The 119,423-nt window shown below is 41.1% G+C and overlaps 9 protein-coding genes and 1 long non-coding RNA gene across 12 annotated transcripts; 5 read left to right on the top strand and 5 right to left on the bottom strand.

Annotated features, from left to right (window-relative positions):
- Nucleotides 1-3,075: 3,075 nt before the first annotated feature.
- On the top strand, nucleotides 3,076-7,826 carry ppp1r42 (protein phosphatase 1, regulatory subunit 42; the record flags this gene model as incomplete). The annotated part of the gene is made up of 7 exons (XM_080855458.1): nucleotides 3,076-3,207; nucleotides 3,431-3,597; nucleotides 3,866-4,004; nucleotides 4,897-5,013; nucleotides 6,864-6,981; nucleotides 7,215-7,343; nucleotides 7,681-7,826. 7 exons carry the CDS (start codon nucleotides 3,076-3,078, stop codon nucleotides 7,824-7,826), a joined length of 948 nt encoding a protein of 315 aa, XP_080711584.1.
- A 3,669-nt stretch (nucleotides 7,827-11,495) lies between these two features.
- Nucleotides 11,496-12,312, top strand: tcf24 (transcription factor 24; the record flags this gene model as incomplete). The annotated part of the gene is made up of 2 exons (XM_080855459.1): nucleotides 11,496-11,961; nucleotides 12,202-12,312. Exons 1-2 carry the CDS (start codon nucleotides 11,518-11,520, stop codon nucleotides 12,310-12,312), a joined length of 555 nt encoding a protein of 184 aa, XP_080711585.1. The 5' UTR covers nucleotides 11,496-11,517.
- A 5,490-nt stretch (nucleotides 12,313-17,802) lies between these two features.
- Nucleotides 17,803-22,544, top strand: LOC308378054. Of its 2 annotated transcripts, XR_013968966.1 has the most exons (11): nucleotides 17,803-17,870; nucleotides 19,426-19,466; nucleotides 19,700-19,759; nucleotides 20,056-20,113; nucleotides 20,420-20,449; nucleotides 20,768-20,808; nucleotides 21,065-21,094; nucleotides 21,406-21,465; nucleotides 21,760-21,793; nucleotides 22,043-22,106; nucleotides 22,342-22,544. It is a non-coding gene; the product is annotated as an uncharacterized lncRNA (long non-coding RNA). The 2 variants fall into 2 exon arrangements; XR_013968967.1 differs by lacking the exon at nucleotides 22,342-22,544 and having other exon boundaries at nucleotides 22,043-22,332.
- Nucleotides 22,545-23,099: 555 nt separating this feature from the next.
- On the bottom strand, nucleotides 23,100-30,404 carry mcmdc2 (minichromosome maintenance domain containing 2; the record flags this gene model as incomplete). The annotated part of the gene is made up of 14 exons (XM_080854852.1): nucleotides 23,100-23,266; nucleotides 23,518-23,627; nucleotides 24,220-24,356; nucleotides 24,881-25,060; nucleotides 26,010-26,176; nucleotides 26,642-26,847; nucleotides 27,306-27,543; nucleotides 27,905-28,033; nucleotides 28,751-28,852; nucleotides 29,016-29,138; nucleotides 29,370-29,565; nucleotides 29,767-29,826; nucleotides 29,926-30,056; nucleotides 30,308-30,404. 14 exons carry the CDS (start codon nucleotides 30,402-30,404, stop codon nucleotides 23,100-23,102), a joined length of 2,043 nt encoding a protein of 680 aa, XP_080710978.1.
- Nucleotides 30,405-30,632: 228 nt separating this feature from the next.
- sgk3 (serum/glucocorticoid regulated kinase family member 3) lies at nucleotides 30,633-43,380 on the bottom strand. 2 transcript variants are annotated; one of them, XM_080854757.1, is made up of 18 exons: nucleotides 43,253-43,380; nucleotides 41,801-41,915; nucleotides 39,630-39,832; nucleotides 39,176-39,259; nucleotides 38,572-38,644; nucleotides 37,921-37,996; nucleotides 37,380-37,455; nucleotides 37,159-37,208; nucleotides 36,847-36,904; nucleotides 36,307-36,390; nucleotides 36,059-36,190; nucleotides 34,737-34,849; nucleotides 33,630-33,666; nucleotides 33,063-33,149; nucleotides 32,678-32,773; nucleotides 32,151-32,306; nucleotides 31,739-31,828; nucleotides 30,633-31,622 (listed from the first exon to the last, which is right to left on the bottom strand). In XM_080854757.1, exons 3-18 carry the CDS (start codon nucleotides 39,705-39,707, stop codon nucleotides 31,452-31,454), a joined length of 1,461 nt encoding a protein of 486 aa, XP_080710883.1. In that variant the 5' UTR covers nucleotides 39,708-39,832; nucleotides 41,801-41,915; nucleotides 43,253-43,380; the 3' UTR covers nucleotides 30,633-31,451. The 2 variants fall into 2 exon arrangements, with proteins under 2 accessions (XP_080710883.1, XP_080710884.1); XM_080854758.1 differs by lacking the exons at nucleotides 41,801-41,915; nucleotides 43,253-43,380 and having other exon boundaries at nucleotides 39,630-39,928.
- A 2,004-nt stretch (nucleotides 43,381-45,384) lies between these two features.
- On the top strand, nucleotides 45,385-57,292 carry mybl1 (v-myb avian myeloblastosis viral oncogene homolog-like 1; the record flags this gene model as incomplete). Its single annotated transcript, XM_080854845.1, has 16 exons — nucleotides 45,385-45,410; nucleotides 48,613-48,712; nucleotides 49,204-49,275; nucleotides 49,888-49,980; nucleotides 51,093-51,313; nucleotides 51,713-51,899; nucleotides 52,375-52,449; nucleotides 52,938-53,036; nucleotides 54,297-54,530; nucleotides 54,756-55,103; nucleotides 55,217-55,356; nucleotides 55,500-55,614; nucleotides 55,935-56,051; nucleotides 56,160-56,273; nucleotides 56,608-56,781; nucleotides 57,167-57,292. 16 exons carry the CDS (start codon nucleotides 45,385-45,387, stop codon nucleotides 57,290-57,292), a joined length of 2,241 nt encoding a protein of 746 aa, XP_080710971.1.
- A 13,234-nt stretch (nucleotides 57,293-70,526) lies between these two features.
- Nucleotides 70,527-71,933, bottom strand: rrs1 (ribosome biogenesis regulator 1 homolog; the record flags this gene model as incomplete). The annotated part of the gene is made up of 1 exon (XM_080854690.1): nucleotides 70,527-71,933. One exon carries the CDS (start codon nucleotides 71,931-71,933, stop codon nucleotides 70,809-70,811), a length of 1,125 nt encoding a protein of 374 aa, XP_080710816.1. The 3' UTR covers nucleotides 70,527-70,808.
- Nucleotides 71,934-91,548: 19,615 nt separating this feature from the next.
- On the top strand, nucleotides 91,549-92,037 carry crhb (corticotropin releasing hormone b; the record flags this gene model as incomplete). The annotated part of the gene is made up of 1 exon (XM_080855341.1): nucleotides 91,549-92,037. One exon carries the CDS (start codon nucleotides 91,549-91,551, stop codon nucleotides 92,035-92,037), a length of 489 nt encoding a protein of 162 aa, XP_080711467.1.
- A 2,118-nt stretch (nucleotides 92,038-94,155) lies between these two features.
- Nucleotides 94,156-101,774, bottom strand: trim55b (tripartite motif containing 55b). The gene is made up of 8 exons (XM_080854878.1): nucleotides 101,521-101,774; nucleotides 101,092-101,261; nucleotides 97,273-97,453; nucleotides 96,846-96,941; nucleotides 95,712-95,945; nucleotides 95,300-95,322; nucleotides 95,069-95,193; nucleotides 94,156-94,813 (listed from the first exon to the last, which is right to left on the bottom strand). Exons 1-8 carry the CDS (start codon nucleotides 101,638-101,640, stop codon nucleotides 94,677-94,679), a joined length of 1,086 nt encoding a protein of 361 aa, XP_080711004.1. The 5' UTR covers nucleotides 101,641-101,774; the 3' UTR covers nucleotides 94,156-94,676.
- A 1,805-nt stretch (nucleotides 101,775-103,579) lies between these two features.
- On the bottom strand, nucleotides 103,580-112,167 carry dnajc5b (DnaJ (Hsp40) homolog, subfamily C, member 5 beta; the record flags this gene model as incomplete). The annotated part of the gene is made up of 4 exons (XM_080855702.1): nucleotides 103,580-103,665; nucleotides 106,145-106,319; nucleotides 106,973-107,186; nucleotides 112,061-112,167. The coding sequence occupies 4 exons, from the start codon at nucleotides 112,165-112,167 to the stop codon at nucleotides 103,580-103,582; spliced, it is 582 nt and encodes a 193-aa protein (XP_080711828.1).
- Nucleotides 112,168-119,423: the final 7,256 nt, after the last annotated feature.

Consider the following 119,423-nt stretch of genomic DNA (forward strand, 5'->3'; position numbering starts at 1 on the left):
TATAAAAATAAATCTTATTCACCAAGCCTTATGTGAATATTTTAGCATGTTTTGATAACTATTTCATATTGGATAAAATAGCAGATTGTATTGTAATGGTCAAAAACTAATGTTTTACCCAGAGTTAACTGTTAGAGGTATCTGCAGATGTATTACCTGCACAGAATTACTGTAGGCCTATTTATTGTTTAATGAGTAGCCTTCAAATCTAAAGGATGTGTTTTGTTTTCGTACCTGACTGCTGTAATAATTCAGTGAATCTGATCAATTAGTTAACGCCAAAGCCATGTAGGGTAATTCATCTACAATGTCCTTAGTGGATTCTCATGTTTGTTTTAGGCCTGATTACCTTTAGGTTATGTTTTATTAGTTAAAAGGGGGGGGGGGGGGGGGGGGGGGGGGGTAATGTATGTTCTCACCTTAAAAAAACGTCATACAATCCCTCCCAGTTTTATTATATTCTGTGTCCACGTGACATGGTACAGGTTTGGGCCTAACAGAGGGCATCTCAGTTTTGTCTACTTTACAGCTTCTTGTTAGGCTGCTGACTTTAAATTGACACATGAGATGCGTATTGTAGGTTACACAAATGTTGTTAGAGGGAATCATGAAACCTTTCTCGATACATTCACGTCACGTGTGTTCAATGCATCTCGATATTTTGGTTTCTGGTGTTTTATACATTAACATTTTCGGCGTCACAGAAACTATCAAGTTACCTTCACGTGTCCCAAAATTGATCGCCCTGACGTTTTCACTTCCTGCTTGTCTTAGCGCTGTGTAACCATAGCAACCGTGCCCCCAAACAATGTCGTGGACCGGAGGAATAGTCTGCGTTATGAAAGTGATATGAAGACAAGGTGAAACACCGCTCTCTCCAGATGAATCTTGTGTGAGTGCAATGAAATAACGATGTAACCAGCAGTGCAATAGCCCCAAGTCAATACTTCAGCATCCAGGTTTCATCAATGTGTTAACGTGAACAGTTGAGTAACTTGGCGCTGCAAGGTTCTTACGGTAAGTCATGCAGAAATGCAAGCTATGTTGCTAACTAACTAACGTGTTTTCATAAGCTATTCATTGAAACTTTCAGTTACCTTACATTCTAGTGGTTGAAGTTTAAGACTGGAGATAATCTTGGCAACAGTACATTTAAATATGCCTACTCTAAAGTCCTGTGATATGTCATCCCCTCCATCACCTATTCTCCTGGGCTTACAGTTGTAGTAGTGCTATGTGAACAAGAGATGAAAGCAAAAAGAGTTCAGATAAAATTACCTCTACAACGGTTCAAGTTTACTGCTTGTACTGGTTGTATTTAATCTTAAATTATTATGCTTTATTTTGTTTGGCTATTTTATTATTGTCATGAAAAACCTTGGGTCTTACCAGGTTTCCCTCTTGAGACATCCTCATCAGTCCAAAATCCATCATGTCCACTCTCCCTGAGCCCATGCCCTAAGACCAAGTGGAGGAAAAACCTTGCCTCTGTCATACTTTGGTGATCTTTTTTGGTGAATGACATTTTAGCTCAGGGCAGGAAGTTACAGATCTTAACATTGGGGAAAGTAAATATTTATTAATTTGGCATTCATCATATTATTTGTGACATTCACTCAACAGTAGGCCAGTTGAGATCTGGATTCTAAAGGGGTTTGAACTTACCACAAGACCTGTATTGAACCCTGACAGAGGAATCTTATGCTGCAAAGAATTGGGCCTGTATTAAGATGTCTCGGGGAGGCCAGGGTCAAGCTAATATGCAAACCTCCGGGGCATTATGATAGAAGTTTTTTGCCTTTCCCTTGGCAATCAATTGATCTTCTCTCACCACAACCTGTCTTTACACACTGCTGTCGCTACTGTGTATTTCACCTTTGACCTCCTCTGCCTCGTTTTTGGAATGCTGTCTTTCTGAGACTGAAAGAGAGGAGTTAATGGTTTTAACATCAATCATCTAGAGTACCTTTGGGTAGCACTGTCAGTACTCTGGTTCACCTTAAAACATAAAACACTTAAAATACACGTACATTCCCCTTTTTTGCCCCTGAAACTATGCAAAAGACCTTGATTTATATTAAGGGGTCCTTAATTTGCAAACATGTTTCTTTAATTTTACCTTGAATTTAGCCAAGCCATTTGTTAGTCCTCCTGAATGTCCTGAATGAATATGTGATAAAAGGCATGATTATGGTCTTTTCCTAAATTAATCAGAATTCAAGGGATTATTAAGGAATTACGTGTCTACAGATTGAAGGCAGTCTCTCAATTATCCTATATGACAGATACCCTAAAAATTCAAGGTTTATTTTAAGACCTTACTCAAACGGTCAGTGTTGACTATGCATAATCTACTCAGCGTGAACCCTTTTTGTACAACACAGAGTCACTATTTAAATGGTTAGTAACAGTTAAATTGAGTAGAGTAGAGACAAAAACACAACAGCAATTATGTCCATACTTTGATGATAACTGCATATTGTACATTCAGGAATATTATACAGTATGTGTAAAAGTACCGTAATGCAATATTTGATATCTGAGGGGAAAAAAGAGAAGGAGCCCTTTCAGCTGTTTTTTTAAGGGCTTTTTATTTTGGCCCTTTAAAATACTTTAATCTGTACACTAATCTGTGCACAAATCTATTTAATTTTCCCACTGAAAATGTCCCCAAATTTCCCACAGTGTTATTTTTAGGGATAATTAAGTAGTTTGTATATGCTGATATTCTGATATTTACACATCATGTGCCATCATCATACGCAATATACATAGTAATATTTTACCATTAATAAACTGATCAAATTCCTAAATTTAAAAAAACATAACTACAGAGGTTCATTATCTTTTAACTGTTAGATCTAACTACTATTGGAATGAATTTGAAGGTCAATATGTGAAGATTTTTAAACAAGGTATTTTAGGTTTCCAGACTTTTTTTTTTGTTTAAATGTGATGAGTTATTGACCCTCATCCCCTCATTATCTGTAATTTACAGACTTGTGTGGTCATTGTCCCATGACTGTATTGGTAAGGACATTTTCTTCTGTGAGCATTTTGGTGTGACGAGCCATCATGGTCCGTCTGACAGTGGATCTGATTGCCAAATACAGCAATCGGTCTAAGAATAAAAGACACAACTCCCTCCCACAATACCTCAAGAAAGTGACCCATTTAAACTTCTCAAACAAGAACATAGATGATATTGTGAGTATTTTCTTTTAACAATGTGTGCTACTATTTACTTCACATTTTTTATTTTTGTATGTGTTAATATGAAGCACATGAACAACATTTTCAGCATAATCTTCAACATAATTTCCCATAGACATAGAATAGGGACACAATACCTCAAGAAAGTGACCCATTTAAACTTCAACATCAGCTTTTTAATACATTCATTTGTCTTGCTCTCATTGTTCTCCTGCAGGATGACCTCTCTATGTGTCGAAATCTCACAGTCCTGTACCTGTATGACAACCAGATAACGCATATCTCCAACCTGGCCTGTGCCTCCAACCTCACCCACTTGTACATGCAGAACAACAACATCATGCATATAGAGAACATCTCTGCCCTGACCAAGCTCACCAAACTGTGAGTGCAAGACCTCCCACGACATACACAGTTACAAGCACGCATGCAACAAGCTCTGGGGGGGGGGGGGGGTGGGGGACAGAAACAAGAGTCTTTGAAATAGGATCAGTCTGCTCTGCCTGCTTGCGCTGGTGATATGAAATAACAGAAACAACAGTAGTGTGTTACCTGATCTGGAGGGGGGCTAGAGAGGTCTGTGGTGCTGTTCGTGGAGGCGCTGGTGGCAGTGCTGGTGTGACAAAGCTCTGGTGGTGATCTGTTGTGTCAGGTATCTTGGAGGAAACAGCATCACGGTTCTCGAGGGTCTAGACGGGCTTAAGGAGTTGAAGGAGCTGCACATTGAGGGCCAGAGGCTACCACAGGGAGAGACGCTGCTCTTTGACCCCAGGACCATGAACTCGCTCGCCGTAAGAACACCTCACTTACAGTCAAACCTTTGCTTAAGAGAACTTCACTTTCGGACAGAGAAAATGGTCCTGTACACCAAGCTCAAGTTCAGACCCAGACACCAAGAGAACTTTATACCTTCTCTTCAGTACCACTTTATATTATTTCCTGTGGTACTATATACTGGTATCGTACTTACATTAAGCAATTTATTTATTTATTGTAATTAGTTTTAGTAACAGTAAGTAGTTTATTAGTGGTAATAAGTTATAGTACAGTGGTACCGATACAAGGCATAAAATACACCATATTAATGTCCCGAGTATATGATGTATATTGATTAATTGGGCGGCGAATTCTTTTCCATAAAAGAGCCAACCGACAGAATTATTTCTATTTTACTATTATTCCCTGATCTCCTAAGTGAGGAAGCTGACAGGGAAAATAGTTTAACCACATTTACGGCAAACAGCCATTGCCAGAGCCCAAGAAGTGGCTCCCAGTGTAGGTAATGTGAAAAATATCTTTTCCACTTGTATGGTGGTCCAGAAATCAGATATAATGTGTTTGGCTCTCCAAAACCTTCTCAGTGATTTAAAAGCGCCCTCTGTTTTCTCTTCTTCTGACATATCACCAAGGACTGTTTACTCCTTGGGCCGTGAGTAAACAAAGTGCAAATCTGAGAAATTTAGTTTATTTTGATAATTAAAGAAATTAAGGCACACTTGTAGGAACTGGAGCTTACCCCAGTTTAAGGCTTGGTAAACCCCTCCATTTATAACCAAATAAAACAGCATAGGCCAAAAGCAATAGCACCTCTTTCCAAAATGAGTTTTATAAGCATATCTGGGATGTGATACCTCTGTATTCCTTGTAACGTTGAGTATAACCTTTCATGTGTTGTATCATCAGGAATCGCTCTCTGTCCTCAACATCAACAACAACAATATTGATGAAATCAGGGACCTGGCTCCTCTGATAAAGCTAACAGATTTATATGCATCAGACAACCAGTTTAGGGACATAGAGGTGAGTGGAAACTTCACTGCACTTTTTTGTAGAAAGACACGCATTCATTCACAACATAAGTACAGCAGTTGGACATGAGAAAAGCTAACCTTCAAAAATACTGCCCCGTAAAGTTTGTCAAAGCGAGTACCAGAAAAGGAATAGCATCACAGTACAACAGAGAAATATCCGTTGCATTGCAAATGGACACATGGACAACACTGTTGATCAGAGACTCTTTCAATAATAAAGTTGCATTTTTCTAGTGGTGTGTGAAATGATATGGAGAGCAGGGTGCTAAAAACCAAATCCCTCAAATCCTGCCAACAGTTCCTGGTCCCTGGATTTGCACAGGCTCCGAATTATTCAACAAATCAGCAAGCTACTCCCCAGGGACCAGCTCTGCTGACAACTTAAACAAGTGCAAATTTTGTCCTTTCCTCCCAGGGCTGATTTTGCTCGGAATCACGCATCTGATAATCTGCGTCCACCACAGAATTACAGGAGACAATCATCTGAAGCAAAAGATGTACTTTACTCCTCTTGGAGCTAATATTGAAAAATTAGCCGTTCTTTTATGTGTAATGCTACAACCCAGAAAGTCCTCTTTTTCCACTAAACACTAGCTTTTTAAAAATGGCACTTGGTCCCAGCTTAAAATGTAAACCTCAGGATGCCACTGTTTGAAGTAAAAGAGAGTTGGACAGCATCTACTGACTGCTGACAGATATCCCTGCTGCAGGTAATTGCAATACATGTGTCACGGGCTGCTTTCTTGGTTAGCAGATATCTCCTTTAATTTATACAACCCCTCGGCCACTTATTGATTGGGCGATGACAGCACCAGCAGGATCAATCCCTCCTTTGGCACAATTTGGCCCCAGAATCCAGCGGAGGCATTATGGATTTTTAAAATAGATTATGACAGGCAGGGAGCCGAGTGACAAATGGGTATCTGCAGAGGCCGTTAGCGGCGCGTGGTCAGACTGCAGGGCTGGGGGTGGTGGAGAGGTTGAGAGGAGATGGCCTGAGGGTGGGGGGTGGTGAGCTGGGGTATGGGTCGAAGCACTGGTCAAATACAGGTTCATAACTGGCCATCATTAGTCCACTGTGGGGGCCAGCGGAAGACCCAGCCAGGCCCGCTCTCAGCACTCACACACGGGAGGGCAATTTGGCGCTGCTGGGGCACTTCCCAGCCAGGCTTCTGTGAGTGACGGGCCTGACAGATCATTTATCAAACGCCTGAGAGCAGCTCAGGCCACTCCGGGGTCCCCGCGAGAAACTGATTGCACGTGGACTGAAAAGTGGAAGCACTTTAAGTTGAGACAGGAAGGCAATGCACAATCAGAGCGTGTCCAGAGAGTATTCATATTTCCAGCCTTGGATTAATGTGTCTTTAGATAAACATACACTGCGGGGCAACATGCTGGAGGACTGGTGCCCGGGGGAACTTGTTAGTTAAGCCGTCCTTGTGACAGCATTTATTAGAACAAGCTGACGTCCTGTTTATGCCTGTACATTCCCCTGTTATACCTTTATTTTTGTTTAAGACTCTGTTTTGCCTCTGTAAGCACAATAATAGAATGAGTAGTAAATGTGTTAATGACGTGTGTTGGGGTATTTGTACAAATATTATTGTAAGAGATTACTTTCGGTTTAATCACAAAATCATGTTTTGCATGTTTAATTTTGATATAGTGTTTCTTATTATTTTCAAATTCAGAAGACATACATTTCATGTATACAGATAGATAGATAGATAGATAGATAGATAGATAGATAGATAGATAGATAGATAGATAGATAGATAGATAGATAGATAGATAGATACATAAATACATAGATCTTTTGTACGTTTGTTGTATTTTTAGGACATTGAAATAGTGTGTAGTCAGTGGCCTGAACTACATCGAATGGATCTGAGTGGAAATCCCGTATGCCAGCAACCTAAGTACAGAGACAGACTCATAACTGTGTGCAAAACGCTAGGTAAGAAAATCCATATACAGTAAATGTTATAATTTAATAAATAAATGTCAATGTTATATTTCATTTTAGAAATATATGTAATCTTTATAATCATCTTCATAACATTTCTGTATATGACATCGAAAGGGTAACTTACAGTACAGACTAATGATGATAAAGGTTGTGAAATTGGTCTGGGGGTTAATAAATGCAAATAATGAACATGATAATGATCCAAAGTTATTTTGCTTTAGAGGATCTTGACAGGAAAGCAATCAATGAGCTGTCCAGGCAGTTCCTAATTAACTGGAAGGCTTCCAAAGCCAAGAAGAAACTGAAGGACGAGCGAGTCATGACAGGACAGATCACTTACCCCTTCGATGGTGAGAGAACACATCGCTGCAGTGAAGTCGGTCCTGGTGTGAGGCTGATAGGCGTTCACTTTTTTTTTTGCTCAGCTTTGCAGACACTGTCATGTTGTGTCAATACAATATCTGTGCCATTGGAAGAGGCTCACATCCACATCTTCCATCACAGTGCATGCCTTCACGTACAGCTTAGGTGTCTGTCTGGGCTTTGTTTTAATCAAATCGGTCAAAAGAGGTGTAATTTATACTATATTAGGACTAAAGCAACCTAAGCGTGCATGTTATCACTAGAGTTGTATAGGAACACTCCTGTTTGGTCCTCCTGTGTCTTGAGCCCCTGTTTGTTTTACAGTCGCCATTCACAACGTCCCCGAATGTTCTCACATCGTCCCCTACGCCAGCTTCAGGGGCAAGAGGAGGACGAAGGACGCTAAGAGCCGGGGAGATGGCGCGAAAAGTGAATGCATGACATTTAGGTGCAGTATAAGCAGACGTTGATTATACTTTTCTTCTATACTATACTTACAGTCCTTTATATAGCTGCCTTTAGACCAGCATCATTTTTTGTTTAAACCCCTTTAAGACTAAGGGATGGATTACATTTTTTGTGGCCATTTAGTGTGTTTAGATTGTTTGTATACGCAGCCCTAAAAAATTGATAACATGAGACACATTATCATTGGATATCAATTAATAGGCTACAAAATTGTAATCTTTTAAAATGATTTCTCATCTGAGTGTTTCTGAAATAAGTGTTCTCTACTTTTCTTCTTATGTGTTTGATGAATGGTCTGCTGTTTGTCAAATGTTCCAACCTGAAGTTTTTTTTTTTTCTTTTTCTTCCTGTACAAATAAACATCTTTCTTACAAGCTCTGGGGGCAAAGGCCAAACATGAGCTCATTATGTGTAGGATAACCACAGCACTGCCCTTTTGATTTCAGAGCTTACTTTACAGACACTTTTGCACTCTAATCTGATAAGTACAGTCTTAAATCTTGCAGTACAGCATACAGTGTGTGAATGTGCGTTGATGTGTGTTTTTAATAAGTTACCTCTTACTCAATAATTCAGAATTCAGAATTTAACTGCTTAATGATTCCCCAGTATCATTTCAGACGTATAAGATATTAAATCATAGTTGAATAATATATTTCAGATTGCTTTTATATTTAAAAGCCATACAATGATAACATTGACATTAATGCTTAGTCACACTTATTCTGATATATGAAAATCATAATCCAAATGTATTTATTTGTGTAACTAAAATATAAAGTATAGAATGACAATTTTGCAAATAAGTCAATAAATAATAGAGATTTCATATTACATGAATTGCAAGATACAAACTGTTAAGGCAACTTTACACAAAAAAAGGTTAGAATCACACTTTCAGTTTAGATGCATTCAAGCGATACAGTAAATGTGAATTCTTCTGTGATGCTGTTGAGACACTTTGTCTGACAATTCTTTTGATTGTATGTGTGTGTGTGTGTGTGTGTGTGTCTGTGTGTGTGTGTGTGTGTGTGTGTGTGTGTGTGTGTGTGTCTTGTTTGTGTGTCTTAGTGTGCCCCGCAGGTCACAGAATGTGATGTTAAGTGCTGGGGAGCTACTCACCGACTGTCATAAAACCAGGAGTCATCTGACTTTGATTTAAGACAAGATATTACTCCCCCTCTTCATCCCCCCAAAAAACACACATCTTCATAATTCTTTGTTTCACACCTTTACTCTATTTATTGTCTGTTTCATCTCTCTCTCTCTTTCTCCGTCGTTCTCTCTCTCTCTCTGCCACACACACACACACCTCCTTGCACGCTCCCATGCAAAGCTCAGCCTGTCACAGCAGCGTCTGGAGAGGATCTCTGCCCTCTGAAGATGGAAGTCTACAGCCACATTTTGCCAGTGTCACTTCTCTGTCAGTGTGGAACATTTCACATGGATGGAACACACTGTGCTCTGTGGACTGCAGTCCATTTCAACAGAACAAGACCTGTTTCAGATCCTCTGCTTCCTGTTTTAAATATGACGCCTATAGTTTCTTATTCTTCATTTTCTATTTTATTGTGAAACCACGAATAAAATAGCTTGTTTACTTTACATGAATGATTTTTTTGTCTTATTTATATGCTTATTTGTATTCCTTGGTGATTATTGGTATTTGAAATGATGCGTTAAAATAGCTTTTGGAGTCTTGCATCCTGCAATGATTAAACATTGTATGTCTTGATAAACAATGGATGAGTTAAGTATTCGACAGAATGAAATACAAACAACAAACATTCCTCACAAAGTGAAGCATAATTTTGAACATGTAAATTAAGGATAGACTGCTTCATATTTCACATTTCCAAACTGTGAATTTGAAACTATTTCATTCACATGTTTTATGTTTTGTTTCTGTAAATGTATTCGTATGTGAGACAACTATAATTTTAAGACATGGATGCTGACTTGGTATGTTAACATGTTCATTCATAGCTAATATATACACGAACCGCACATAAATATTTGACACAGCTTTTATTTCATTACTTTCATTACTTTTTTATGTCTCCACTGAGGTTTAACCCCACGATAAGGAACATTTCCAATTTAATTTATATTACATTGACTTGACATTACATTTCTCGACAATTATCTACAGTATATATGTGGACTAATCCTCATTCGCAATTCTCTCTATACAACAAAACTCGCTGAATCGAAACATACTTTGGTCATTGTATTACTGGTGCGTGGCTTCAATTCCCTGCTTACCTTTGAATGAGCTCTTAAAACCACACAAGAGTATAACCTCTGAAAGATGGGGAGTAATTAAGCAGAGAAGCTTACTTAACCTTTTTTGCTTTACCTCATAATTAGTGGCCTGGAGCGATACTGTTACTTCATCCTTACAAAAACAATGTTTATTAAGAACAGTCTGAGATATACATGTTATGAATAATTCCATTCATTAATTTACCGACATCTCCGTTTGCGGACCTTGGAAATCAGGGTGATTAATTTACTAGTCTCTCAAGAATTTCCTCAAGCTTGCCTGTTGATTGCAATGTTTGGGCCTTATTTAGCTGTGTCCCAGAAATGTAAACTGTGTATGCTCTCTGCAACTCCAAACACTATGGCAATATCTTCTTACTTACGCATTATTGAGAATTGTTATCTAGAGGTCAATGATGTTTTTGCAAATACATGAAGGATGGGAGCAAGAGCAAAAACATCAGTTATTTCGATTAAATATTAAAAATAAATCCATCTCACGAAGCATGTGTTTTTATGGTATAAACGCATTTATCTCTAGATTGAAGTCTAACAAGAAATACGAGTTGGTCCCCCAACGAAAGGAAAAAAATGCTGCCTCTGGCGTTGAAAATACGTCTTCGCTCTCAGATAGAAATAAGTTGCGAAAGTGAAAAGAGCAAGGAGCCTCAGTGGCTGCCAGGGAGTTTTAAGGGGTTCTTGATTAATTGCACCGGAGTGAAAGACTTGTCAGCTCTTTGTGTTACCAATAAATTAGAGGCTCCTGAGACTCGCAGTCATTCAGGTAAGAGCGCAACGTGTGCAGGGGCATCACCGCACCTTCTCCGCTAACCGCGCCTGGTTTATATAGATTTTTGGGACTTGAAACTGGACTTGGCTTTTCATCTCCTCAGCGGCGCAGCAAGAAGCCACGTATGAGAGTTCAGACACAACTACGTTTATGTATGCAGTTCGTTTACATCACAGCAGAGGAGATAAGGTAAGCTAGATGTCTTTCACATTGTTTTAATGTCATTAGATATTTTTTAACAGAAAACTGATAATTTGTCCCTTGCTTTGTTTTTAAAAGTTAACCTCTGCATGCCTTCATGGGTGGAGCGTTTTCAGTGTCTTCTGAATCATAAAATACATTTGTTTGTGGGATTTTTTTGTTGTCTGTGCTTCTTTGCTGTTTGTCAGCTACGCTTAACCAAATACAACATATTCAAATAACATCCTCCAACAATCAACACTTGCAGCAATAGTTGTTTATCACAGCAGCAGCATCATTAGAATAAATGTGTTCTTTGCCTGGAGCTGACGCCGTGTTCATCAATCAAGCACTGGCTGCAAAGTTCTATGTAATGTCCTCTTTAGAATTTTGACAGTGTGTTTGTCGAATGTATCAAATGAGACATGTGTTGCCATTCAGGTTTAGAAGTGGTCCCTATGGTTGGAAGACAGACGACCCGCATGGATAGTGGAAATGGTCCACTGACAGTAATGGATGAGAGTCCCACATCAAGCCCTAACTCCAGCCCCAGTCCCGACATGCTATCGACCGAAAGCCGGCGGACTGAGGCCCTGTCTCGCTCCAGGGTGGTCCCAGGCAGTAGTCTTGGAGGCAGGGGACGTCCGGCTGCAGCTAACGCAGCCCGGGAAAGGAGTCGGGTGCAAACTCTCAGACACGCGTTCTTGGAGCTACAGAGAACCTTGCCATCGGTGCCACCGGACACGAAACTGTCCAAACTCGATGTTTTGATCTTGGCCACTACGTACATAGCCCATTTGACACGAACCTTACAGGAAGAAGGAGTGGAAGAGGGAGAGATCACTAAACAAACCGAGGCCTTACAGTCACTCAAAGGTGATGGATACTTACATCCTGTAAAGGTAAGCGTCACAGAGAGATGTATTTTCTATTACATTAGGCCTACTCACATGGTGATACAAATTAGTCATTAGGCTACTTTAAACTTATATAAAATTATGTTGAGGCTTCTAAAAATCGTATTTTTAAAAAAAAAATATAGGTCAATTAACACGTGTAAAGTCTACTGGGAAGTAAATACACCGCATAATGTTCCGATTGTCCTCTTTGTGTGTAGTGAACTATTTTCTTGTGTATTACAGAAATGGCCAATGAGATCACGGCTGTACGTAGGCGCCTCCGGCCATTTCCTAGGAAACAACCAGAATGAAAATCAAGGTGCATCCTCATCGTCATCCTCCAAAACCAAGTAACTTGCTCAAGTCATTCTATTTCGAGGCAGTGTCTAGATGAAGGTTTGAACTCTTGCTCAACGAAGCTCAATAACTATTAGCCATTTGATGAGCCTTTCTTTTTCTCAGTTTTCTTATGGTTGTGAAATGCATTTGTATAACTCCAACCATGCAAAGCATATGGATTTTGGATATAAAACTTCAACACCAATCCAAAAACATTGCGGTGATGAAAACAAGAAGTTGACTGATGGCCTGTGTGCACATTAATATATTACAAGTATGTATATTGTAAATATATTTACATTTTGAATTGTCAAAGATTTTTCGTTTTGTCTGCGCGGCTGGGTTCTCCGTTGAGTTCTGCAGTTCTGTACATGTTGGGGGGCTATACCAAGTACACCCTGAAATTCCGTGTGTTGGGATAATGAGCTTGTCATGCTTGACTTGTTGGCTATGCACTTTCAGTTGAAACATTTGCACTAAATGCATGTGTGAATAACTTAACATTCGTCATGTGAAGTGGACTGTCAGAAGCGCAACAATAGAAGTAGAAGCCTCTTCCTTTATAGTTCTTTTCCACGTGAGTGATTGCAGATGTTTATCTTGAAATATGAACTTTAATGAAATGAGGATAAATTAAAACCAACAAACATCATGTACCGTATATATTTATATTAGAAGACAAAACAATGTAATAGCAATTCTCTAGTTAAGTTACTGTCACTTGTTTTCTGATGTTCTTCATGTCCCTCCCTATTGTCAAAAACTGATGAGTGAATTATGTGATGAATAGTAAGTCGATAAATAAAATGTAAATATTGATGTAAATGTAACAATCTACTGTTGTGCTTGATTACACTTCAAAGATTATTGTGCATGGGCCTCATTAGGCCTGGGCGTTCCGGTTCACCATCCCAAATGTTTTGAATAGCCCCAGATTCGAATAATAATAAAAAAATCCCCCCAGATCTATTGAACTGTCATTCCAATCGTGTATCAAAGAGCTGGAAAATAATATGGTTGATCTAAAATGCAAGTATGGGTAAAAAATATGACCTCCTCTCTGTGCCATTCAAGCAGCAGATCTTTACGCTTTCGCCTTGGTATAATGGCATAGCTTGGGAGGCTATTGGTATTGGCATACTAGCAGGGCCGGATTAACAATTTTCTGTGCCCTGGGCAACAAGGCTCAAGGCCCCCCCCCCCCCCCCGCGCCAAACAATCGTAAAGTCGCTATTATCAAGATCATAGCCTACACTAGTGGAGATGTATGTGTGCACAAAAGCCTCAGCATAAAGTGCATGCATTCAAGAGACCATTCAGACGCACAAATGTGCATAACTTTTTACAATTAATCTTTAACAGAACTTGGTGGCTTGATGAGTACTTATCTTGAAAGCAAACAGCTAGGTAGGCCTTAACTTAAAACCATGGAACATTTTAAAAATGCAAAAATGTGAAATTATCACCAACCATGAAGCAGGCAATTAGTGTGTTTTTAGTAAAAGTAAACCATTGGCTACACTGTTGCATGTAATTTCAAAGTCAAGATCATGTTTATTGTATCACAATTCAACATTTGATGTTGATCACTTCACTACTATATATATCCTTATTATTTTTGTTTAAACAAATGGACCTTACAACTGGCCTCTCCTTTAAAGACTGAACTCATGACTACACAAACATTATGAGGCCTAATGACCTATCTTTACTTTTAAAACTTCTCTCATTAACACTAGGGGTGGGCGATATGGGCAAAAAAGAATATCTCTATTTTTTTTTTTTCATTTTGACGATAATTAGACGATATTTAAAACAAATGTGATTGGAATTCTCAGAGTTATACCTTCTTGGAAATTACAATAATGGGCACAATGTTTAAGGAAAACACTTTTTTATTGTCTTTAAACAAAAATAACTTAATTGAACTGCAATGCAGAAATATTGAACTCTTGAAATAAAGTGCTCCATGCATCCATGATAATTATTGCACATCAACAGCAGTGATTATGGCCTTAAACTTAAAATTCTGTCCCGGATTGTACAAAAATACAAATACATGAGCATTCGAGCATGGATTGGGACGATTTTTTCTGTGCGAGCCCGGCCCGGTCCGACAGAATAGTAACCGAGCCCGGACCCAGTCCGACAGGCATTCAAATATTATTTTTTTTCGAATCCGAACCGAGCCAGAAGGAATCAATCTCAACTGTTCATAGTACTAATGCCACATTGACGTACGTTTTTTTTATGAATAGCCTGGCTTTATTAAACTGAGGCATCAACAGTGAAATGCTCTCTCACACAAACAAGCGCTGTTAAACGCTTAAGCGTGCACAATAAGGCCAATAAGTATATTTAAATTAAATGATTGACATTGCAAGAACGTTTAGTAAAATGGTGCGGCTCCTTTAAGAAGAGCACGTACAGGGAGGGAGAATGGTGACGCATAGTTTGGATGCAGCGTCAAAGATTTATGTGCTGTAACAGTGTTAACCAATATGTGAGTAACGTGAGTTTTAATAAAGCATAGCGTGTGTAATGTGTAGCTATTTCATTCCGTTTGCTAAACTTTCCTGCTGTCTGTATTTACAGACGTAACGGGAAGGGAATTAACCCGAAGTTTAAAACATGTAGGCTAATCTACTTCGGCCATGGAGCATTTTACTCCCCTGCAATCTCCAACTACGAGACAGCCTCCGACAGCAGGAAAGGTTAACAAACGGAACGAAATAACTACACATTACACACGCTATGTTTTAATACAACTCACGTTTTATGCTATACCAACGGAGGCACAACAGACATCACCATGCGCTGCCAGGACTGCGTTCATAACGTGATATTTGTCAACAACGTTGTCAAGTGCCCCTTTGATGTCATGGGCCCTGGGCAAGTGCCCAGTTGCCCTAATGGTTAATCCGGCCTTGCATACTAGTATTGGTATTGTTGGCATTGTTAGTAGTTACCTAGCAAATTCACTAAGGCAAAACTCATTGCTATTGATTTAAGAAGCTTCAAAACAGAAAAAGGATAAAGGGAAGGAGGCGCAGGCGAGGCTAGAGAAGATTGAGGACGAGTTTTCTCCTGTTCCTGACCATTTGAGCAAGGAAGGGAAAGAAAAGATGAGAACCATTCATAGCATATTGACTCAACCTTATTATCTCCCAGTTTAAAATCTTCAACCAGCACTTCAGGCCCAGCTAATCCTCGGTTTACTAAACATAGGCTGACATTGTGTTTTTTGGTATTCCAACAGTTCACAAGAAATGTAATTGCAACCTTGTAATTGTTTTCTCTGTTATCAACATGTGTTTGTGGGTAACCTATGGCATTTTGCATGTCCTGTGTCAGCATGTAGTGTTTTCATGTAGACAAGCAGTGTGGTACAATGCATGGGGTTATGTTCATGTACTACAGACAACTGGCCCTGCATACCATGGGGTGTCTTAATACTAACTGTTTCTGTCTCAAATTGCGTGAAAATTGAGCATTTACCTGCTAGAATTTAAACAACAGGTGAGCAAGCCCGGAACCCCGCTACAGGTATGGGCCCTGCATATTGTCACACCCTGTGTAACAGCAATGTATAAGAGTGACATTTCAGTTAACAGTCCATTTACTATTGTATACCTAGTCTAGGCCTACATGAAGAAGAGCTGCACTTGAGTATGCAGGAAAAAGAATGACTAGGCCCAGTGGCGCCCCCACCTGTACCCACCTGTTTGATTAGTAGCATATTATTGACTTGAAGTGGAATTGGCAGATCCAGAATGTAGTATAATGATGTGAAAGTAAATTGAAATAATGTAGAAATGTTTAAATTACAAAAAAGCAATGTAGTTGAATTGAACGCAAAAACAAACAGGCGATGGACCTAACTTAGCCGTCACTGAGTAGGTAAAAGTGATGCCCAGTCTGGACTTCAGATGTCGAGCTGGTGCAACTCAACAATGCAGCAGGAAACTGATTCTGATCAGTGCACCATCCTAGAACAGACAGTTGACAATGTACTCAAAAATAAATACCATTAAGGTTCTACTGATGCCTGTCTTGGCTGCTTCAGCGGAAGGGTCATTCAGCTGCTTGAGAGTTTTGAAGACATAGGCCTATATGAGGATTCATTGAGGAACAGTATGACAGAGACATTGGCTTTAGTAACAGAATTGGCTCTAATGAATGTTCATAAGACTTTGAAATCGACAGAGAAAGACTTTTGAGGGAATCTGACAAAACTGGTCAGGTAGGCTGAGTTTAATTATCTTTACTGTTACACACAGTAACAGCTAACTGTTGGTTTCTGTTGATGCACATCATGAGCTAGCGACCAAGAAACGCATTTGCTTCTTATCAGACTGACGTTAATTATTTATTTCAAAATGCATTTAAACCTCACTGGGTTCAGTGCTACAAAGTTAACTAGACATCTGAGCGATTTTAAATAGAAAGAAATAGATATGGCTGAGTTTAACTAGGCCAAATAAGCAGTCATTTAAGCCACCATATAACGTAGGCTAATGGTGCGTTCATAAGTAACTGGAAAGTTTGAAGGTTCCAACCTGAAGGCCTGTCGAACATTTTTTTTTTTACCACTAAAGTTGCCATGTAGAGTGGCGTTAAACCTACTTCTCGGAGCTGTAAAAAAAAAAAAAAAAATCCGACTTTTCTTATGGGATGCTCCGAGTTTGACAGGCGTTCAGGTGTATTCTCCCACTCCGAGGTCGGAACTTTCCCAATTGCTCACGAACGCACCATTATATCACACGGTAATGTGACAATGCACTGATTTCTAATCAAATGTGGCTTGTTGTTTCGCAGTGCAGTATTTCTCACACTGTCCCATACCCCAGATGCTCTCTTTCACCTTTGTTTACGTCAGTAGATGGTGACTACGTAAACGAGCTGCTGCCACTTGTCTTGTGTGTAGCAAACTCGTGACACAGGTTTCTTCAGTGTGCTTACCATGAACGAGAATCCTGCGGGCGCCCCTGTTTTTAGCCTGAATTTTTTTCCTTGACTTATGTCTGTCTGACCTCGACACTGTAAAAAAAAAAAAAATTTACACAGTGTATTAATGCTAGTGTATCTTTATCTTTTTATTTGGACAATTTAAGGAGTGACCTAATAAATTAGCCAGACTGTAAGTCTATGTGTAGGCAATATATTTAGTCAATTTTATTACTGAGTGAAGTAATTCAAGCATAGCACCACAGTGTTTCCTAAATAAATGAATTTAATAATTTATCAAATACAATCGCACATGTTACCTCAATGTTTCAAGTTTATGAATGTACTTCAATACATTGGTCCATTCTTTAATTACCTCGACTAAACTACACAGTATCTGTACGTGATTGCTGAAATAAATAAGTGCCATTCTTTAAAGTTTAATACAGTGGTCAATGAGTGTTCAACAATTTACAGTTTTATTTGTAACACATTAGGCTACGCGTCTGTTCCCTTGATATACCGCGCATGCGCGCTTAATTCGACCTCTTCTCAGCAGCTGGCACACGTGGAACAGCCTCCTCGACTGTTGCAGTTTGCATACAGTTTTGCGTTCAACTGCACAGGTAATGTGTATTTCAAACCACGTTTCTTTATTCATAAGTAGCCAAGGACATGTCATGCATTGAGTTAAGACACTAAAATATACTGATTGTTATACTAGCTTACCTAATGGGCTAGCACCATTATCTGTTTGGCGAAACCATTGCGAGCTATGTAATGGCATTTAGTTACACGGTTGCCCTACATTCCGTTTAAGTACGATATATATCATTGAACCGCAGATCGAATGTTTTTGTTTCATAACCAGATTGTCGGGGGAAGTTAACGTATAACGGTATAACGTTACGAAGTACAAATGCAGGCAAAACTCTAGCGAAATGTTTGTTAGCAAGAGAACAGTGACGTTAGCGGTACTAGGCCTGTGTGCTTTGCCTTCTCATCCCTAACGATTGGTTTTCTGTTCCCTCGTCTGAAAGTTAACGTTACATCGAAAATGTATGAAGCATTATCTTAATTGAATTGGGAGTATTTTCATCTTCATTGCGTTACCGAAAGTGTTACCCACTCAATACATTAAGGTTGGACCACGTGTCGCACCGAGTAGCCACATGGTATCCCTGGTCATTCTTGGTATCCTTCTGTATGTGGAAGAGATATGGACCAGAGATGACCATTTGCATATACTGCCCTTATTTGCCCTGTGACGTTAGTTGTACATTTTACAATTATTCATGAAAATGGCACATTATATTATGTTAAGGTTAGCTGGTAAAAAGTCATCCTTTGTAAGATATTAGTATTAACAACGCAAGCGTCAGGCTTTCCTTTTTAATGGGTGGAGCTCGTAGTGTAGAAACATGGCTGATCAACAAGTTTTATGGAAATTCACACAACACTTAATTATCAGCAAGCAAACAAAAATGATGACATGCTCCACTAAAAGTTTAAATGTCCCAACTGGACCAGCCATAAATCATTCTGGCAGCTCTGTATCCCTCTTCCAATGATAAATTGGCCCTTTGCCATTTAGGCTGACATTGTTAGGAGAGTCCCTCGCTCTGGCCAGGTCTGGGAGGTCCCCAGTGTGTGTCCACACCGCTAAGGGACTTCCCCCGCCTTACTTGCCTCTTCGCTAGTAGAAGCTCAACTTCGATGCTCTCTGAGGGGCTGCAGTCTTGGTAAAGGTCCTGACCTTGAGTTGGCTCGGCCCTACTGAGGCCATTGTGATGGCGTGAGCGCAGGGCTGCTCCCAAGCTGTGGAACATGTGACCTATGACCCTCAGTGCATTAGTCATAGATGTCCAATACGGCCAAAGACCTATTGGCTGTTCCTTTAGTGCTGCTTATCTGGAAGTGGGTAAAAGTCAATACTTTAAACACGAGACAAGGGTAATTCATTTGTGGCATATTTTGTTGAGTCGTTTGGGTGGAGTAAGAAAGTCATCACTTGACTGTTAAAACTTAGCCAAGTAAATTAGAATGTGATTGGGATTTGATTAAGTTTAATACAGAGTTGCATTTTTCTCCAGTTTCACAGGGAAACAATGAACTACTTGCCATCCGATTGTTGATTTACACATTTTGTTTACATAGTTTTTTCCTTCTGCCTCTTTACAGTAGATGATCACAAAAAGGCTCATGGCCCCTGCTTTTATAAGGTAAGCGTGGACAGATTGACCTCTTGTGTGTGGGAATTGCGAATGTACAATGATTTTCACATATTTTAATTGCAGTCTTTACAATGATGACTCACATATTTGCCGTTTACCCATCTGACCAAAAACTGGGATGGTGACACTGTGATGAACTGAAGTGATGACCTGCTGCAAATTTCATGAGTGACAAAACAAGAAGTGGTTCATCACTTTAAAGATTTGTTTTTGGATTTCAGACGACCCAGAGCAGGAGGTATTTTCTTCTCTACATCTGCGATTGGAGATGGTGGCTGAAGGTAACTTTAAATATGAATGACTTAAATACATAGAGTAATATGCTCTGCAATATATGTGTGTGACATATACAGTTGGGTTGTAACTACAGCTACAAACTTTAAGTAAATCTCTTGTGCTAGAAAAAGTCATATGTACTGCAGTCTTTACAATGATGACTCACATATTTGCCGTTTACCCATCTGACCAAAAACTGGGATGGTGATACTGTGATGAACTGAACTGATGACCTGCTGCAAATTTCTTTAGAGATAAAATCAAGAAGTGGTTCATATATTAAAATATCTTTGAATTTCAGATGACTCCGAGCAGGAGGGTATTTCTTCTACATCTGTGATTGGAGATGGTGGCTAAAGGTAATTGAAAATATGAATGACTTCAATACATAGCTGAGTAACCCTGTGAGGAGACTGCTGACACGGATACCCTTTGACAAACCCTCACATACTCTGCAATGTGTGTGTGTGTGTGTGTGACATGTAAAGTTAGTTTGTAACTACATCTTTACAATGATGACTACCACATTTATGCCGTTTACCCATCTGACCAAAATCTGGGGTGGTGACACTGTGATGAGCTGAACTGCACCATGCTCGTAATGGTTGCATTGACGATGAAATAAGTGGTTCATCACTTTAAATATTTTTGTTCTTGTATTCTAGATGACTGCGCTGGAACGATGGTAGCAGAAGGTAACTTAAAATATTGATAAAATGAATATTACTCATCTACGCATTTGCTATGCAATATGTGTGTGTATGGTACCTAAAGTTGTGTTGTGGCCACAGCTACAAACCTTAAGTAAATCTCTTGTGCCAGAAAAAGTAATATGTTAAATGCAATGCAGTCTTTACAATGATGACTCACATATTTGCCGTTTACCCATCTGACCAAAAACTGGGATGGTGACACTGTGATGAACTGAACTGATGGCCTGCTGCAAATTTCATTAGTGACAAAAACAAGAAGTGGTTCATCTCTTTAAAAAAAAATGTGTTTTTGGATTTCAGATGACTCCGAGCACATCTGTGATTGGAGATGGTGGTTGAAGGTAATTGAAAATATGAATGATCTGATAACATAGATGAGTAACCCTCACATACTCTGCAATGTGTGTGTGACATGTAAATTAGTTTTGTAACTACAGCTTTACAATGATAACTTCCACATTTATGCCGTTTACCCATCTGACCAAAATCTGGGGTGGTGATACTGTGATGAGCTGAACTGCACCATGCTAGTAATGTTTGCATTGACGATGAAATAAGTGGTTCATCACTTTAAAGATGTTTGTTCTTGTATTCTAGATGACTGAGCTGGAACGATGGTAGCAGAAGGTAACTTAAAATATTGATAAAATGAATATTACTCATCTACGCATTTGCTATGCAATATGTGTGTGTATGGTACCTAAAGTTGTGTTGTGACCACAGCTACAAACCTTAAGTTCATTTCTTGTGCCAGAAAAAGTCATATGTTAAATGCAGTATTTACAATGATGACTCACATATTTGCCGTTTACCCATCTGACCAAAAACTGGGATGGTGACACTGTGATGAACTGAAGTGATGACCTGCTGCAAATTTCATGAGTGACAAAAGCGAGAAGTGGTTCATCTCTTTAAAGATTTTTGTTTTTGGATTTCAGACGACCCAGATGCGGAGGTATTTTCTTCTCTACATCTGTAATTGGAGATGCTGGCTGACGGTAACTTTAAATATTAATGACTTGAATACATAGAAGAGTAATATACTCTGCAATACGTGTGTGTGACATACAATTGTGTTGTAACTACAGCTGCAAACCGAGAGTAAATGTATTGTCTTAAATGTTCCTGCAGTCATTACAATGATGACTCACATATTTGCCGTTTACCCATCTGACCAAAAACTGGGATGGTGACACTGTGATGAACTGAACTGATGACCTGCTGCTAATTTCATTAGAAACAAAAACAAGAAGTGGTTCATCACTTAAAAGATTTTTGTTCATGAATTTCAGACGACACATCTGTGATTGGAGATGGTGGCTGAAGGTAATTGAACATATGAATGACCTACATACATAGATGAGAAACCCTCACATACTCTGCAATGTGTGTGTGTGACATGAAAAAAAAGTCAGTCTTTACAATGATGACTCACATATTTGCCGTTTACCCATCTGACCAAAAACTGGGATGGTGACACTGTGATGAACTGAACTGATGACCTGCTACTCATATTAATTTATTATCTTTAAGTAGCTTCCTGCTAAAAATACTTGTATTTATTTTGGTTGACAGATTGGTAATCGGGCAAGGACCAACTTCCTAAATGCACTTGCTGTGCCCAGGCTACTGCCTTAAGGTATTGTTTTTTTTTTAAATGACTAAATGCCTTTGCATACTTTGCTACACAGGGTTACTATAACATGTACTCTGTAGTGCTTGCATATGATGACTATCACTTATGCCGTTTACCCATCTGACTAACACGGTGGTGACATTGTGACTCACTGATTTGGCAACAAGTATCACTGGCATGCTTTTAACATGGTTACAGGAGATTGCTAATTTATGCGCTTAATACCCCCCACCTATAGGTTTCTTTGAGGTTCGGGATGTCTGCGTGACCCAATGAAGATGATCCATTTGAGCAATGAAACTTGCTGTGATTGCCATTTTCATCTTGTGAAAACAGCCTGGTGAATTATATACTCTAAGGAAGAAACCGTTTAAGACTTTGCACACTAGTCAGATTCTAACATTTTGGATGAACAGTATAATACACATTAAAACTCATCTTTGTTTTAGACCTTTTTATTTTTTTGTCAAATTGTCAATAAAACCTTTTTCAATCGAATAAGCATGTTTTTATATTTGTTTTTATTATTGGCTCTAAACATACTTACATCATTTAGTCATATCATGTTTTATTTGGGTTCTTCGAAGGATTGTGATTTTGGTCCTTGCTTATCAACTAAAATCTAAACCGATTTATGAGCAGGTGTCTTAACAGTTTTGTTTCAGTCAATACCCTTTTCATTGGATCAACCAAGAAGGGTGGGGGAATATATATATATATATATACATTTACTCTTTATTTGTTTGAAATTTGCCATCATTTCTATACATCGTATTGTTATAAGAAAAGTTATGTACACATACAATGAATTCTTTAAATAAATAGCTTAATAGACAGAGTAAGAAATAACTAAAAATACTAATTCACCTCAGCCAACTGGTCAGTATCCTCACCAGAGCTTGGCCTCCTTTTCTGCCCTACTAAAATGAAAATGTACTGAAGGTACAGTATATTCCCCCGCTAGTTTCTTCCGTGGAGCGCTGGGAGAGCGCCAACCTACTCCTCAGTGATGTAGCTGGCAGCCCCGGGTGCGTAGCTGTACACAAATTGCAGGGTCTGCTGGTGGAACTCCTCCAGGGCCACGTCCCGTCTGTGCAGAGACTCCAGGTCGTGGAGATCACAGGGAAAGACTGCATCAGGTGGAATAACAAGCGCCGAGGCCCCTGTGTTTCCAAAGAGACGCCTTCAGCACCAACTAGCTAGAGCACTGGAACACTAACTGTACCTACCAGTTATACTAATTTCATATACGCATACATGCTTTAATTAAAAAAATTAATGATAAAATTTGATATACTTGTGTTTTTTTATATAACTATACACTTGTTTTACTAATTGCTAAAAACCTGTCTGACCAGTGTGTGAACCTTAATCTAAAACCCCTGTTCAGGGATGAGCGTGTCTTGGGTCTCACCGTGCTTCAGCGTGATTGAGTTCTCACAGAGCAGCACAGCAATGAGGGCGTCTTCTTCCAGAACCCGGTTCCTCAGACTGAGCTTACTGTGGGCTTCGGCCAGTGCAATCCTGGCAAAGCAAATGCAGAGCGCTCAGCTGAATGACCGAGTCCTACCATGCTACCACTCTGACCTCTGTTTACACTCGACACAATGGCCATCAAATGCATCTGGTTCCTGTCTGAATATAATCTGACACAACACTGAAAGGATTTTCAAAACATTTAGCCAGGCAACATAAAAAATGAGACTTGCTTGATGTTTCTTTGGAAAGGTTGAAAGAGGGGGGGGGGGAAATAACTTATTTGGAGATGCCTTGTAGAACTACTCCATCTAGTGGATGACTCGAGCAGATGCAGATCTGCATGGTATGTGAGGTTTCAGTCTGGATGTTTTCTCTTTTATTATTTATATATTTATATTTATTGCAGTTCCACAACAAATTGAGGGTTTAACTATATAATAGGATTCTACATACACTATAAATATGGAAATTTTTCATTGAGGTTATTTTGGCTACATCATGTATGTGGTCATTTACGGTCACTTTTATTTGTTTATATGGAAATACTGAAGTGTCCCTGAGTCATTGGAAAAACTACTATACTACACCATACTATATGGCTGCTATAGACATACTCTAAGCATCCTGCAGGACTTACAGTAGTTTTATGGAGGCGACTGACACAGAGGAACCCTGTGTGGAGCGGATCCTACGGCTGGCCATGAAGTAGCCGTGGATCATCTTCTCCGCCCCCGGGCTCATCTCCACCTGCAGACTCCGTGCAAACGCCAGGAACTGCGAAGGAAAGAGGGGAGGACCGAAAGACAATCTTTAACATTATCTACACAAATAACGACAACTGAGCTAGGAGCAGAATCAGGAAAATATCTGGCTCTGATCTCGGAACAGATTTTGTTTTCCCCATTGTCTTCAAAAGAGTTGTAATATGATCTTATTAAATAGTATCACTCTGCTTTCAAAACAAGGGTGTGTTAAACTGCTGGAAATGTATGAGTAGCTGTGGGGACCATGTTATTAGTTCTAATCTAATTGAGCTGGAACAGGAAGGAAAGAATGTAAAAAAAAAGAGTTCCTCCTTTAATTTACATTAATTCCTAATTTATGATCCCTGCAATGGTGATGGGTCTCGCATTCAAACAGGAAGACCTCGGCCAAACACGCATCAAGCTTAATTGGTAATGGCTTCTGCTCATTTGTTACTGAAACCATAGGAAATGTGCGGGTCAAGCTGAACAGGATCATCGAAAGTCAGGAATTTATTTCCATTTGCCTGCCACATGTCTGTGGTCTAACGTTACCTCCTTGAAGTCTTGTGTGGTAAACTGCATACAGGCTGGATAGAGAGGCTCCCCTGGCTGGATGGCCTGCCTAAGGGTGTGCACTGTAATCGGGAGGGAGACCTGATCTCCCCCCAGGTCTCGACACTGAATCATCAGGCCAAATGTCTCGGCTACCTGAGATGGGATTGAACCTATGTCCTGCAGTGTGGAACAGATAGATTTCCCTTTTATCAAAAATGTAATTCTAGTAGGCAATAACTAGAAATAATACCGTTTACAATAACATACCAGAGTGAGTTTACCAGAGGGCTCTGAAGCATTTTGAAAGGGGAAATTATAGCGATTGTCTACGCTTTTGTCTTTGGCTAAATTAAGCCCTTGAGTGTTTGCATTAGTAAGAGCTATTGAGCCCTTCCTTGAGAGTAAGTCTATTGTGTCCACTTCCTGTCTCAAAATGTGCCCTAAATATGGACATTGAGGTCAGAGAAAAAGCAGTCTCTGGAACGTGAACTATGTCATCTTGAAAAGTGTTAACTTTTGAAAAATCAGGGTGTGGTGTGTCTCTGGATTGTGCTTGCGACATAGCAGTCTCATGACTGCATTGTTTGGCCTGTTGTCCAATCATGTACATCCTTGCTGAAAAAAAAACCTCACTTGTAGTAGGCTATTGAAGCGACAACAATGGGAGCATCACAACAGAGAGACGGAAATGGAAAGACACTGCCTGACAACAGCAAGCATTTTTCAAACACAGGAAACACAGTTGGACATTTCTCACAATAAAACTATATTAAAACTATATTATATCATATAAAATAGTGCTCAACATAAATCTTATACAAATATAACTTATATATTCTAAGTGACATTACTATTACACCAGAAATAAATGCTAGACTGGTTTCTAGAGCAAAGTATCTCACTGCATACTTGCAAGTGCGAGCAAATTCTCTTGTATGCATTGTGTAAGCCCCTTACCCCTGCTTATAACCAAAATTATCCACTCCTTTAATTCCTGATTATAATATAATGGCATACTAATGCATATTTAAATGCATCATTAACTTCCCCAGAACAGTTGTCAAATTTGAGACGAGCTGTGGCACTCAGGACAGATACAGCAGGCAAAGAGAGGATGCAAACCCACCACTGAGCCTAATGGTACTGTATCGTTTTTGCCCGACTTCTTTGAGGGAGTGGCCGTGTCGGCCAGCGCCCAGAAGTTACACTGCAGAGGGAAGGAGAGCTGCTGGTCAGCTTCTTCTCCGTACTTCTTCCCAGGGATGAAGACTGATACAGCCCTGCTCTCAAGACCTACGGCAAGATAAGGAGCAGAAAATTGGCTCTGTTACCACCCAGAGAGCTATTGGCACGGATCCATGCCAAACAAGGGATCACAAAACTGTACTGGAGTCAACCTCAGTTCCTTCCAGAGGAGTCATGTGAAACAAACAATGTTTTGTCTTCTCTTTACAACAATGAATCCATTGTTCATCTCCTGTAAAGACTTGTGTGAAGGCACTGCACTGTAAAGACAGTAATAGAAACACAAAGCAAATCACGAGGCCTGATTTACACTGTTCATATGGCATGGTGATTCCTTATGTTGTGTATCTATCACACTATAAACAACACCGCTAACTATTGCATGATGACATAATAAACATAACCATAAGACAATTCTGTTGGCTCCTGATTTGAGTTTGCATAATTGCTTATCAGGCGATCTTGCTTAGCACTAGAAACAAGACACAAACACCTCCTAATGCCCTCAGCTACCTGACTGGAGGGCATCCATCTTGTCCTTCCTGTAGAGGGTGAGGTCACCGAGTAGGCACACTCCTCCAGTGGCCAACAGGGCAGAGCCGGCATGGATGTTTGCCGTGCCAACGCCGTGCTCGTCCTTCGACAGCGACCAAAACAGCTCTCCCGTGGCGTGGTGATGAATGCCCCGTGTGGCCAGGGCTAGACTGAACGTCATGAGCCTGCAACACCCGAGCACACAAGTGCAGCCTTCATGACTGGAGCTCATCCGTACAGCTTTCATTTCTTTTAATGTTAGAAGCTTTTCAGTGTCTGCTTGTTATAGCAGGTCGGTGTTGTCAGTTTTCATGACTTGAAACTTTCCCTAATAACTGCAATTCACTTTCATATGGTGTTGACTAGCACTGGTCTTCAAGACTTGAAACCTTTCCCTTTAATTAAGACAGCGTCTGTACCATATCATGGTGTCAAGTCAAAACATCAACTCAGTTTTTACTGTTATTGGTCTATGTGACTTGCATTTCGTCGATAACTTCAATTTGAAAAGTGTGAACGCCATACAGTGGCATTTTAGTTAAAGAATAAATAACCTAAATTTCCATTGCAATCAATAAAGTATCTATCTATCTATCTATCTATGTAGTCATCAGTCTACCGAGCGAGGTGGTGTCTACAGAACCTGTCTACGATGAGAGTGTCGCTGGTCAGTGCCAGCACGTCCAGACAGGTGTGTGAGTCTGGGTCCGTGTCTCCACTCTGAACCAGGCTCAGTAGAAGACCCAACTTCAGCGTGGTGTAGAGACCTGGCGGAACCACCTGGGTGGCGAACGAGTTGGCAACGACAGCGGAGAACCTCCATGGAGACCCGGCCATAGACACAAACAAGGCCTGGAAGTTTTTACTTATTTGGCAAGGATCTGGGTGAGAGAGAAATGAGGATGATTTGATACCGTCATTATTTGATGATTTGAAATTCTGATACTCGGATATGGTCATCTCAAGCTTCCCATAAAACATGAGTAGTTTTAGGTCACATAAAGGTGATACAGTTAACCTGGTATAACCAGCGAAAGCTGAGTTGGGAGCAATTGGCTGGCAGAGCCAAGCTACAAAAAAGTGTCTTGAATAAAATAAAATCAGAACTGGCCTCTTGGATACTTACTTTTATGCATATTAATGTGACCCTGTTAAATAAACCAGAAAGATACTGAAATAAATAAAATAGAGGAGGTAGAGCAAGATTGTCAAGTCATCAGAAATGCAAAAGTGGGTCCTTACCCTCAGGTGTCCACGGTTGAACGCTACTAGCCTCCACACTCCAGGTGACAGTGGGCCACTGGTGAACATGAGCCGGAATGCCCACCACCCGGTAAAGCCAGCCGATTCTCATGGAGTTGCACAGCTCATCTAAACATTAAGAAACTAAACAATAACAGTCCGGGAAAGAGTTGTTCCTCGCTGATTATTTAAGAACCGTGCATGCCACCTAGCGTGGCTGCCAAAAGAAACACGGCGTGGTTTCGTGAACAAAGATCCCACTATGTGCGCTACTAGCTAATGAGTGTTCCTTACCTTTATTAACATATATGTTTAGTAACTGGAGCCAAGTGTATTGAATTCCTCTCTTAGACTGGGTCAACAGCATATGCTAATACTGGCACTGAGAATAGACAGACTCCCAAGAGGCCTGACTGGACAACATTATTGGAAGGGACAGGAACACCCAATATTACACAGGGGGCAACTATGCGTGGCAGCCTGTTCCACAGTCTATTTATTTAGAAGTCTCTAAGAGGTTCTGTGCCTTAAAATTAAGTTAATTTAAAAGAAAAACCAGTGAGTAAAAAACATTTTTCCCCCTAATTCCAGAGTAGTTCACCTGATTGTGTGCAACCCAAGGAATTTCATAAGTATTTGACAGTATTTAAGATGGTGAATGAATTGAGGGGGTTTTCAAACTGACATTAACCAGTGAAGCAACAGGACCTCGATGAGTCTGTCCGCACGGGAAGTGTACCCTGATAAAACATTTCCAGCTGAATACATCTAACATGGAAAACTAAACATGTTGTGGCCCCCCACGCACACCGGTATTAACAAGGACATAAATGCAGCTGTAGATACCTCTCAGGAACAGGGTGACAGACTGATATCTGAGCGAGGAAGGAGGGTGGACTCCCAGGACATCCAGTGCATCAACATGTATCAGTTCCACCAGCTGCTTATCTGTAACAGTTACAGAACATTTCCCACTGTTCTCCATCCTTCCACCCCTGCCTAAATCAACACTCACGTTTAACGTGCACACATGTTTTTTTGTAGTGTAGTCTGCTTAGATTGGCTCATTGGACGAGGTGTGTCAGATACGTGCTTGACGAGCTCTGCTCACCCCCCAGTACTCTGGACTTGACGTCTTCTTTAAGCGATGCAGAGCAGAGAAGGCAGGTGAAGCCACTCCTGACTGTGGCCGTCTCAGTGGCTCCTGGAGCGTGAACTCGAATGTGATGAAATCCTGTAGGTCACAGGAGCCAAGATCTATCAATACTGAGGTGCAGAAGGTTACACAAAGTGTAAAGTGCCTATCAGGGGGGTATAACATGTCCAGGGACACCCCGGGTGACTAGTGATATTCCAGTCAAACCAATACGTAAATAAAGCTAAAACATGTCTGTATTCAGGAGTAAAACCATCCACGTAGACAATTGTACTAGTTTCATACTGAATAATCGGTTGATAAAGATACCTTCAGCACATGGACAAGTCTCATTCGAACAAAGGAAGCGGGCCCCTTGAGTGTATTTTGTGACCCGTGTCATGGCGATCACAAGGCCTTCCATGGCCATTGGTCTCATTGGCCCATAGCCCCTTGGAAACTCACACAGATTCAGCTGATAGCTGGGGAATGGTGGCAGGTGAGTTACTTTCAAGACCACATTCACCTTAGAAGGAAGAAAAGGAGTTCTCATCTTCCCGTTTTTATTTCAATAATTAAATAGTAGGCTAATGTAGTTACACACAGGTTAATTCTGGATTCAAATATAGACCTGGGCATTTTTAACTTAGTCTCAAATATGTAAATCTAGGCCCTATCGTTTAGTTTGGCCTCTAAACAATAAACTGACTTAAGGTGATGGCTTTACCTGACTCTCTGTGTGGATCTGGTCCATGAGTGACAGTGTCTTTATGGCCAAAAAGCAAACCTAGAGGACAAGACACATTACTTGCTATAACTGGGACACCACACCTGCAAACTCAATTCCAGATATATCTACGCGCAGGTAAGGTCCTACCCTACTTACAGATCGAAACAATGCTTTGGCTTTTAACGGTTCATGTAAGACGACGTCTCCCAGTCTGGCATCTAGTTCAGTAAGGTCGGTAGGACTCACATGAAAACTGAACCGATACACTGCATCACCCTGAGAGGATTCTAGTGGACATGTAGAAAGGTTGGGTAAGGCTCTAGTGATGGTATTATCTTGTTTAACTGGTTTAGTTAAAAAAAAGTCACCATTACTGGAACTGACGCTGGTTAACTAGGTTACTGCCAAGTAATTATTACCAGACGTGTCATTGTTCAGTAGCAACCTATCCTAGATAGTTTGCTAGCTAACGTAGCTAAACGGTGTAGGTTACTAGCTAACATGACGAAGTTGATGGCAAGAATCAGATTGAACTCACCATTGAACGATTTGCAGTCAGCTATAAGCTGTTGAAGCCCACCGGTTCTGTCTAAATATGAAACTATTGCTTCTTTCAAGGATAAAAAATCCTCCATGATTAACCTTCACACACTCTTTAAAGGTCTCGTGACCGCAAACATAGAGCATTCTGTTACTCTCGCGAAAAAACTTCCTGACAGTTCAAAGAAACGTTTTATTGAGGACATTATCCTACAGCAGAAGGGGAAACCACTTTAGGCCACATCAACCTACTAAATGCACTTTCTCAGAAATTGCAGGAGCTGTTGGGAGTTGGCAGTTTCAGTTAATTACTATTGGGAATTTCTATTTTTGAGTGATTGTAACAGACCATACATTATACACACACTATAGCTGCATTCAACATGGTCCCCTTTCAAATCCAACTATGTAACTTAACATTTCAAATGTTTTCTGTACAAAAGTGCTCATCATCAGTTGGCACAAAATATCAATTAATTTCGTGTTTTGCAAAAAAGGTCGAAATACATATTCATAATCCATCCATCGGCCTATACATACATTTGCCATTATAAACAAATCAAATATTTTATATGTTCTATTAACATACAATTTACAGCGATGTATAGCAGGGCATGTATAAACAATCTTTGGTGAGGGGCTAAAAAAGAGAATGGTTTACTATATAATTAAATTTGATACTTTCAAACATTTCAAAGATGACCATACCACCAAAAAGGAATCCATAACCATACAAATTCATCAATATGAAATATTTTACAATACACAATCAATATGTTTGAAAATTTACTTTTTCCACAAGGGTCCGGTTCAGCGGGAAATATTAACCATAGACAATAATTTGGACTTAGCCAAATGAAACATATATATCAGGTAAGTTGTCAATCGATTTTTAAAAATATAACTCTGTTATTTGAGGAATAAAAAATAAAGATTTGAAACACACTGTATCTCAAACCATTCACTCATTTCTGCTTTATGTTATCAAGTGCTATGCCCGTGTCTTGAGAGGGTCCATCCTACTAAAAAAAATGCTTCCCTTTCATCCAAAGGAATGATCTACTAGTAAGGCAACTATTACAAAGCAGGCAGTGGAGCACAGTTCAATGCAGGTCACTGAATTTTCCAAAATTCCAGTTCTTTCACAGGAAAGAGTCATCTGAAGGTGGGGCGTAAGAGAACCCCAGGAAGGCGTCGTCAGCCTCCATAACACTGGCGTTGACAATGGAATGCTCGGCGGAGTAGCACACAGAGTTGGGGACAGTTTCATCCGTGAACTCTGGGTCAAAGTTGGTGATGTCATACTGAGAATCCTGCAAGTTACAGCAGTGTGACATTAAATTGTATCGCAAACTGTTTTTGCATTGTTACCTATAGTCTATATTTATGCTAATTCTGATATGACGACAAACATGAACATTTAGCCTACCACATTGGGGTTGAATGGGGGTGGGATTTTTCTCTTCTCCAGGTCATCCCAGTTAATGGAAGCAAAGAAGTTGTGTCTTTTAACCTCATTCTATACAAATAAAAACATAGATTAATGTAATTACACGCAAAAAAAGTTTTTTTTACTTGACAGGTTAAAAGGTTTAATTTCTGCACAAGCTTAAAAACAATAGGATAGAGACCAAGTCTACAACATCAAAGCTGATTGTTTTTTAAAGTCAAGAGGCTTATTAAACAACCTTAGAAGACAGCATAAATATTTTTTCTATGGTAGTGCCACCACCCTACTCCCAGCCTGCACTCTTTACTGCTACAAGGTCTCCAAGTCCACGCTACACACTATCCTCACTAGAGGGAGACATCTGTGCAACCGTGCGCAATAGTGTCCTTACAAAGTCGTCTCTGAAGCCCAGTCTCCTGGTGTGGTCTTTCTCCAGCAGTGCCTGCAGTATTGACCAGGCGGTAGGAGATGCTCCCGGCCGCATCAACAGGTCCTTGTGGAGAATGTTATCATACATCTCGTGGGTGTCTCTGCTATAGAACGGAGGCTAATCAAGAGAAACATTTTTTTTAATGTATCGTATAATAAATCGACCATACTGTCTCAATTTAAGGGATATTTTGTTAACTCTTTTGCAAATGTTGTTAGCTCGGTACATGCATACTGAATTTAGTCTCAAAGACATTTGCATCAAAGATCATACATTTTTCTTTTTAATTCACAAAAAGGCATAAAAACAAGCAGAAGCCTCATGGGTAGAACTAATTTCCAAACCAATAAAACATTTGGCTTCATCACAGCAAAAAGACATTTCCATACAAAGCCAATGTCAACCAACCCCTCAGAAGTGTCTCACAAATGACTAGTCAAAGGGGGGGGGGGGGGGTCTTAGCATAACAGCAGTCAGTGAAAACATACCAGGCCATAAAGCATCTCATAGAGGACCGAGCCAAGGCACCACCAGTCCACTGTGTTATCATACGGCTGCTTCTTCAACACCTCCGGGGCTAGATACTGTTCAAGGGTCACACAATTACGCAATGTTACATTCATAATATATGCATCAATTCATCTGTAGAGATAAGGATCTAATGTATGTAATTCAAAGGGTAATATACACAAATATGCACATTTGTGCTATTGAGATTGTATGTCAAAAAGGAACCTTGAGTATTGAGCAAAAATGGGTCAGACTGGATTTACATTTCACAAGGAGTTCACATGAAATTACCCAATACTGACCAAATTCACTACATGGTAAACAGGACAAAAAGGAAATGGCATTATCAAAACCACCATTTACCTCTGGTGTCCCACAAAACGTGGTTGTTGTATCCGCCTGGGAAATGCCTTCCTTGCACAATCCAAAGTCCGTTAAGACTATATGTCCCTTATAAAGACAGCAGACATAGACAGCATTTAGCATACAGGCCACCCATTCACAACCTAAGAAAAACTGAGGACTCATTTGTTTAGGAGGAATGCAGGTCTGCACCACCTTCCTCAGCACACTCACTAGCTGGAGAGCATTACAACATGGAATCAAAACTATTCTTTCTGCAATACTGAGATGACACCTGAACATTTAGGAAAATATTGTATTTGGCTAAAGAATGGTACAGTTGCAGTGTACACTGAACCATTTTCTTAGTCTGAGGTCAAAGTGTTGGATTCTTAGACCTACAAAACAGATTACCTTCAGACTTTAGGAGGCAATATGGCCAACTGCTGACATAAGGGATTTAAGAGTGTAGGTGTACATGTAACAAGTCTTCATATCCTTTCCTGGAAACCTGACCCCAGAAAATTAGGCTAAATACATAATTGAATACCCAACCTACGATCAGCTTAAGAGGGAAAGGAATCTTACTTGGTAGTCCAGCAGAATATTCTCTGGCTTCAGATCCCTGGAAAGACACAGAGCATTCTGTTGGAACAGCATTCTTTAAACATAACACAACAATGAGAATTCTTTGGACACAGCCATGGCCTTCTGTGCAAGCCAACATGATTATCCATGTTTCTATTAGAATGTTTGTGCAGCATTTTATATCAAGTAAGTCTTACATTTTTAAATTGGTTTCAATCATAACACATTTAGGCCACAAAAAAAAAAACGATTTAGCAAATTGGGGCCTCACTTAAATCTAACATGCTTTTGGAAAATTCACTGCTAAACTAAGAAACCAGTTATGAGATTTGAAGTACTAATGTCCTGTTATATACCTTGAATCTGTGCAACGCAATGTCTGAGGAAGATTTCTGCCTACGGTTATCGCAACCTTAAGGTTATAATGTTAAAGTTATCATAATAAGTTGCCATTATGTTGTAATGTTACATTTAAGTTATCCTAGTATTAGAGCTCTATCCAAGGAACTCTAAAATCTTTTTACTACTGGCAAAATGATCAACCAAAGAAAGCATAGGGTCAATGTTCACTTCAGTGTGAAAGTGACAGAATGTAACAAGAAAGCTGTGGCAGTTCAGCCCAAGAACTAACTCTACATTATTGAACTAAATTAATGTTAAGACATTTCCAAAAAAAAACCTTAACTTCATTTGGCCGACAAAAACGGAAAAGATCCTTTGAGGTGGCATATGCACTGTGCACTCTAAAGAACATTGTGGTCACATGACAGTTATTCCACCAATATGCGCATGCTGGTGGAACTGATGACATTAGCCAAGTTAAAAACTGCAGAGGCAGATAGGAGGAGAAACGGCACTTCAAAGAAATGGTTAAGTTTGGAATGTCCAGTAATATTTTTTTTTGCCAATGTGAGAAGGAAATTGTATGGCTAATTGAGAAGAGGCATGTTGCATTTAGTTCCAAGCACATAAAATGCAAAACTCTGGGAAACTAGGGAAAAGGGTACCTAAAAATAAGGGTACCTAAAAACGGTCGCCTTGTATATATGAAGTATGAAACAGGTCTACTGCAGTACATCAATGAGTAAGAGGCACGAGATAAAGTACCTGTAAACAATATTGAGAGAATGCAAATAGCCGAGGGCACTTGCTATCTCTGCGATGTAGAACTTTGCTCTGAGCTCAGGGAAGGTCCGTTCCTTTTGCAGATGGAAAAACAGCTGCAACCACAAAGGACACAATATATTAAAACCTCAATTAAGGCTTTAGGTATTACAGAACAGTTAAGGTAAAAAGATAAACTGGGCACAAAGGAAGGAGCGCTCTATTCCAGCCAAGAGACATCTGGACATCCCATCAGTGATGGGGGACAGGGAGCGTCATTTAGGGGAGACAGAGGTGCACATTAAAACATTGAAATTCATTATGCCCAAACCCTTCAGAAAACTAGTACGCTGCTTTCCCCAACAACACCTGCTTAAGAAGATGACTAGCCATCTTTCAGCCAAGGAAAACATTTGACAAGGTCCTCAACAGCGAGGGTGCACAAAACACCAACACTATGGACACATCAGCCCTACACTACACAGCACTATGGACTCAGTTCCAGTCCACTGATCCTATTGCTAAAACTAGCCCATTGTGGACACTGAAGGTCTCAAGGTCACTCAAACTGGGGCCTAGTTCCCATAATTATAAAGAACCAGAGTTGTTTCATTGTGACTTTAAATTTCACAGCAATTATATACGGTTTGTTATTAAAAAATGCCGATTGTGCGAACTTATCACCCAATGGCAATCATCCAGTCTAGAGTCTTGGATTTTGAGTGCTTATGCGCAATCCTACAGAATGTGCTTATGGAGCAGATGCGGTCATGATGGAGTTATTCAAATGGAGACATTTCCCTTCTCCCATCTGCTTCTTGTTGATTTTTAGGACTTCAGAGAAATTCTAAATATTATACTTGAAATAACTGAAGTCATAAAACTTGAAATAACTGATTCATTGTGTACTTTTGACAGAGGTCAGTGTAGATGTAAATGCTGGTCAGTTAGAAGCACTGATGAATCATGTCAAAAGGAATATGATCAGCTGTCCTCTCTAGAAACTAATTTGCGCAACACAGAGCAAGGACCATGAGCCATTTAAAATTAGCCAGCCCTTGTCCAGAGTGATTTTCCTTGTGCCTTCTAATCTACTTAGCTCTTGCCACACGTGAATATGTAGACTGCCCTTTACAAGCAGAAAATTGACCTTTCAAAATGAATGACAAGCCAGATGTCAGTCATTTGCAAGACTAATTGGCAGCACAGCTTCTTGTGTTTTTATAATGCCCGGAGGTCCCCACCACCACCACCACCCCCTCACCCACCTCTCGTCTAGATGACATGTATGGGCATGTAGTGCCCACGTGTTCAAAAGTACTCACTTCTCCACCGTTGACGAAATCCAAGACGAAGTACAACTTGTCTGTCGTCTGGAAGGAATAATGCAAGCCAACCAGGAAGGGGTGTTGCACATTTTTCAACAGGACATTGCGCTCAGCCATGATATGTTTTTGCTAAAGTTCACGAAAAAAAAGATCAACATTGAAATGGACTGTAAGAACATGAAGGAAAACCAAAAAAGTCAGGTCAGGTGTGGAAGAATATTTTTTTTAGCAAAACAACGGCTTACCTCTCTCCGGTTTAAAATGACCTTTTTCTGCAAGACTTTGATGGCGTAATACTTCCCATCTCGCTTCCGTTTTGCAAGTAGAACCTTTCGTAAGTAGAATGCAAACAGCGTGGGGAATGAACATTAGCTCCAACATTAAAACAAGGCTGAACTTTCAATTCTCATCTGGGAAACCCAACGGTTGAGAAAATACAGAACTAGAACTGTATCTCTAACCACACTGAACTTAATCAAGAGACTGTATTGTTTCCATTCAGAACCAGCTGAGGCTGCACATTTATATATTTTTTTGCTAAATCAAAGCTTCTGTCAAAATTGCCATCACACACAGTCACCAGCAAAGTGTATCCCATGGCTTCAGTGTACAGTGTACATGCAGGTAGTGGTGTCACACAATTTTGTTTTTGAATTGCTGATTACAGATCCCAGGTACCCAGATGCATTTCAATACAATCCCCTATTTTAGGAAAAAAAATGTTTTAGTTTCAGAAGTTTGCAGTGCTGTTTTGCTATCTGAACTAAACTTGATTGTAAACATACCTTTCCAAAACTTCCTTTGCCAATGATTTTCAAGAAGTCAAAGTCACTGGGCTTCGCACTTAGGAAATGGAAAATTACAGAGTCACTAAGTCATAGTGACATCTTGGTACCAAATGTATAATAGACACCAGGGAAGTCGGTATAATGAAAACAGTCACGTGTTTCTGACCATAACACGATGCATAATTACAGACAGACTCTTTCAGAAAATACAAATACGCACCAACATGCATACATCTAACCAGACTAATAACAGTCATACTTTTAGTTTTCATATCATGGACAACAATGATAAAAGTGGGTGGCACTTACTGTGGATTTCCAGATGGACCCAAGTTAATATTTCTGGAGGTAGTGTTGTTCTGCCAACACAGAAAGACACAACTATGTAAGCATAAACAAATGCTACACTACATAGACTGAAAAGCAATTGTTTTGCTCTTATCAACAATTTACCAAAATCATTAGGTTTCCAATGCCGTGATGACACAAGGTATGTGTTTTTAACAAGATCCTTTAACGTGTCAACCAACCTTTTCATCCTCATCTTCTGAGGCGTCTGAGAAGTTTTTGAATTTGTCCATCTGAAGGAAACCTCGCACATCAGGACTGCATTTTTGAGCCGGCGAGAGAGAAAAAAGAAAAAAAAGTCACAAGTTAGACGTCTGACTGGGACCAAAACAAAGCCACTGCTGTTATCAGGCTAATACAAAACCAGCCTGAAGCCACAGGCTACCATATCAGGGGATGAACTACACATCTGAATGGATATCACAGCACAATTGATTTTAAGCAGACGCCTCTGACATCTTAGTGCTTTACTAAGAAAAGATATGGAGCAGATGGTATCACTTATCCTTATAATACTCATTACATCTATCCACATACATTACAGTCACATAATACTCCAGTGTAAACATACTTCGATACATCAACATTCATTAGAACGGAATGCCTGTGGTGCAAGGGTGTCTACATTTGAGCTACAATTCACCTCGGTATGACTGATAACTAGACCTCATAGTGAATACTAATTTGCATGAGATGTATTGCATAAGTGTCCGATGCACTCACTGGCTGCTGAGCTGCTGATGGGACACGATTCGCTGGATGAACTCATTTAACCCCGTCCTCCTCTGCTTTATGAACTCTAATTGGACGAATCTCAGATTAGTCACCGTTTATAGGCTTTCATTCATACAATACACGCAGCATTGAAATGAACAAAACGTTTCTTTGACATTGTCCAAATTAGTTCCGTTCATGAATCTCAAATTCATTAAAGGACATCTTTAATGGTATCTAAAAGTTTCATGGGACAAAAATAAGTTACTCATTTCATAATAAGGTGAATGAATCCTCTAAAGGAATCAAGTCATCTGATGTCTTTTTCCTTTCCATCTGTGTATCATGGTAGTATAAACTCACTACTCATAAGTGCAAGACTAATGAACACAGAACGTATCATTAGAGAGACATCCACCCATTTGAGTTGCTGGGGGCCAATTGAATTTTAAATAGTTAATTTTCATGTCATTTATGACTTGCTTATGATTCAATTTCAGTCAAATTGGCTGAAAATCTTATTTGAACGAAATGAGTAAAATGACTGTAACAACAAAAGGGGTCCTGTTCTGTGTTGTCATATAATCATTCTGAAGAACAAGTCATTTCAAACTGACGACAGAATCTTCAGGCACAGACAACTTCATACACTGTGAATACCTGGATCAAAATTGTCCCCGAATATCCTCTTAGCAGGGATCTTCAAGTTGAGGGAAGGAAACTGTTTCTTCAGCTGGAAAACGAGCATGCAATGATCCGTCATGAAACTGAAAACCTCACAGCCCTTATCATTTCACAATCACATCACAGATTTTTGTGTTTTTTCCTTCTTCTAATCACTATCCACACCCTCTAAAAACAGAACACCATACTTTTTTATTAAACTGCTGTTAACATGTTAAAAACTGTATAATGTAATTTACCCTACTTTCAGTGTTAAAAGATCATTCGACTGAACAAGGTTAAATTACTTCTTATAAAAGGATTTAAACATCAGAGGAAATGAAAAAAGTGTTTTGATAAAACTGTGATTATAAATAATCCTGTCCCTTAAGAACAGCTTATCTGCCTCCAAACTACTAGAATGAAAAGCAGAATGCTGTGTTTATTCTGGGGAACACAAACCCTCTCTTCGCACTGTAAGGCCTCCATCATGCTCTCACATGATCAATATAACTAGTCCATAAGCAGCATTTCTGGTTACACAGGTTCTTCACAGCTCTGCGTAATGCTGTTGGCTTTAAATAGCACCAGTTCCACTCACCGTGTTGTACAGCTTATCAAATTCTGTGTATCTCCTGAAGACAAACCATTCATGTCTTCCAACAGTGACCATCACTTTGTAAACCTGAAGAATGATGAAAACAGAACTTTCACTTTGGTCTTGTATGTACTGTCACTATAGATGTGTATATGTGTGTGTGTGTGTGTGTGTGTGTGTGTGTGTGTGTGTGTATGTGTGTGTATATATATATATATATCTTCATGAATCATTAAGTTCCACAACCATTTAGCTAGTTTAAAACCGTGCTACTCATGCTCAACCTGGATTTCTAAATGCTCAGATGGGAACACTTACTGTACATGGCAGACTTATTTTTGTTAACTCAGGCAACACCAGTTGAATGACAGAATCAATGATAGGCATCGAAGATAACAGACCCTGCTCTTGCCTTCTCGTGAGAAGACTGGCGGTGATGCAGGTCACGTGTACTTACAGTGTAGCGCTTCTTCTTGTCCCTCTGCTCATTGTGGCAGGGGATGCTGACATTAGGGCAGCTAGGCGTCTCCTCCATGCTGCAGGGACCAGCTACTCAAACTCGGTGGGAGACACAGGTGATGCAGTTTCCTCAGAGGTGGGACGGTTCGGAGGCTCTCTGACACAACTGTGTACGGACGATCTCCATACTGACACTGACGTCTATCAACAAATTTCATAAAAGATAACTGAAAACTAAAATTCAAAACAGAGAAACACTTAGTTCTAGTTCTCTGAGCTGGCGTACATTTGAGGTCAGTGCAGTGCAAAGCAGTTGGGGTGAGTGGGTGGCTTTAGCGTGACACAAGTGTGAGCCCAGCTGGTTCTGTGCTCACGTTCAACCTGCTCACACCAAGGGGCCTCAGCCAAGCAGAGGAGCCTCTCCTCCTCCTCCTACATCTGGTTGCACTACTCTACCTCTCCTCTCCACTCCTCCGCTCTTCTCATCTCTCCTCCTCACTCCACTCTCTTTTATTATTTATCCCTCCCTCATTCTCATGTGTTTGACTCTTTCTTTACTTTTCTGTTCTTTTCTCTCAGTCTATCTTTCCTCTTCCAATCCCCTCTTTCCAAACGTCCCCGTCTTCCATTCGTCTTTTTGTCCTCTTACTTATTCCCTTTTTTCCTGTCTCTTCCTCGCACGGTCCTCATTCTCCCTCCGTTTTACGCTGATGGCCACCTGGGCTGCAAACAGGCACATTCCCCCTTTGCAAGCTACCCTGGCTCTTTCCCTTACCCCAGCACACAACCTCACGCTGGGCGGTTGACATTCTCCTTCCTCTCCTGGTATTTTTAGACGACTTCCACAGCTCTTCAAAGAGTGAAATAGCCGCGCCAAGCCAGGTTAGTGCACTCAGCCAGTCAGTCAGATGACAGAGTAACAAAGCATCATAATACAGATCCACACAACCAATATCTTCACCTTCATTTACAGCACAATCACTGTATTGGCATGTTTAATACTCTCTGGGAAAGTCTACAACGAAAGCTGATAAAATAATGATCAAATAATTAAGTCTTTTCTTTTTAAAGTAGGTTTATACTCGTGGAAGATCAAGGTTTGTTCACAGTCCTTTTAAAGTTACAGGAAAAACACAATTTGACTGTGTGTGTGTGTGTTGTGTTCTGTGTTTGATGTGTCAGGGCGAGTCAAAACCCCTCATGTCTGTTCACTGACCACAAGCTGACTAGTAGTTACCGCACAAATGTCCTCTACCGGTAACTGGGGAGGCCTTCAGAAAAGCGAGACAAAACCCTCAGAAATTAGTATCTGAGACAACATCTAAGGCTGCTTTCAATTCACCACGACACGAAACTGAAACAATAGTTAGCAAGTGCTTTGACATTCCAGAAATATTTCAGTCTGAAATTAAAAAAAGGAAAAACTCCCATAGACTAAGAGGCTTTCACTCAGAATGTAAATATTAAGATACAGTGAGCCACTCCTGGCTCCTGATAGAGAAACTCCCATCACTCTTTGGAACATGCAAAAGCAGCAGAATAAGCCTGTGCTGCCTTTACACATGCTACTTCTAAATGTGTACACAGCTACTTCTAAATATGAAAAAAGTGTTTGCATTATAGTCTGTTGCTGTTATAGATTCTGACCATACCCTTGTTAAAACACTGGAGACCTCAATGAACTCTGGCTCAGAATAAATGTAAAACAATGTGTAAAACACACACACTACATTAAAAAGCAGAATACTAAATAATTTTCACAAAAAAAAGACCTCCAATTATTCAAATCTGGCTTGTTAGATTTTCATAACGATATTAATAGGCAAACCTTAACAGGAAATGTCAATAGTTTAGTTTTGGTTGTTAAACATTAATATGGCGACAGCACTGGCAACATCCCAAACACATTAAGTGTAAAGTGAGTTGAAAATAGTCATTAGTCAATAGTCAATCCAAGCTGTTAATCATTTTGTAATGCTAAAGTATGTTCCATGTTACATCTTTCAGAGATGTGCAGCACTGTACCTCAATACAATTGTGGACAACAATGGAAATGGAATGGAACAACAATGGCAACGATCTATGCTGGATAGCTAATAGCTCTAAATCCCTTTACTGTTTGACCAGTTTAGTTCAAAGAAACTGATAGACTGAAGTGAAAGTACTCACCCTTAAAGCAGCAGTAATCTGACAACCAAATGGACCAAATCCAAACATAGAGATCTTGCGTCCAATTTATGCAGGTGTGCACCATATGACGAGAGTATTAATAAACAGACGTGTCCTAAACGGGAAAAATTCTGTTAAATTCCTTATAAATAATAAAGTCTTGAAAAACTCACACTCTAAAACAAATTAGGAGAGGAAGTTTGAGAATGAAGTGTTCCACACCACTGCTTCCACAGAACTGAAGTAATGGCCAACAACCAGACTTGACCCCTCATATTTTCTCACAACACTGCCAGACAGGGAGCAAGGAACACAATCACCCAACTGTCTCTGCCAAGCAGCAGAATAAATGGCTGCTTGGTCACACACAGCACTGACAGTGCACACACTGCAAACCTCCCCTCTGGATACACTGCGCTGGAAAATGTCAAGTAATGTGTAACATAAAAAGATGTGCATGACATGAGTCTCTCTCTTTCTCTCAACTCTTCACATCCTGAACATGTGGGGGAGTATCCGAGGACAAACTGGATCTAAACAGTCTTTGTAACTGTTGAGATGGTGGGTGTGGAGGATTTTTCCCTGCACAACAGTTAGGCTTGTTACAACAAACCACGGGAAGTCCTGAAATGGGTAATACTATTACTGCCAGCACAAGCTTTAAGAAGCCTACTCACGTGTCCAGAATGTGTCTGAAAGGGGTACACTTTAACTAGTTAAGTGTTAGGCAGTGAGGTAGCCTAGCATTCCCACCATTATTTAGACTTTAGTCTAACCATCCCATACTGACCCTTTCTGAAAGGTGCTGTCAAAACACCTCTTTACAATATCCTCGTGAGCCAACTGTAGCTACGATATATTTGCCCCTCAAACTTGAGCAACGAGAACTTAAAGTAGAATCTGGACTATTTTTGCAAGCCATGTCCAAACTTGCTCAGACTAGCTGCAGGCATCTGAATTTTGTGATGTTAAACTTCCTTCGTACGGAAATCATGTCCCACAGTTCGTTCTACAAAAGAAACCCCATTTCTCCCTTGATGTGTATGTTGCATTGAAACTAAGGAATGTAGACACTGTAATTTCTCTTGCTGGTCTAAACTTCGGCTACTATCCAACGTCAATGAAAGTTCTTGTCAGGCAACAGAATAGTCATAAACGACAACTAACTTTGAAGCAAGAGTTTCTGTTACCACAGATCTTTCGGTCTGAAAATGTTAAACTTCCTTTAAAGCTTGAGCACGAATGTGTGAGTGGAGCAACCTAACTTGACCATTAGGCTACTACAAAACATTACGTAATGAAAGATACATTGTGTACCTTACATTTATGTCGTACTCAAACAAGCCTATCCTTGCCCCCAAAGGCCACAATTACCGAGAAAGTATAAAGTGCGCTAAGTGGCGGGCCTACAATACAAAGTCAAAACTTGATTTACTATTGGAATGGTCTTACCTTGTTTTCTCAACGGCCTTCAATGACGTGTCGTGTCACAAAGGAAGTCAAGTTTTTAATTTTGCAAGATGGTCTTTTATTGAATGTATTCCATAATCATCGGGCACGGACAGAAATATTTACCATCCATTTTATGCAAGTGGTCACTGCCCGGCAAAGTAGGAAATGTTTATACACTTGTACTCAGAGTTCCAGGGGAATTAGTCACGGGACTACGCTTCTGGATGAAAATACTGAAACCAGGCCAACAGTACTCTCTAGTGGCAAGAAGGAAAACGTACGGCACTTTGGAAGGTGGATGCAAATATTAAACTAGAGCTTCAAATAATTATGGCGTGAGTATCTTTCTGTGTCCTGTTTATCTAATTAGATTGTATTACGTTAGCCGTTTATCACTTTGTATTACTTTCTTACATAGGTGTACATAACGCTGATATAGAGGGATAGTCGACATAAAGTCAAAGCACTGAACATAAATTGCCTACTTTGTTCAACTGGAGCGCTGCTGAAGTTGAATGGGTGTAAAAGGAAATCATGAAATGTTGGTTCTTGGCGGTGTGCAACATTCATGAACTGCATTCGGAACAATAGTAATAGTTAGGCCTACACATTGCCATAAAACATACCTAATGTACGCTACATTTATACTTAGGATCGTTGTGTCTGTGTCTTCTTGCCGTCTTATAGCTTTTATCATGGTCAATTATGATTTGGCTAAGCTAAATGTTAGAAACTATTATTGTTGTGGTTGTTGTTAGTAGTTTTTCCACCACAACCCTAAGATAATATGGCCAAAAACCTGATAGGTCTGTTGATGAACGCCTAAAATGGGCTAATATGAGTCCTAAAAACAAGCAAAATCGTGTTCTCTCTAGAGAGCCCTCAGACAGCATGAGGTCAGGAGAGTGTAACGGGAACATACAGGTCCTCTAAGGAAGTGAAGGAGCCCTGCCGGAAAGATTGACTCATCTCTCAGATGTTTCCTATAAGCATCATTCATCTATGAAGGCAACCATTTTCTGAATAAAGCGCCTTTTACTACAGCTCATATAGTATATTCAGAACACGTGCTAAATAGCTGTTTTAGGTTATGTCTAAACAGGCAACATATGACATAACTAATTATGAAGTTTTGAACAGTTGGTAATCAAAAGCATGTTTTACAGTGTTTACGCATGTAACATCGTTATTATAATTCAAAAGAATCATATAATTTGGTGTGGCCACAAGTAACAAACGCCTACCCGCAATAATAAATATTTTCTCTAAAATACCCACTAGGGGGTAGTAGAGTGTTTCTCGAAACAAATTCAGGTCACGACATGCTTTCATTCATTGCACTTTAATTAATTGCATGATGGTTCTGTACGCTGTTTGACAACAAGGTAAAGGCGGGTTGTATTGGATTATTTGAAGTTAAAACGTAATAATAATAATAATAATCTCAAATTGGTTAATACGCTATCCCGCTGCCGTGATCAGCGGCTCAAAACGTGAAGCACCCTCCTAGAAGCTCTCCCCATCTCTGACCAATCAGCTGCGAGGCCGCGTGCGCAGATTCAAACACATCTCTAAAAAGAGGCTGGGCGCGAGATTCGGCGGGATGGACAAAAAATTCAGCCGAGGAAAATAACAAGTAGAAATGCTGTCAGCAGTGGGAGGGTAGATGATGTGAACTAGGCGGGTTTCATTTGAAGAAGGAATATGCTCTGATTATTTATAGTAGTCAGTTGTGTGAAGACGCTGAATACCTTTAATGTATATTGTTAAAAATAAATGTATGTCGATAGCAACATTGATCACCTACAGATCTTTGGTTTGAACACATAATTTAGCTTGCTCTCAAGCGATGTGACTGGTTGATCAATGCAAACTAACGTTAGGCTGCTGGCACACTAAGCTACTTTTCGAAACTGTTTTAGTTCTGGGATCTAATAACAACTTATGCTGCAGAGAAGACATGGGTAACAGCGATTTCTATGGATAAATATCCCGTTGGATTCAAGGAGGGCCTTTTGATTCCGTATAAGGCTGAAGTAATTTACAGGGGATTTTATTTACTGATCTTGTGGATTAAGTTTTCCTATATTCACGTTGAGAAGAAAGCCTGAATACCAATACTGTCATTATACATGGCCAACAACATGAAATCGCGAAGGTGAGTTTTTGCCTCAGATTGTAAATTATCTCTTCAATGAGATGTTTCAATAAGTTAATTTATGCGTCCATTACTAACATTATTAGATTGCAGATAGGGAACATTGTCTAAGTTGCATGTCATGTAAGCAAAGTTAGCAAATATCTGTCTTGCTAGTTAAACTTATTTAGATAGTGAAACTACTTGTCTCATGTCATCCTACATGCATTTAGTAGCATGCTAGCTAAACGTCAAGGTGATCTTTGACATTTCAGTAACGCTAGCACCTGCTCACAGTGAAAGCTATCTTGTTAGCTAGCATTAATGGCACAGTAAGTTACATTAGAACCTGACATGAACTGTAACCAGTCTGAACTACTTACAGTCCAATCACATTGAAATGTTCTTGTGTGGTATAAGTTTAAAATAATCATCGAATTTGTAAAGTGGGTCTGCAATATACTGGAAATTACTGATGTTGGACATTAGAACAAGATTAATTGTATTACAATTCTGACAAGCTGCCAGGTTTGTTAGCTTAGCAAAGTAGCATGGAACGTGAGAAAGACGTCTATAAAGCTATCATAATTCGCTAGCTAACTTTGGCTGTTCTAGGCTCAACCGAGTTAAGATGAAGTAGCAAGCAAGCTGAATAAGTTGTCTCATTATAGGTACGTTGATGAGGTCCGACTGACGTTTTACAAAAGTGATCAGAGACACAATTTTATTTATTGAGCTAAGGTCTTTTATTCAGTCTTCCACAACGTAGCTACTTAGCGACAGAACGTTTTCCCACACTAGCTAGCTAGCTGGCTACATTCCCATACCATGACAACCTGCAGTTGTCGTGGCTACCAATCGCTCAGTGAGTGCATTGGCCAAGGATCTATTTGGTTCAGTGTGCTGTTATCTAGGCACTGGCGGTGTAAAATCGACTAGAAACCTACTTTTGTATTTTTCGTTTGTTGGTTGCAAATGTTGTATTCTCTATTAAATAAGTTCACCAACCCTTGTTAACGTAAGTTTGAGCGTGCACTGCCTTGGAAGGCAAGAGTTCTGTCATTACGTAACTGCAGACTTATTGCGCCTTCCCCAGCGCCCCGAAAGTTGCACCTCAGCTGTCACTCATAACCGGAGCAGGTCTGAGAGGTTGGTACTAATAAAGGGTTGGAGTCAGTATGTGAAGCTCCGGGAATCACAGCAAGGTTATGTTGCCTGAATCCCATACATTTGACGATACATTTATTTTTTTGTCTTGTGAAGCAGTGAACATAAACTGGCAATATAAAATCATCAGCCTGATGTGACTGGTGTAATGTGAAAGAGAGTACATGTAGTGTTGTGATTGGAAAAGCACTGAAATAGGTTCATGCAAATATTTAGACATTTTCCTTTCAAATAGGCTACCTGTGAAATATTCCATAAACCAAAAACTCATAGACTAAATTAACAAATTATTATTTAGGCTTTCTGAAGAAGCTCACCAGGACTGGGCCATTGTCTTTAAACCCACAAACATAACCATGACGTAATTTATGGGTGAATGAACAGCTCAGTGGTGCATGTATCTCTTCTCCCCCCTCTGTGAGCCCCATCTGGGGAGAGGGAGGGGGGGGGGGGGGGGGGTAGGGTGGTTGTTAGCTTGCCTATTGATTGAAGTTCAAGTTTGAATTGTATTATGGAGACTTAGCTTGCTTACCTGGCAACCACAACCTCCTAACCTCACTAATTTCACATTTTATAATTCCTTTAGTTAAGTTATGTTTCTATGATAAGAATGACTGATAAAAAAAAAGCACCATTACTTTTGATTCAAAAAATTGTCTCTTGTTCTGAGTGGATAGATTTGAAAGTTCATGGGACGTGGACCAACCCCTCAGGCCTCATCATTGGCTGTGTAGGCTCGGTCTGCCCTCTCCGTCCGATGCGCTCTCCACACCTCAGGAGTAGAAAGAGCCTGTTTATGTCAAACTCCCACCTACACCTCACCCCCTCCGTCCCTCTCACCTCACTCTTTCCTGGAGAGGGCAATTTATGCTAAAATTCAATTGGCATGTTTCAGTGCTTCAAGAGCCCTCTTTCATCGGAGGCCAGCATTACCAAAGGCCAGTGGGAGGCCCTGTTTCCCTCAAAAACATGCCTGCAATAGCATGTTTCACTGGCCAAACAGCAGGGGATTTGGACTTCCATATTTGTCCCGTTTCAGTGAAAGACTTGGAGTTTTGCCTGTTGGTACACCTAAGTGTCTCCGCACCGTGCAAGGGTGAGCCTGCAGAGTGCTGGCTGAAACAGGGCACTCTGAGCTGTTGCTCTGTGGAAAGTCTTTGCTGGGACACACCAGTAGCATTTCCAGAACTTTCCTATACTCCCTAATTAAGACCCTAGTGTTTAACTCTCGTGTCATTAAGCTGTATTAATACTTACATTTTATATGATATCAGAATCTTTTCAGGAGATTCTCTAGCAGTCAGATTTCAATTGAAGAGCAAGGAAATATTTAAGCCTCAAAGATGGTCTTTAATTTCACCAGTACATAGAAGTTTGCGCAGTGGTTTCCCTGGGCAACTTAATACTCCTGGCTGCCTCTGTGTTCTGGAATTGTCCTTCTACACTGTGTAAGGAAATGTTGCCAGGCAACAAGGCTTTCTAATAGACTCAGGCTACAGTGTTGTGCACATCCAAATCGTCTTTGGATTAGTGCAGAGAAAGGGAACATTTGAAGTGTGTTTTTTAATGCAGAATCTGTGTGGAGCACTCATAATTACAGTTAGGAATGTCCTGTTATAGCGTGGCAATGACTGCTGTCATTTCCTGTTGAAGGCTTTCTAAAACTGATTTAATCTCAGTTTGGCCGTGTATTTTGAATATGATGATATCATAGAGCAGTGACGATGATTTTTCCAGAGATGAGCAGTGCAGCATGCGTGAGGTTCTGTGCTTTTAATTTGGATTATAATGGATTTCCTTATTATATTTTTTATATTTCTATATTTTATGTTTAACATAAACGTTCTAAATAATTAGCATTGCTCTTCGTTTTACAGTGAGATTATAATCTCTCTCTTTCATACTTGCGCACACACACACACAAATAAACAAACATAGATACATACACACACAAACACACACACACAAACAAACATTGCCTCTGCCCCTTCCCCTCCCTCCTTATCTCCTTCTATCATACTTTCCTTTTCCTCACATTCTCTCTCTTCCTCCTCAGCGAGGATGAGGACGATGAACGTCACTCCACAGACCCTGACTGCAGGGACACTAAGAACTCCAAGAAGACGTCAGGGAAAATCAAATGGTCAAGGGAAGAGGTAACAGTTCAAACAGCCCCCCACCCCCACCTACAGCAAAACCAGCATCCTTTGAAAACGATTTTTTAACATTCAGATCAAAGCTGTGTGTTTATATGAAGATCGTGAGTAAACAACACTCTGAGTGAACATGGGAAAGCCTGTTGTTAATAGAAACCTTGTATTTTATATTTGATCCTGGCTAAATAGGTTGTGTTTTACACGTTGGCCATTAACTGTGAGTCATTAGATGTCTCCTCTTGGGGGAAGGTGTGTGTGTGTGTGTGTGTGTGTGTGTGTGTGTGTGTGTGTGTGTGTGTGTGTGTGTGTGTGTGTGTGTGTGTGTGTGTGTGTGTGTGTGTGTGTGTGTGTGTGTGTGTGTGTGTGTGTGAGTGTGAGAAGAGGAGTGTGTGTGAATCATTGACAGTGCTGAGGAGCCTCTAATGAAGGAGGTTTGCTAGTGAAAGGGGGCGCTACCTGACCCCTGTCCTCTCTCTTCTGCTCGTTCGCAGGATGAGAGACTTAAGAAACTAGTGGAGCAGCATGGGACCGACACCTGGAGGTTAATTGCTAATTACTTCCCAGTAAGTTGATATTCTATTAAAAAAAACTTTCTAGAACATTCTTAGGAATTAAATTGTATAGAACTGCTTAAATCCCCTACTTTACCACAGTGTTTGATTGTTATGTAGAACTAAATGATAAAAGTTTACATAAGCTATTTAAGACACTGCTACTGTTTCCCCCCCCCTTTTCTTTTAACCTTTCAAGTCATGTTTTATTTTAACTCTGAAGTGTCCAAATATTATTCAGTGTCATTGTTCGTGTCAGGGGCAGCCCCAGCAATTTGAAAGTCAGATGAGTTCCCGCCCAGTGGGGACTTTGAGTTTTACCCGCCTGTGTCTGGGGTTTAATTATGAATGAAGCCTGCTCCTGAGCACGGCTGTGTACTCAGAGAGAGAGAGAGAGCGAGAGAGAGAGCGAGAGAGAGAGCGAGAGAGCGAGAGAGAGAGCGAGAGAGCGAGAGAGTGAGAGAGTGAGAGAGTGAGAGAGTGAGAGAGTGAGTGAGTGAGTGAGTGAGTGAGGTGAGTGAGTGAGTGAGAGAGTCAGCCAGACAGACAGACAGAGTTAGAGATGTTATTATCCACGATGAGTGTGTGCAGGTGCTAAGGTGGTTCTTTGTCGCCCTGTTACAGAACAGGACAGATGGCCAGTGTCAGCACCGCTGGCAGAAGGTACTCAACCCCGAGCTGGTGAAAGGACCCTGGACAAAGGAGGAGGATCAAAGAGTAAGACGAGATGGGGCAGGGTGTTCCCAACCTGAGCAGAATGGAGGGATGAAGAGAGAGGGTAGAGGGAGGTGGACGGGAGGAGTGGAGGGGAGTGAAGAGAGTTATCTCCTGAGATAATCTGACCTGGATTTCCAATTGAAGTTGACAAATTTTGAAACGGAAGGGGTGCACAGTGGGATTCAGTGTTAAGACTGTTGGGGCCAACTTCCATAGACTCCATAGAGCCTGCACACAGATCCTCTTTAGTCCCTTTAGTTCTTCTGTCCACTCTTTCGTAGCTGGGGACAGGGTATTTTTTTTGCCATGGCTCATCTATGTGGGTGGCTCAAATCCGTATAATGTAATCGGCTAGTGGCTAAGCCTGTGGCTCTATGCCTCTCATAGCTGAATGGTGAATAATGCATTCCCTACATGGTAATATGTGACGCTTCGGCGGAGGAATCCAAAGAATGGCTGCCACTCCGTCCAACAAGAACGCCCTGTAGTGCCTGTGTGCTGTAGTGTTTTTTCACTATAACCCAAGCCCCTGTGTTTCAATGCGTTAGGTTCTGTGGTCCTGTAACAGAGACCGATATTGTTTCCAAACTAGAGGAAAGATAAACAAATTACCCCAGCTGGGCTGGCTATCTTAAAAGGCTACTGATCTCTCATAAGCCAATAGTTACATAGAGTATATTCAGTGGTATGAGCAGTGTTAGTGTAGTAGTAATCCTGATGCATTTAACTGCACAAACGAATTTACTGTGTATGTAAAAGTGAAAGCATGCACCACTCCTATTATATGGGAAAGGTCACACAAGATAACACCAGCCCCTTGTCACTGTCTCATAGCCAGCTTATCAGAGAAGGAGGACTGAGTGTTTTTCTACCTTATCTATGAGGAGGTCCCACACCTTACTCCAAAATAGTAGAGTCTTGTACACGTCAGGTCTAGGGTCAGTGGCTCTCCCACACTGGATTTGTCCTCTAGGTTTAGTTTCTACACATATTTACTCCTGTATCCTGTAATTAGTATATCTCATTCAGCCTCAGAAGCACTTTGCTTCAGCTGGAGAAGAACTACTTTGGAACAAATATGAATTATTTCTAATTCAAGTGTTGTTTTGCAGGTGATTGAGCTAGTCCACAAATATGGACCCAAACGCTGGTCGGTCATTGCCAAGCACTTGCAGGGTCGCATTGGCAAACAGTGCCGAGAGCGCTGGCACAACCACCTCAACCCGGATGTGAAGAAGTCCTCCTGGACGCAAGAGGAGGACTGCATCATCTACGACGCACACAAGCGCCTGGGCAACCGCTGGGCAGAAATCTCCAAACTGCTTCCGGGAAGGTTTGTGCTTACTCATTAAAATTAGATATAATTGACCTTTTATTAGGTTTTGGTGACTTTAAGGTTTTTGAATGTAATCAGTTTACATATCATTAAATATACTCAATATAATGCCATCAATGTTTTTGATTCTCTCAGTAAAATGGTCAATTCAACAAATGTAGTTTCATGCCATTTTCGAACTATGGCTAAATAAACGACATAACATATTGCCATCTGTAATGTATACATATAAGTGCAGCATAGGGAGTGGAGAGTAGGTGTCATGTTGTGACTGAAATGGTTCAAATGGACCTCCCTCCCCTCTGGTTGAGCGACAACATGACACCGGTAACTGAAGATGACCCTCTTCAGACTCTGCTCACCTGACCCGTCTTTTGTGTGAACCTGCCCCCGCAGGACGGACAACTCCATCAAGAATCACTGGAACTCCACCATGAAGAGAAAGGTGGAGCACGAGGGCTACCTGCAGTACAGCTGCAGGACGTACGGCTCCGACCAATCCCAGAAGAGGCGGCACAAGACCTGCTCCTCGGGGGAGCACCTGCACGACCAGAGCCCCATGGCCATGAGTGGGCCAGCACAGGTGAGCTCCACCTGTTCCACACACCTGAGTTACTGAAGTGCCTTTAGGGAACTGCTGATGAGTTGACTTTGTCCAGGGCCTCTGTGAAGTCTTACATTTAATGTCCCGTTTGATGTATGGGTATGTTTAGCTTTGTGCAGTGGTCACAATCTAAACACATTTAAACAGTAGCAACAACAACAACAAAAAAACATGATCTGGGTTCCTCTAGCTAGTTATGACACAGTTATAATGGTGATAAGAGCATGGGCTCTATTTCCAATGGACAGAATTGAGTATACTAATCAGATTTGTGCTTACACTTTTATCACGGTGCATAAAGCAACAGCTGAATGTAAATTTCTGTTTCTGCAATTATAGTCTATGGAAGGCACATGAATCTTATATAAATATGTGTTGCTGCAGTCATAGTCTATTGGAGGCACATGAATCTTATGTTGTCCATTTGTCTCTGTTTGTCCTTCACCTTTTAAAGCATGGAGGCTACTCCTATGGTTCCCTGAGTAGTCAGTGTATGGACAGCATCGCGGAGGGGTCCAGCTTCATGTCGGTAAGTGTGGAGTCCCTCTACCAAACAATTCTGCTGAAGCTTCATAACAAACAAATAACGATGGTGAACTTGCCTCTCTTAATGTTTCATGTCGGGTTTTTTTGTTGTTTTTTTTTTTCATTCTGTTTTGCATGTGTGTGCTGTGGTGTTTGGATTTTGGTGTTGATCAGAGTTTCATCGAGCGAATCTGGACACAGTATCATAGAGGAGCTGAATCAGTTTCTTTTAGCTCTGCAATGCTCTAAGTCTGGTGTTAAGACACCTTAATTCTTTGAACTATTAGTATCTCAACACAATACTACTACAACTACTTATAATAATAATAATATTAATAAAACAATAATAACATAACAAAGTTGAGTGGTGCTCGATGATCCTCCAGCCTAAGCCTGTAAGATGATGTGTCCGTAAACCTTTTGTCTCTTTCGTCCCTCTCTCTTTCTCTCTCTCTCTCTCTTTTGTGCGTTCCTCCCCTGTGCGCCCCACAGCCGTGCCCTGATGACCCTCACAAAGAGCAGAGAATAAAGGAACTAGAGCTGCTGCTTATGTCAGCAGAGAACGAAGTCAGAAGACAGTCCGGCTCTCGTGTAAGACCACTGTGTGCGCGTGTGGCGTAGACCGCAGTAGAGCCCTCACCCCCCATCTCCACCCCTTCCACCCTCCTGAATTGCCCCACCCATTCCCATCCCACTTACCCCCCCCCCACCCCCCTCAATAGCTGTGCTTGGCTACATATATATATATAGCCTTTAGCTGTCATTTCCCCCTCGCTCTCAGCTCCCCACGGCCATCTTTAACCTGGTTGCTATCCGGCTAACTCCCGCTCAAGAGGAGACCCTCCACACTGCTGGTTTCCCATCTGTCCCTGCTTTAGTCACACCTATTTAACTTCATCACAATTATGTTTATGGTATTTATCCATAGAGAATCACAAAACATCACAAACACACACAAAATTAACAACAGGAATAAATAAAGCCTAATGCAATGCAACAAAATGCATACAACATTACTTACTATCATATTATATTATCATATAAAGATAACCTAAAGAACATGAATTAAGATAATTATAATGCCCTTAATTAGCCTTATGTTGCTTAATACTTTTGGCTAATGAGGAGAAGCATTGATGAGATCATTAGGTGTGCTGAAGTAGGGTTGATGGAAAACACGGAGTGGAGAGGTCCATCAGGAGCAGGATCAGGGACCCCTGCATTAACTGGCTACCCCAGCTACCCAGCCTAGCAGCAGTAGTGCACGGCATGAGCGTGACCAGCCAGTAGTGGTTTTGGGCAAGACTTTCATTTATTTATGTGCTGTACTTTTTAACTAGTTTGGTTGTCTTGTTTTTGTTTACTTGGGTGTTGTCATGCTATCCACCTGTCTTTCCATTTAAAACGCCTAGAGATCACATTTGTAGAATTTTGTATGCCAAACATGTGGAAATGGAGAATATGGATCGTGGCATATCCCAGGTACCCATGTGTTTGGCCAGTTCGCTCTACCCGTCATTTGACTTTTCATCACCAATGAAGAGCATTACAGTCATCAGAGATGAAAGTTTGAACTACAAATGCCTTGAATCAGGAGTCTGAGTCTGAACGAATGTAGACCGTTAGCAGTTAGTCATTGCCGACGGTAACCTGGTAACTGATTCAAGTAATTTGTTAGCTAACGGTAGACCTTGAGCGTGGTGGAGGCACTGTCTCACTGACTTGTCTTTCCCTGGATCTTTCCATTCACTCTGTCAGATTCTGACTCACTCAGAACCAGAACCATCCAGTCCCCTTTTTATACTTCCCCAAACTTCCGGACCTTATTTCTTATTCCTTGTATCCCGACAGAATCCAGAGCAGTATTCCAGCTGGTCAGACAGCCTGACGGATGACACCATGACGACCACGGGAAGCCTGGAAGAAGGGAGCATGGAGATGTGCCGATTGGACGAGGGAGGGAGAGGGTCCGGAATGTCGCATTACATTTCCCCAAGCAAATTTCTGGCAGTGGAAGCTAGCGCTGTCCTCTCCACCCTGCAGACCATTCCGGAGTTTGCCGAGACCATGGAACTCATCGACTCGGTAAGAGGGTCGCTTTGTGAAGCATGCTTATGGGAGGAAGTGCAAAATGTACAGCTGTTTCCCAGACACTTTGGTCGGTCATGTGGCTATGTTAACAGCTACCCAGATATACTTTTCTAGTATACAATTTCTACAGTCACATTTATGGTGGTATCTGGACACACCTTACAAGTCGGTTAGATGTATCATGTGTTGCACTTGTTGAGCAAATTAATAGTCTGTTAGATGTGTTTTGCATTACAGGACCCAGGAGCCTGGAGTGAGGTGGCCAGCTTTGACCTCTCCGATGGGGCTACCCCTCCCAAACACCTCCACCGACCCTACCACCCCACAGACAGAGGTCGTGAGGGTATGGGGTACCACCTGGACACCCCTTCTGCCCCTGGCATGGGCAAGCACTGCACCAGCCAGGGCAAGCTGGTACCTCACGGCTCCCCCAACGTGGGCAGGTTTGGCACCCCAACGTCATTCGTGAGAAAGAAGAGGAAAGAGAGGGGGGACCATTCCCCCACGGGGGAGCATATCTCGCCCAAGCGCACGCCTGTCAAGTCCCTGCCCTTCTCCCCATCACAGGTGAGATTAAACAAGAAATCACGGTGCCTTAGTTAAAAACATGTTTTTACCACCACGGTCTGTACATTTTTACTATTTTTTTTAAAGTTGTGTCTTGTCTCCCCCCCCCCCAGTTCTTCAACATATCAGGGGGAGAGAACTTAGGCCTGGACAATCCTGCACTAACATCAACGCCAGTATGTGGTCAAAAGTGCTTCCTGAACACACCCCAGCAAAAAGAGACCACCCCCAAACACCAGAAGGAAAATGCTGGGTAAGTGTGTGTGTGTGTGTGTGTGTGTGTGTGTGTGTGTGTGTGTGTGTGTACGGTGTGTGTGTGTGTACTGTGTGTGTGTGTGTCTGCCAGTAGTGTGTGTGTGTTGGTGTGATACTTAATACTTTCCTGGTTGTGATTAGTTTCAGAACCCCTAAGGTGCGTAAATCTATCATGGGACACACGCCAAGGACTCCCACCCCCTTCAAAAATGCCCTGGCTGCTCAGGAGAAGATGCACGGGCCGCTAAAGATGGTGGTATGTCCACTCATTTGTGAATCCCAACTTATTTGCCCTGCTTTTACAGGTACACTTATACACGACTTATTAGTCATGTTCAGCCAAAGCTACCTGTGGAGTGATTTTATCAGCACATGTCCTCTCTGGAAAAAGAAAGAGCCAGAAAAGACTGGTTAACTCAAACACAGAAAAAAAATGAATTACATTTTAGGTATCTCTTCTGAATGTTCAATTTTTTTTGTGTGTGTCCACATGTCTAGTCTCAGAACCTTGTCACTCTTCTGGTCACCTGTTTGAAATGTTCATGTGTGTTTGTCTGTTTGTTTGGTTGGTCTTAGCCTCAGCCCTTGGCTTTCCTGGAAGAGGACATCCGTGAGGTCTTGAAGGAGGAGACGGGTGCAGACATCTTCACCCAATCACAGATGCGTTCGGAGTACGGTGCCTGGAAACATGAGGTACGTTCAACAGACTCCACATCAATGAAGCCACATTGGTTCGAGGTGTGTTGTTGTATTTTACGGGACGTTGTTTTATTGTGTGTCTTGTGTTTTATATAATCCCAGCTGGAAGCGCCCGCTAGAAAGGTCCGGAAGTCTCTGGTGTTGGACTCCTGGGGGAAAGACTGCCTCAATGTCCAACTCTTCTCACAGGAGCAGCTGGACAACAATGGCAATGCTGTAAGTGTTCACACTCTCTATGCAGTGTTCTATGCATTCCCTGAGTAAGATTTAGCAGACGTCTACAAAAGTCTACAGCTTTAAACAATTAAAGTAGCTTATGCGCAATATGATAATGATACACAAATTGATTAGCATTCCATTCAGTGCTGGCTTGTAAAGCAAAACTTTTAACAGCAGAGGGAGAATAGATAAATAACTTGTTTTCCATCATTAGTATAAACAAAATGAATAAAGAACTTTAGGTGAAAAAGAAGGTAAAACAGTGCAATTCAGTAATAAATAACAAAATAAATGAAAAGAATAAAAGACTAATATAATGCTCCTCCCCCAGGCTGACGCCCTGCTGACGAGTTCCCTGCTGATGCCGCTGCACCGCAAGCTGGACGAGAGCATGTGCTCCCCCGGCTCCGAGGATGACGAGGCCTGCGTCCCTGTCTGTCCCATCAGCCCCCTGGGCAAGGAGCAGGCCACTCCCAAGAGCCCCCCTTACCAGGCTGCAGCGCCGGTAACCACATCCACCTACCTCCACCAATCTCTATCAGCACTCATACAATACACAGCTGTCTTATCCTCAGACACTATATTGGGTCCAGAAAAGTTTATTTTTCATGTTTCATGTTGTCAAACTTAGCTAAATTTGTGGGGGGTTTTTCTACCTCATACTAATTTAGCCTGTGGTCAAAATAATGGCAAGAGGGCTTTCGCTCAACAGTTTTGCTTTGCCTACCATTATAGCCTGATGATGAGGCCACATTTAAACACAAAACTGCTAAGTCAGTGCCAGTTGCCTCAATGCGGGTTAAGGGCCACAGTTCAAAGGCAGTTCTTTGGGGTGTTGATATGAATATTTTCGCAACCGGTCTAATTCTGTGTGTTTGTGGCCCCTGCAGGAGAGCAGCGACTGGGAAGCAGTGGTTTATGGGAAGACGGAGGACCAGCTGATCATGACGGAGCAGGCCAGGCGCTACCTGAGTGCCTATCCCACCGGCTGCTCCTCAAGGGCCCTAGTGCTTTGAGACGTCCGTCCACACACACTCACTCACTCACTCACTCACACACACACACACACACACACACACACACACACACACACATACACACAGACACACTACACTCCCCCACACCAGCAGTCTTCCTCTTCGTCCTCCTCCTCCTCCTCCTTCCAATATAAAGGCTGTGGCAGCACTCAGACAATCTGGTGGAAGAGAAAGGCAACAAGTCTTGGTGTTCACCGCTCTTTACGTGTGCAGAACACCAAACACACACACACATTTAGACACACATACACACACATCTCTCTTTAACACAAGCCCGTCCGTCTTCCACAACACTTGGCTTTTTTTTTGTTTGGTTTTGTCTTTTTAAGTTCACAAGAAAAAAAAAGCTGTTTTGTTAGCCAGACTACAAGTTTGTACAAACAGGTAGTTTTAGACTTACAAAAATAGTAAATATATTTGATTAATCCAATTGTTCCATAGACTATAGCAATAGGTTCTTTGCAGCGATGGCATGGGCTGCTGATAAGTGTGTTGTTCAAAGCAAAAAAGAAGAAAAAAACTTTTAACGCTGTTATTATACACACCAATATCCTGCTTTTTACATTAGAAATAACCCATGTTTTGAAAGATGAATGTAGAGTTGTTGGTGTGAATTGTTAGGGCCTGGAGAGAGCACTGTCAGTGTTGCACTACTGATTTCGATTTGCGTCGGAGAGGATCTCAGACGGTGTTTAGAGATGTAAAAGGATAGCACTTGTGACGTGGTGTGACTGTATCGGTTCAAACAATTATGAAGATGCTGCTTCTGCACCGCGTCCTGCTTTTAAGGAGTCTCCCCTCGAGACGCTGAATGTATTGTAAAGCATGTAACTACAGGAGCAGCAAAAAAAGGAAGGGTACTTTTTTGTTTGGTTGGTTGGTTTTGGTTTGTTTGTTTTTTTCTTTTGTTTTATGTTTTATTTTTTATTGTGTTTCTTTTTGTTGTTCAATTTTTTGTTTTTAAACTTTTTAATTTATGCTCAGAAAAAAAGTGAACATTCTACAAATTGTATACATTTTTTAATGGAGCACCTGGACTATCCAGTTGCAGAATCCTAGCTACCTTCGCTGTTGACATTCAGACCCTTTTAGTTTCTGACTGACAGCCTAAACCCAACCGTCAAACATGCTGCTCCAGGAAAATTAAACCAGAGATCATGTTCAGTACTCTTTTGTAGTGCGACGACAACGTCAGGGTGATATGTTCCTAAGAAGTTTTTGTAGATGAGAAGGATTTCTTGTTCACTTAGGGCTGTAGGTTCTATTTATTAAAATGTTTACTAATTTATTTATTTCAAAGTTATAAAACATATCTTATTATATTTTCTTTATATCACAATTTTGACAGAGAATTGGCTATCCTCAACTACATTCTCTAAATTATAATAACACTGCCATCCATTCCATTCCGTCTTTTCTGTTCTGATTGGACTAAAGGTTAGATTGTATCCTCTCCATAGGTTTTTTCCCCTGGTATTTCTGACTTTCTGTTCCTTAAAAGCCAGTTCGTTCTCCACAAACACATCTTTCCATCTCCAGTCTCTTAAAGTAGGCAAATTGCACTTTTTTTTTTAAATCGTTCAGATGTTGTTTGTTTTGTTCCGTCCGTTCCTCTTGTTTTTTTAAGTTTTTTAATTTCTTGATTTTATTTTATTTTTTGTAAGATCGTTTGCGTGATTTGATGATTCGATGGATTTGTTGGCCGAATATGTCGCAACATGACGATGAAAACACTGACATGGAAAGTGGCGGGACCCAGACATAGTCCACGTTTGCAACACTGAAGAGAGTATCTCTGCCTGTCTCTCTGTCCTCTTAATCTGCAGCTTTGAACAAACACAATGGGACGGACTGCACGTTTTAACACAGCCTCGCTGTGGATGTGTAGAGGCAAGAGATTGTTTATGCATTACAGGAGATTGTTTATGCATTTTTTTTTTAACATAGACTACCATCACAGAAATGTCACTATTTTTTAACAGATGTTTTTAACTGTGCTTTTAAGTTTTTATATAAAAAAAAATGTCAGGTATAAAAAAAGAAAACTGAAAGAGTTCTGGATTTTAACTGAAACCTAATAAATAAGGTGGTTTATGTGAAAGTAAGGAAAGCAAACCATCTGTTTGTTTGTTTTAATTCTAAATCTGTTCAACTTGTTCATTGCGTGGATGTATCTGCTGTGTTCTGTGGGTCAGGAAGGAAGAGATGGTTTTGATCACCACCTTTATGAAGGATCTTTTTTTTTAGTAGGCCTCTATACAAACTCAGTTTAGGTCCTCTTTGCCCCTCCATGCGTGTAGATATTCAGTGTGTCATTGTTGAAGTGTACTGACGTCAGATCGGAGGAGATGCAGATAATAGCTAAATATGAATGTTTTTGTTTTTGGTCAGTGTCGTTGACTTTTTTTTTAATGTGTGTATGTGCCTGTGTATGTTTGTTTTATTTGTGTTATAGGTCCAAGTTATTTGCATACCATTTGAATGCCTAACACTCAAATTCCTAAATGTAGGTTTTGAGGGAAGTAAGTACATGTAGCAGTTGTGATACGCACGGACACAGCAATACGTTCATCTTTTTTAAGAAATGTTCATTATTACTCAGTCGTTATTCATGCATTACATTTCATTTCCGATGCAACCATATTCTCAGCAGAAGGACTATAACCTGTTTTCTGGCACAGCACCATAGAATTCATGCCAATTTTCCGTTTGTAACCCATGTACGTACATGTTATATGGAACAATAAACAGTGCTCTGTGCATTAAATCACCGCCGTTTCTGTTTTTCTTGACTAATGCTGCCAGGTCATACCATATGGTTCAACTTAGGAAATATGCCTGTTAGCAACATGGTTCATGTTTGTGACGCGCTCAAGTAATTATGTGCATCTGTGTGACAAAAAATAATTATCTTAATCCTTTGAATGACAGGCCCTCTTTTTTCATTTTTTATTTTGGGGGGGGTCTTAATGCTCCTCTTGAGATTAACTCTCCCCATCTTCATGTCAAAACCAAAACAAAGTGTTAATCTCCCTCTCCCACATTTTAAGCCGCTGTGCTCTTAGGATGTGCTTCCTGGCTCCTTGACTCTTCCATCATCTTCCATACTCCACCAGAGGGGTTCTAAAAGGTCTTGAGCCTGCTGCAGGTGGCTCTGACAGCAGTGTTCAGAGCTGGTATTGAGAGAGAACGAGATTGACCCTGCCCCCCCCCCCCCCCCACCCATGTCCATATTTAGGAGGATGTGTGTGGCGGTGGTGATGGGGTGTGTGGGGGGTTGCACTGTTGCCATCTCAGCCCAAGGTCCAGGGCCAGGCGTGCCCTCCCTCCCTGAACACGAGGCCTCTCCCCAGGTCAGCTGCTGCGACTAAAGAGGCCCACTCGCCCGTGAAATAATGCCTTTTGGCTCCATTGTTCCCTGAGTCTGTTGGTTTTTACAGGCCCATTCACTCAATTGCCCTCCAATGAAGGGGGCGCAAGGCTCTGCTGACAGGCCTTCTGCTCGCTGAGGGCCACTACAAGTGCGCTGCCTATGGGCCTTATATCACTTTACTGCCCCCACCCCACGTTCACAAGAGAGGGACACAGGGCCCGGAGCCAATCCTACTCCCGGCACTGGTTCAAGAAATGTCAAAGGCCTATGGTGTCTTAATTGGTCATTAATTACTGTTGCTCGTACAGTGTGCAGCTGCAACCTTGCTGACTCAACCTGCACACAAACCCCAGTTGCTGCTGTCACACAGTGGGCACTTGTCATCCGTTTGTTGCGCTTCATTAAAATGCCAAAGGACTTCAACATTTTAATTGATTACTTTGGCTTTACTTATTGTCGCTCAGTCACTGTTTGGGACCCGTTCCCCTTTGCCTTTGGTGTGTAATGCCTTTCTGCTCAGTTCAACAAAGGGTGATAACAGTACTTAAGTTAAAAAAAAACATGTTTGTTGACATGTTAGACCATACACAACCTGATGGTTTCCACTTCACTGCAAGGCTGCTCACGAGCACCGTATAAGTCCGTCTTTTGTGTGCATGTCTATATGTTTGTACGCCAGTGTTTGTGTGTCTGTTCTGTGTGGGCGCGTGTGTGTGCGTGTCAGGGGGAGAGGGTGGGGTCGCTTATGGGGTGTCCTGCAGCATGTGGCAGGGTGCGGGCCGTCCCCCCTAAACACCCTCCGCCCCTAACCCCCCCCCCCCCCCCCCCCCCTCCTTCACTGACACTGGCAGCCTTTGTGTGTGCCAGACAGCAGATGGTAGGCCATTATAGGAGTGACAGGGAAGTCATCTGGCAGGCACCCCAGTGGAGGAGCGCCGGGTTGGGCCACGTTTGAGCGGGAAACCCAGGCGCCCTGCTCCCCGACCAGGGCCAGGGGTGCCTGCCTGTGGTATATAGGTCAGTGTTTCCATTGGCTCACTGCTGTGTAAGCTGGTCGTTTGGCTATGGTGGAGTTACGACTGCAGAGAGGAAAACCACATGATAACCATCTCAAACTAATTGTGTCGTCAAAACATAAACAACAGATTATGAGGACTAAAATGTTCCTGTTGGCTGTTGATGCACTGATATACACAATGACCTCATCGTTAGATTAGATTCTACAGGGACTGGTGAGACTTTGGTTTGCTGGACTGACATCTGTGGGTGAAACTGGAGTAAGGACTCATTTAACAGCATTATGAGGTGTGTCAGTGTGTATGTGCATAAGGGAGAGCGAGTGTGTGCGTGTGTGTAGAGAAGCATTTCAGTGAAGTTCAGAGTGTGTTTTGGGCGGGGGTCTGAATTCACTCACTCCCTGCTGTGCATCTGGTGCTGAGCAACAGCTGCTACTCAGGTGTGGTGCATACAGGTGCATCCACCTCTCTCTCACAAACACACACACACACACACACACACCCCAAGACCCCCACCCAGAGCACAGCGGAACAAGACAATTACTCAAGCACACCCACACACATATAAACCCTGAGCCCCACCCACAACGCTGAGGCACACACACACACACACACACATAAACACCCTTCGACCTCCACCCATGACTCAGAGGTACACACACTAATCACTACTGAAAGCTGGGATACATGCTGTGCACTGAATGGATATCTGCAACTTAAAACCCCACTTACCTCAAACCTGCCACTGGTCTGGCATGAATGGACACCACCACCAGCAGTGAGTTACAGAAGCAGTCCATGGATTAACAGTCACTAAAGTACGGCAATTCCTGAATCAAGAGAGCAGGAGAAAGCTGATGTCTTGATGGCTGGTTTAAGCTGCTTTAGGCAGATGGCTGAACCACTTCATTAACCTACCCTAAACCCACAGTGGAGGGTACATACAGTGGGGTTTAGGTTAGGTTAATAAATGAGATATAGGGAACTCACATCTTTGTTTGCCAATCAGTACAATGAGTTCATGTGCAATGTAAATCTCCATTTGGGTAATCCATCAAAGAATTTCATTTTAATTTGGTGACTGTTTCAAGAGGTGGATGTTAATTCCTTTTTAATTTTTGTAATTTGTATTTATAACTTGTAACTTTTCAGATTACATTTCCTAAATCAAAAAACGGACTTGTAATGATATGGAGCCATCAAAACTTGCTAACATTTGTAACACGCAAAAACGACAACAGCCAACGAGAATGCTCAGCTCTGATGGTGAGGCATTTATGGAACCAATGATACTTCTGTTTCCACAGCAACTCTCAAAATAATGATGCTATTTCCTATCTTGACAAGTTGAAAAAAACCGCAACCAGAATCCCTGCCAATTCAAATGTTCTGTCGCACTCATAGCACGAAGCAGCCATGTATGCCTTAAATAGGATTTAATACCATGGAACACATTACAGAGCTGTATGATGTAAGAACCTGGACTGATATTTTCCCTTATACTTAAGCGTTTTTACTACATTATAGTGTACAGTTGCTCTACGACCAAACAGAGTTATACTTTGAATACTACAATGACATTAAATCAAAGTCATTTGTAAGACGTTCATAAAATGTAAGAAAAATAAATCACCTCCTTAACATATATGAGAATGCAGGAAAAAGAACTGAAACACTTTATCACACAAAAATCTTTAGCTGTGGCAAGAAGTATGATCAAGTATTAAGCACTATTAAGCATAAAGTTGTCACTTATGTTGTCTAGAGAAGGTAAATACTCATTCACTTTCAAATCCCTGCCCCTAATAAAAAACCCAGGTTATGGCGCTGTGCCGTGTTTCCTGCGACACAGACTTCCATTCAGCGTGAGGGTGGACTGGAATGTGTCAGGGTGGAGCAGGCCTCAGTCCTGCCGCCACTGACACTGCCTTTGACAAAGGCCCTGCTGCTGGCGCTCCTGCACCCAAGCAGCATTGATCTGAGGCAGCAGTCCCATCATCCAGACAGTTAGAGCAGACCTGTGCATGGTTCTATTCTCACAGGTCCCAATTCAAATTCTCTCGTCGGGTTTCTTCTGTAGTAGATTCCTCAATTCCCTCCTTTTTCTGCCTGCAGGGCCCAGCCTGCAGCCTAAGTGAGAGGGGGGGGGGGGTGGCTTCTCTGTCCCCTAATCACCCCCACCCCCCCCTCCATCCTCGGGCGTGCTCAGTCGGGTTCGAAGGCCCTGTTGGAGGCCCCCGCGCTCTCGCTCTTCCTGCGGTTTTTGGAGAGGATCCTGTGGAGCAGCCGCGGGGAGTTGCAGGCCGCCGTGGCAACATGCTGGGACTCGCGCCTCAGCGCGTGGAACGGACCCTCGTCCCCGCACCTCAGGGACAGCCGCCTCCGACTACCGGGGGTCGACGGGGAGCTAGAGAAGAAGAGGGGGGAGGCAAGTGGCGGTGGGTGGTGTGGGTGTGAGTTGGGTGGAGGGGTGGAGACAGAAAGGAAACAACAACACAAAGGCCCTGTTTATTCCTGCTGACCCAGATTCCTGTGCTGCTAATGCTGCTACTACTGCTTTTAAGGAAAGAGAAGCGCAAGGCTTCGGTTCAGGATCACACACTGAGCTGATCCCTGCGCTGATGTGACTAGGCCACACAGCCATGACCGCCTCAGAACAACACCAATCAGACAGGTCCTAACCTCGACACATAAACACTACTGAGGAAGGAGAGGAGGGAGGGAGAGTGTGTGTGTTTAGCTGTGTGCGTGTGTGTGTATATATGTGTGTGGCTGTGTGTGTGTGTGTGTGTGTGTGTGTGTGTGTGTGTGTGTGTGTGTGTGTGTATGTGTGTGGTACTGCGATATAAATGGAACTTTTCATCACAACGTGATATCATATAATAGATCAGAAACATGCAAAGTTCCAATTATAAAAGTTAAAAATGTTTGTTTTTGTTCATTATGGACAAAATATATAGTAAATCATTTGAAAAAATATATTGTAAATAAATTACAATTAACAAATTACATTGGAGGGAGCACAAGCTTTTCCATTGTGTTTCAGAGAAGGGCTCATTATAAACCACTTCTATAGAAAATCCATATTTTGGTGAATTGCCCAGCATTCTCTGAGAGCCTCCCTGCTTTGTGTGAGCCAGGGCAGCGCCGGCTGGGGGGGACTGATCAGGATGGCGCGCTATCTGTGTCCATTGTTAGCTAATGAGCTACAAGAAGGACCACCTGTTTGTGGTGTACGGAGATGGTGGGATGCAGGCGAACAGCTGTCAGGGGTGTGTGTGTGTGTGTGTGTAAGTGTGTAAGTGTGTGGGTTTGAGTGTATGTTTGAAGGCTGATTGTGAGTGTGTGTGTGTGTGTGTTTGTTTTGGTGATTGGGGGGATGGTTGAGCATGTGAACATGCATGCATTTATGTGTAAATGTGTGTGGAAGGATTGTGTGAGTATGTGCATTAACAAATACATGCATGTGTGTGTGTGTGTGTGTCAGTGTATATAGTATGGTAACAGGTTAGATTTACACTGTATATGATTGCGCAACAGATCTGGTCAGTAATATAGTTTTTATAATTTGTCTTTTATTTTGACTTGTGGTGACGGTCCCTGGTAGCCCCTACACAACACAGAGTACATCTATCCGGTTACAGTAGCCTATAAATCGGGATTAGGGACAGTTTATACATTTGTGTGGAAGGGGGGTCGGGAAGAGGCTCTAAAACCAGAACCTGCCAAGCACGTAGCCTACTTACCCCGCAGAACCAAGAGTTCCAGCAGTCAACACAATCCCTTCTGAACTTCTCCTCAATGAAACGCCAGCGTCTTTAGGGAGCTCATCCTCCTGGGCACAAACAGAGATCATTGAGTCAAAGTGCCAATGAGATTAACTTTATTCTGAACACTGTCAGTACCGCAACTGCACGTCCTATTTTATGTAACATAAATGCACAGCTAATCTAAGTGAGTTAGCTAAGTGTACACCTAAGTGAGCCAATTTTATGTCAAAAAATAGTTACGCACTAATGTACTTTCACGTGGATAGACCAGCTCCATTGAACAGGGGCAGGTATTTTGTAGGCTATGTAGTTGTATGTACTGCACCGAACAACAGCAGGAAACTATAATGCACATTTTTACAACAGCTTTGTAATAAGACATATTTAACCTAACGAGAGGTCAGTTTTTTATGAATTTTTATGAACCAGCGCTGGGAGGGTGCGCACAGAGCGTATTCACTGACCTCAATCACCTCCATAACGTGAGTGGCAGGGAAGTATCCCTGCTGGCCATTTTGCAGCCGGCCGTACCATCGCGACTCCTCGTGCTTGAAGATAACTTGAAGTTCATCACCCTGGGAGAGTTCGAGCTCGTCTGGCCAGTGAGGTTTGTAGTTGTGTTTTACCACCATCTACAGGACACAAAACGAATTACATATTTATAATCAGTCAGAGATGCGTTCAACGTGGCCTATTCTGTGTTTTTTGTCGAGATGGAACAGATGTGGAACTGCAGTAAGAACACTTGAATCTTGCAGATTCATTCACATCGACCGTTCCTTCAGTAATACTAGGCTCAGTAGAGAGGATTAGCCCAGCCGTTTAAAAGAACAAGGATTACCTAACCGAAAGTTGAAAGACTGCTAAATCTTTCGCTGGCCTAAATCACCAGGTCATTTATGTTGGAAATCACAATGTCATGATTTACAGCTGGCATTGAAAAACCCCTATAAAATCGACTTCACTTCACAATTATTTTAATCAGATCCTGCATTTTTCCAAGCACAGGGCCTATCTTGAGGTCTTCTTGCAGGTTACTTCTATATTTACACAAGAAGATTATTTGAATTCGTTCATTAGATGTTATCCAAAGCATCTCAAAAGAGAAAAAAAAATACCATTCAAAGAAAAGGGCCGTGGAGTAGGGAGTACACTTAATCTGAATATCAGCTAGGCATGTCTCTGATGCATTGCCATACTTGGACTTGCCTTCTCTGGGCCTTCATGCCTGAAGCGATGCCTGCCACGACTCACTGATGTGTCATGAATCAGCAGCAAATAGGAGAAAAACAGAAGATTTACACATAAGAGATTAGCAGTTTGGGACAGAATAATTAACCTTTGACATATTCTCCTCTTACATCTCCTATAGGCCTCTAAACTGATGCTCTGATATCAAATTCATATTTAAAGTATTGAGGATTGCAGTTAAGTGGCTCATTGCTGCATCTAAAACAATTCCACAGACGAGTTACACATGGAATAACTGCAGACAAAATCCATGGGCTCAACCTTTCTCTTTCTTATGTTTCTTAATCATAATTCACTTTGAGGTAATATCAATATCCACCCTATCATCCAACCCATCGTATTTTCCTAACCCACTGTCCACCCCTTACTGGCTATACTAGCCCCTTGCACAGATATTCTATTACTCTTAATCTCTTTGCACTATCCACACATGCACAAGAACATTATCTATTTGCACTATCCACACATGCAGCACAAGAACACTTTCCTACTGGGCATCTACATTGTCACTCACAATCATGCACATTGCACCATAGGGTCAGACCTATTGTTGTATCCATTACCACCCCACTCCTTTTGAACATGTTCTCCCTATGTGTACTTGACTTGTGTATGTGTCTGTGTCTGTGAGTTGTGGTAATTGTATTGTATAAGCTATTGGATGTCCTAAAATTGCCCTCTGGGTTTATAAAGTATCCATCTATCTATCTATCTTTATATCTATCTATCTATCTATCTATCTATCTATCTATCTATCTATCTATCTATCTATCTATCTATCTATCTATCACATTAACTGTTTGTGTTGGTTCCAGTGATCATTGTTACTCACCTTGAGGAGAGAAGACAGTGGTAAAGACCTCAAAGTTATCATTGCTCTGCATGTATATGTTCTGCTGCATGTTGCAGGCGTTAACGGTGCTGCGGCACTGGTGTGTCTGCACTCTCAGCCTCCGCTTTAAATAAACTCACCTCACTAATCCACACAGCCGTCACCATTATGTAGGTGCTGTGCATCAGCACATACAGAGAAAGTCTTGTTGTCACAAAGTTATTTTTTACGTTCCCTCACAGTGCCAAGTGCACCGCCTGTGCCATGTGTAGAGTAAGACTACATAGGGGAAGATCTTAGCAGGGCATGGATGTAGAAAGATGCACAGACACACTTCTATTATTCTATTATTATTATTAGGGCATTGTATTATGTTGCAAAATTCTATGTATCTCTAAATTACCCAATTTCACCCAAGGGTAGACATACAACATCAGTTGTGTAAATGTGGCATATTTTATGCGTGGATATTTTAAAGTTCTGTGCAGCTCTGTCACTATGTATCACATCAAGTTAAGAAAAGTGTTGTTGACACTTAAAATTCCAAACTGTTAACATAGAAACAATCTTTTAAAAATATTATATAGGTGCATATAAACAATAGTTTGCATGAGGCAAAACATTTACCATGAAACACAGACTCCCCATCATATTAACATGGATTAGATATTCTCATCTCCTACAGGATTAACTGATTGCTATTGATTGATGTTGCCCCATTTTTGTGTCCTTTCAGGTGGAATAAGACTGATTTTTTGGAGGGGGCTGTGTTGATCCCTTGGGCATCACTCCTATAGCATGCAACAGATGGGGACACCCCCCCCCCCCCCCCCCCCCTCGTCTCAGCTTTGCGTAGGGTTCGTGTCACCAGTCATACATCATCCATCAAGTTGAGGTCACGATAAATTGGGCAGCTACTCGTGCAAAAGCCCGCTCCCTAGTAGCTGCATCATTAATGTGCAGAAGTGCACCATGCCACCAGAGAGGACACTACATGCAGCATGGGGGAAACTAAGCCCACTTGCAGTACCACTTGAGAATAATTCTACTTATTTTCAATGTGATTCATCTGTAACTATTAAGTTCAATTTACTGATGATATTGATGCATGTTGTTACACAATGTAGCGTACTTAGTAAGTTAGGCTTACGTTTAGTGTGATCATTTGTTTTTCTACATGAAAAGTATATTTCATTATGTCATAATCACTTAGAATAGACTAGGACAAACTCTCTAATTCAACCAAGTTTTTTTCTTAGTTTTTTTTTTTTTTTTTTAATTCTGAACTTCGAAGGTCAACAAGTCTATAATGTATTCTCAGAATGTAACCTCAACCTTTCACTGACAAAAAAAAAATCGTTTTTTTTTAATCAAATGTTTTTTTTTGTGTGTGTGTGTTTTATAGCCATTGATTAAGCATGAGGGGTTGAAATGGCAAAATGACAAAGATATTAGATAAAACTAGCCTAAATGTCCTCATGCAATGTTTTAGGAAATCCTAAGCATCAAGTCTTTAAACCATTACATGGTATTCAGCCTGCCTGGTGTCACTTTTAGCTCTGATTTCTGGGCACGCTGTGTTGGCAGCCCTGGTGCTTCTTCAGAGACACTGAGGGTAATGGGGTTAGAGAGGGTAACAGCGGGTAAGACCGGGTGTGTGGTGCATATGTAAGTCATTGTTTAGGGTCTTGGCCGACACACTAATAGGGACCGACAGGCCATGAACTTCATCAACAACCACAGCCACCATTCACTGTGCACTTGCCAGGGACAACAGAATGGGTTCTTACTCACTTACAGAGTATCTCAAATGCACGTGCTTTTGCAGGCAGCAAGTTAAGTGGAAGTGGCAATAAATTCAGTGTACACCGACTTTCCAATGTCCCCTTTGCACAAAAAATAAAAAGTCAGATGGTAAATTAATTACCAATACTCATAACTCAAATGCTCCAGTGAAAACTCTGAACCCTCTAGAATGATTAACAGTTGACAACAAATACCTTTCCATTTGAGATGTGCAGGATAAGATCTTGAGGGCATAAAGTAATAATAAAATTGATCAGTATTTCATGTTTAATTAATCTAGTTTAGCAATGCAGCGTCAGACACTAACCACATCAGAGCTGTAAATATGCTTAAGGCTTGGATGTCAGGATGGAAAGTCCTCTTACGCTGTCAGTGTTCTGATACAGTCTTAGTGCAAAGCCTCTCTTTACATAATGGGCATCCCAGGCTAATCTGTGAACCAGATTAAACGGCTATATTTCTAGGAAGACGAAGGGTGCACTTACAGTAATCTATTCTTGCTCAGTTGGAATGACTTGGCATTATGTTATCTGTGTTTTTATAACCAAGTTCTGCATCTAAAATAAATATACAATATGAAATCTACTGCCTACTGCAGTTGCATTTTCTAAAGGATGATTACTTACTCTGACCAATAATGAAACAACTTTAGGCTACATCATAATTACAGATGAGGGAGTGATTTAATTGTGGACCATGTATGCACAATTATAAACTTACTTACAACAATTTATCTGGGCCTACCTATCCCCGCTCGGCATAGCAACTGGTGATGCTTTGCATGCAAGTTCTAAATCTTGTCTGGTTACTGCAAACGTTTCACTTGCATTGAAAATGATCTCCTTTTTTATCCACGGCATAAAGACTAAACACTGACAAGTGTATGCCAATACATATCTAAAGAATTTTCATAGAACCCAGCGTACAGTTTAAGGGTAGGCCTCAATTTTAGCAGTTATTGAGCACCAGCTGGTCTTCATCAGAACAGAAACTAACCAGAACCATTACTGGATGAAGGTGGTTTGTGCATTCATCCATACATCTCGTGCTAACAAAAATCATATACAAATTGTTTGTCATTTGTCAACATGCATCTCACACATTACATTCAATAATTATGCAGTAGTTCACCGATGAGGAACACGATATAGTTATGAAAATGAGCTGATGAACTGTGATTTTATTTCACAAAAATATAACATTGTTAGGCCCCCAGAGAATCAAGACAGAGCCAGTTATAGACCACACATTTACACTTCAGTAATGTCAACAGATAAAGAAAATAAAGGCCAAATGAAACTGTCCACGTTCTCCTTACTGTCATTCCAACAACAACGTGACATGAAACACACACGAGGAATAGGATCGGGGCTGTGACGTTTAACACGTGGTTCACGCACATGCGACGCACGAGCTATGATGGTGATGGTAATGGTAGAGTACATTCTCAGCGTTTGCCAGGTTTAGATCGTGGATTCTGTTGTTGGCCTTTAGCTGGTTTACCTCTTCCCCGGCCTTTACCTTTTCCAGCGAATCCCCCCTTTCCAGAGGAGCCCCCTTTTCCAGAGAAGCCCTCTTTTCCAGAGAAGCCCCCTTTTCCCTTGAAGCCCCCTCTTCCCTTACCCGGCATGTTGCCCTTTCGCCCCTTCTTTCCCGGTCCTTTCCTTGCATTTGACGCAGATTCCCGATCCTCCTCTCTCATTTGTTTGTTTACGGCTTTGGTCATGTCAATACGGGGCTTTTTGCTGCCCAACACTTTCAAAATATCCAGCTGTTTTTGCCTTTCATCGGTGAAGTCCCCTATAAGTGGCTGGAATTTCCTCTTTTTTCCGGTGTTTCTGGGCGCTTTCTCCTTCGGTAAACTCTCCTGAAATTTCCCAGCAGAAGCCGTGGAAGCCTTGGCGACATTGATGGCTTGCGTCAGTTCAGCTTTAGACTGCTGGGCAGTGGGGACGAGCCCCCCTCCTGGTGTTGGTAACTTTTGGGCCCTGGCGATGTTCTTCAAACGATTGAACTCATTCTTCGCTACCCTCTCCTTTTTGGCATTATTGCGTTTAGCGAACTGATCCTCGTTTGGGTCGGCATTGACAGGAACTTCAATAAGCCACTCTTTAGTGTCATCTTTAGCACGTTGGTAGCCCCAGCGTCTCTTCCATTCCTTGTGTACCTCGTCCCATACCAAGTTGGTTTTCTTCTTCTTTTGAATTCCTTTCAACTTCGCAAACTCTTCCCATTTTGTAGGGGCTTTGGGTTTAGGTGGAGGCTTTTCCCTAGGCAATGGTGTGGTTGCTTCTGGAAGTTTGACTACAATAACATCTTCAATTCTCTCTGTAGGACGCTTCCAGACCTCGTTGATGAAAAGCTGCGTGTTGTCCCGGGCAAGTGATCGGAGGAACTCTTCCTTACTCGTGCTTTTGAAATCGTGTACATCTACCCGATTCTTGTCAAATGCCAAAAGATTACCCGTGTCAAACTCAAGATCTAATTCTTTCAGAACCGTGATGCTTTTGAGTCGCTCAGCTTCATCTTTTTCTGCTTTTGCAAGCACGTCTTCTATACTGCAGGCAGCCATTTTGTGCTGTGAATGGTCCACACGTGTTTTACTGAACACGTAAAAGGTTATTCAAATCACTTCCGGTTCTTACATTTACGGCATGCGTATCAGTTGACCACTAGATGGAGCCACGGTGTCATTTTAGTACAGTATATGTGCTGGAGTTGGCCTATTCAATTGCGCTTATACAAATGTACTAGTCCCGGATTTAATAATTTAACCTCAAAATGTAATGTCTTTCTCACTACTCCAACCATTTTCTTCCCTTTAATGACCCAAAAACATTTTAATTTCCATGAGAAATTTGAGTGTAGTTTACTGATTTCAGTTTAGTGTTACCAATCAACAAACATTTTACACACATTTATTCGAATTCTCTTGCTTGCCAGTCCACAACTACATTCCATCTAAATTGTATGCTTCTATATTAACATAATACAATACGTAATGCAATAAGATTTGCTAAGTAAATAAGTGTTTGATAAGTACACAACACAACAATCAAGTTCATAAAGATTGTTAACTTTACCTTAATTCTCCCTCCCTATCATCTGCGGTCCTGTCCCACTCTGCCTACTCAAACATGACTGACCGAAGTGACTTTCCACTGGACCACTGCTGCGCATTCCCCTCATTAAAGGTATCCATTTTACACAGGTAATAATGTCCGTCACAAGAGTGACTTTGAAGAGATGCTCCCATTCGTCTTTAGAGAAGTGATATCTGGTGGGCAGTAGTGCCATGAAGCCAGTCACACTGAAGTTCTCTTACCTGATCTTCCAAGTCTTTGGGCCATACGTCCCGCCAGGTCATAGGGTGAATTTCCCTCTCTCTTTCTGTCAAACTTCCTGCCTTTCTGTTTCTCCTATTTTTCCTACTCATGATGAAATATTGCCCATGATGATGTACCCCCCCCCCCCCCCCCCCCCCCCCCCCTTTACATTTCAGCCCCAGAGGGCAACAGAACTCTGACTACAATTCCCATTCCCAGCTCATTAGAGGAGGAGATGACACCTCCTTTTGCACAGTGTGGCTCTTCTGTCTTTGTACTTCACTGGTAATCAGTCTGGCAGTCTGACAGTAAATTGGAGGGTCATTTAGAATGAGAAGAGACTCTTCTTGCAGCGATTTTGATAGCCTCCTTGAATCAAACTCCATTTTGAGTCTATATGTTGGAGTGTGTGGGCTCTGCAGTGAAGAGATATCACTGTTTTCAAGTTGCATTTAAAGGATTTGAACTGTGTACACAATAATGTGTGGTCAAGGCCAAATATGAAAACCATTACATCCCAACTCATAAACACACACATCGAGTGGGTTGGAAATGATAAATGAACAAAAGAAAACAAACATTTTAAACCAACACTAGTTTTTCCATGGTTTCAAGCCATTCTGACTGGTTGATTGCTTAATATTTTGGCATACTCCGCAAATCCCTTGGCTTTACAACAGTCAAAAATCGGATAACTGGTTATCTAAGGACAAGGGAGTTGCAATGGAACTACCAGGAGACTGGTTTGCGAAACTCAAAGTGAAGCGTAGTTTGTTACCTTTTAATATGAGCTATAATTGTATGTTCAAGTCATATTTGGCAAACCGACTTTGTTTTAAAGATTTGTCACCTGCACAAATTCAGAAATCTGGATCATTTGTACACATAAATATATATAATTTCAATAGCTAACATGAAATTATCATGGTCCTAAAATGGTATCATTCTTTGGTTTTGATGGCATCCAATTCAGCTTGAGTCTCTTTCACATTAGTGATTAAAAGAGTAGAGTCCTCAGGTAATGTACTCCTAGGACCGTTATCTAACATTGTCAGCATGCAGTATAAAATTGCTGTTATTTTTTATTTTTTTGCCAGACTAATTAAATCTGGCATTAGCTTCTTCCTGTGAACATGAAGCGAAGCTGCTGACAACTATGGAAATGAGCGCTGTTGTTGAAGGAGTGACGTGGCTGAGGCCCCGCAGGTAACGCACACGATGGTGAGAATCCTAATGAGACATGAACGCATTGAGCTGACACTGGGCTGGCACGCCACTCGATGGCCTTTTGCGGCGGGGATGATGGAGAGCATAGTTAGTTAGCCTTCCTGGCCGTTGTTATTATGTTGGTTAGGCGCCTCTGTGCAGCACCACTGTTGTGGATTTTGCAGGTGCCCCATGAGCGAAATGGGTTCTGATGGCTACGGTGATTTCTTCCCCCCTGACTTGATTCTTCCCTTTTGCCACAGGCAATAGAGTGTGTTTTGTGTGTGTGTGTGTATTTTTGTTTTGTTCCAGAGCATAGACAATAATATACATACTTACATACAGAAAGACACCCTACAAGTACAAACAGATCCGTCAGATGTGTTGCATTGGAACATGTACTGGGTGAGCCATTGCAGGCATGAACCTGCAATGCAAAAGGTCATACTGCCACAACTTGGCTGCTGGGACTATCAGTCTTCCACAGCCTCTCACATAACACCCTTTGACTGGTGGCATCTTAAATGAGAAGAGGCCACTGTGATCTGTGATTCATGAGAGGGGGTGGTGGCATTGATGGTGATTAAACTGTGGATTTAAAGTGTTCCAAAATTATCCATGCACTGCTGCTGACCTGTTCCGACCTAGGGAGGTAAAAGAGAGTGTGGAGGGGGCATCAACCGTGGATGAAATTATTTCATCACCGCATCTCGGACTGAATCAAACTGACCATCTGTTGACAGAAGCTCAGCTGGTTGTGAGCTTATATTTTTAGTCTAGTGTTATGTAAACGTGAGAAGACCCAGTTGGTTCGGCAGAGTGTAAAAAAAACAAAGTGTGGGTGTACAATTTCAGTGTTATTGTTACTCTTACATTCCTGTGATTCACACTAAAAAGAGTGAAGGGGATGATCCCCTCTGGAATGTTTGAAAGTGTGACTTTCTTCAATAAAAAAGACCAATACTGTCAACTGATATATAGAGATGAATTCTTCACATTAGTTAGAATAAGATAACCTTTGTCTAGAACATTCTGGACGTGCACCTTGCAGTGGATGTAGTAGTGCGCACAGCCTCTTTTCATCTCTCTTGTTCTGGTCTTGAGGAAGGAGCATCTGGATTGTCCCGAGTGAACAGTGTTGGCAGCGAACCCTATGTTGCTGATGGTGCTTGAAGCCAGCGTTTCTGTTTTCTCTCTCTCTTTTCTGCTGAATCTGGCCAGCTTCCTAGAAAAGGCCCAGCATGAAGCGGAGAGTCCTTGAGATGCCATTCCAGGATGTGTGTGTGTGTGTGTGTGTGTATTTGTACTTGAGTACTTGTGAGAGTGTATTTGTGTGTGTGTGAATGCGGATGTGCCGTACTGCGGTTGTAGCCACGACCGCATGCTGCGGACTGGAAGGAGGACAGAGAAGCTTCAGATCTTATATCATTAATGGAGGTCATCTCTAGCCGTTCACCGCAACGGCATCCACCTCATGACATCACACGCCGAGGCGAGGACCCATTTTGCAGCGTGGCTGGGGCCGCCGCACATGAGATGCGCTTTAACTTTCTTCCCCAGTTCATAAACCAAGGGAATCTGTCACAATGACTAATCTCCAGCGTGTCAATAACACGAGGATGGCATCTATTATTACCGCAGTGCTTTCAAAACAGCCCCGGGTTACACTCTTTTTATACCCATAATCTCATCTCTGACAAAGGAGAAGAAAACGGAAATAAGTATGCAAATGTTTTTGGTGAGCCGATGGATCTGCAAGAGCTGAGCACAGCCCAGAGAAATCCTCTTTGAAGCAAAGGAGCACCAATAATAGAGGGGGAAAGAGATAGAGATAAAGATAAAGAGAGAGAGAGAGAGAGAGAGAGAGAGTGACTCGGAGTGCCTTGTGGAGAGGTCATCAGCGCACAGTATTGATTGCCACTTAATTGGCTCACAGGTGCTCACTCGAGGATAATTACAATGATACTTGCCTAACGAGATAGATAGAAAGAGGCAGTCATGCCGGAGCCCTGTGATAATGCAGTGCATTTGGAGTGCATGAAAGGGCCTTCCACATATATGAAAAAAGACAATTCTTTTAACAGGCGCATCTTGGTAAGAGTGAGTTTGTGAAGCATTCATGTCTGGTGAAGCACACATCAAATTAGCTGTGTGTAAATTAGACAAATCTACCCTTTCGCTCATGGTCACACAAATCTTTGTAGGCTATCAAAGAAATGGAGGCTTTTAGCATCAAGATGCTGCTTAACACACGCGCTCTCCTTTCTGACACCATCTGATTTGACGTCGCTGAACCGCAGGGAATTGAGGAAAAGCTGTGGGAAATTGCTTCTCACCCAATCTGCATTTGACAAGTGACAAATTGGCCCCCTTTCAGGGATGAGACGAGGACATTACGGAGGGGTTTGATGTCCCGGAGGACTTCTGCCGTAGACGCTCTGAAGGAAGTTTAACTGGTGCTTGCTGACGTGCGAACAAGTGTGAAGGCCTGGCTATAATGGAGACACTTTAAATATAACCCCAAGATAAACCCACCCCGTATGCCTCCAACAGCCAATCGTCCCCACGCGTGTCTTTACCTCTGAGGATTCCTGCACTTTATCTGGTTTGTCATGCCATCTGCTAATTGCTCAGCAAAAGTAGGAGCTAAATTAAAAAGACACAGTCATTGCCCCAATAAGACGTTAACGAGTGCCCTTGAAAACCTTTGGAGGAGTTCTCATGGTGGTGAGTCAGGAGAAGTTTTAAGCCGAACTCCTGAATTCTGAAAGTGTTGCTGTTATTGGGGCAACATGAAAATGCAACATTCTGTGGGGGGATTTGGGAGGAAATATAAAGAGGTACTATGAGCTCAGTTAAGGTAGAGATGCCAGGAAGTCCTCCTACAGTCAACACCAAACCATCTGCCCCTTTAGCAGAGTCTGACGCTTCTTATCCCCCCCCCCATCCCTGTCTGACATGGCCTTACAATAGTCTGCTTACCTGTCTGTGTAATCTGGTTTACTCACTGCACAGCAATGGTAGCCTACTGCTGGCTACCGTAACACTCACTCCCCTAAACCGGGTCACAGCACCACTGTAAACTGCATTGTGTAGACAAGCACAGCCCCGCACTGGGATCGACCTCGAAACCATGGGAGGCAGGCGTGGTAGCAAGGAGCCTAAAACCCATGGGCGCTAGCGTCTGTCGCTAACACGTCTCGTGTCAGGGAGTGAGGGTTACTCACCGCACTGTTCCTGCTGGCTACGTTACATCTGCTTCCTTTAAGTGTTACCCCCAGCCCTGACAGTTTACTAGGCTGAGATTATATGTATATCATGATGTACAGCTATACCAAACGGTCATCTCTTCATCAGCTTTGGCCTTGGATGATTTTAAACAGTAGATGGTGTTGAAGCATTTTCAACTCAATTGTTATAAAAATGGGAATTTTGTCAAAATGAACACCAGCATTGATGTGTCTCATCAAATATATCAAATATCATTTAGTTTACAGCTCAACAAACACATTGTAGGGTGCAGTTACACTTTAAACAAAGGCTGTGATTAGGGCAGCAAAAGCTCCAGGCTCTCACTAGCTCAGGATGGCTACCAGAGAAAATTCAGGATGACACTGGACTAAAGGTGAGCGCAAACCCAGTGGTGTGTTGTTATTTTGCAGTACGCCTCAGGAGGCGGCACACGTGTTCTTTCTTTTGTTTACTGCATCGCTAAACTGCAGTTGAATCAATCCACCGCACTCCTTGTGGGAATTCCTAATCTGTGTGTAGGAAATAAGCTGATCCATGGTCAGCTACTGACGTATAATGATCACTGCGTTTTAATAAGTTATGTCTAAGCAGGACAATCATGAGGTTAGCCAATGAATTCACCTCATGTCAGAGATCAAAGGTATAGCCGTCAGTTAAGCTTCTCTATGGGCCACGGGCCACGCTCTCAGATCTATATGGTGAGCACAGCAATTATATTCTCCCATGTGTCGAATGATGTGAGAAGGGGTCGTGCCAAACCACCACACCGTCACTGGTGTTTGGCTCCAAACCACCACAACACCACTGGTGATCGGCTTCAAACCTCCTGCAGATCGGAGCTGCTGTGTGATTTATGTCAGGACTTGCAAGCCCTGACACACACACACGCACACACACACGCACCCACATTTAAACAAAAACACGTGCACACACACACGTTAAAACACATACGCGTGCACACACACACATTTAAACACATACACATTCACACACATACACATTTAAAAGCACACACGCAAACTAAAAACACTCTTTTCACTTTGCAGTGTATTGTGTGATTTGAACAGATACTTTCCTGCATAAACTCAACATAGCACAGAACTCTGATTTGCTGTTGAATAATTCAGATTTTGTCATGCAAAATGATGAGTACCAATAAAGCTTTGCCTCAGAATGGAAAAGTCACAACACTACAAACAGGCGAGTGGACCGCAGAAACTAAGCTACGCACTGACATTCATGCCATTGGTTGAATTCATCTCTGGTGTTATTAAATCAATGTCCGCTCTCCGAATTTCTGATTACCCACACATTGTGACTAATAGTATGTTTCCGCACACAGTGTAATCATATTCAACCCACACCATATAACAGATACAAAACAAAACAGTGTTACGAAACACAAACTAGGTCTTGTTATTCAGTAAGCACACTTTTAATCCAGCTCTCTGCACTTTGGTGCAACTCCTGTTGATTTTAAATGTGCGACATAAATAAATGTGACTTGACATGACATTGTGTAAAGTTTATACCCTTTAAAAACAATTAAAAAGAACACTCTATAAACATGTTTTAGGGTAGAGAGAGAGAGAGAGATTGGAAGAAAGAATTCAAGAGAGCTGGAGATGACGCACAGCCCTCATTGACAACCTTACAGATAGTGGAAAACCCCCTCAATTAGCCAGTGGACCAGAAAGGGTTTGGTAACCCGGTGAAGAGAGGGAGCGAGAGAAATGCAACGGAGAGAAGCTGATGGGCTTTCCCCTGCGTGTGGACTTCAATTAAGCAGAGGTGAGGTCAGGTAGGAGAATTCAGTGATTTTCAAATTGGATTTTGTGTGGGTATGGAGAGCAAGCCAGACCCTAAGGCTGTGGTGATGGGGGCTCTTTCTGATGAAGAGCAGCAACAGCTTGGGCAAAGGATCCTATTTAATTAGTTTCCACCCAGAACTGACTTTACAGCACAAAAAAAAAGTTAGCCCTCCAGAATTTTCCTACACTAAAGAACACACACACATACACACACAGAGACACCCTAATGCACACACACACATACAAACATACACATGCTCAAAAAGTCCCTCAAAGTACTGAACAGTTCTCCAACAACACTTATTGGGAGAATAATCAAAACTAGTCATTATTACAATTTAACTCTTGGCTATCAAAGACTCTGCAAAGTCTTTTTTCACCCTTTTGCTTTGTTGCACAGAAAAATCATCATCATCATGATATTTGAATGTTAAATATACAGACAGTACACATCTCATTGGAAGCCTCAGTAGTGTGTGCTCTGTCATGTACACCATTGGTGTGTTCTAAGTTGATTAAACCTTTGGCGGCATCGGAGAAAGAGGCAGAGGAGAACGTGGCGACGGTTAAGAGCCTTCATTTGCATTTTGACTCTGAGCTGATGAGATGATGACTCAGAGTGTAAAGAGGCACTGGAAGCCAAGTCCCTTTCTGGTGTAGAGACGTTGTTATGAGCCCCGAAGAGTCTGACTGAGTCGGAAAGCTTGTCTCCATTGTCTTACAGCACTACAGTTAGTAGCCAGGGCTTGAGGCAATGAATGCTTGATTTATTTATTTTGTACCCCCCCCCACCAGCTTCGCTTGGGAGCTGTCTACTGTTAAACTTTAGTAAAACCAGCGTCCACTTCACCTATATCACAATCTGTCTTCCCTCACCCTCTCGTTCTTACTGTCAGCCATCTGTCAAGCCCCATCGTGACACCTGCAATCATGATTAGTAGACTCAAAGTCCTTGACATTCCTTAAAATATACTCTTCTTTTTACCCCCTGAAACCATACAACACCTCTTAATGTGCATCCTTTTTTTAAAGGAAAGAAAGGGTCTTTTATTGTCCCCTTAATCTGTTGGCATGTGGAAGCCCATGTGACTGAATCCATTCACAAATGTATGTAATATACCCCTACAAAATGAAAGTCAGTCTGTTTCATAACCCACATTCTGCATGAACTGTGCTTGACATAAAGACAGTGTTAAAGGCCGGGACACAATGTGTGTGTTGGTACTTCCTCTCTGTCTGTTTGATTGACAGGTAAATGAAGGTCACTGCAATCCCAGCTGACACGTTATACTTGTGTGCGACTTGTGGGGGAGTAGAAGTCTTTTTTTATTTATCCAGAAGCAACCTAAACATAACACTGACAGTGAACCACTTGGGGTTCCCACTTCATATAAAGTTCTCTCATTACAGGAGACGATTGTGAATAGGAAGTTTGTAATGGATAATGTGTACTTTTTTACATAATTTCCTTATTAACTTTGTTTATTTCCCTCAGTTATTAACCCTCGCACTGATGCCAACATACTGTACTGTACTGGCATGTTCATATAAAAGGTGCACATAACTCATACATAACTGAATTCATTATTATGTTTTCTTCCTGCTGTTTTCCACGAACTTTGGGATGAGTATGATGTGTGCCACTGGTTTTTATGCTTTGTATGCAAACTGCACAATGAATGTTACAATGTGCAGTATATCGGTTAACTGATTATGATCCAACAGTGCCCAAACAAATTTCACAATGGGGACAAATAAAGTGTAGAACCTGGAACTTTAGTACACTTCTTATAATGGTAAACCACTGGTTCCAGCAAGTACCCAATTATTCCCCCAGTGAAGTTTCTTTTTCAATTTTTTTTAAGAGTTCTGGATTCCAGTTTAAACTAAATGGGTTCAGTCAGCACTGTCCCCGATTTCCTTTTGAAATACTTCTCACAGAATTTAACAGGCTTCATTGGTCATTTTAATGGAAGGATTGGTAGCTCTTGACTATGTTAGGACCTTGGTTTGCAGTAAAAAAAAAACATCCATCTGAAATGCATTCATATCTGTCAAAAAGGTGCAGTAATACTCTTATATACTCAAATGCAGTCATCTGAAGAATCTCTCTGTTGTCATCTGCTACAGGTACAGCTTGTGCAACAACCATAATTATATTTAATCAGTTCTTTAATGTGTTTCCAGTCATGTTCATGGTTAATTTATAAAGCAAAACATCAAATTATCACAGAAATTAATATCTAATGTGTTGCGCAAGAGAACAGTTGGCTGAAAATAGAAGCACTTGTTATTTTGTAAACAACCTCTGGTGACTGTGTCGGATGCGTTAGACCCCTTAGTATACACTGGAGATAGAATACTGACACTTGCATCTATTTACAGACAATGCAAGTAGTCTTATGTTAAGGAGAAGCTTTGTGAAAGGTTAAATACGAATAATTAGCTAAAGCTAACATATAACATCTCAGAATGTAGAATTTGGAATTCTATCTGTCGTTCATTCACCTAAATCCAATACGGGCCCATTCCTAGCCCCAGTTTATGGTAAAAACTCCTTCAAGTTTTGCCTTGGCAGGACGTGAAGAAAGGTTTGGACAGAATGTGCTACCTTTAGTTCATTCCAGGAAGTGCAAGGAGACTGTAAATCGTTGGATGATAAAGCCCCACCAGCAGCACCTTTTGCCACCGCTGACATTTACCTCTAATTGACCATTGGCGTTTCTTGTCACCCGGCCTTGTCACCCGGCCCGGAACAAGATGTCATCTCCCTTACGCACCCCAATCACTTACGCTGATGAGCCGCAAGAAGCGAAAAATAAACAGTCTACTTAATATGGTGAGAAGATTGCCAAGTGTCTGCCTCCTCCAGTCGCTTTCTAAATGCCTGCTATCCAAAGTTGACACCGCTCTTCGTCAAGGGGTGTCTTTTAAGATTTATTTTCATTTAGCCACTTTTGTTAATTGATCTTTCAACACTGCTGCTGGATAAATCTGCAAGTCTTAATTTAATTAAACTTGTGCCCCTGAGAGGAGCTAAGATCAGGACTTGCTGTAAAAAAGGATTTTATGGATTTTTACATATAGGCCTACAAGCTTATCTGTTATATTTCACTAGCTAACTCAACATTGAATAAACATATAAGATCCTGCTCTTTTGACGTGGACTGAAAAAGAGTGCCTTTAATTACTATATGAATCCATTAACTTAGCTGATCACTGATTGACAGATGCAGATGATGTCTTTTGACTGTGAGACTCACAGAGAACCTCAAAGAAATGACCCTGGAGCTAACAATGACCAATTAGCACAGAAAGCCTTTGTTTGGGTTCAACACTGGCCCCAGACCTGATGAAAACAATGTGACTGGGTGTCACAATGTGACTGGGTGCCCATTGTTTGAAATACCAATTAAACATCACTTTAATGCTAGTGTTCTAAGAATACCTTTGTTGCGTACACTCTTGAAATATCCGAGGGGGACCTTTTGAGCAATGAACAGACTTCCCAGCTTCCTCTTTAGAACTTTTGGGCAGTTTCTACTTCACAGAAATTGTCCCCTCTTGTTAGAGTGCGACCCTACTATAACCTGAGCCTTAATTGATTCATTTTTAAAGGGACATTCTTAAAGGGCAACCATGAACTTTCCAACACACAAACCCCACAGACTGGAATACCATCACTAGCACTAAAAAAATGCTTCTGTACTTCTGTACTGGCATTGGTTCTGTTTAAACATTGTATCAGGACGTTTGCAGCCACTGTACTGTCTCTGATTGTGGCTTTCGTCATACGTGTTTTCATGCATTGTTTTCCTTCACTGTGTAGTCTCAACAAGAACTGTGTCACGAGCAAAATGCACTGTGCCTTCCCAGCGCTTTTTCTTGGGCAGTCGCCTGTGCGTTCAAGCATTGTCACTCCATTTTCTGCGCTGAAGGACACATATTCGCCAGAGCTGTCATCAGTGGATGAAGACTGCGTGTGATCATGCAAAAGCCCTACAACAGAACAGACAGGATGCCTGTCGATTAGACACATGCAAGCATGCTTCCGCAACAGTGTTTCTTGGGTAACTTTCTTTCATGTCAACCACCGTGTGGAATGATGTATGAAATTCTTCAGATTTCCTTTCCAGCTTCTTCCAGAATGAATATCTTTTCAAACTGATGAGTAAGCCACTAAAATGTCATGTCACAACAAAGGTGTGACATCCGTCTCAATCACACTAGTCAATTATGCTAACAGATTTTTAACATGTTATTCAAAGGTCACTTTACATACCTCTTAACACATAAAAACCACACTCAGTCCCCTGAAAATAGAAAGATCTCCATTCTCAAGTGAACAAATTAATAAAGGAACAAAGCAGAAGGGCATCAGAGTGTTGTCGAATCGTGAGAGAGATGGACAAATTCTATGCTAATCAGCCGAAGCTCTTGAAGCAGGGCAAAGAGACAGAGGCGATGTAGCATTCACCATGAGTGCCCAAGAAGGGAAAGGCCAAGCACCATTGATTTAGTTGTCATTAAATGTTGATCAAGGAACGGATATGCAAAATATTCTCCGGCCGACAGGGAGGGCGGTGTACACAAACTATTTATGAATGGGTGCAGTGGCCGGGGAGAGGGAGATGACAAGCATGGTGGTTGTAGTGCACCCTGATGTTGATGTCTAATACATAGGCTATAGGTTGTTGGGTATGATTCATCGCATGTGACATTGACAGTGGGTGCTGTGGGAAGTCCCCAACCAATAGCACAATAGGATCTTAACATTTTCTCCACTGTTTAGCTAGCATTAAACAGGTTACTCACACTAGCATGGATGAGGCCTGTATCTGGTGGGGGGTCCTGCAGGGTATTTTGAGAAACAACTGAGGTCAGAAACAAAAGTGTGTCAAGTCGATGAAGGCATGGCAAGGAAGCGGCTGTTGTAGTTTAGTTGTTGCTGCTGCTGTGATCTCTGTTGTTTTCTACTCAGTCCGTAAAGCCTCACTGCACACTATGACAGGAAATGAAATCACACTTGGTGCAAATCACTGAAACATAAAGAGAATATGGATTGGTCACCATTATGTGGATTTTACACTTTGGATTCACATTTGAATGCATCATCTATATTTAGAGGATGTCAATGCACACGACTACTCAGATTAAACTAGGCTTCCGCTTTAAGAATTAAATAACTAAAATATTCGGAACGTTATGTTTTAATATATTTTAGTAATATAAACATAAGCAATGAATTTAAACTAATTGTTTATAAATACAAACAACATAAGTAATCACAGTCATATGTTGTTAGCGCATGTTCTTGTTGTAATCACACGTTGTGTGACATGATCAAAGCAACAGCTGGTCTACCATAAGGAACCAATGGCCGAAGGGTGTGTCAGTCGTGGCGATCACTTATTAGATTAGTGAGTTGGAGCCCTTAGGTCCTCATTGTGCTCTATTGTTCTATTAATGCACATAACTCAATGAATTTGCAATCCTCACATTATACCAAACAGTCGTTCGGCTGGGTCTGGCATGGATCATTGTTGACCAGATGAAGAGATTGTGTAATAATGGCACTGAAGTGATCTGATAAGTCTGGAGATGTTTTGACTATATATTTGCATGTTTAAGTGAAAGTGCTCCCTGGCAAGATAGCTTGAGGTGAAATTCTCCAAAGCACAGGAAAGAGTGCTCCATCTCCAAGCCTGATTACATGATAGCAAGTTGTGTGTAGGTCTGGCTGCTGACAGGATTTAAAATAGGACACTCAGGAAGTCCATATGGTGAAGTTTGGAGGGGGTTGGGAAGGGGGGGTGCAGATAAAAATGATGTAAAATACAACCGCTTGATCATTAATCATTGTCAGAATTTTAATCACTATGTCAATTCTGTCCATTGCTTATAGCTATTCGATAGCAGTACCTTTCTTGGCACTATAGTGCAAGTTTGACACATTTACTGACTTTCCACATGAAAGTGGCTAATCTGGTCGTCACATTATCGTGATTGCATCAGAAAGTGTATTCAGAGAACGCAGACCTCTACCAAGGTTTTACAATGTCGAAGAAAGTGACAAAACATTCCTAGATCTAGACCAACCCACCGCTGGACCCACTCTACACCCCTCCACCAAGTGTCATGCAAACTGGCCTGGTATTTTTTCTGTAATTTTGCTGACAGACAGACAGACCGTAATGAAAACATAAAAATGATTCCCAATGTCACTGGATGTCTGCAATGGATTTAAGGCCATTCCAGATATGGGCCAGAGCCTGGCTGGACCTCAGCTGCTGCCTGGGTCTGGCCTGAACATATTTCCCTGCCTCAAGGAGGTTATGTTTTCACAACAATTTTCTTTGTTTGCCAGTAGGATTACGCACAAACTGCCAGCCCAATTTGAACGAAACTTGGTCTAGGGGTGAAGTTGCCTATGGACCAAAACCCATTGCATTTTGGAGCGGATCCAGGTTTCCATAGCATTTGCGGGATAGGGCCAATGGCCTTGGCGTAGGTCGGCCCTCGCTAAGTGCCCTCCTAGTTAAATGTATATACAGTACATTTACTGATACACTGCACCTTGATGTTTCTTGATCCCGAGACTCTGATTTGCATTCCACAAAGGGACTGTTTTTATAACTGACCCAACACACATCAGAACTCATATTTATCTGTATTTCGTTTAGGGTGATCGAGAAACCATCTTGTGAAAAGGTTCTATTTATGTGACTCCTTCCTTGTTGACCCATATGCACGTAATGAACAACAAGCATGCACATGAGTGTAGCAATTGTGATTCTTTGATACGCCTGAACAAGTCATAGGCCGTAAAATGGTCAAAATCGAAACATAGCAATTGTCTGTGCTGTTGTGACCTAGATTTTGTGTATGATTACTGGGAGAAAAGAAAGTCAGGTAAGCTTTCCTCAGACAGCTTGGCCGTTTCTGAGGTTGGGAAGTTGAAGTTGGAAGGTAAAACACAAGAAGAAGGAACTTCTAATTTAGAAGTAAATCAGCCAAACAAGGTGTTGAAAGTCATTAAAATTGCAACAAGTGGCAACAACAATTCTCAGGGGAGAAGGATGAAAAAAAGGGGAAACTTCATGTTTCAAATAAGGAAATCAAGACACTGTGAGTTCAAACATATCTACAGGATGATTCCCTCTCCCAAAATACTAACCAGAACCAATACAAATATAAATATTTTTGCTGTATGCTGGCACCTTCATAAGGAGGGTTCTGTGTTTGTCCAGAAGAAGTATCAAAACACTATAGGTTGAATGGCTGGTTATTTATGGTTTTGGTCTGTGAAGGGTCATTTTGATGTGACTGCACTGAAGACAATAGACATCTGAAAGAAAAGCAAGGTCAGGTTAGCACATCACTGATTACCATCATCAGTTCACCTCCCCTACTGATAACTGTCTGATACTGCTAATCAGACATGATTAATGTACATTTACATTTACATGTAGTCATTTAGCAGACACTGTCCAAAGCAACGTGCAAGGGAGAGAACTGTCAAGCTACGAGCAATAGAGACCTAGTGTAACAATAAATACTACTTTACATAAGAAATAGAAAAACGAAATAGAAAAGAAAAAGAAGTGCAGGAATGTAACTGCTGTAAGTGCAAATTAGGAAGGGAGGTGTTCGCTGAAGAGTTGGGTCTTCAAAAGCTTCTTAAAGGTAGAGAGGGACGCCCCTGCTCTGGTAGTGCTAGGCAGATCGTTCCACCAAAGTAGGCAGAGGAGCTCTGTCTTGGAGGACCCTATGTTCTGGTCAGATACTATATATCTAGTCATGGATGGGCTTCCACAGCATTGTTTGTAAGGCTGTCACTGGGCCAACCATTGATCCTTGTTGTCCTTTGTTGATCCTTTGTTTGAGCACAGGTCACCATTCATTATGACCACCGCTGCTCTGTGTTGTGTAGTGTTTGTCAAAGTTTATACATTTATTTTCCCCTGATTTTTGGTCAACGGTACTTAGATTTCCCCAATCCACATGAAACTTGGCATGATTGTAGCCCCACATGGCCAATATGGAGTATAAGGTTTGTGTCCCTAGGTGGGCGTGTCCATTTGTGCTAGCGCCCCCTGAAGCGGGGTAGGGCAAGTTTGTCAACTGTTTCACAAACAAATCACACATTTTTAATCGAAAGTTGCCTTCTAGGAGGCGCATGACCCTATTTCATTAGAATTAATTTGTGGAGTAGCGCCACCTAGTAAATATCTGCCAAATCTTGTGATGTAATGGTTCAAAGTTCACGAAATTTGACACACTGCATCACTACCACATTCTTTGGATGCACGCCAAATTTTGTGAAATTTTCATTAGTAGAGGGTACTGCAACTGACAATAACCAGAAGACGGTTTCGCTAAAAATTATTGCAGGTTGGCTTCTAGCAGGTTCATTACCCAAACACATTATAATTAATTTTGTGGAATAATGTCACCTAGTGAATGATGTTCAATGCAAAAATGTAGGCAATGCAAAAACACTTCAGTAGCCCATATCTTCATCTTATAGATAAAGGTTTTTTAAAAAGGTTTTCACTCAGTTCACAAATTTTGACACGCTGCATTGCTACCTCATTTTTGTACACATGCCACATTTTGTGAATCTGTTCTTATTTGTCCAAGCAACTTATAAGTACTTGATATTTAATACTTTATTTCACAGTACAATTTTGTTGAAAATGTATGTATCAAATATGATACAGCAGGTATTTAAGGTAAATGTATCAAGAAATATGACACAGCAAGTATATTATTTGCAGTAATTTATCTGTAAATCCCTCCTTATGTCTATTTATTGTAATTCATGATGCTAACAGAAAGATCATATCTCAGCAACACAAAACTTGGCATATGGACTCAGGACACTTTCCTGAGGTGGCGCAAAAATGTTGACTCATTGTTACTCTGGGGAGTGCTGTGATTCTTTTTTTGCCTACAAGAAGGCGCAATAGAAAAGTTGAAAAAAGATTCCTGTTTAAGGACCAACCGGAAATATTTACAAAATATGTTTTACATCTTTATATTTACCTGTGCGTTAGCTTCAACAATCTTGGGTGCAATGACACCATGCCATGCATGAAATGAAACTAACAAAAACATCAAAGCAGAGCATTTTTTAACGATTGTGTTGTATTCATAACTACTACTAATCTAAATCAATACATGCACTGGATTGTAGTTTTTCATTATTAGTGGGATTGTATGTGGTAGAAAGCTATGGAATCTCTTTTGAGTTGGATGTAAGTAGTTAAAAAAACATCACAAGAAGACATAAATCACAGGTGAAATACAGTCATGGAGAAGAATTAATTAATTAACAAAAAATGAAATATTAATCACGCAACCACACGCTCCACTCATATCCAACACACAACAGCTGTTAGTTGGCTTCATGCTACTGTTGAATATTCGTGGATTTGTGTGGCCAACACGTACTGCCAACAGTATTTACCAGAGGCACATTGTAAACTATGTGGAGACGGAATGATGAATTTATATCCACATTTATCTGCCCTCCCAGTGGGTATTCCACTGCATTAAAATTCATTGTTGTCCTATCATGTAATATACTGAATTGGGTGTCTGTCAAGGCTTACAATGCTCTCCTGTTGACAGGCATTTAAGCAGATGCCTAAAGCATGAATCCTGGATTGTCTTCATTACATTTGAAGTAATAAATCTTATTACATTCTAGTAGACCACCACTGATTTAAGAGCCAGTTCTACTCTATGGGAACACATAATATTAGAAGTACCGTAGTTTACATCAAGATGTTACAAACAGTTATAAAGACCCCAAAGTCTGTTGATTTGTGAGGCCTGTTTCTCTAACAAGATATCTATCTTCTCTAACATGCTTTGTATTATTTCATCAGTAATTTGTTTAAATATAATTTGAGAAACTTGATGTTATGTTGAGCATTGTCCCTGCTTTAAGCAACACTTAGTTTAGTTAAAACATAATTATTCAAATAGCTGTATCTTCTGAAAGTCACCACAAACAGATTCTATAAAAAAGAAATCTTGCTCTGAGGGTCTCCTTTAATCAGCACCTCCAAACGCGCACTCATTATCTAACTTAACCAAACCTCTGCAGATATAGGCAACTTAAGATCATTATGTCAAGAGGAAGGCAGCAAAAATGACATGTAACCTACGGCATTTAAAAGCTACTGCCAGCATGGCAAGGCAGAGTCTGTGTCTCTGTCACCTATCACAGAGTTGCAAGGGATGCTGATTTTAAAATGCAGTGACTTGTATGACCTTGAGGATGGTCTGTCCTTCTGCTGGTAGTGCATTATGTGAAAGTTGTGTCAGAATCCAAATCCATGCACTTCCCATGAGCTCAACTGACCCGACCCCTTGAAGAGCATCGCTTCTCTCCAATCTATACAAAGATTGCCACACTCACAACCCTTTCAATTCACAGGGAGACGCAACAAAACACAGTGTGTTAATAACACACCTTCACCAAGAACTCAGTGTACAACATAATGACTTGATGTCGCTACTGCTTTCAGCCCATGCAATTTGTTCATAATTGTCATGCCACAGTGGGTTGCACAAGCACCACACAAAAAATACATAGCCCGAAGAGTGGTCTCCCTTCAACTAGAAAAAAAACATTACAATTGACTATTTAATGTTTGTCTGCCATCTAAATAAATAAACATTGGATGCGGTCACTTACTACGACTGGATTATTTTCTAATTTCCCATTAGAACATTTTGACATTAGAAGCTGAATCGCAAACAAAGAAATACAATTTTCTTCATTATTGTTATTCTTTCATCCACAGCCTTGAGTGTCACAGGAGACTGGCATCCTTTTGGGAATGCTTAACTAGTTGAGGAAAAGTCTGTAATCAGTAACTGTGGCATCTGGGGTAACAATCCCAGCCTTTCAATGAGCATTATTCGAGAGGGAGATTGGGGTTTGGGGCTGGAGGGGGTAGGGGGGAGGTTACGGGCGAAAGCGACGGCCTGATTGGCATGCCAGGAGCAGGCTTGATGGTGGTCTGGTGCGCTCCATCTTAAGGAGGCTCTGGACAGCGGCTATCGGCATGAGGGGACAGAAACAGACAGCAGTGACTGAGACAATGACGTAGACGGCCGGCGAGCATCACTAATGAATCACTCCTCTGAAGCCTCTCTGCTTGTGTGTGTGTGTGTGTGTGTGTGTGTGTGTGTGTGTGTTTGTGCGTGTGTGTGTGGGAGAGAGAGTGTATGTTTGTGTGTGTGCGTGCGTGTGACGTATGACAGGGACGGTCTTTAAAATTCATCACCAAAGCCATTCAGCTAGTTTAGTTTAGTTTTAGTTTGGATTGGTTTGTTTTTGGAAGTTTGGAGCTAATTAAGCAGATTCATCAGTGGTTTAAGAAGTCTGCCTTGTGTCAGTAGAGTGCTTTTGTGAACTTTGCCTGATGATGAAGGGGGGACCCTTTTTTGTCTGTCAAGATTCATTCTAAGAATTCTTCAGCCAAGCATTTGCTCTGATGTGCAAAAAAAAGAGTATGAAATTCAGAGTGATATCTACTTGGTTTGATTTGTGTAACTGAGCTTGATAACATTTATGTTTATTTACACGGCTGTTTATGAATTTAGGTTGCTCACATTTTGTTGATCAGTGTTTTATATGATCAGGTAAGAAACTGCCCAGCTTTTGCATAAATGAAAATATTACATGAGAAAGACTACTCTGAAAGGTAAAAGGTGGCAAAGTGAAGCAATAACACAGAGAATACCTCACCACCACCACTCCTCTCCTTCACAACATGTTTGTTTGAGTGTGTTTTACATAGAGAGAGAGAGAGAGAGAGAGAGAGAGAGAGATAGAGAGAGACAGATAGAGAGAGTGCGTAAGAAAGAGAGAGAGGTCTTTTATGACTCACCTCGTTCAATCTAGAGAACTTGCGTTCATTCAAGTCCACTCGTCTCCAATGCGCAGACGCAAGTGCTAACGTGACACTTGTCGCAAATGTCGGCTATATAAATCCAACCTAAACATTCAGTCTTTTGAAGACATCCTCACAAATATATCCAGATAGACCACAGGTAAAACAGACATTCGTCTTGCCAGGTGTGCATTCTTCTGGGGAAGTTGACTGCGCGATACACAGGTATGAAAAACATTTTCTGGAGAACCTTTACAACGAATTCATAGGTTATTTCATTAAATCTTTTTTTGTAAAGTTTATACTGTCAAGTACACAAAAACTTTTGCAGCATTTTCTCTATTTTCGGCACATATGTCTCAGTTGGTAACTGCCAATTTATTTCACTGCTATAATCGTATGTTCCTACTCAGTCTATCTTTTGTGTGAGTACCGTCAGAACTTTGGACAAGTGTTTAATTTGATCGTACACAGGGTTTTTGTGCACACAAAGTCTACTGAGTTTACTGAGTAAATGTATTCGCAATGTTTGCTGTTCGGTGCTTATTATGCTGTCAGAGCACAACCCATTTGTGGTAATTCGTTCTGCGTAAAATACAACTCAGATGTTTTGGAGAGGACAGCGTCAAGATGATCGCCTTTCTTTTGCATTCACAGATTCCCTTTGCTTCCTTGTCATGAAGCTCAATTTCTTTGCCACCTTCGTCCTCCTCGTTGCGTTTCCACCTCGATATGAATGTAGAGCGATCGACAGTCCCAGTCAGCAAGCTCCTGGCACAGAGCACGACCCTCAGCAGTCCCTTCCCATTTTGGCACGTGTGGGAGAGGAATACTTCATACAACTGGGCAACGAAAAACAGAATTCACCTCTGTCAGCAACAAACATGTATTCCGAAACCTCCCCATCAGTCTTTAAAAGAGCTCTCCAGCTTCAGCTAACGCAACGTCTGTTACAAGGCAGAGTTGGTAATGTGAAGCGGCTCGTCGCCAATTACGCACAACAGCTAGACGACTCGATGGAGAGGGAGCAACGGTCGGAGGAGCCTCCTATTTCTCTGGATCTCACCTTCCACCTGCTCCGAGAAGTACTAGAGATGGCAAGAGCTGAACAATACGCCCAGCAAGCGCACAGTAATCGGAAAATGATGGAACTCTTCGGGAAGTAAAATTGAAATCCGCCAAAGAAATTTTTACATTTAGCACAAAAACATAATATGTATTATAGTGCTGCTTTTCCATCCATTTATTTATACTGTATTTATTTATTTATTTTTTGGTAGATTTACGCTCAAGTCAAGAGCAGAAATGTGGAATTGTAGCCTACCGCAGCCTGGTAAACAATAGCAACATAAATGCGTGAGTCATCACTTTCGGTAATTGTTGTAAAAGTGCTTAACAAAATGTAGCCAATATACAATGAGTTTTATTTTCTATAGTATAAATAATTTGGTTTTTGAGAGCCAGACAAGGCTGTATACTATTAAAAAATATATTTTATCTGATATTTTATTTCATTGTACATTACATTGTGTAAGTTTGTTAATAAACTGATGAGCAACCAGTATTTTTGTTGTGCAAGAGAATGTCTTATATTTATATTTTTCAATAAAAAATGAAAAGCCATTTTTACACTTCTTTGTCGAGCTTTTTCAGGGGCATTTCACGGTCTTATTTGGACAAATACGATTTTATTATCCGAGCGCCCAGAGACCACCCTAGTAAACGCCATTAACTGAATCATCTGCCTAACCCACAGTCAGCGTGAAGAACTACATGAAACAGTGAGAAATAGACTAATTATCTCCGAACCAGCTCTACAAATTAAATAACACGCAACACTAAAGATGCCCCTTTTAACCAAGTCTACAATTTAATCTTTTGTTCTCAAATGTTATGCATGTTTAACAGCAGAAAAGTCTCTGTACCCAAACATATAATAAAAACAGTCCAAAGTACACAGGTAGAGAGAGGTATATAGTAAAAACATTTCATGATTCTTAAAGATAATTCACTAATACATCAGGTGTACATACAGAGGACTGAACAGGTAACAGCTATCAGAACCACTAACACCCCCATGGAAGCTAAACCTGGCTGTCCCCATTTTTGGAACCCAGTTCAAGTCAAAAAGACAAATATAACCTGTGACTACACCATTACCAAATCAGTGCCTGACGTGGACGTACAGAAAAACAGACTGAGTGGTCACCGTAAAGAAAACAGCTGTGACACATGCTGCTCTACTGCTATGCATGGGAACAGGGAGCCCTGATTTTCAAGCGAGCGGCAAAACGGTGAGGTTTCACTGAACCATATGTCATGGTGATTGGAAGCACGGCACCATGGATCTGCACCCAAATGTGAACCCATTGTGTCAGATTACCCTCAAACCTCTTTCCTGAGACCAAGTCAGAGGGATTCAGAGTCACACTACACTCACACATGACATTCCACATGATTGTAGCACAGATCTGGCCCTAATTTGGCCTCTATTTGGCCAAAGCACACTTCAGAATCAGCTCCAGAATTTGGAATGACATCATTTTGTGGTATCAAACCACCTCGCACACTGCGAACAGTAACTGGACTAGAACTCCCTAAAAAAAAAATGATTAAAAGGAGATTTCCGCATTGGTGGATCTTTGGACATCCTAAGGTTCAATGCAAGTCTGTGTGAAGGACCGATTCCTTCCCCAAGCACCCTCCAGTGAGCCAGAAAGTATAGATTACACAACAGTCTCCTACCCCTCGTTATTTCAGCTTAGCCATCCAAACGTGCAAAGGAACATTTGGTTAGATCAACTGGACTCTTTCCTGAACACATGGCTGAGTGCTGTCAGTCTCACCGCGGCACAAGTCACATTCAGTCGAAACAGCATCATTTACAACATAAATCGCAGATGTGGGTTAAAGAGTGAGACGGAAGCGTGACATGCTCTATTATAAAACGTGTCAGCGACTTGCCACTGATGTCTTGATATAAAATAAGCAGTCACTGTTCATGCGTATAAGTGAACTACAGCTTCCGACGTGGAGAGGTATAAAAAAATGTAATTCAATAAAAAAAAAAACTCAGGAAAGATCTATTTCAGGCAACAGTGCCCTAAAAATAGCTCTGTTCAGATACTGTGCCAACCTCATTAAAACATCATGCCAGCACACCCTAAGTGCACGATGAGAGAAGTTGACGAGAACTTGCTGAAATTCCTGGTATGCAAGTCGAACATTCCCTCACGTTGTGTATGTGAATGTTGTCAGGTCAAATGAAAGACAAACTAGCATGCTGTGCAATACAGATAGCTTTAATCATTCTATGAGCCAGCACTGGGCTCCATGCCTTATGGGAGCTCCTGTGTCCACAGTGCAGAGAGTGGTCATTGACTGAGAGGGCTGGAAAAAATTCAATTCTCAGTAGTTCAATCTCTTACCTGAGCTAGCTGTGTGTGTGCCTGTGTGTGCGTGTGTGTGCATGTGTGTGTGTTTTCCATAAGAAAAAACAAGTAAAACAGGTAAAAATTCTCACAAGATATCACTTACATCAGGAACCTCTTCAGATTTACCAACAACATACAAAAGAGGGTGAAAAACACCTTTCAAAACATTCATGACATTTCTGGGTATATACTTTGTCCATATGATACTCCATATCTTCTCATCATTTGTAAAACCGCACCAACAACATCTTTTGTTTTTTAACATATCATGAAGAGTCTGTGTATGTTTGTGTGTGAACTTGTGTTATGTGTGTGTGTGTGTGTGTGTGTGTGTGTGTGTGTGTGTATGTGTGTGTGTTTCCTAACTTTAGCTAGGAGGACACAGTGGCTTTGATGCCACTCTGGGCTGGTAGGGGCGTGGCTCCTGAATCAGAGGCTCCTCCTACTGCTTGCTCCTCCTCTGTTCCAGCACCTTCTTCCTCTTCCTGCTCCTCCTCCTCTTCGTCATCTAAACACGGACAGGTTAGAGAAAACAAAATAATCTGATTTAATGGAGAGAGTCAAAAAGAGGAGGTGTAAAGATAATACGGGAGAAAGACAATGAGAGAGAAAAAGAGAGAGAAGAGAGACTTTTAAGGTTCCTTCAATTACCATCAAAAAGGACATTAATAATTTAACATGGACAAAAGAATGAAGCAAAAGAAAATGAACACACACGTAAAACATGTATCCTTCCTTTGTTTCCTGACTTGATTTTTCGTACCCATAAAGAAGTCGATGGCACACAGTGCTTTTCTCTCTTTCAGAAAGCTGGCGGTGTAGTGATCCATGTTCTCATAACCTCGCTCCACTTTCTCCAGATGGGACGTGTCGGAGCCATCAGTGATCCTGACGGAGAGTAAACAACTATACCAATGCATGCAATCACAAAGGAATCTGAACTGGAATAGTGTTTTACGCAGGCGTGCAATATATACCTCTAGCGAGCACTTACTTTTTCAGAAGAGGTTTTGCAGTCTGCAAAAACGTACAATGGTTATTGCAATGGTTATTACAACTATTACAATGTATATTACAATATAGTATATAACACTATAGTCATTATTTCACTAATAGACATCATGAGACATCAGTAATATTCTCTGATTTTGACTTTAAAAGCTACAAAGAATTTTCCAATCAGAAAAAGTATTTGTGCTTTTGTGATCTTCACAGTTTGAACACCCACTCTACAACTGATAGAGGGAGGTCTAGAAAACGGCTTTGATGAGGGAGGTCTGAGTAAAAATGTTCTTTTATGGAGACAATCTGAAGGGTAAAGCCTTTTTCTTTAATCAAAAAGTTAACTTGTTCTCTAGAGTATCAATCCTTGTAAGTGTATGAGTGTGTGACCAGGACTAACTTACCTGCAAGAACACAGCCATTTCAGGCTCCTCCATTGTCTGAATCCCTGTCTCCACGACCTTCGCCATGGTCTCCAGGTGATCACTATATTTCTGCTTCAGGCCTTGGATGTAGTTGAGCTTCTCCTCCTGCTCGGCCGACACCGTCAGGCACATCTCCCTCTTCCTCTCCTCCATGATGGCGTAGAGTTGGTCAAACTTCTCACACACCTTGGACTTCGTCCTCCTGCTGTTCTCCTGCGCCACACAGTTTAGAAAGACTGTTACCTTCTGTTACTGTTATCTTTTTTTTCTTATGTGTAAAACTTATTGTGTTTTTATGTTTTATGTTTACTGTTCACCTATACACCAGGTAGGTGTAAACCTACTTGGCAAAAAAAAAAATACAATTCTGATTCTGATTCTGACCTCTGAACAAGCCCTGAATGACAAAAGGAAAGAGTGTCTCTTTTTTTTTTACAATCGGTTTGCCTGTTTCTGCTTCCCTACCGTCTGTTTATCTCTCTCGCCTTCGCTGACTTCAAAGCTGGATTCTGCTCTGTGCTCCTTTTTACCATGTTTTTGCACTTATGATTAATACGATATTTTTACTATGACATAAAAAAGCCACGCAATTCTGGGTATGAGATGCCACTGAAAAATGTGTACTATGCCTTAAAAAGCCACTCAATGTCTGAGTATTCTATGACTTAATGTCTGAGTACATCACAACAACGTAATGTAAAAATCAATAGAGCTTGGACTGACACTGCAAAAAGTCTATTACACAGGTATACACACCAATTCTAGAGTGGAAAGGGAGTTCTTCATTGTCTGTCTCTCTCTCCCTCCACCTCACAATTAACCTTGCCAGAAGTTCCACTTTGTCATCCCAAGTGCCCATTTGCGCACTCAAGTCTCTGAATCACAACGTGCATGTCAGTCACCGGCTCTCGGCGGACTGTGGCCACGGGGCTCAGAAACGATCCAGCGTCCTGTGGTACCCTACCGGCCCACACACATCACCACCTCTGTCCATCAAGAACCCTGATTGTTCCCCTTTGTTTGTGGGGGAGTGGAGGGTGACTGGAGGGAGGGAAAGAGAAAGGGATGGAGTAGAGGGAGGGGGAGGTTGTGCTTCCTTTTGGGACCGCTCACCTCTATAATCTTGCAGGTCTCCTCCAGTTGGCTGATGACGCCCTGGACCCTCTCATTGCTGCTCACCATCATCGCTATCCTGTCCGTCAGCTCTGACTGGGGGAGTGTATGTGTATATGTGTGGGTGTGTGTGTGTGGGGGCACACATACCGTAGATGTATACACACACACACATACACACACACACACAAATATACACAGACACACACCCAAACACACACATTAAAATAAGAGCATACCTTAACAAATCCATTAGAGAGGCAATTATCTTCAGAAATAACTTGAAAAATAACTCTAATGATGGCTAATGAAACATCAGTGAGTTTATTGCTCTGTTATTGTCTAATTTATCTGAGTGGCATCTAGACTCCAAAACAGAAGCCCTACCATCTTTTATAGAGTACTCAGAGATGTACTTGAGACGTACCTTCTGATTTTGGAAGACGCTGTTCAGAGGGGCTACCTCGCAGTCTTTGTGGTCCCCGAATACCTTGCACATGGAGCAGGTGGGGGTGCTACACGTCACGCAATAGATGTTGATCTTCTCGTCCTTGTGAGTCTCACACATGGGCTGCTCTGGTTTAGCCTCCGGGGGAGGTTGGCTGGGGCTGGGCGTTAAGATGGGGGAAAAAAACAACAAATGATATCTCTCTGTGCCCCCACAATCTACGTATTTATTTCAACAAAACTGTAGCTGTGTTTGTGGTGTGGCCTTCTAGCTCTGTTTAGTACTCGGCCTACATTAGAAAAAGTTCAATTCCATTCAAATGTATGGCACCAAAACAATAAAATTGCCTCAAGACGCATTACAGAGCCCCGGGCCTAAAAGGTAAACTGTTTAGAAAAAGAAGTGGGGATCTATGGCATTTTTATTTAATTTATTTAATTACTTAGATTTATTAAGTATTTCTGTCAAAAACAATAGTACTGAACAACCAACCAAGTACAAGTTAAGTATCAACATGACAACATCCATTTTCTACATCATATAAATGTGACATGTGCTAATGAATTCATAGGTAAGATTTTACATATCTATGGAGTTTTTCTATTTAGTATTCTCCTCAACAGCCATTTTCTTGTGTTGTACCTCACTAGTTAAATCCTGTATCAATACTTTTATGAAGAATACTGAGTCTGAAACACATTACAGTATGCTGCAAACTCATTTCAGCCATATGTAAGATTCATCACCAAAGCATTCAGGTTGGCTCAGTCTTTAAGCCCCAGTGTAGTGTGTTTGCTCAAATGATTAGGGGAAAAGCAAATCGATGTGAACAACCTATCATCAGGTCATGGTGAGTTGTCATGGTGACCTGAGGGCATAGAAGGGGAGGGCAGGGCAGGGCAGAGAGCAACACCAAGCAGAACCTAGACTAGACACCCTGCTCTGATTCACACAGGTCCTCAGGGGTCACATGGTCACCGTCGCTAAGGAAGCTCCTGTCCTGTCAATTAGACATCACATGATGGAAAAGAACACCAGCGCTGTAGAAACGAAAGGATTCAGCCCGATTTGGATTTGATGGGAAGATCAACTCATAAACAAGCTGAAATGACTTGAGTGTGTTGTTTAGTGACAGCAAAATAGGCAGCGGAGGAGAGTGGTCCATTGGGATTTGTACTGTTTGGAGCACAATCCACATCTCCTTATTTTATGTCCAACTAGAGCAAAAAAAAGAATTTGCTTCTCCAAAAAGCACTTCTAGTAGTTTTTTTCTCATCCGATCACCCCTCTGTCCATTGAATGCTGTCAAAAAAATTAGGATCAAAATGCGTTGCAAAGAATGGCTTTATATAGAAATATGTTTGTGGCTAATAAACAACGTATAGCTGTTCAACGTATCCACATTAATTCACTTCTATATTATGAGCACAACAGTTGAAATGTTATGCTACAGTTATGCTAAATGATGGTCACAAATATTACTAGCGTAGTGTTACACAGAATAATATGAATAATAATTCAATTTTCATTCAAACAATTTTGGTGACAAATGACCCGGAAGTAACTGCATTATAGGCTCCGTGTGTGTTAAGTGGGACCATGTCATACTTTCTGTAAATACATTTATGTAATGTATGTATGTAAATACCGGTATATGTAAATATATAAGGTATGTGTAAATATACTGCAAATATAAGTTACTTGTTGAATGGCACCTTGCTTAGTATGTGCATACTTGTCCATCAGTACATATTCGGTTTGGTCATATTTGGCCATTTTCTCAAGAAAAAGTCCAACTAGAATAGTAACACTACAGTAAATATGAAATGTCTGTGTGTTCCACGCTAACATGGTTAAGTGTGGGTGCACAAATGTACTGCTAGTCACTGTCCTTATATTACAGGTGGAAGCCGTGACCTAGTAACCTATCTACTGTTTATGTCTCATATCTGGGTAGTATGGCAGATGCAGTGCCCTCCACAAATATTGAGACCCTGAGAGAATGTGACCAAAACAGGCTAAGAAAAAATATGTCTTTGCTGTTTATCCTCTTGGTCTTTCACTCAAAATATTCACAAAAATCTTACCTTTTTAATTGAAGTAAAATGATTGAAAGAAGAAAAAAAATGCTGACATTAAATAAATATTATTCTCCAAAACAGGTGTGCCACAATTATTGGCACCCCTTAATTTAATGTTTTGAGCAGCCTCCCTGTGCCAAGATAACAGCTCTGAGTCTTCTCCTATAATGCATGATGAGGTTGGTGAACACATGTCACGGGATCTGACACCATTCCTACATACAGTATCTCTCCAGATCCTTTAGATTGTCAACGCTTGTAGACTCAGCTTCAGCTCTTCCCACAGTTGGGGTTCTATGGGGTTTAGGTTGGGGGACTGTGATGGCCATGGCAAAACCTTTATTCTGTAGTCGGTGAACAATATTTGTGTTGATTTTGAGGTGTGCTTTGGAACATTGTCCTGATGAAAGGTCCAACCACAGCCCATTTGAAGCTTCCTGGAGGGAGCTTTTAGGATTTCATTTAATATCTCCTGGTATTTTATGGAGTCCAGGATACCATGTATCCTAACAAGATGTTGAGGGCCTTTGGAAGAAAAACAGCCCCACAACATCCGAGATCCTCCACCATACTTCACATTGGGTATGAGGAGTTTTTCTGTATGGCTATCTTTCTCTCTACGCCAAACCCACCTTTGATGTTTGTTGCCAAAAAGCTTTATTTTGGTCTCATCTGACCATATAACTCGGTCCATTGAAAGTCTGACTTACATTTGGCAAACTGTAGGCGCTTTAGTTTGTTGTTGATTGACAGCAGAGGCTTTTTTCTGGCAACCCTCCAAAACAACTTGTGGTGATGAAGGTGGTGTCTGATGGTAGTTCTGGATACTTTCTGACCCCAGGACTCAATTTACCTCTGCAATTCTCCAGCTGTGATCCTTGGAGATTATTTTGTCAGTCTAACCATCCTCCTCAAAGTGGGTGGGGTCAATTTACAGACAGGTCCTCTTCCAGGCTGATACCTTACATCTCCTGTCGCTTTGAACTTCTTAACTATTGCCCTGATTGTTCAACTGTATAGATATTTTCTTATATCCTTTTCCAGCTCAACAACTTTTTGTCGCACTTCAACACTGTGTTCTTTTGTCTTTCCCATCTTGATGAATGACTAAGGGTATTTGGCCTTTGTTACCTCATATTTATACCAGAGTGAAACAGGAAGTCATGGTTGACCACTTAAGAGTTCCTAATCAAAACGGTGAACTTAAAAATGTAAAACATAGATTTTAATTATAAGATTTTCTAGGGGTGCCAATAATTGTGGCACCCATGTTTTAGAGAAGAATATTTTGATTTAATGTAAAAATAAAAATAAATTCTTATTTATTATTCTTATTTACTTACTTAAAAATCAATAACTTTACTTCAATGAAAATTTAAGAATTTTGTGAATATTTTGAGTGAAAGACCAAGAGGATAAACAGCAAAGACACATATTTTCATAGCCTGTTTTGCCCATATTCACTAAGGGTGGCAATAATCGTGGAGGGCACTGTAGTGAGGTAACAAACACCTGTTCTTAACTAGAAACACCCTTCTGTAATGATACTTAATCAACTTTTAAGTGCTAACGTAAGCTAACATAGCTTGCATAGCCACGCAGTCGATGTCGGTCTGTTGTATTTTAGCAGGGTAACCTTGGTTGCTACACCTTTCATGATGGCCTACTAGTTAGCACACTACAGGTTCCTGGTGAATCGTTTATATACCTGCTTTACCTGCTCGACTGTTGTTTGTACATGTCAATGATGTTTTCCACCAGGAGGTTCCTCTGCAGCCCATAGACTCCATGTCGGTCCAACACAACCTCATGTCGGCAGGATGGGCATCTGAAGCGGCCTCCAGATGTCAGCGAGCCGCTTCTAGTGGGTAGGTAGGGGTTGGATGCCTTTCCGCACATGGATGCATAGTACAGGTGCATGAGGGAATTGTAGAAGAATTAAGTAAGTTATAGATGTACGATTTATGATAGTAACCCGATCATCTGCGCCAGTGGGCAAAGGAAGCAGGCCTCTTGCCCCGTCACAGTCAAGTTTTCAACGGACATTCACAATCATTTTAAAGTATTCCAAATCATGACAGTTTTTGTTTTAATAGAGTTGTATCATTTTGACCCAAACCTGAAGATAAGTAAATTATTACTTTACCTGAAACACGTCGTTAGCACATTTGCGGCAAAGGTTGTGTTGACATGGAAGAATAACTACTGGCTTTGAAAACATCTCCAAACAAATGGGGCAAACGAGTTCCTTCGCCAGGCTATCCATTGTCCTTACCGAAAAAAAACCTTCCGTATGGGTCGTCTTATAACACTTGATTAATCCAAAACAAGTTGGCTTAAGAGACAGAAACCATGGCGCAGACCAGTACACACCCTTTTGCAGTTTCACATGGGTCTAGCTGTTGCCCGGCTGTCAGGTTGTTTTTAGAAACTCACACGTCAAAGGTTGCTATGTTTACGTGCCCATATATGAAAATGATCGGAGATAGCCGACAGCTGACGACCCACTAGGCACAGGAAAACACAGTCTTACTTATATTGTCGTAAAACTGATCCTCACACAAACTTAACCCCACTTGCAAAACAAAGTAGTCCTACAGTGGTTCATTTAAAAGTCTAAAACAACAACAAAACAGGTAGACCTAACTGCAACAATTTGCAGAGGTACTTTAATTAGCAAAATGTCTGAATGCAACTTTAGGAATAATTAAGTATTTTTGCCATTTAAGATGTGATACCGCCTGATCTTGTGTTGTATGCGTCTCGTGTGCCAACATAAGTCAGATGTGGTGGGTCGGTTGATCATGTTTAGGGTGCCATAATTGCTGATTTGCTAAATCGTGAAACTGTTTCATTTTGTGTGTTGGGTTATGGCGGAAAAGGTACATTGGAGAATGCGGGCATCGATCCCGCTACCTCTCGCATGCTAAGCGAGCGCTCTACCATTTGAGCTAATTCCCCTTGCTACATACAATAAATGTACGCACGTGTTCAACTATCAACAAAGGTTCATGCAGTTATTTAATTTGCAGATCGAATAGATAGCCTACTTGCCATTTTCTCGGTAGTGAACAAACTATCGTGTTTTTTCTCTCACTGGGATACCCTTGATAATGTTCACTACATAGTAGCTAAATGTTAGCCAACGTTAACTTGGGACAGTAGTAAAATGCATGCAGGGTTGTGTGGATTGCTATCGCTAGCTAGCTCTTATACGTATATGAAATAACCTCTACTTATCTACTTCCAGTCCAATTAGTCTTAAAGTTTTTACTTTCAAGGACATCCACGGCGAAGGATCTCCGGATCTTGCATATTTACTGTTTAATTAACTTTGCATTTGCTAAAATAGACATTGCGGGCTACCTCTCGTAGGCTACTAGCAAGCTGCCGTTTTCAGCGTTCGCTATTGCTACATCACCACGTTAACTTGTAGTGTAGAGATGAATCGCCATAATGTGTAGAAGTCAAAGCTATAGCTAGTGACGTTGACGTTCAGAGACAAGTTGTTAAAATAGAGAACTTCCAATGTGACTTTAACACAAAGAAGTGGGCATTCTTCGAGGTTTGAAATTGGGAAACGCCTCCTAGACTGTCAGCTCCCTTCGATAGCTCAGTTGGTAGAGCGGAGGACTGTAGCGGTTTACACTGACATCCTTAGGTCGCTGGTTCAAATCCGGCTCGAAGGAGGGAAACTTTTTCGTTCTTCAAAAAGAAGTTCAGTCACTTTCATGATGAATATCGTAGTAGTCTACAACCTTGGTTTTTGAACATATAGAGTAGGTTGACTGTATGTGGATTGAAACAGACATGTAAACATCTTAAGGAAGGACATCAGTGTGAATATTTGAATGTCTTTAAAAAGCAGATAACTTGTTTATTTTATTAAAATAGCAGAACATAGAGAGTTTTCAACGTATATCTTGACATTTATATTGATTTGCAATGTTTTTACTTGTCAATCTTTTTCAACAGGCCCATTTTAATTATTTAGAATACAATCGTGATGAGCAGATTACCTTAATTAACATGACAGAAAGCAACAGAACTCATATTGAAAACCATCAAGCAATCACTCATTCAGTATTTACAGACATCAGTCAGAGGTTTTAGGCAAGCTCTCTTGCGTAGACGGTGAGAAGAAAATCGTGAGGAGCAATGGCCATTTGTTGTGACTTCACTGCAGACTGCCACATTCCTCCCTCTCAGGTGTAGCTCCTGTGCCCATCACCAATCAACTGAGTCTTCTCACTGGCATTGGTTGGCTGATGCACGATGGGGGTGTCACCATCTGGCAAAAACAGACAAAACCTAGATAAGCTTGGGCCTTGGCGTCACAAGGCTGAGAAAGATGATTATCCTCCTGTAATAACTGCATAATGGCAGCATGTTTGCTAATGACACGTCACTGGGTAGATGAGGTGTGTGTTGTGAGCTATTTGCTGTTGGTGTTGTCCTGCTGGCTGTCCACACCAGAGGGAGTGCAGTCAAACTGGGCAGAGCGACACCTCCATCAGTCCAGACGAGGGAGGCGGTGTTCTTTTAACCTTATGACGATGCTTCTCATCCATAGAACAATTTGCCAACAAATGACAGTGTGTAGGGAGTGTGGGAGTGTAAATTGAGGGAGTATTGGCTGTAGCCTGGTCAGTGAACACAAAATTTCGAATTTAAAACAAAACAATGTTGTTTACAACGGCAAGCAGTTGAAAGATGCTGTAATCCTGTACGCTCTGCCTATTTATTCCATCTTTGTTTTCTCTTATCATGGGATTGCTTAAAATAACTGGTAGGAAAACTCGCTTTGAGAACTGACTCACAGGCAGTAATTATTAGTTTTGTGGCAAACTGCAACCGACTTGAAAAGCCTCCCACTGCTAACTGGCAGATATAAAATGTGTATTATCCAAACATCTGGCTCAAAAGATAAGCTTCTAATTATTTTTCATTAACAGGCTGATGAATGACACACTTAAAAGTAAGAAAGCGTATATTTTGCCTATACTTTTGGATCTGAAGGCTTAGAATCGGTGTATGTTGACATCAAAGTTGTTTTTTAGATCAAGTAGGCCTGTTTGCTTCAGAAAACCTGTGTCCAGAGACACCATGGTAATGAATAAAGCAACTAATTAATTATTTTTAATTTTATGTATTATCCTTTGTAATTACAGTTCTTTTTTGCTCTCTTTAATCCATTCTTTAGTCATGTCTTCAAAATTGTTAACATACTATTCTAAAAAAAAAAAGCACGGCCCAAAATTATGCATTCAGTTTGAAAAATGCACTTACAAAACATAAAATACTTACCAAATCATATGCTTTCATTAAACAATAACCTCACAGTAAATTGTGGTCTGATAAATATCTTATGAACAGATACTAAAAACACCTCTAGGAGCTTCACTTTAACCACTTCCAGCTTAATTTGTGCTGTATGTCTGTGTGAATGTTACACACAGCCAAGTTGAAGAATGTGATAAATGCATATACACATAGCACAATATGGACTGTAAAAATTCCAGTGTGGATTTTTTTGCACTATTTTCAATGCTAACCCTAACTGTGCAGTTTTCTTTGTGGCTCTTGTATTCCTGTATTTACATCTGTTTGTCTTGATGAAACTATGAGCATGCATTCAAAGACAAATTAAACATGAATTTAAAAGGATCACAAGTGCTTTGTTTTCCCCACTGTGAAGAATAAGAAACATGAACAATTAAATAAAAATATGACCTGACAAAAGAACTTATTTTGTGTAATAAAATAATAAGAACAGATCTTATTTAGTGTAATTTTTCTCTTGCAATATTGGAATAGAAGTCTGATGACTTTGTTCAGTAAAAGCAGCAGTAGGGGACAGTCAGATAGAGAGTCCTTAGTCATAGAGCATCCCCCCTTTACAGTCTTGTGCATGGATGGCACAGCTAGTATTGATTTTCTTGTTTACCCTTCATTTTCTTACAAACACATGTGTGTGGCCTGTTTGGTCCTTCCTTATAACTTCCTTCCTGAATAACATCTCAACAAACATCTTTTGACATCTTACATAAATGTACAAGAGCCGACTGTTGACTGAGAAGTGATTACTGATTGAGCAATTGTGCAGAGACTTTCCATCCAGTTGCTGAGGATATTTAGGGCAGCATTTACTATTGGCTGTCACTATTTGTTTTGTTTGTTGTGAACAGCCTAATGCGATTTGTGTCTCTCTGGGAGAGATGTGTTGTAAAAAAAAAGAGCAGTATCAAAAAAGCTCAGAAGCAGTGATGAAGTATTAATCACTGTGATCTTGCAGTTCAGTCTAAGCATCCAAACAGTCACTCTTATATGTCAGCCCTGTGCACCAAAAGACCTCCGGTTATAGCATCACAGTAAATGGCATTCAAAGCCCACTCTGCCACAGGATGTGAGAACAGTCTCCAAAACGCTTTCCAACCCCTGGCAGTTCCAAACACTTGAGGAGCTCTCTCCTTATAATTAAATCGCACTTTATAATCATTAGCTTACTGCAAAATTTCAGCCAATGTAATCAGCACTGAGTCATACAAACAGAGGTATGATTCAATTGGTGGTGAATACAGCAAGCATCATTGACACTATCTACTTGAGCAGTGAGAGCGGCTTAGTGATTTGCTCATTGCCCTTGTAAGCAATGTGTAATTCAATATGAAACGAACATAAGACTATCTGTGTGTCTTGTATGGCCTTGAGATGTACTGTCACAACATATATCTGTAGATTTCTTTGTGTGTGTAGGCTCTGCTGTTGACCTCTTTCCATGTCTGTGCGAATCTGCTCCTCCAGGTCTTCGGGCGACACGTAACTCTCGGCGTCCTCCTCCCCTGGGACGCGAGGCTTACACTTCCCACAACAGCAGTTGAAACAGCAGCACAGGCAGCAGCAGAAGTAGCAGCCGGTGAGCACACCACAGATCGCAAACAGGCCCTGGAGGTGCGAAGACAAACATGGCATCCCCCGTACATGTCAAACTAGTACAACCATGACAACAACAATGATAACTCAATAATAATAATAATAACTTGTGCTTGTCTTATTATGATTATTATTAACCGAAACTCTTTTTAACCAAAATTATTGGACAGCCTCATGTCAGGCATGTCTGGTATTGGTTTACTGTGGGCAGTGTGTATCAGAGCAAACCCACTCAAAAGACACCGGTGAGTTGGCCTATTCTTGGCCTACAGCCATTTTGCCATATTTTAGTTGGTGGGGTCTTAGTGTGTGGAGGCCAAATTGTAGTTATCCCAGCAGTGAGTTTATTGTAAGGATACATGTAGTGCAGCAGTAGGAATGGACCTGAACTGAAATGTACATATAGACGTGAGACACCTTTACAAGTTTCTCCCCAGTGAAACAACACAGTGTGGTCTGTTAGCACAGGGTTCTACCACGTGACCATCAATGTTGTCATTTTAATCTGTCCACCAAGGGGCATAGTTCCAGACTCTGCAGTTCATACATACTACGTGAGGTGTCACTAAAGTAGATGTTTAAATTTAAATTTGAACCCACTCACTAGCATCTTACTAGAACCCACTCACTAACATCTTACTAGGGCACATTATGGAAACCCTCACCTTCGCCCACCAGCTAGAGAGCATGAAGTACGTGTTGACGTTCTCCTCCCCGAACTGCTGCGAGACGTACAGACCCAAGGATCCATATTTGTCGTAAATGTTCCTCTTGGTGACATCTGACAGGACAGTGTGGGCATTGTTCAGCTCCTTAAACTTGTCTGCGGCGTCAGGGTCGTCTGGGTTCTTGTCAGGGTGGTATTTTAAGGCAAGTTTCCTGTAACATGAACATTTGTCTGTTATCTATACTAGTGCAGTGCCCATAGGAATTATGCATCAGTAGATGCATGAACGCATGGTCACTGGTCTAGGCTAACCAGCTAACCAGCAACGTTGAATAGAAAGCTAACTCTTATACAAATACATCAAACTACAATATACTGCTTAACATGGTAATGAGAGTTGGTTACATGCCAGGCCCATACGCATCAGCTGGGGTAACATACAGCCGCGGAAAAAATTAAGAGACCACTTCAAAATTATCAGTTTCTCTGGTTTTACTATTTATTGGTATGTGTTAAAGTAAAATGTACATTTTTGTTTTATTCTATAACCTACTGGCAACATTCCTACCAAATTTCAAATAAAAATATTGTCATTTAGATCATTTATTTGCAGAAAAATGACAATTGGTCAAAATAGCAAAAAAGATGCAGTGTCTTCAGATCTCGAATAATGCAAAGAAAACAAGCTCATATTCATTTTTAAACTACACAATACTAATGCTTACACTTAGGAAGAGTTCAGAAATCAATATTTGGTGGAATAACCTTGATTTAAAATCACAACTTTCATGTGTCTTGGCATGCTCTCCACCAGTCTTTCACATTGCCGTTGGGTGACTTTATGCTACTCCTGGCGCAAGAATTCAAGCAGCTCGGCTTCTTTTCATGGCTTGTGACCATCCATCTTCCTCTTGATCACATTTCAGAGGTTTTTTATGGGATTCAGGTCTCGAAATTGGGCTGGCCATGACAGGGTCCTGATCTGGTGGTACTCCATCCACACCTTTACTGGCCTGGCTGTGCGGCATCGAGCATTGCCCTGCTGGAAAAAACACTTCTCAGAGTTGGGGAACATTGTCAGAGCTAAAGGAAGCAAGTTTTTCTTCTGGGACAACGTTGTACTTTGCCTGGCTGAGGATTGTAAAAGACCATAAGGATTGAAAAAAGCGGACTGGAGGGTCTTCTAGTTCGTCTTCTCTGATGAGTCCAATTTTCAGCTTTGCCCAACACATGGTCGTCTGATGGTTAGACGGAGACCTGGAGAGGCCTACAAGCCAGAGAGTCTTGCACCTACTGTGAAATTGGACTCATCAGAGAAGACGAACTAAGAAGAACCTCCAGTCCGCTTTTTCAATCCTTATGGTCTTTTACAAACCTCAGCCAGGCAAAGTACAACGTTGTCCCGGAAGAAAAACTTGCTTCCTTTTGCTCTGACAATGTTCCCCAACTCTGAGAAGTGTTTTTTCCAGCAGGGCAATGCTCCATGCCGCACAGCCAGGCCAGTAAAGGTGTGGATGGAGTACCACCAGATCAGGACCCTGTCATGGACAGCCCAATTTCGAGACCTGAATCCCATAAATAACCTCTGAAATGTGATAAAGAGGAAGATGGATGGTCACAAGCCATGAAAAGAAGCCGAGCTGCTTGAATTCTTGCGCCAGGAGTAGCATAAAGTCACCCAACGGCAATGTGAAAGACTGGTGGAGAGCATGCCAAGACACATGAAAGTTGTGATTTTAAATCAAGGTTATTCCACCAAATATTGATTTCTGAACTCTTCCTAAGTGTAAGCATTAGTATTGTGTAGTTTAAAAAGTAATATGAGCTTGTTTTCTTTGCATTATTTGAGATCTGAAGACACTGCATCATTTTTGCTATTTTGACCAATTGTCATTTTTCTGCAAATAAATGATCTAAATGACAATATTTTTATTTGAAATTTGGAAGGAATGTTGCCAGTAGGTTATAGAATAAAACTAAAATGTACATTTTACTTTAACACATACCAATAAATAGTAAAACCAGAGAAACTGATAATTTTGAAGTGGTCTCTTAATTTTTTCCGCGGCTGTATATGACGACGACTGTTCTATGACTATGACATCATTCACGTTGCACGGGTCCGCCCCTCTTTCTCTGAATTACTACACTACCCATAGTGCCTCACTACCCATAGTGCCTACGGCAAACGATAAAATACAAATATCTCGCGAACTATGAATTCAGAAATCTTCAAAATCAAGGATGCACAGGTTCATGACATGCGTAAGCTACATGCGAAATCTCATAGCTAATGTAACCTCCGTCAGGGAGATACGCCCTAGACAGACAGACAGACACACAGAGATTTCTTGATTTATAGATAGATGTAGAGACACTGGAAACATCATGGCTCGGGATAGAGGTAAAAAAAAAAAAAAGCTTTGTCATAGGTAATGCTTTTTCTGAATGGCGAGAAAGCCCATTTCCACACTGATCAAACATAATGTAAAAAAAAATCGTTTCAGGGGAAAGATGAAAGATATTACCATGTCTCAGTGAATAAAGTTGGATCAAACACCATTATGACCGTATGACCATTTTTACTTACAGACTTAAATGTCAACAATTTTGCAAAAAAAAAAAAAAAAAAAAAATTTCCATCAAGCACCAATATAACCTCTTGTACAGACAGTTCTTTTCCCCTTTTTCACACACATGGTCAGTGTGAAATAGTTTATTAATATGCTGCGTGGTGGGAAAGGAGAGCATGTTTGCACCCCGAGTATAGCTCGGCCCTGGGCAGCCTCGGACAGCTGTCTCCCTTCATCCAGACGCCTTTACACCACCAGTGACTCTAAAAAGCATTGGCACCTGTAAGATCATTTCAAAAGTGAAGCAGCCAGAAGGAACTACAGTATTGAGGATATTTTATTAAATATGGGGCCATTTATGGCCGGATCGGACTGATATTCTGTTTACTACGCAGACTCTCCCTCGCATTTGGACACATGGCACCACTCATTTTGAGAGATTTTGGCTCTATTTCTATGTAACGGAAGGGCAGGAGGCAGTGCTTTCCATGCTTTTTCCATTCATTGGTTTACACCTATAAGGACGACCATCTGTTGACCTTCCACCATTACACTCAGAGGGAGCCAGCGCCTCAGTATGTGGGGGAGGGTAAGCAGACAGGCAGGTAAAGGGCAGGTCTTGGCCAGGGAGAGCCGGGGGGGGGGGGGGGGTTGGCAGGCTCAGGGGGCCCAGTGCTGGGTCATGGAGGTGTTATAGGACCAGGAGATAGTAATGGATTACTACCACTCCCATTCATTTCAATGCACACTGCTATGCTAGCTACTGCAGCCCAGGAAGCATGAAACTGAACGCTGACGTCTTGCTTCATGGTGCTCAGTCTTGGCACCAAAACTACGACAAGCCAATTGCCTGCGCTGCAAATGTCACATGACTGGTTACCACAGTAACCAAAACCCTCTGCTGATTGGCCAGACTTGTGTATGATTGGCATCGGCCTATGGGAAACGCACTACTTGGCACCAAAAAAAGCGTATGCTAGCTGCCTGAAGCTAACTCTCTAAAGCCAGACAGGGGCCCTTTCTTCCTCTCTTAGGCATGACAGGGGCAGCAGGTCAGGTAGTATGTGTTCTTTTAGATTTAGACCATGGAGTTAGGGTTAGGGTTAGGGCTAGGTAGTTTCAAGCACCGCTGTGGGCAGGAGTTGTCTGACTGAAACTTGAGCCTCTTTCCGCTTACCTAAGTGAGGAGCATTTATGGTCCCTGCCCTTAGTGGTAACACCTATTAAAGCCCCACGACTTTCAAGAAAGCATTTAAAAATAATTTCCAGCTAAACATCATTTGCCTCTTTGTTTCTTTATTTCTTTATTTTTGCTAAGTTGTGCTGTAATTTCACATCAACATTTTATGATGCACCAAGCACGCATGCTCATTAATGTTTAATTAATCCAACAGCCTCTGAAAAAGCTGCTATGATTACATATTCATTAACACACATGAGGGTTGTTAAGACCCAAACAATTTAGATGGCTTCCTGAAAGTTGGTTTGCTTTTAACAATTTAAGAGATGTGCATGCACTTGCTGCAGATAAACATTGGATATTTTCATTTCCTACACTACACTTCTGTACTTTTTTTTTTTTTTTTTTTTTACATCTCCAAACATTCGTAAATAAATGTTTGGAGTAAATAAGTAAAGTAAGTAAAGTAAAAGTAAGTAAAATCGACAGGGGAAACTGTGGACAGATCTGGAATGGTTTTGAAACAATAAAAGGCAACATGGAGCCTGAATCACGTGTCTATACAACAAGGCAAACGAGTTAATCATCAGAAAAAGACTCTGTGATGGAGAAACCTGTGAGCACCTGTGGGTGGAATGAGAAATGACTGTTGCACTGTAAACTAAAGTCCTCATACGCTTACGTATTGTCACGTCTGTATATCAGAAGGAAGGTATATCGGCATTCATTGCCTCTCTCCTTGTTAGTATTCGGCCTGTGGTTCTGTTGTAGATTGTTTTGTTAGTAGATTGCAAACTTAGTTGTTTTGTACTCAGAGAAAGAGGACTGCAGTTATACTACTATAGGTTTATGCCTTTAGTGTCTAGGGCCAGATTATCTACGGCACTGGCAAACACACACACACACAAACACACACACACACACACACACACACACACACACACACACACACACACACACACACACTCACACGTGCCTTCTTTAACCCTTATTCACATAAGACTCAGGGGCATGTTCTGAGAGTTATGAATATTTCAGCTATGCGGAAGCCATATTATATTCATACCACTTTTCAGCAACAATAAAAGCCTGTTATAAAGGACACTTTTATTGTTTCTTGTGGTGCTCTTCTATTACTAACCACACGCTCTACAAAAAAAATGCACAATGGTGCGTATTAAATTGCTGTTACACAAAGTGAGCCCCACAATGACTATAGAGATGACCATACACAGGACTCGGGGCATGAAATGCTCATAGGTGAGCTACATTGGTCCTCTTCCCACCTCTGTTTCGAAGGTCCTGTGAGGAAAAGGTGAACTTTTGATCTCACCTGTAGGACTTCTTGATGTCATCATGTGTGCTGTTCTTGTCCAGGGCCAGCACCAGGTAGAGAGCCTCCCCTGAAGTGGAGAGGGCGCGTTGCCTTTGTTCACTCATCTTCCTTGACCATTACCTGTGTTCACACAGCCATCGTTTCATTACAATATTTGTTATGCATCATCATGAAGCTCATGAATAGCTACAGGTTGCAGTATCGTCAAGTAACTTTGTGTTGTGTTGTTTGTACAATTGTATATTTTCATACACACATAGAAAAAAGACAAATAATTCTTGTTTTGAAGTCGATCAGCAACCTTTTATACTAAATTGCTGAATTAGCTCCAACAATTCCTTCAGTCATTCTGAAAAGCATACCTTCTTTTAAATAATTCCTTTGGTTTGAATGAAGACCAAATCATTAAATATTTCATCAAGGAAGAAACAACAAAGTTTGCATACTCCAAAACTATCTGAAACGCACTCCATAACAGCGTCACACAACAACAACACTGCTGTGTAGTGGCAGAGTGTTAATCATTAGCCCATAGATTACCAACGGTCTCCTACCTGCTCCACACAAGAGACCCCAAGACTCAGTCCTCACCAAAGCACAGCGGACAGGTCAATGGAGTCGTGTTGCTTCTCCGTCGGCTAGTCGACTAGTAGTGAGATGAATAAAACATTGGATGGGCCTGGAGCTCAGGTGTCTTAGGCTATCCTACCATGGTTGCCCGCAGGCTTGATTGGGTTTCAACACTGACAATCTTCAGGCCTCACACAACACAATGCTTTGGAATGGTAGGCGTCAGAGGTAGATTAACCTCTATTGAATTTAACCTATGGATTGTCATTGGAGGGTTTAGAAGTGTATATATCTGAAAATGAGGAGAGTGTTCAGTAACAGAAGATCTTGCTGACCTCCCACAAGGCAAACCATGGTCTTGAAGTAGAATTGGGGTAGTTTCATAGACTTTTGGTTTGATCTGGAACTAAAGCGCCATCTGGTGGATGAATGAAGTACATATGCACTAACAGATGACCACGTGATCAAATGCAAGCAGATTGAATATTAAGCAGATTAAATTGAATATAGTAATTTAGAGTATACAAGAATAATAAATGTATGGGGGAGAGAAAGTTGAGTATTATACATTATCATGTAATTCTCTCCACCCTTTTCATTTGCTTATTTCATTATGTGTATATTTTGTTATGTGGTACTTTGTCGACTGGATTTCTCAAATATTAAATAAATCATTGCAAACACATATTTACCATAATTGATGTACTGTACACTTCTGGTTTGAACAGTCATCAGTTTAAACGTATTGGTCTTTGTATTGAGATAGTATGGTTTGCCACAAGATGGCGTTGAAATACAATAGCTGAGTAGTTGAGAAATACGTGTCAATGGTGTTGCTTCATTTTTACTCATTTGACACTACTGTTAAATGCACATATGTAGGGAAGAGTCTGTTTTCGTATTATGAGTGCAGTTATTGACAAGCAACTATATGAGGCTGAAGACAGAAAGGCAGGGCCTGTTCTATTTGCATGCTTGTCAACTATGTGGGTTTTTGCTGCTAGTCTGTAAATTTAATTCATCACGATGCAAATTACATCCGGGCAGGGTTTCCGCCAAATGTACAGATTTGGAGGTGTATCTACGGATGGACTGAGAGTCACTGCTGAGTGGGAGAGGAGAATTGTGCTTGACCAGCTTGACACTTTTCCTAAGACACTTTCCTCAGTTTTCTTCTAAATAAAATACTTTTCCTATAAAACAATTGCATAAGTTAATGTAGCCAGTTGTTCATATCACCAGTCAATAAATAGCAGATAGGATTGTTGTAGCACGAATTATATAATCTGAAGATGCATACTCACTCGAACATGTCATGCACTGGTAGTATGGCCAAATACTTCTGAGTATACTTGGTAATGTATGAATGAAATGAAGGTTTTGGCTCAATCTATTTTCTTAATAATAACTGTCACTACCTTTAAATCTAAACGTCAACCTCTGAGTAAACTTGCAGGAGCTCATACTATTACAAACATAATAAAGATAAAATATAAATATTAAATAATAAATAAATGAGTGTAAATGAGGAAGTAAGTGGGTCATAAAAAATTATAAAGGCCAACTGTCCAAAGCCCTGATTGTTGATAGGGCCCCAATAAAAGCATCTATTCCTAACACGTCACTGTTGAGGTAAAGGTGGAAGAGTGTGTTCCTGCTCATTTGGCAGTGGCCCTCGGGGGAGCCTTTGTAACTGGATACTCCAACTCTCCTGGGGAATTAGCAGGTGCACTCCTCACCTGCCCCCGTCATATCCAGTCTCTGTGCCATCTGACCCCCCCCCTCTTATTAAGCATGTGTGTCAAGGGAGGGGAGAGTGCCAAAAACAAAGGCATTAATGAAATGGTTTCCTCGCCGTCAGTAAACGCAGGGGGTGTCCCCACAGGAGACGTGGCAGTGTGCCTAACAGTATTCCCTCAGAAGGAAAAGGTGTGGAAATGAACACACATACACTATGTGATAATGCAGTCAGCTGCTGTGGTGCCGTCAGCAACCATTCTTAAGAATACATTCATTTGATATTAGAAAATTCAGTGAAACGTATTGGATAGCATAATATCAAAAGTTCATAGCATGCAGCAGACATCACCCAGGCAATGAAAAAATTAAGCAATAAGCATAATGCAAACAAAATTAGGTATAATTTTATAGTATTCAATTATTACTATAATAATAATAATTTGAATCAAGTGTTATACTGATCCTGTTGGGGGATTCAACATGTAGCAAAAAAAAAGGAACCCTACAATGTTGGCATGTGCCCAAGGCTATCAAATGTTCTGGCCAATTGAATCTGAACCATGGCAATGTAAAGCTACCCTGTACCCCTACCAGTGTTGTGCAAATACCAAGAATTTGGTCTCCCTGGGTTAGGGGGAAAGACCCGGCCTGGCTGAGTGATTGGACACAATTTTGCTTAGTTGCCTGGAAAAGACATAGAAGAGCTTAGCAGGGGGCTTGACTCTCTGTTTAATTGTATTCAAAGCTATGGGAAGGAGGGAGGGAGGGAGGGAGGCACTGATTATGCCCTTTACTGGCACACAGCCTGGTCGTTGCCATGGCACAGTTCACTATTGTCCCAAAGGTTGCTCACGAAAAAAAAGATATACTAAGTTAAAAGCACATTTCAAAAAACAGTATTGTGTGATGCAGTCCCCATACTGCCCTTCTAAACACTGTAGCAGGAGAAAGGTTGGGATAGTTGCGAGCTTTCTTCAAAAGGCTACAGCACTGGTAATACACTACCAGACTATATGTGCCAACTCTTTTCTCCACTGTTGGAGTGTGGACATGCAGCACCAGGGGCTGTGTAGTCCAGAGATTTGTAACTAACTGTCAGCAACTTGGTGATGACAAAGATGACAGGCTTTTATTTGAAATGCTGCAACACCAGGTTGACTGTTGTTGTGGGGACTCTATCATAGACAAACTTCACTTAGACAATGCACTGTAGACCACGTTCTGTGACCACTGTTGATTAGTCTAGGAAGCATTTTTTTTTTTCAATCTTTTCCATTGCGATTGGGGCTGGGGGGAATAGTTCATGAACTGTGACTAATTCAGTGTGGGTTGGTGTGGAAGGTTAGTAGACATGAAAAGTCAAATCACATGGTTAGGCCCTTATCTGCTAACCAGCCAGCAACTTTTGTCATATTTAACGTTAAGTGTTTAACACCCGGGGCATGCCAAATTTACAACCTAATTTTTCGGAAGAGCATCTCATAAAATGCAAATAATTAGCAATCATTTTTCTTTGCTTTCTGACGTTAGGTGAAAGTGAACAAAACATGATTGTCTCTGGTTGTGTGCCACTGAAAAAAAGGTGAAAAGATAATTTTGAAGACATAGATGCAGCATTTCATATTCCGTATTGCCATACACTGATTGAAAAAGTTCCCATGGAATTCCCTGATTAGATATACAGATGGTCTCTTCATAATCCAGTTCATAATGGTGAATCTGACCAGCACATCAAAAAATTCCAACCCTGTTATGTTGTTTGCTTTAAGAAGCCATACTGTTTGTATGATCTACTTCTAGTCCAAATTATCTTACGGGCCTAAGACTATTAGGGTCAGTTTGTGGTATGTGTTTTCACTTGCTCTGGAATGGCTACTCAGATAAAACGACACCAGAAGTAGGTCATACCCCTCTCAGAAACAACAGAGACCAATGCCTCTCTAATGAGTTAAATTAGAGCATACAAACATACAATCTACCTCTTTCCCAAGGTAATTGGTATTCTGTGCTGTTTCCTGGGACTCCTCTTTCCCAAGGTAATTGGTATTCTGTGCTGTGTCCTTGGATTTTATGGAGCAGATTTCGTGCTTCCTTCAAATGCAAACACGTCTTTGGGATGTGGGGAAAAAATCACCACAACATATTGTTTTACAATGTGCAGTACGCAGAAACCGTTCCATGTGGACATACAATGCACGAGAGGCATTGCTTTTTACTCTGTGAGACAAAGAGAACGTGCCACAATGAAAAAAACAAAACCCAACGAGTAGAGATTACATTACACACAAATGAATGATCAAATCCTGCCATACCACACCAAAATGGAATAGACGTCTTTGCTTCTCTCCTAACTTTCTATCAGCTCATTTTATTTTTTGGAAAAGTACATGTTGAAATCATGCCACCAGGAATTCTAATCACTGTCCAATCGCAGTAGTGATGCTACATTTGCAAACAATCTGATTCTTTTCGATGGCTCTTTGGTGTGAATGAAGGGAACCGAGATGTTCTTTTAATTGTTGTGCCCAAACTTCACTGCCTGGCCTAAATTCACTCCACTCCCCTTTACCTGAACACTGATAACCAGCCAGTTACAAGAGCTAGACTTTGTTCTGTGAAACTTTGGCAAAATTAGTTGGATTAGTAACTTGTTGTTTGTAAGAACACACTCTAAAAATGCTCTGTTGTTTTAACCCAAATGTTGGGTCGAGGCTATTGATCATTTCCTTGGGTTATTTTTACTTATTCTGGATTGTTTTCTGTATCCCAGTGGATGGTTTAGTGGTTGAAGACAATGCCCCCTTTTCTCCTCCACCAGATCTATCCAGTGGCGGGGTCACTTTATCTCAGTTTCATTATTTGAGCTAGCGTATGTAACAAGTTAAAAAAAAAACCGTTATTCTTCCAAACTGGCTTCTCCAGTTCTTTTCAACCTGATATAAATCCAAGTCAATCGTAGAGGTTCTTGAAGATGGAAATGAAATTCTCGCTATCATAGATACATTAATACAATACAATTATTTTCTCCATTCCTGGCAAACATGAATAGTGACTTATGCACGTCTATTTTGTGTTAGATTAACAGATCAAACGTTAGGCCCAAAATGGATGGAACAGTGGAATACCCACTCATGATAGAGAGTAACAGTTGATTTTTATAGCAAGGCTTATTATGTTATAGATACAAATAAAAAATCAATTGTCTGAAGTCAAAAGCACTAATAAAAGCAACTTTACTAACCCTTCATAGAACTGTTATTCCGATCACTTTTTCAGTCTTCTAGCCAATACCGGGCATGGTCGAGGTTGCCAAACGCGTAGGGGATCTGGGCTCACCTCAGTATCAATAATCCTTGCACTTACATTGACTTTTTTTTTAACGTTTATTTGGATAATTGTCTGTACCAAAAAGACAACAAAGGACTTAAGAATCACAAACTCAAAGCAAGAGGGGTAAATCAATGTAAGTGCCTGGATTACCGTTAAAGTGTCCAGATTTAGTTTTCCTCCATGGGTACATGCTTGGCGACCTCAACCCCACCCCTATTTGCTGTTTGCAATTTAGCTGTGATTGGACAGTGATTAGCCTTCCTGGTGGCACCATTTTTGCATGTGCTTTTCGAAAAAGAAAAAAGAGTCAACTGAACGTTTGGCGAGAAGCATGACCCATACTCCATGTCGGTGTGGTATGGCACAATTCCATCTTGAAACTGTGTCCAATGCAATTCCTTCTCATTGTGTTTCTGGATGACGGTTGATGAACAAGATGCAAATCAATTGAATCATGATTGTTTATTCAAGTCACACAGTAAAAAGCAATGCCTGTTGAGCATTGCATTTCCACATGGCACGGTTTCTGTGCCCTGCACATTGTAAAACAATATGTTGTGGCAACTTTTCATCTCATTCCAAAGTCGTGTTTGCATTTCAAAGAGGCGCGAAATCCACTCCATAGGATTGGGCCAGAGCATGGAGAAACTCCCTTAAGAAAACACACCTGATATACTGGGTAGTTTATACTCCATACATTCAGGGGGGAAAATATTATTTCTTAAAATCATCTATCAACCCTGGACTAAATCCAGCCCAGATAAAATCATGCTGGATTATTGCCACTACCCCTTATTTAACTCTTTACTTAACCTTCCAAACTCTTAGTCTACACAAATGTGTATTAGATGACTGGCTCACACAAGCTGTTAGGGCGGTAGGTGTCAGAAATGTTGCATACAACTGTACGTCTTAGACATGCACAGACATATGGAATGACAAGGCAGTCTGGGCCTATTATGCATTCGTGATAAAAGTCAGACTCTCCTTGCTGGTGGAATACTATGCAGCATCTCTGAACTTGCATCTAAACTCAGGAGCTTACAGTCTAAAACTAGCGAGCTAACTATCTAAAAGGCATGCAAAAACCTTGCAGACACCACCAACGATAAAAGCTTGCTAACATGCTGTCTTTTGGCAATATAATTGGCAATGTTGTGCTGTCCTAGACCACAGAATGACAGCCTTGATGGCTAGTGGGAATAACAGGTGTGTTTATCTGTCCTTCATATGCCACTAAAATGAATTTAAAGATGATACCAAAACAAGTTGCCTTTAGAAAACATACCTCAGAAAGTGGTAAATTGTTACATAGTGTTGCTTTAAGGTGGCGTGTGCTTTTCTTAACCATGCAATGTGGTTGCATGAACAAAATATTTTGAATGACATGGTGAATTCATCATTCAAATAAATATTTGCTCAGACGGATACTCTACACGGTGGTCTCCTTGACATCAAGAACAGTTAACTGAGGCTGAGTGCACATGTACAACTGGATGACTCATGCAAGAAAGGTAATCACTAGAAATAATGTAGACCGGCTGCAGGGCAAACCCCGTTGTGGTGGAATACCCTTGTTGAGGTCCGTGAACGACTGCATAAATCAGTCTTGGAATCGCCCCTGACGGTCCCTCCAATTGAAATGACCGTACTAAGCACGGTCTGTGCCATCATCCAATCGAACAAGGCGTAATACTGGTAGTTGCGCAGCTATTGGTTC

Source organism: Sprattus sprattus (genome assembly GCF_963457725.1).
Source record: "Sprattus sprattus genome assembly, chromosome: 17".
Lineage (NCBI taxonomy): Eukaryota > Metazoa > Chordata > Actinopteri > Clupeiformes > Clupeidae > Sprattus > Sprattus sprattus.

Bases quoted from the DNA above. Each gene is read 5' to 3' on its own strand.
- sgk3 (XM_080854757.1), bottom strand. From the start codon at position 39,707: ATGGAGGAGACGCCTAGCTGCCCTAATGTCAGCATCCCCTGCCACAAT. The intron at 33,150-33,629 runs GTAAGATTCCTT...TGTCTTTATAAG, and splicing joins ATATTCTGCTGGACTACCAA to GGACATATAGTCTTAACGGA. The intron at 31,829-32,150 runs GTAAGGACACTA...TTATTTGTATAG, and splicing joins TGGGCTTCAGAGACGACTTT to AATGAGGTTAAAAGACACAA.
- trim55b (XM_080854878.1), bottom strand. From the start codon at position 101,640: ATGGATAGCCTGGCGAAGGAACTCGTTTGCCCCATTTGTTTGGAGATG. The intron at 101,262-101,520 runs GTAAAGTAATAA...ATGTGCGGAAAG, and splicing joins GTGCTAACGACGTGTTTCAG to GCATCCAACCCCTACCTACC. The intron at 95,323-95,711 runs GTAAGTTAGTCC...ACGTTTTTGCAG, and splicing joins AAATGGCTGTGTTCTTGCAG to ACTGCAAAACCTCTTCTGAA.